The sequence below is a fragment of the Myodes glareolus genome, chromosome X, assembly GCF_982192425.1.
Source record: "Myodes glareolus chromosome X, mMyoGla1.1, whole genome shotgun sequence".
In the NCBI taxonomy this organism is placed as follows: Eukaryota; Metazoa; Chordata; class Mammalia; order Rodentia; family Cricetidae; genus Myodes; species Myodes glareolus.
The window spans coordinates 27,400,509-27,522,902 of NC_142053.1; the positions used below are offsets into that span (position 1 = coordinate 27,400,509).

The 122,394-nt window shown below is 37.1% G+C and overlaps 1 protein-coding gene across 3 annotated transcripts; it reads left to right on the plus strand.

Annotated features, from left to right (window-relative positions):
• The first annotated feature begins 9,577 nt into the window (after positions 1-9,577).
• On the plus strand, positions 9,578-121,629 carry Wdr44 (WD repeat domain 44). 3 transcript variants are annotated; one of them, XM_048450379.3, is made up of 21 exons: positions 9,579-9,790; positions 9,874-10,061; positions 56,680-56,713; positions 67,076-67,153; positions 72,343-72,979; positions 73,696-73,826; positions 74,782-74,877; positions 77,367-77,503; positions 78,228-78,311; positions 82,912-83,018; positions 84,756-84,907; positions 86,825-86,963; positions 88,794-88,858; positions 98,633-98,746; positions 108,059-108,181; positions 110,650-110,841; positions 111,001-111,102; positions 111,438-111,553; positions 112,555-112,682; positions 114,121-114,255; positions 120,546-121,629. In XM_048450379.3, exons 2-21 carry the CDS (start codon positions 9,985-9,987, stop codon positions 120,638-120,640), a joined length of 2,742 nt encoding a protein of 913 aa, XP_048306336.2. In that variant the 5' UTR covers positions 9,579-9,790; positions 9,874-9,984; the 3' UTR covers positions 120,641-121,629. The 3 variants fall into 3 exon arrangements, with proteins under 3 accessions (XP_048306338.2, XP_048306336.2, XP_048306337.2); XM_048450380.3 differs by lacking the exon at positions 67,076-67,153 and having other exon boundaries at positions 9,579-10,061; XM_048450381.3 differs by lacking the exons at positions 112,555-112,682; positions 120,546-121,629 and having other exon boundaries at positions 9,578-10,061.
• The last annotated feature ends 765 nt before the right edge of the window (positions 121,630-122,394 follow it).

Consider the following 122,394-nt stretch of genomic DNA (forward strand, 5'->3'; position numbering starts at 1 on the left):
ACATTTCTTTCAATTTTTAAATGCTTGTTAGGTTATTTTTCTGAATTTGCTAGGTATTTTTTCTTCTTTTACATTACTCCTTAGTCAATATTCATTTCAATGTTACATTTAATCACAAGTGCACTCAAGGACAAGGACTTCTTCAGAAAACATGCAGTCTCAGCTTGTTTTTTTAAAATCATAACTTATCTATATCTGTGGTTCTTAACCAGGAGCCAGAAGATAGGGATGTTTACTTCTATACTGGTTCATAACAAGTTACCACGAACAGCTTACAGCTCTGTAAACCAGAAGTCTGCATCCAGGCTGGCTACACTCTAAACTCAGCGTCACACTAAACTAAAAGCAAAATGGAGTCAAGCTGCACTCTTATTTGCAGCTTGGGATCCTCTTCCAACTCCATTAAAGCTATTGACAGAACCCAACTCATTGTAGTCTTAGGACTGAGGCTTCCATTGACAGGCTGGTTATCAGCAGGAGGCTGCTGGCAGCTCCCACAGACTGCTCACAGTTGGCCTGTCAGCAGGTTCACAGCATAGATGTTTGTTTCCTTCGTGGCCAGCCAGAGTTCCTTTGCCCGACTTGCTCTTCTCTACTAGCCAGAAAAACGTACATTTAAAGAGTTCCTGTCATGATGTGAGATACATCTACATAATCTCCATACATATAAAGTCAACTCATCTGGGACTTTAATAACGACTGCAAAACCCCTTTACAGCATTATATAGATTGCCAGATTGCATAACCCAGGAAAAGGTGCATATACCAAGAGCTGGTAATGTTGGGGCCATTGTATCCTCAATTGAAATGTATTCATTTATATAAAATATGCAATAAAATGAAAAGAAAAAGAAAATCAACTACTGCCTACACTTCCCTAGCCCCAGATGATCCTGCCAAACCTGAACAGCAACTAACACAGACTGCTCTTCCTGACCTTGTCCAACTTGGGTCCCTAACAACGATGTCGCATATCAGCAAGAAGCAGCCAGAAAGAAAGATTCCCACTTACCTAACGCCCAGTGACCCAATAATAAAGCAAAAAGATGGAAGTGAGGGGCTCTAAAATGCCTGAACATGGCAAACATGGCCCTGACAGGTTTTTCCTTTACCCTTTTCTGTCCCTTCCTAAAAACCCTTAGATTGCATTACTAAAAGCTAGTCCCGAAGGCCCATTATTTGGCCACTGAGTCATTCCTGAGATAAAACACTAAGGTCCATAATCAAAATTCATTATTTGACTAGCATGACTTCCCAACTCACCCTAGCACAGACTCCCCCATTTTTTTTTCTCCTCTGGTTTTGATTCTACTGCATGTACTGCCTTTTTGGGGGCCTAGTCTGTTTGGATGCACACCTTCCTAGACCTGGATGGAGTGGGGAGGGCCTTGGACTTCCCACAGGGCAGAGCACCCTGACTTCTCTTAGGACTGGAGAGGGAGAGGGAGGGGGAGGGAGGGGAGTGGGAGGGAAATGGGAGGAGGTGGAAATTTTTAATTAATAAATAAATAAATACTCACTCCTAAAAAAAAAAAAAACACCTGCTGCTGCTGCTGCTGCTTGCTATCTACCTTAGCCTAATCCAGAAGCAGCCCCCTCACACAAACACACACTTGCCCTTCCAGGACAACAAATCTCCTTTATGCTGAGAACTCGGTGTCTGAATGTATCCTGTATCAACTCTAACTCTGAGGGGGGCACCCCTCCCTTACATCAACTACTTGCCTTCATTTTACTTATATTATTACTTCAGACAGCTGACTCATCGGCACGTTCATTTGCTAAAAGCTAGGGAAACAAGAACAAACTTGAATAATGAATTCATTTCAAAGTGTGACCTTGGACATGGAACAACTCTGAACATCTCAGTTTTCACGCTGATAAAGTGAAGGTGACAGTGTGATCTTACCTAACAGGAAAATTAGGTTTAAGCCCTGAATTCAGATTGATTTGGCATCAAATCCAAACACTAAATAAATGCTCCCTGTGAAATTTGATTGACTTATGTAATTCTTCTAAACCCCAGTTTCTCTAACTAAAAATGAGGACAAATATTAGAATCTTCCTCATGTAGCATATGGATTAAGTGAAATAATATGCACAAAGTATTTAGTATGGATTCTGACTTCTAGTAAACACGAATTTAATGATAACAATTACTGTTAAGCAAAAAATATCTCAAAGTATGAAAAGTTACTGTAATATAACATTATCACCAAGAACATAGAGGTCACAGACTATTATACAGGGACTCAACATATGCTGGATAGTGATGCATTAGTATCTACATATATTATGGTATTTAACATGGCTTATTTTTGCAATTGAAATTCTCATTTAACTCTGTCTTTGAACACTGTAAACATATCAGTTGTGTTCGCAAGATAAACGTGAAGAGAATTTATAAGTATTGTTATGTTTTTTAAAGTGTTCCCCAAAGTTTATATGCTATGATCCCTGATAAAACACTGTTGAGGATTAGGGAATAATAATAAATGGATTATTATTACTGTGTCGTAGGTCTGTTCCTGAAAGACTAAGTTTATTATGAAAGTGAGTTCCCCCTTCCCCTCTTTTTGGTTGTAGGATATCGAAGTACAAAGGTTCTTGTCCAATATGAACTTCTCCCCTTCCAATGTCGGACTTAGAGCCTCTAGGACTATACAAACGAACTACTATTCTATAAATTGCCCAGATTCTCCCATCATGGAAGCACAGAAGAGACTAAAATATCCATATGAACATAGTAACAAAATTATAAAAGAATCAAACTTATAGAAATCTAGTTTCAGGTTAAATAAAATGAACAAGTTTGTTAATGTTTGAGATTTTAAAAAAATAAAAACCTGACTGGGAAAATAATAAGTTCCATGATTCTGAAAGACTGCATATCAGGGAAATTTGTATAACAAATTGACTCATCCGATATGAGACTTAGACTAGTGACTTTCAAAGATTCTTCACAATTCTAAATACAAGCACATTGGAAATCGGATTTCAGTATCCAAATTCTGAGATGAAATAGTCTATAGTGTCATAAAATTTTACTGATTCCTGTTAACTTGATATCTATGTTCAAGATTTCTGGTTGACATTTCTATATAAATGTTTGCCAAAGTTAAGCAATAAAATAGATGGATAGATACTCCCACACACACACACACACTCCCTCTCTCCTTCCCATCCCCCCCTCTCTCTCTCACACACACACACACACACAGAGAGAGAGAGAGAGAGAGAGAGAGAGAGAGAGAGAGAGAGAGAGAAATTTGTGAAAGTTACAAAGGAATTCTTCAATTTCTGAGGAGAGACTGGGTGTGGTGGTTCACACCTTTAATCCCAGCACTGGAGAGTCAGAAGCAGGCAGATCTTTGTGAATTTGAGGCCAGTCTGGTCTATAGAATGAGTTCAAAGACAGCCAGAGCTACATAGTGAGACCTTGTCTCAAAAAATGTAACCTAAATGATCTCCTTCTGACTGCCCCATGCCCCAGAGCTAAAGAACCCAGTACCTTGAGCTTGCTAGCCAATCAGTCAACTGCTGAGCTAAAAATCAAACCTATTTATTTTTTAAAGATTTATTTTATTTTTACTTATGTGTGTGCATGTGCAAGCACATGTATGGGTATCCATAGAGGCCAGGAGAAGGTATTGGATCCCATGGGACTGGAGTTACAGGCAGTTGGGAGCTGCCTAACAAGGGTACTGGAAACTGAACTGAGGTCCTCTGAAAGAGCACTGTGTGTTTTAACAACTAAATTATCGCTCCAGGCTCTTCCTCCCTTCTCCCCCCCACTTTCCTCATTCTCTCACTCCCTCTCCAGTCCAACCTCTTCTTTCATAAGACAAGATTTCTCTATTTATTCAAATTGGTCTTGCTCTAACCCATTAGGTAGCCCAAAGTGGCCTCATACTTGTATCAATTTTCCTGCTTCAGCTTCTCAAAGGCTTAAATTACAGAATACACCCCCCATATATGGATTTCAAAACTCAAGTCCAAGTGGATCAACAACCTCAACATAAACTCGTTCGCAGTGAACCTCATAGAAGAGAAAGTGGGAAGTAACCTTGAACACATTGGCCCAGGAGACCACTTCCTAAATATAACACCAGTAGCACAGACACTGAGAGCAACAATCACAAAATGGGATCTCCTGAAACTGAAAACCTTCTGTAAGGCAAACGGCACAGTAAATAAGACAAAATGACAGCCTAAAGAATGGGAAAAGATGCTCACCAACCCCACATCTGACAGAGGGATGGTCTCCAAAATATAAAAAGAACTCAGGAAACTAGACATGAAAACACAAAATAATCCAATTAACAAATGGGGTACAGATTTAAACAGAATTCTCAACGGAAGAATCTCAAATGGCCAAAAGGCATTTAAAGAATTGCTCAACATCTTAGCCATCAGGGATATGGAAACCAAATTGAGTCTGAGATACCATCTTACACCTGTCAGAATGACTAAGATCAAAAATATTGCTTATATTGGAGAGGATGCGGAATAGAGGAACATTCCTCCACTGTTGTTGGGAGTACAAACTTGTTCAACCACTTTGGAAATCAGTATGCCAGTTTCTCCAAAAATTGGGAAACAATCTACCTCAAGACCCAGTGATACCACTCTTTAGCATATACCTGAAGGATGCTCAATCATACCACAAGGACACCTGCTCAACAATGTTCATAGAAACATTATTCATAATAGCCAGAACCAGGAGACAACCTAGATGCCCCTCAATCAAAGAACGGATAAAGAAAATGCTCTAATTAACTATTAAGAATTAATTAATTTCCGTGTTAATCTTTCCTTCTTCCAATATACACTGTAAACCACTAGATACCTGTCGAACTGGCAAGAATTGGTAATTGTTTCAGTTAATATGTAACTTAAAAGTTCCAAAAGTGGTGCTGGAAAAGAGAGACGGGATTATGATGCCTAACCATGATTACTGAACTGTGATAAGTGGCGGCTATCTGAGGCATGGGTGTGCTTATTTTGTGTATTCCTATGTAACTTCATTCAGTCTCAGTGTAGTTTTCTGCTTTTACCAATTTTTTTGGCGGTGAAATTATGCATATGCAAATGTGGAATTCCTCTCACGCTCTATTTTTAATGTATTTATCATGATAGAACAAATGCAATCTAACAAATTCCCTCTTGAAATAATTCCAGTTTGTTTTCTTCCAGAGTCCTGAACAAGAATGCACGGCTACATATTATTCTATAATAAAATAACACATTTGAATTGCAGGCTGGTTATGCTATGTCAATACATTTCTAGACTTTCTACTTCAGTTCTTGTTAGCTTAAGGATTGAAAACTCATTTTAATGTTAACATAAAGTATCACTTAAAAGGTACACCGAAAGGCTGGAAAGAGATATAAAGATTCCAAAGCCAAACAGGAATGAGTGTTTAATATTTAGTATCTCAGCTAGAACACAACTGACCTTTCAAACAGATAATTTAGGGCTGAGGATTAGCAAATGTTATCTTGTCCCTGACAAGGTCTGAATAATATCAGAATGTGTTTTTTATGGATTCTGATATCGCAAAACCCATTTTAAAAAAGTCTTGTGCAAGTAGCAATATCAAATCTTTGTGTGTCTGTATTGAATCGCCAATATTGTGATCCTCTATACAATTTTTCCTGAGTTATCACTGTAGTGCAGGCTTCACGAAAGGCTACATGGCTTACAAGGTGCTTGAATCACTGATGTTGTGAGTGACTACCCCCAGGGTCTTCACAAAACTAGCTCGAGGGAGCCTGACACTTTGGTTTATTCTTGTTAAGAGAAGAGAGGAACACAATAACCTGTTCCATATGGTAGTCGCGACTTCTTCTCTATATAGAGGAGGAGGTTAGCCAAGCACAAAGACTTCCCTTAAACCTACTTTAGCCTTCGAGCAGTGTAGGTCTTACAGTCATTGGAAATGAGCCAAGTGGGGAAAAGATTTTATCATAGTTTCCATCTATGCAGAAGATTTTGTGAGCTTATGATTTTCGTGGAATGAATTCAAACAATGTAATTCAAGGGTACTTTCAGTTATGGGGTGACTGACAGAATACTATTGTATAGACCAGAGTTCAGCAACATTTTCTGTAGGGACTCCAATAGTAAATAGTTCACACTTTGCAAGTCATACAATCAACATTTCAACTGCTAAACTCTTCCAGGCAAAGAGTCAACACATAGCATAAAAGGCCCTATCTATATACCAATTAGATGCTATTTTCAAAACCAGCGTGGACCAGTTTGTTGACCCATACTTAGGAAAACAATAGTTTCTCCTTTTTCTTCTGTTTGTTTTTATTTGTTTTATAGAACCTCAGGGCTGTCCATGAAAGGGTCAGGAAAAGCCAATAAAACAGAAACCTGAACTACCTCTGCTACAAACAAAGTATTTAAAGATTATATATGGATTTTCCTCTGAAATTAGATTTTTTTTTTACAGACAGGGTTTCTCTGTGTAACAGTCCTGGCTGTCCTGGAACTTGCTCTGTAGACCAGGCTGTCCTCAAACTCACAGAGATCTGCCTGCCTCCTGAGTGCTGTGCTTAAAGGCGTGCGCCACCACCACCCAGCTATAAAGAAAACGTTTAAAACCACTGCTTTGAACTAAACTTAATGCTTTAAAACTCAAAAAACAGATATTCGGGCAAAATAAACACATCTTTAACATTTTCAAAAATGATGAATGTCAGGATATGTTTTATTGCTCCCAACAATGAACTTTTCCATGAAGTTATAAAAGCATTTAAATAGGCAACTATAATAACTCTAAGATGTCACTGGCTTATCATTCCTACTCCCCATTCTGACCTTTTCTCAATGGAGAAGTTAATGTTTAACTTACCTTGAAGACTCCAAGAGACTTGGCATGGAATATTCAAATAAAACTTCAAACTAGGACTCCAATACTAGACTGTGAGCTTGTGGAAGACAGGAACCAAATTGCCTTCTGCATATTCAAATAGCCCTTAGCACTTTAGAATACTGCATGACATTAAAGAGTACATGTTCACTGAATTGCTATATATTCCCACATAGCAACATAGCATTAAAATATTTTCCTTTAATACACAAACAGATGATACCTCTATAATAAACCAAAATATTTTAAGAAACATATAGGTTCAGTAGAAAGTAATTAGGAAGAAAATAAATTTATATGGTTATATACTTTCATACAACATACATTTTGATAAACATAAACTATCCTTTTCCATAATCTGAAAGGAAAAAGGCTATCCTCTATGGTGAAAAACAACAACAACAAAAAAATCATATGGAATGAATTTCTGGCTCTTTGAGGTAAAGTCTTAGGAAGCTCAGGATGACCTCAAACTCATTACGTAGCTTAAGATGACTTTGAAATACTGATCTTCCTTCCTCCACCTCTCAAATGCTAGTATTGCTAACATTCACCAATGCACCTATTATCATTGACTCATTTTAATTGATAAATAATTGCTTATATTTGGAGAGTACAATGTGATATGTTGATCAGTGTAAACACTTTAGAAAGATTCAATAAAGTTGTATCATCTCAGCAGCTTATTTTATAGTAAGGTTCATAAGTCTATTATTTAACACATTTTAAAACACATAAAAATCTAATAGTAATTTTTGATAAAAGTTATACTTTCACAAGAACCCACAATTCCCTTGCCTGCACTTTGGAAATCTATAAAGCTTTTGAAATCCAGATATTTTCATGTTAATTTAAAAGGATGGATTTGACATCTTCATTTTAATGAAAACTATATATATATATATATATATATATATATATATATATATATATATACCGAGTGACCTGCACTAAAATGATTTATGAGCAACATAAACTGGTCTCAGTAGGTTTTGTGTGTGTGTGTGTGTGTATATATATATATATTTTATTATACATATGACAATAATAATTAAAGGAGACCCATCATTTTGGAGGGGTACTGACAAGGGAAGGGTTAAAGCGAGGAGGGTGTAAAATGATCTAAGTACAGTACACAATTTTTGTTTTAAGGAACTTATTTGACAATCAAATTATTTATCTTAATTTATTTGGCGGTAGTTATCTGAACTGAATGAGGCTAGACGCTATTTTTTGTTTACTCATGTAAACTATCATATGTTCTGCTGCAAAATATTAGCATACTTGATTATGTTGTGTTTTTCCTATATCCTCTGTGATGTTACAGAATCTAGAGTTTATAGCATTTAAATTTATAGAAATTCATGGGCCGGTTGGTGGAGGTGCATGTCTTTAATCCCAGCATTCAGAAAGCAGAGGCAGGTGGATCTCCACGTTTGTGGCTAGCCTGGTCTACAGAGTGAGTTCCATGACAGCCAAGGCAACACAGAGAAACTGTGTCTTGATAAAATACAAAAATAAATTATCGAAATTCCTCAGAGCACACTAGACCTTGCCTGGGGTTGGACGCTTCACAGTACCTTTAGAACCCTATTTCCAATCTCTCTGAGGCTATGTCTCTGGTTCCAATCCAAGCTTTTATGCTGCCATCTTGATTAACGGTTGAGGCAGCACAAACAACTCCAAGAGCCTATCATGACGTCAGTGGAAGAAATAAATGTGCCTCATGAAAACACTGAAAGTCAATATTATTACTTTAATGGGCAATGAATGACCCTTTGTTTTAGAAAGAACATCTCAGTCTTTTAAAAAGTATCTTTCTGTTTTGGTCACTGGAAATTGGGCAACTGAAAATCAGATCAGAATTAAGTTACTGTCTTAGCCTTGCAATGACATCGTCTTTTCTCATAACTGTGTGTCTGTGCATATACATACACACATATCACACACACACACACACACACACACACACACATATTATTTGACTGACACACATCCTGGGCGGTATAGAATTTCTCTCACATTGTGGGCAGCGACGTCGGATAAGTGTTGAGAAAAAGTAATTAGAGGCTTTATTCTAGCACGGCTCCAGCAATAAATGCACCATTAATTACTCTTTGGAAATGGGGCACTCCACAGCTATCTCTTTCTTATGGACTTTACCCTTTGGACATCTGGATCATATGTAGATCTCAACTAGAGATCTCACAGTAAGCGATTAAGACGTCTCTGTTCCTATAGACTAGAGAAGGTGAAACTGCCAAAATCCTATCTATGGTGGGATATTTCAGACTGGCTAGGAGGACAAAGTAAAACACAAACCCAAATGCCCACACCGTTCTCTCACGAAAAATGGAAGAGACTCATAATCATCCCTCTTTTCCGAACTGCACTGAGTGGAATTAGTGAGTAAAACGCTAAGCGACAGCCCTCCTAACTCGGGCGTGCCTCGGACTTTTGGCACCAGGCTGCTCCTGCGCAGGTCCTAGACTCCACCCCTCCGAAGAGTAGCCACCTCCCTCCCTCCCTCTATTTCCGGCCTCTACCAAAGGCCCCTAACGCGCTTGCGCCGTTTTGACAGGCTTCTCCCGCATTAGTAATCAGAACATTGCCTCTCTGGGACCGCCCCCCCGCCACCTCTCCGCCCCGCCCACGCTTTACCGGCCCGACCCGAAATCTCGCGAGGGTAGGTGCGCGTTGGTATTTTGCGGGCTAGTAGCTTTCCCAGCAGCTGTAATTGCCGCTGCGGGAGAAATTGGAGCTGTTGTCGCCGGCACGCCCGCTGCCTCTCTCCCGGACTGAGAAGAGCCGTAGCCTCTTCTCTAGCGCTCTTCATACACCTAGCGCCCGGGACGCCGGCAACAGTCCCAGACCCACTGCAGCCACCTCAGGCATTCGCTTTGCAGGTCATCCCCCTTAGCCCAGCAACTGAGGGTGGTCCCCTGTCCCTAACCGATTTCTCACTCCACGTCATCTGTGCCCTCCTCAGCGTCGCCCGGGACCCACCTCTCTCCACATACTAACTGACGAGGAGGAGACGCTGAGAATCACCCTTCCTCCAGGCGGAGCCGGCCCCCTCACCCGCGGGTGTGTCCTATAAATGGCGTCGGAAAGCGACACCGAAGAATTCTATGATGCCCCTGAAGATGTGCACCTGGGGGGCGGCTATCCTGTAGGGTAAGTACCCGAAGCCCGGGCCCAGAACTCGGACATCCCGGTCTCTTGCTTCTCCTGTGTCTCTCTTTACTCCTCTCCCCAATCCCGCTGTGTCCGTCACCGCTGTTTCTCTTAGTCTCACTTGGACACCTCAGAACCCAAACCTGGGACTCCTTAGGGCAGGATGAGTTGGAAGAGGGACAGGGAATCCTGCTCCACCCTTTTCCCTAGTGAACTGCCCAGGGACTCCTTCGGAACCCCTTTCTTGTCTTGACCAGCCATTGAGTGGATGGCATTCGTGCCTGAGAGACAACGATTGCTATTTGCGGTGTTCAAAGCGTACCTTTCTAACATCTGTTTTGGCCCTGGGGTACCAAAAGGAGCGGTAGCGGGGGAAACTGAACTTCCCCGACTCTTTTTTTTTTTTAACCTCTAGTTTACCTATTCGTTTCCGAAGTGGCCGTAACTCTACCCTAGTTGCCACTCACCTTTTCTTTTACATAAAAAAGAAACGGGGGGGGGGGGAGGAGAAAGCTGGTATTTACTTAAGAAAGTCCTCCAGCCTATGCGTTCGGCATCAACAGTGTTTTATTGAAATAGCACTTTACTGTGCGTGCGCCAGAGGAAACTGTAGACAAGGTCCTTCCCATCGGAGAGCGTGATGTGGTCCGAGCCGGCAGCCGGACACAAATGTACACAGCCCAGTGCCAGGGCACAAACAAGTGCTGAGTAATCTGGTACTGGGAAGGATAACCCCGCTTTGGACCCTTTCTTTAATTTTGCAAGATGTTTTACTGGTGATTAATCCGGGTAGCTCCGAGTAGGAAGTTCACTTTGGAAAGCTTCTCTGACCAGGATTTGTAACTCAACTTATTTTACTCCTCCACTGTTCAGAATTAAAATAGCGTTTAACATGCCCTCACAAACTCTTCTCTTGACACGCCTGCAACTAGAAGCAGTGAAATAGAGTCTCAGACTATAAGATCTTGCAAATTGGTAAAAATGTGTCTGATTCTTGGAGTTGAACTCACTTCAGTATTTATCTTTACGTCGTGGAAAAAATACTTTTGATAGAAATAAAGTTATTCGTGCATTTTAGAAGTTCCTATAAAGCCTGCTATGTATTATATACAATACATACCCCAAAAGTTATAGCAAGACAATCAGAAAGAAATGGATGTTGGTAGATTGCTAATGTGTGTTTCCAGGAAGCTGTCTGTCACTTTTGTGAGAGTTTAGGGTGATAATGATCTGCCATGAGATAACACTGAATCTCCTTGAAGTTCAGTATCTGATTCAAATTCATAACTGGGTCGAATAGGGTAGAAAATGCATTTAGATTTTCAAACATAATGGGTTCTCCTGAAATAAAGTCTGTGTGTGGTTTTCTCTTCAAAGTAATAAACTGTCAGTAACTGTCAGTTCAGGCTAAATGAAAGAATAATCACTTAGTAAGCATTTATGCATTTTTGTTTTTCTTTTTATGTGGGGGAATAATCAGTTTTGACTGTGTTAGCAATTTAGAGCCTTGTGGATATTGTTCTTCCTCACTGAATAAAAGAAGTTTAGTCTGGAAAGGACAGTTATTTCAGAACCTCTGTAAACTGTTAAGTTCAATACTTAACACAGAAAATGTTCAAAAGTGAATTCTTCTCTTCCTTTCTTGACATTAGACTGTTAGCATTATCCAGTGCTTACTTTGGGAGGACGGATACAAACTTAGGCTGTCTCACTTATCTGAATCCAATGAGTCATTATGATAGAATTGATAGTCACTTTTTCCCCCTGGGATCATATGGCTTCTCAGGAACTTTATACTTTGATAGTAGGTGAAAAATTTGTTTCTTTTTCAAGTCCTTTGGGACCCAGCTTCCTAAATTTAACTCTAGCTCACCCCCAAACTGAGCATGTTGAGAGCTCCATGGAAAAATGACAAGATTTGTTTGGGTTATTACATGTTCTTTTTTTTTCCTACTGTATTAGTGGGAGAATTGGAAAGAATAGATTTATCTGGAAAATTGGACCTGAGAACAGTTAGCAATATAGAGAGGGCAGAAAAGGGGTGGCTTTGTGGATGTTTTGCTCTATCCTCTGGCAGACTTGTAAGGTACGGTGAGCAGACGGAGCTTGGCAGCTAACAGCTTTAAAACTCAGCGAGAAATCTTGATTTCTGAAAACAGGTGGCATCACGAGCTAGTCAATCCTAAGAAATGTCTTCTGTTCCTTGACATAAACTGAAGTGGCACACCGTACAAGCTCTAAGAGGCTAATTGAGTGAATTTGGCCACTTAAAGAAATGCTTCTTGATATTTGCGTGTTTGGGAACATACAGAGCATTTCATCAAATTTCTCTAAACTGAGTTGACACTTGAGAGACACCTAATGATTTGTTAATCAGAAGAATCCAAATACACAGTCTGTTTCCTAATACTGATCTATTTCTTAAATTTCTTACCTATTTGTTAATCTATATCTTGAAAAAATTAATAAGCAGCCCAGTTTGAGTCCAGTGCAGTTATGTTTCAGTAGTGGCAGATCTGCTCTTACCCAATTTATAATGTGTACCCCATTTGTAATGGTTTCTTTGATTAGTACTTTCTCCATTTTTACATTTGAGATCTTTGAGAACTTAAATACATTGTTCTAGGAGAAGCAACTTGCAGACAACAGAGCTGGCCTTTGAAAGCAGCTCATCCAACACTAGCCCAGTGTTTTTCCTCATACATCATAGCTGTTGTGCACCGTGTAAAGAAGGGATCTTCCCCCAATTTATCCAAGAGGAAAATACTTTGGTACCAACCTTCCAAATTGAATTGATAGATCTATTTAAAGCCATCAGTCCCAACTTTTCAGTTCTTCTTGCTGCAAATTCCCATCTTTTCTTTCAAGAATCTATATTTTTGTTTTATTATGTAGGACTTTTATAATGCCATAGTATGTTATACCTAGAAATGGCAGTTGGTTTAAAACTCTTACAAAATGTTAGGCAAACTAAAGCCCAGGGAGAGAAAGTGGTTTACCCATGATGCCACAGTGAATTAATAACAGAACTTCATCCTAGATCAGTTTTATAATGTGACATTCTTTCTGTTCTGCTGCTTAATACAGCAGGAAAGGCAGGAGGAACTGTGGTATAGTAGAAAAGAGTCCAACACTGTGAGTCATCTTATTTCCTCAACTTTAAATTGAAATTACATTTTAAGAACTCTTTGAAATTTAAATGTCTGTCATTGTATTGAAATTCAGTACTGTGTGCTTTTACTGATAAACTTTTGCTCTTGGTGAAATCTGTATGTCTGTTTGTATTGTGTGGATGTATATCACACACATACACACGTTGTCGAGTTGCTTTTTGTTGTTTTGGCACTTGAATCTAGGGTCTGATACATGCTAGATATACTCTATCACTGATTTGCATTACCAGACTATTTTGTTTTGTTTTATTTGTATTTTAATGTATATCCTGCCAAGTTGCCCAGGCAGGCCTTGAACATTCTGTCCTGCTTCAGCTTCATGAGTAACTAGACTTACTTAGGCCAGTAAGTCCACTAGGCCTGGCTTACATATTTTTATAATGTTTTATTTAAACAAACATTGATGGCTTTGATACATGGTTCTAAGTCCATAAATTTGAAATTATTTAATGCATAAATTATATATGATATGGATGCATCTTCCAACTGTAAATTATACCTACATATTCTAAAGGCTACAATGGAGAACATTATAAAAATAAATAATATTTTCCACATTATTTTTTAGTGATAGTCAAACTCCTAGACTTCATAGGTCTCAAAGTCTTAGAAGCGGGATAGGTTGGGTGGTGGTGCTGCATGCCTTTAATCCCAGCACTCGGGAGTCAGAGGCAGGTGGATCTCTTGTGAGTTTGAGGCCAGCCAGGCCTATAAGAGCTAGTTACAGGACAGGCTCCAAAGCTACAGAGAAATCCTGTCTTGAAAAACCAAAAAAAAAGAAAAGAAAAGAAAAAAAAGGCTAGAATAATACATTTTAAGAATAGGAATTAATTAGATATAATTTGGCTCAGACTTCACATTTAACTGAAAGTGAAACCTAGATGTAAAGAAGGAAGTGACACGTCTTAGTTCAAACTAAAATCTGGGTCTTTTGATGCTGCCACGTTTGCATGGGGAGAGTAAGAGCAGGTAGTTATGCTACAGATTTTTGGCACATACCCTATTAAGTCAGGCCACTAAGGTGGTCTACTTCTATTTAACATGTTTTTTAGGCTTTCCTTTTCAAAAGACATTGTCCTAGGATTCTAATTACGGCCCACTAATTCTCTTTAAGTCAGAATGAAAACCAATGATTGAATAGCTTATCTGCGAACAGTGATAATGTAGTTTTGTTTCATTTTTATTGGCTTTGTCAATGTTACCTGCAATTTACCATGTTTAGGTTGGAGTAGTGGTCAATTGCGAACTGAATCGTGGGAACAGAGGTTAAAGTATCTGGAAGAATTGTTAGAAATAGTTTAGCATAATAACTCACTCACACCTGCAATCCCAGAACTCAGGAGGCTGAGTAACAGGAGGATCATGTCAAGATTGAGACCAGCATGGTCTGCATAGTGAATGTCAGGACTGCGTATCGAGACCCTATCTCTGGTGTGGCAGCCAGGCTCTGAAGCCATAGGGTCCACCTGAGGTGGTCACATAGCCCTGCAGACAGGCTGTCACTGCCCCCAACAAAAGGTCAGGATATTGTTGATCCTTTTTTGTAATTTGGAGAATGCCTTATAGAGAAGCTGATTCAAGCCTACGTGACAGCTAGCATACAGAGCAGACAGGTAGATGCGGACGTGACAAAATGCCATTCACCTGATTACCTAGGAGGCCGAATGCTGGTGTATTTCCCTCTCAGTTTATGTGTTGGTATAAAAGCTGTTTGGAGAATAAACGAGAGGAATTCTTCAGGATGTGAACTCAGGACTTCATGAGGGACCACTGAGAATCTCCTTCCCAACTAATTTATGTGAGTTGTGTCTTTATTTCTGTCTCCTCCACGCCAGTTAAGAGAGAGAGTTTATGTTAGGGTCTGGTCTAGAGAAATAATTTATGATCCGGGCTAGAACCAGGCCCCGACAAGCTTCCAGTTTAAATATGTGGTTAAAAGAGATCAAAGTATATAAATAAAATAATAAATAAGAAAAAAAGACCCTATCTCAAAAAATAATAATAAAAGTAAATAAAAAGGGCAAGAGAGATGGCTGCCTGTAAGAACACTTGCTGTACAAACAGGAGGCTCTGCGTTTGAGTACCAAGCCCTGCATGGCTGCACCTGCCATAACCCTAGTATTTTGGCCAGAAGCAGGTGGATTCTAGGAGCTTGTTGGCTGGCCAGCCTAGCTGAAATGGTGACCTTAGGGTTCAGTGAGAGACCCCATGTCAAAAAAGTTAGAGAGCAGTAGAGGAAAATACCTGCTGGGCTTTGTATGTACACAAATCCATACGCATGTGCTTATATACCATACATACACACATAGAGATAAACCCAACAGAATGATTAGATCTGAAAACACCCCAAATTGGATGGCTTCCTATTTTGAAAACTCAGTTTTCTTACTTCACTTCGGCACCAGAGGCATTTCACCCTGAACTGAAAAATCACATTTGCTTTTGTTTGGTGGTGGTAGTGGTATGTGTATGTGTTGACAGTGTTATTATATAGCCTTGGTTGGCCTCAAACCCATGATCCTCCTGTCTCAGCATTCCCAGTCCTGGATTTGCAGGCCTGTTCCACTACACCTACCTCAGCACACATCTTTTCTTTTTCTTTCTTTTTTTATTTTTTTACAAAATATTAGCGTGTTATAAGTTTAGGTAAAAATCTTGTAAATGGCTCTTTGAGCTAGGCATAACAACGTGCTTCTAATCTGAGTACTTGAGAGATAGAGGCATTGAGGATCAGGAGTTCATATTCATCTTCAGTTGTATGATGAGTTTCAGGCCAACCTTGGCTACACAGGAGCCTTTCTTAAAACAGTAACAAAAACGACTAGCTGTTCCTGAGTTTGCATTCAGTCACAGATTATACTGACTACTGTTGGCTCTGTATATTTATCGGTGCAGTTTTAACATACCTATGTAACATATTGAAGTGGGGAGCATCCTTCTACATATTAATTAGTAAATTTAGGTTCTAAATTTAGTGACCTCCAACTGTCAATTGGTGACTCATGGAGGTAGGACAGTTGGTAGCAATATGGCAGTTTGGAGACTCAATTTGAATCTGTACAAATTCATGTAAGTTGAAAACTTTATTATCTTGTGATAACTTATTTCATTAAATAAGACATAGAACATGATTTCCTAAAAACATTAAAAATAAGACATGGTGTATGCTTGTAATATTAGTGCTTGAGTAAATGGAGACAGGAGAATCATGAGTTCAAGATCAGTTTAGGCTGTATACTAAGACCCTGTTTCAAAAAGCCAAAACTAAAACAAAGTAATATACAAGAAGTTATAGGATAAGAAGTTCACTGATGGTCTTTCCCCCTAATTTCTATTTTTTATCTTTTTTGTTGTTGTTTTGTTTTGAGATAAGGTCTCACTATGTAGCCATAACTGTTCTGAAACTCACCGTGCAGATTAGGCTAGCTTGAACACATAGAAATTCTCTTGCCTCTGCCTCCCCAGTACTGAGATTAATGTTGCATACTACCAAGCCCAGCCCCATTGGTAGTGTTTAAAAGAATACATGTACATGTGTGTGAAAACAAGCATGCTCTTGTGGGTTCATGTGCTTATGGAGGCTAGTGGTTAATGTCAGGTGTCTTCCTCAATCACCCTTTACAGAGTTGCTCACTGGAGCTCTATTATTAGACAAGACTAGTTGTTCACAAAGTCCCAGTAAGTGATCATGTTCCCCTACTGCTAAGATTATAGTTGCATATCACCATACTTGTCTTTTTAATGATTTATATTATGTATATAGATATTTTTCCTGCATATATGAGTATGTACTACATGTGTGTCTGGTGTCTGTGGAGGGCAGAAAAAGGTATCAGATTCTCTGAAACTGGAGTTTCCAATGGTTGTAAGCTGCCATGTCAGTGATGGGAACCAAACGCAGGTACTCTTCAAATACACTTAACCACCAAGCCATCTCTTCAGCTTCCGTGCCTGTTTTACAAGGGTTCTGGGGATCCGAACTCAGGTCTTTATGCTTGCGTGGCAAGTACTTTATGGACTGAGTCCTTTCCTCAGCCCCTCATTGGCAATCTTACAGGGCAGGAAATTTTTGATATGGGATATGTAACTGGCACAAAAGTCAATATATTTTATTCAATTCATTGCTATAACTTTTATTGTTTTTTTGAGACAGGGTTTCTCTGTAGCTTTGGAGCCTGTCCTAGGACTAACTCTTGTAGACCAGGCTGGCCTTGAACTCACAGAGATCCACCTTCCTCTGCCTCCCAAGTGCTGGGATTAAAGGCGTGTGCCACCACCGCCTGGCTTCATTGTAATAACTTTGTTAAAATCTGATAAACTTACAACTGAGGAGGTGTTTGTTCCCTCCTCATTTTCCTGCTGCTATTTTAGTAGCTACTTTCTGGGAGTATAGTGGAGGTAATATTAGAAGGGGTAGTAGTTTGAGATCATGAAAATTGTGGTGCTGGAGATGAAAGAGATGAATGTCACCCTAAGCACCCTAAGGAATCAGATTATGAGCTACCTCCTGTGGTGGCCTGGTAACTGAGATATGATATAGAATTCTTAAGGTCATTTTTGTCATAGGGATACACATATGCAGTGCAAATTAAGTAATCCTTTCTGTTAGAGATTAATACCTAGTTAAAGCACTGTTTAAAATAATAAAATTTGTGCCCATTTTATGATGCCATATTGATATTTTACTTGAATTAACAACCTGTTTTCTTTATTCTATTCACAAATATCTAATTTATTTTCCATGATCTTTCTTTCACCAGTTTTTTCCCCTCCTGATTTGAGATATTTTTTCAGCTAAACAGCTAAATCCTTAATTGGGTGCTTTCTTGCTTGATCTTCAAAGTGAAATTCTGTCTATTCTCTTATTTCCAATTGAACCATCTTTATATTAGTCTGATCCTGTGATTCAATATTGAAGGAAAAGCAACTAAAACATAATATGGACTTCATATCTTATAGCAACCTCAGTGTTTTTCCCCCTAGTCAGTATACAAATTTATCTCAGTTACTATAGCAACCAGTCTATCAGTTATTCTAGCTGTTTTGCCTTTTCTCAGATACTGAGATTTGCCGTGTAATTAGGCTGTGCAAATGTGCTTCAGGTCTCAGCGTTTTATTACTAGCTGCAGCTGTCTAACAGTTTACAATTCGCCATTCCATCAGGGTTAGTTGCTCTCCAGTTTGCTAAACCTCTTTGTCTCCAAACATGCAAACAGTTTAAACATATAGGATTAATAACAGCAAAAAAACACCCATGTCCCTTATATTATTTTTTGCTTCATTGTTAGCCATTGTCTTGAAGACTAAATGCATTGCATAACTACCATCTCTCCTGTTGTAGTTTCAATGAGAGTGGATTCCAAGCCCAAAGGTGGCCATTCAGAAAATACATTTGCCAGTCGGGTTTGGGATACATTATCATCACTAAATAGCTGAAGCCTCTTGAGTAAAAGCACCTTGGCTCACCAAGTAAATAATCTGGCTTAAAAATGGTTTTCATAGGCTATAGGAAGAATGGTTAGCCAGATTAATTTATTCTAATTTGAGAAAGTATCTTTCTTTTGCCACCTTTGAATAAGCAAAAAGGGGAAAAAACTTGATAAATGTATGGTTCTTTAAATTTTTCCCATTCATTTAATAAATTTTGTCTTCTGTAAATGTCACAATTTATGTAACTAAAATAGCTTTAAAATACTTGTTTATCCTGCTGAAATATAGGGAACATTTAGAAAATTCAAGTTGTTTCTGTTAATGTATGGTTCTGGTACTAGTTGTTAATACTGCAAGGTGCAGTAAAATTATTTGGATGTATTCTAGGTGGTTACTCTGTCCCTGACTATACCAATATAGGTGTCATCTCTATACATAATGACATAATCCACTTCTTTTAAGATTAAAGGATTTTTTGTTTGTTTTTTTTTTTTGAGACAGGGTTTCTCTGTAGCTTTGAAGCCTATCCTGGAACTCACTCTGTCGACTCAGTCTTTGAAGCCTGCCTCGAACTCACAGAGATCTCTCTGCCTCTGCCTCACTGAGCAAGTGCTGGGATTAAAGGCATGTACTACCACCACCTGACAAAATTTTGCTTTTTAAAAACTGATATGAGCTGGGTGTGGTGGCACACGCCTTTAATCTAGTTCTAGGATAGGCAGAACTGTTACACAGAGAAACCCTGTTTTAAAAAACTAAAACAAACAAAAAATAAAATCAAAACCTGATAAGTAAAAAAATATACATATGTCTGTGGCTTAATATGATATTTTCATATATGTATATATGTTGTAGTGTTTCTCTTCATTTATTAATTTCTTTATAGTGAAAAAACATTTCTTGCTTCTAACTAACACAGTACCCATTTATCAGTCTTGACACATTCTTCCCTTCTTGTTTCTCTAACATCTGGTTAACCATGGTTCTATTCCATCTGTGAGATTTTCTTACATGGATCCTTGTAACATGAGGGCTGGCTTGTTGGGGTTTCTGTCCCTCCCAGTACCCCAACAACCGGCAAGCAACAAAGAAAATCACACACAAGACTCCATAAGGTTATAAACTGATTGGCTCATTAGGTCAGGCTTCTTGTTAACTCTTATAACTTATATTAACCCATTATTCTCATCTATGTTAGCCATAATGGCTCAGTACCTTTTCCAGCAGGGGCAGCTTACATGTTGCTTCTTCAGTGATCTGCGCAGGAGTCGCAGAGGAACTTCCCTGCTTCCCAGAATTCTCCTGTTCTCCTTGCTCCACCCCTACTTCCTGTCTGGCTTTCCTGCCTATACTGCCTGCCTGGCCAATCAGCATTTTATTAAAATATGATTGACAGAAAACAGAAAATTCTCCCACACCATTTCCCTCTTTTTTTTTTTTAAACAAAGAAAAATACCCATAGTCCATTTGTTGGGAATGTGGGCGTAGTATTTCAGGCTACTTCCTGCTGGTTGGGGGCGCTGATGATCTTATGGGGACCTAAAGAAAATTTAGAGTTATAATCAAGTCCTGACTGGAGTATCCTGTGAGTCTTGATCATCTCAGGCAGTAGTCTTGAATCTGTTCTGGATGTAAAACTCAGACATCTGGGCCATCTATTCCTGTCGGAGATTTTTCAGGTGGCCTCCCTTGGTCAAAGGTGATTTTTCTTAACTCTGAATAAATCCAAAGCCTCTCGTTTTCTGTGGAAACAAAAGCAAAATCTCTTCTCCAAAGTAACATACCTTTTGACTTCAATTTTGAAGCCAAGGTATTTTCAAAATTTCTATCTTGGGTTAGTTCAGCAGCATTTATAAACAAAAGTCTTCTAGCAGTTGTTGCTCCTTCCTCAGCAATCAAACAATTCATAAAGAGCATAATAACATACAGTATCAAGATTCTCTTTGTATTTTCCATCTTTGTGTGGTTTTACTTTAACCTCTATTTCTTTTATTTTTACTTTTACTTTTTGAGACAGGTTCTCTGTATATCTTTGTCCTGGAATAACACTGTAGACCAGGCTGTCTTTGAACTCACAGAGATCCTCCTGTCTCTGCCTCCCCAGTGCTGGGATTAAAGGTGTATGCTACCACACCTTGAACTCACAGAGATCTGTCTCTGCCTCCCAGGCATTGGGATTAAAGGCGTGTACTACCACACCTTGAGGTCACAGAGGTCAATCTACCTCTACCCCTTGAAGTCACAGAGGTCAATATGCCTCTGCCTCCCAGGCATTGGGATTAAAGGTGTGTACCACCACACCCAACTACTCTCTTTCTTTCCTTTTAACTTTAAGAACTTTAACTTTTAGCCTGCATATACACACTGTAAACCATTTAGAGGTTTTCTTCATCTTTGAATCTCTCTTTACTGTTTATCTCTCTTTTTCTGACCACATGAGCCTTTAATTTACAAAGCAATATGGGAAGCCGTGGCTTTGACAGCTAGATCCAGCTCATTCCTTAGCTTTCCAGACTCATAGCTGAGATACCAGCCACAGCTGTGTTCACTGCCACAACTTGTCATGTTTCAAGGTCCTTGCTAGCAAGCAAGCTGCATCATTCTGCTCACAGACCACACTCAGTCAGACTGCCTGCCTGCAAGAGTCAGAGTTTGTCCTGGCAGGACAGCCCAGAAAGCCGGCATTTTAAAACAGCGCAGCTTTTTTCGTGCTACGGCTGAAAACCGAAAAGCATGCATTCAGCCCTTCATCAACACCGTTTAAGTGCTTCGCGGCAGGACCTCCCAAAAGAGCTGCAAGGTTTTGCAGCTAAAGCTGAGTCAGGAAGCCTCTCTTAGATGAGGGCATTTGCTTGCCTCTAGCAAGCAGAGCAGACCCGAGAAACTGCTGCTACCAAGAAACCATGCATAATGCTGTTATTTTGTTCTAGAATTACTTCCCGAGCTGTCTCAGGCTTTATGTGGATACAGTTGTCCACACGTTGGCGCCATATGTAGCATGAGGGCTGGCTTGTTGGGGTTTCTGTCCCTCCCAGTACCCCAACAACCGGCAAGCAACAAAGAAAATCACACACAAGACTCCATAAGGTTATAAACTGATTGGCTCATTAGGTCAGGCTTCTTGTTAACTCTTATAACTTATATTAACCCATTATTCTCATCTATGTTAGCCATAATGGCTCAGTACCTTTTCCAGCAGGGGCAGCTTACATGTTGCTTCTTCAGTGATCTGCGCAGGAGTCGCAGAGGAACTTCCCTGCTTCCCAGAATTCTCCTGTTCTCCTTGCTCCACCCCTACTTCCTGTCTGGCTTTCCTGCCTATACTGCCTGCCTGGCCAATCAGCATTTTATTAAAATATGATTGACAGAAAACAGAAAATTCTCCCACACCAGATCCTACATGAATGAGCTAATGAAGTACTTTTCTTTTGTACCTGGCTTATTTAACTTAACAAAATGACATCCATTTCTACCAAAGCTGTCATAAATGACACAGTTTAATAATTTGTTAGAACTGAATGGTATTCTATTGTGTATATGTACCATGTTTCTTTATCCCCTCATGAGCTAATAGACCCTTGACTATTGTGAATAGTAAACTTGGGAGTGGAGACACATTTTTCAGTGAATTTATTTCTTTTGTTTTGGCTATATAAACAATAATAAGACTACACCACTTGGTCATATCATAGTTCTGTTTTTAACTTTTAAGGAGATCACATGCTATTTTCCAGTGATAGCTGTACTAATTTGCATTCCCATCAGTTACATGCGAGGATTCCCGTTCATCCACAACCATACCAGCATTTGTTATCATTTATCATTTTTGTAATTAGCCATTTTTATTAGAGTGAGGTGGTACTTCTTGTTCTTAGTTGCGTTTCCATGACAATTAGTGCTATACAGTATATTTTCATTTACCGGTTGGTCATTTGTATCTATTCTTTTGAGAATTTTCTACTTAGGTCTAATGTCCATTCTTTATTGAATTACTTAGAATTTATTTTGCTGTTATTTTATTTGAGTTCTTTTTAAGATTCTAACCATTAAGCTATTGTCAGATGTTATAGTTTTCATTTTTCCTATTCTAGAAATTGTCTATTGTCTCCTTTGCTGTGCTGAAGCTTTTTAGTTTACTAAAATGCGTTTTTTTACTGTGCTTTTGGATTTCTACCCAGAAAACTCACTGTTTGTGCCTCTGTATCTTAAAATATTTTTTCTTATCCTGTGTTCTAGTAATGGCAGTTTCTAGTTTTATGTTTCAGTCTTTATCCCGTTTTCAGTTGAGTTTTGTAATTGATAAGAGACGTGGTCTAATTTCATTGTTCTGTATTCAAATATGTGATTTCTCCAACTCTTGTTTTGTCTCCAGTTTGTGTTCTTATCACTTTTGTCAGTGATAGTTGGGAGGAGATATGTGAGCTTTTTTTCTAGGCTCCTGTTCTGTTCCATTTATGTCAGTGCTATTCTGGTTTAATGTCTGGTTTAATGCGTTATAGTTTGTTTTGAAATTAGCCAATATGATTCTTCTTGCTTTTGTTGTTTATGCTCAAGACATATTTGGCTGTTTCAGGGTTTTGTGTTTGTGTAGGTGCACATGCACAGTTACATTGGAACTTATTTTGTACTTATTATTAAATCAATAGTGTAGCCTTAAAATGGCCTCAATCTCAATGCAATCCTCCTGCCTCAGCCTTTCAAGTGTTGGAATCACAGAAAGAAGCCACCACAGTTGACTATATAGGAACTTCATAATGATTGGCTTTTTTCTTGTCCTGTGAAGAGTGTCACTGATGTTTTAGTAGGGATTACATTAAATGTATAGATCACTTTAGTATGAACATTTTAGCAGTATCAATTCATATAATTCATGAACATCAGAAATCTTCTGTTTCTTTAATCAGCAGTGTTTTATGATTTTATTGTAGAATTAGTTTGAAGCATGTGCATGTGTGTGTGTGTGTGTGTGTTTCTTGTTGAGACAGATCCTCATAGCCTAGATTAGATGCTGCACACAGCTAAAGATGAGCTTGAATTTCTAGCTTGCTGCTACTCCAGTGCTGGATTACGGACAGGCCACCATGCCCCTCTTTCTGCTCTGTATTTAAATTTATTGCTGTTTTTTTGTAGCTATTGTAAATGGGATTGCTGTGTTTCTTTTTCAGACAATTCACTCTTAGTATCTAGCAACACAACTGATTGTATATTTTTGTTAATTATTTTTGAGACAAGGTGTTACATAAGCCAGGCTGTCTTTGAATTCCATATGTAGCTGAGGATGATGTTGAACTTTTGGTTCTCCTGCCTCCACTTCCCAAGTGCTGGGATTACAGGTTTATGCCATCAGCCCAGACAGTTTATTAGAATTTAACTTTTAATATATTGAATGCACTTTTCAAAAAATATTTATCTTTCCATCTTAGAAGATTGTTGTAGTACAACTTGTTGTTTATTCTTTTGGTTGAGAAATTACTAAATACTCCTGATTTTTTTTAAATCATGATTTTTGTGGTTTCATTTAAATACTTGTATATGCAAAACTGTTCTATGAATTATCAGAGTCATAGCTCTGATAATGTTGCCAAAGAATACTTTAGTTTCATAAATAGACTTAGGCACAGAAAAGTTTACTTTTTGCCAAGAACCCCCCTGATTCTTATATTTGTAAAAGAAAGGGACTTACTTTTTTAAATCCTAGGGTTAAAGAATAATATTTTTAAAAATTTCTTGCTTTTTTTCTTATAACTCCCTGGCTAGCCTTGAACCCCCTACATAGCCCCAAAGACAATCCTGAACACCTGACCTTCCTACCTTCACCTCCTAAGTGCTGGGTACATCGCTCTTGGCTTTATTTTTGAGGGTTTTTTGATACTAAGTAACATTTTTCCCCTTTTGTTAAGCTCTTCTAGTACAAGACTCATTGAAACTCAAATATTCTTCTAAACCACAGATTAAACTTTCAGAGAACCAATAGATGTCCTATGTTCAAATACGTATTGTTCAAAGCAGGCATTTTGGTCATTAAGTAGGTTAAAGAAGAGGATTGGTTGATTCCTTCTTGAATTGCTAAGAGTAGTTGCAGATGAGCTTAGTTTCATAGTCTTCCTTTAAGTTGGCCGCTGAAAGTCTTTAATAAAATTAGGGAACTGAGGCCATCACCTTTTTGTTTATCAACAGTACTGTGATCATTCTGGACACCCTTTTAAAAGTCTCATTTGAAAGATGTGCTTATCTACCCTTGCCAAGCTAAAATGGTTGTTGGTATCCACACCTCCTTGCCAACTTTCTCCTAATTAGATTAGCCAATATCATTACTGTTTTAAGATTTACTGATATAACTCCTTGTCCCTTACAACTGAAAAAGGATATTGATGGCTGAAATGTAAAGGGTAGGGGACTTTGGGAAGAAGCAAGGGAAAACTTGGTTAAATTGGATATAATATATACACTGGTAAATGGGATTGGTTGATGTCTCTGCTGGGAGTTAGTTATTGGGTTAGTGAAAGACGGGTGAGCCAAGTGATTTAGGTATCTGTATAAAGGTCAGTACCTTGATGAATAAGAGCAAATAGATTTGTTAATATTTTATAGTTGGTATTTGGTCTTTATCAGATTGGCTTAAGGAGTTAAATTTGCCCGAGATTAGTCATTTTCTTGTTTTTTTCCTTCATGTCAATTTTTTTCTGTCTCCATTATGTCCCAATCATAGCTCTTGACTGTTGACTTTTATTTTAACCTTTGCTTTATTGATTGTTTATTTATTTAGCATGGTTGATATGTAGGAGAGTGTTTAAGTGGGACTAGAATTGGTTTGTAAGCATGTTCTCTAATGTTCTACTTCTCTTCTTTTGCTTTGAATTTCCTAGCTCTGTTAAATCCCACCCTTCCGAGCCCACATACACACTAGTTTTCATAAGAGGAACCAGGTAAGGGAGAGGGCTGAGACGAGGACAGTGGTTTGCATTTATGGAATCTTTGTAATCTGAAGATATTTCCTCAGTAAATACTAAATGATTACAGTGGAGTCTTAGATGTTGACGGTTATCCTGCACTTATCAGTTCCTTGTTATCAACCTTGTCTTTCCATGTGAATGTGTTCAAAATAACAAAGAAATGATAGATAATCCTACATGTTGTTACATACAAAGAATGATAAATGGCACCGTGTGTTGGCTCTTCACTCTCAGAGGTCTTTTATGTACATATTCACTTCTGACCATCTTGTGATTCTGTGAGATGGGACAGTTTTTGTGAGGTGAGTAGGACAGTTATTGACAGATGAGTATGCTACAGGGCTTGCTGCATAGTCACCAGGGGCTGGAACTTCATTATTAGATTTCATTCGATGGAAGCTGAGGAATAGAGAATTTAAAAGTCTAAGTTCAGGCTAGCAGGATGGCACAGCTGCCAAGGTTGACACATGAATTTGATCCCTGGGTCCCCACGGTGGAAGGAGAAAACCAACTCTTGCAAGTTGTTTTCTGACCTCCAAGTGTGTACTGTGACATGTGAGCACACACACACACACACACACACACACACACAAATGTAAAAAAATGAGAATTCTAGGCTTCTCTGTACTTTTTCCGAAGAATGAGCATTTTGCTGTGTTTTGCATGTGATTTGTTAGAATAACAAAGATAATCCTACCATTTGCATCTGTATAGTGTTAAAAATAAGATAAATAGCATTTTAATTTTCTTCTTATACATTAATCTAATTAATTATTGGCCAAGAGCCAAGTCCAAAAGCGACTTTGTTATTGAAAACTAATCCCAGACTTTGCTTACTACCTTTCAAAGAATATATTCTTTGTTCCCAGAGGAGAGCTCAGTCAGAGTCTGAGCCACTGACTTGAGTTGCCAGTGCCTCATCAAAGTCCCTCTGCATAGTTTTTTCTGTAATTGTTTTATAGTTTGTTGTTAGTTGTTTAGTCAGGCACAGTACTGCGTTGAGATTTTTTTGTAACTCTGATTCATTTTTTGGCCACAAGCCACTAGCTGGAAACAGTATGTTTTTCTCCTTTTCCCTTCAGATGTGTTTTCTAACAGTCACACTGAATATATGTGGTAGTCTTTAATATTTTTCACCTAATCCACCCTCAATTGGCTGTTAAATAAATGAAAAAGTACATTTCTGACTATTAACTAGAAAAGGTACATGAACAAAAATTATTAAAGAAACAAGTAAGATTGAATAGTTTTCTTTATAATGAATAATAAAGGACTCAAACTTGACCTATGGAATATTTTGTGTGGGTAGTTTAAGCATTTTCTAGAATGTTAATTGCTGATTACATTTCACAAAAGAATATAGGCATAGAAATTTAAACATATAGAACAGAAATTGAATTCATAAAAATATAATTGAATTTTACTGAAATATAGTTTTTATTAGTCATATGAGAGAGAACATACATAATGAAAAGCTATCAGCTACACCATGATCTTAATTCAGTGGTTAATTTACAACTTCCTTTCCTTATCAAGTCTTTTATTGGAGTATAACAGATTTTGTAACAGATTTTCTTTAATTAAATAATCCAGAGGACTAGGTTTGATGATGCCTGTCCTATAGTTTCAAATATTCAGAGAGCAGGGGAAATTGCAAGTTCAAGGCCTGTTAAAACTAGAGAGAGAGATCAAGGCCACTCTAGAAAGCTTTGTGATACCTGGTCTTAAACATAAAAAGCAAGGAGAAGGTATTTGCCCAGCATGTGAAAGACTTAGGTTCAACCCTCAGTAACAACAGGAAAAAAAAAGATTTGGTTTGAATTTTGTTTATTTTCTCATCTTTGGTGATGACTAATGGACTCAGGAAGAATCAATAGTCTGAAAAATAAGATCGCTATCAATAGTTTTTTAAAACATACATTCATTCTGTGGGAGGAGGTGTCAGTGTGGGTATGCCCCATGGCACAGGTGCACAGGTCAGAGGACAACTTCTGGAAGCCAGTTCTCTCCTCAGTCTCAGGTCATCCAGCTTGGCAGCAAGAGCCTTTCCCCAATGAGCCATCTCACTGATCCCTAGAATAGGTTTTAAAAATAGGCACTTGTGACAGGTGCGGTGCTTTAGAGTCCTACTTTTTACTTAGAAGTTACTGGTACTTATCAAGACTAGAACTCCATTGAATGCTTTGTATGGTATAAAATCATATTAACATATTAACTTAATAAAGCATCTGAAATATGGCTTGTTTGTTTACTTCTTAAAAAGAACCTGGGGTGCTTATTAGGTCTTGATTTCTCTAGGCAGGTGTACACTTAATCACTCTCTATCTCAGATATATTAGAAATTACTTTAAACCATTAGTAGATATCATTTTTATTCTAACCTACTTTGAAAATCTGACATTTTGATAATATCACATTACCCTAATGTTTGTTGAGTGGTTGCAAATTTATACAAGAATATAGTTTGTTTTCTGTTGTCAATAAATGTATTAATAAGTTTTTCTTTTAGGGGTATGGCTTGGAACTGTACTAAATAAATATTTGTTGGATTTTCAGGATGTTTTACAAAAAATATAGTTTTTTAATGATCTACTTTAAGCTTATAGTTTACCTTATAGTGAACAGATGTAGTTTTCACAGTTCCCTTTGTTTTCATTAAATTTTATTAACAAACAACGCCACAAAACACCTTTAAAAAACGTTTATACATTGTGTCAAATTGCCTCACCATCTATTTCTATTAATATCATTGATAAAATTCTATTAGTTATTTTTATATATGCCCTGGTTCAAGGATTACATGGTATTTAAAACTTTAAATAAATGGAGAGATTGTATAATAAAATTAAACTATCAAAATAAAATAAAAAGTTAAAATTACCAAATAATAGTAATACTAGTAAATTAAACCTTTAGGATTAAGTTAATACTTATTATTTGATTATTTTAGTTATATTATCAAATTTTTGTTATTTTGTATCCAGGGAAATCTCAGTAATAATTATTTCCTACTTCTTAGTTAAACCATGACATTTCTGGGCCCAAGGAGATGGCTTAATGGGTAACTGTGCAAGCATGAGGACCTGAGTTTGAATCCCCAGCAGCCACATAAAAAGCCAGACATGACTATGCATGCCTATAATTCCAGCATTGAATGACAGGGAGATGTGTGGGTATAGAGAAATTACTGGTCACCTAGCCTAGTTGAAATAGTAAGCTTCTGGTTCAGTGAGAGTTCCTGTCTGAAGACAATAAGGAGGAAAGTGATAAAGGAAGACACCAGATGTTCTGCTCTGGCCTCTGCCCACTCAAATCCATGTACTACTGCAATGCACATCATTCCACACACATGCTAAAAATGACTTCTTTTAGGAAAGTAAGAGTGGATTGTAATTGTATAGCACCTATTTTAGCCTGTCATTCCTAGATTTTATCGGTTTTGTTGATGTCCCTTTTAATACTAGCAAAGTTAAAATAAGACCATAAGACCATATGGGTATGGTCATGGTTCACATTTCAAAGACAAAGCAAGTCATTTTTTCTTAGATGCCATTTCTTTAGTTTTTGTACTATTACCAAGTTTAGGTGCTTTTTGAATTCCCAATTTCTATGAAAGACTTTCTTATTAGCAAAGGATCAAGTAACATGTTCTACAAGAATATAACTAAGAATGATTATTATGTTTATTTCAATGCCAATATACAATATTATAAATGAAAAATTTAGAACTTCACTTAGACAAAGATTTAAAAAGGAAAGCAAGACAGTATCTTCTATAAATTTGAATGTTTTTTTAATTGTTTTTTATTTCTGAGATTATATCAGTATAATTTCCCCCTTCTCCTTTCCTCCCTTCAAGCCCTCCCATATGCCCCTCCTTCCTGTATTTTAAATGAATATCTTTTTTATTAGTTGTTGTCACCTGCCCCCCCATATGATTTGCTCAGTCTGTATAATGTTACTTGTGTGTATGTTTTCAAGACATTTTTTTCTATTCAGCTTAGGATTGGTTGTTTTATTTGTGCTTATTTATCTACTTCGATCTAGCTTCTTCCTCTTTTTTCCTGCCTGGCCTCTTAGGCAAAAAATAAATCATCATATTAGCTTTCAGAACACCAGAAGCTTTTCAAGTTCCTGTTTAGACTTAACATTTTAGTGTTGGTCTTTGTTTGCTATCAGATTTTACTGTTTCAGCTTTCTGGCTTTAGAAATCAAAACCCTTAAGCTAGCTTCTTACTTTAGAGCCTGACAAAGGCCTTATCTCTGCTCATGTCCTGTTCACCTCAGGATCTTTAGGATCCCAGCACTTTCTTTGTAGAAGCATGTTGACTTTTGCTCTGCTTATTTCAGTTGCTTGTCACGCTGCTTTACCTAGTCTTACTTTTACATGTTCCGTATGGCAAAAGCAGAAGAGAATAAAGGGCGAAATGCAGCTACAAGGTGGTTCCTGTTAAACAGCCCTTTGTCGTCACCTTCCTATAAGAAATGTTTCCTGAGCAACCAGCTTTATTCCAGCTGACTCACTCTAGACACCTTCCTTCTGTGTCATTGCCCCTTTTACCTCTTCAGGACTCTGTCAGGATTTTGTAACCTGACTAGCTACTTAAGAACCAACCGTCCTTTTTTTCCCTCAAGACTGAAATAGGTTTTTTTGAATGAAAAGAAATGCCTTGTTAGATTTTTCAGTGTGTAGTCCTGTTAGGTTTTTGGTTTTTTGGATTGGGGTTGTTTTTCTTTTCATTTGATTTTTGTTTGTTGGTTGGTTGGTTGGTTGGTTGTTGTTGGTGGTGATGGTGGTAGTAATGATGGTGGTGGTGGTGATGGTGATGATGGTGGTATTCATTGGTTGGTTGGTTTGCAATGCTGAGAATTGAGTCCAGGACTTTCCCTGGGCTGGGCAGGTCCTCTACCACTAAGCCGTATTCCCGGATTTCAGCTAGTTGTTTTAATATATTTTCATAAGTATAATGAGGAATTTAGAATTGGCAATATTAAGGATGAGATTGTTCTTGGGTTTTGTTTTTGTACTGTAGGAGGTGGCCTTTGAGTTTCTTGTTTTTTAATTGAATATGAAACAGGTGGGAAACGTAGGATTAGTCTCTTTACTGATTCCTCTATGTTTGCCAAAGACTTAGAGATTGTTTGTTTTCAGATAACCTTCAGGTAAGGGGAAGAGAAATAACAACCCCACAAAGCAGAATGTCTGCAGCTAAAGGGGTGAGAAACTAAGAATGAAATGACAGAGCATACACTCTGGCTCTTTTAAACTATAAATACTTAATGTTCGTTATAAAAAGTAGTTTTTAAGGTCTTGCCCATGATTTTAAGTCCTGATAAGGCATGAACAATAAAGATCTGATCTTAAAATTGGAAAAGATGACCCAACAATAATTGTCTACAAGCAGAGGTGTGTAACTGCACAGGCCACATGCAGCCCAGTCAGTATAGCTATGAATGCAGGGCAACAGAAAGCTGTAAACCTACTTAGGACAGTATGTGATGGTTTTTGTGATGATTTTTTGTAACTTGATTGTGTGGGTTTTGAGCTTGAACTTTGTACATGATAGTACTGTTTCACAGTGTCCCACAAAATAAATGTATGTATGCTCTCACAGCCATTGGGGCATGGGTCGGAAACCCTGCTGTGGCCAAAGACCATTTTGCTTCCACCATGGCTTAGAGAAGCCAAAAATTTGGAGACTTCTTGACTCTCTAAAGAAACCCCTCACTGAAGCTCGAGGAAAAAAAAGAGTTAAATTTCTATTATGATCATGTCAACAGCTGCTTTCAAAATAAGGGTTTCTCAGTGTACCGAAAAAGGCAGCTTTTTGGGTTAATATACTTATATGAGTTAATACACACTTGTATTGATTGCTATTCAAATCTAGGAGCTAAGTACTTCAATTTGTAGGAGGATTATTAGTTGAAAGCATCAAAAAACAAAATCTGTTTTGTATTGCATATGGCTCACCAGTTTGTGATTGATATAGAATAATGTGTCTGAAATGTTACCGATACCCTTTTTATAAAGCAAGAATAGTGCCCCCAAAATGACTTTTCATATGTTATAACTGGTTCTTTTTTTTTTTTTTCGGGATAGGCCTTTTCTGTGTAGCTTTGGAGCCTGTCCTGGAACTTGCTCTGTAGACCAGGCTGGCCTCGAACTCATAGAGATCCACCTGCCTCTGCCTCCCAAGTGCTGGGATTGAAGGCGTGCACCACCACCACCCAGCCTGATTTTTTAAAAAAGAAACCATCTTGAGTTTTTTAGGAGTAGGAACAATCTAAGCAAGCATAATGCAGCTATTTATTTTCCTCACTACTCTTCATTAAGCAGTTTTCTAACTGTACATAATGCCATATAGATAGTACATAGTATTTACATTTGGGCATATATACTGAATAGACTCTGATAGAACTTTGAGTACACACATGTACAGCATCATTCATTGAGCGAATATTACTAAATACTTATATGAATATTTATATAATTGACATTGACCATTCAATTCCTTTTTCTTTGTCCTTTCATCACACACCGTCATAATTACTGCATAATTAATATGATGAGAATGTAGAATTGCTAAATAAGGTATGTATTCTCGCTTAAATTCTAATTTCAGATAAATACATTAAAGTGTATTCTAATTACAGATAATACATTAAGGTTTATTCATTGTTTATTGTTGGAAGTTAGCTGCATGTTCCATTTTGTATATATTTTTTAAGTTTCTAAATATAATAACCCTAGTTGGAGAAGAAACATCTCTGGATATAGGCACAGTTGTGAGGAGTGGCATTTAGTCTGAAAAAAATACTAAGGTTTTTAGTGTAGTGCTGGATTTTTTTTGTTAGTTTGTTGTTTTGTTTTGTTTTTTAGTCTCCATCACTTTTTTTCCCCCTTTGGAAGTATATTATTAGAAACAAAGCTCAAAAATAGTAAAACTTTGTATATTGTTAGAGATATACATGTGTGAGTGTTTGATGAAACTTTGGGGTAGGGGCGTGTTTCAAGACAGTGTTTCTCTGTGTAACCCTGACTGTCCTAGAACTTGCTCTGCCAGGTTGACCTTGAACTCAAAGAGATCCTCTTGCTTCTGCCTTTCAAGTGTTGATATTAAAGGCTTGTGCCACCATGCCTGACATGATGAAACTTTTTTAAAAAACTAAAAATCAGGGAATTTTACCCAGTTTGACCTGTATTTGGTAGGTAGATAACTAGAGCATACAATAATTATCCTGGCAGGACTGTTACTCAAGTGTCCAGGTAAAATGGAGAGTCACAGGAGTTTATTCTATGTGTTAAACTTGAAAATTGCATGCATATGTTAAATATTCCTTATTTAAAATTCATGGGAACAAAAGTATTTTAGATTTAGGATTTTTTAGGAGTTATTTTCATTTTAGGAGATATTTTCCTATGTATGATAGGATTATCTTTGGAATGGGAACTGACTCTCTAAACACAAGATTCATTTATGTGTCATATATGACCAGTACACATGACTTGAAGGTAATTTTATAGGGTTTTTATGTGCCTACACTTTGTACCCTTCACATGAAAATGGACACAGAATTTTCCATTTGTGGCATCATTGTTGACACTCAAAATTTTTGAGTTTTGAAACATTTTTGGATTTTCAGATTCAGGTGCTCAAAGCTGCATATTCTAATATAGTTTTGTACATACCAAATAAAGAATGATAGCTTAAAAGTTTAAACATGGACTTCAGTGAAAAAGTTAGTCTATATATAAGGGCTAACTTTGCATGTACTTTACAAACTAAATCCAAAAAGAAAAGTCGGCCTCCACTAATTTCCCAGAGATCCTATCAGGTAATGAATAAGTTTTAGCTGATTATTTAACTATTACAGTATGTCTAAATTAAACGCCTCCGTTTATAAAGCTTTATTATTTGTTTTCTTTATTCTATCTCTACCATCAAAGCTTCAGTTTATATTTTCACTTGGGAAAATTAATGGTTCCAATGTGTTATATCAAATTAAAGGAAGCCTCTAGAGCATATGGAAAGATATGGTTACTTCAAGTAAGCTAGGTAAAAGTGTTAGGATTCCTAGTACAAAAATCACACAGACCTCTTCTGTATTTTATTAATATTTAAAAATGAGATTTCAAACTATTCCCTTATAAGAACTACAACAACGTGATGCCTAATGATATTTTTGGTTAAAAACAGTCTGCACATAGTACAGCGATCCTGTAAGATGTCATCCCTGATGGCATCATTGCCATTTTAGTTTTAAGTGATGTTCACTTAACAAAACTGCACAGTACACATTTCTTAGAGTGTGTCTTAGTTGTTAATTGAGTCATACCTGTGTTTGGACAGTCTATAATAACTATCAAGAAATACTGAAGTTGCAGCTTAGTGATAGATTGCTTGTTTAGTATGTGCAAGGCTATGGCTTCAACCTCCAACACCACAATATATACCCATGGACACTCATACACACATACAAACAAATACCAACCAGTTTCATGCATACGGCTGAAGCATTTTGTTTACATTTAGTGTTTTAAATTACTTGTTTTCTTTAGCCTTCTGCAAGTTCCCAGTGTAGAGAGAACTAAAAGGCTATTCCAGTAAGCCTTTTAAACACCCTTCATCTCTTTACATACACTTGAGTGCACCTCTTCTGTCCTTCTTGATATTATGTACTTTGGTTACTGTTATATATTAAAATTGTTTCTTCATAGGTTTGACTCACCTATTATATTATGACTTCTCTGTGGGCAAAGGCTGGGTCTTTCTTATCTTTGTTTTCTCCTTGTTGCCTAGCAATGTCTTACCCGTGGTAGACAACCAATAATGGTTTGTTGATTAAATGAAGAAACCCAAGAACCCAGCTTATCTAACTCCTTAATTTGAAAAGTGTGAAAACTGAGGTTTAGAAGGATTGTGACTTTAAGAAGCAGGCTGTCCCAACTTTCTGTAATGCCCTTGTTAAGCTTATCACTAAATTTCTATTTGAATACTTTATCACAGAAGAGGTTCTAAACTCCAGTTGTTAATTAAGCCTGTTAAATTGAGAATAAAAAAAAACATTCCATCAGGGGACTTCTGCTCTTAGACCTTGTTCTGATCTACAGTGCTTCAAACATTTGAAGGCGGATTTTTGTTTGTTTGTTTGTTGCTTTTTATGTCTTCTCTGGGTTGATCATCCTTATTTCTTTTTATCTTTCACATGGGTTTCAGAACATTCACCAAACTGGTTTCTCCTCTTTTACTTCATCACTATTCTTTTCTAAATGTTATTTCTCAGATAGTACATAAAGGTTTTCAGTGTGCTCTTATCTATGAGACTGTGCATACAAAGTCCCCCACACACACCTTCCTGTGTTCTGTTAAGTCAGTCTAGGATGGCAACCATGTCACAACTTTACACGGTGTAAGTGACCAGCAGATAGCATGTAAGGTTTCACTTGGCATCTTATTAAACCATGAATCCTTTATCATGCACTTTGTATTTATTCCTGTTACATTTCATTCTGCCAAGATTTGATCTATTTTTATAGTCCATTTGAATATATTTGAATCTTTCTAGCCTGTATGTTACCTGTCTTCCCCAAGTATGTCTCATCTGGAAATGTATAATACATTTTCAATGTATTTATCTAAAATATTAAGAATTTGAAGTAGATAAGAAATGAGTGTTTGTGGTGGTTTGGATGAGAGATGTTCCCCATAGTTTCAGGCATTTAAACATTTGGTCCCAGTGGATAATGTTTAGGGAGGTTTAGGTGGTACAACCTTGATGGAGGAAGTACATCACTGGGGTCAGGCTTTGAAATCAAAAGCCTTAAATGCAGTTACTCTGCTTCATGCTTGAGGCTTAAGGTGTGAACTGCTGGCTTCTTGGTCCTGCTGATGCCTGTTGTTTGCTGCCATGCTTTCCTGCCATGATGGCTCTTAGCCTTCTGGAACTGTAAACCCAGATTTGTAGTGTGAATTCTAATTGGTCTTAATAATAAAAACCCAGAGTCAGATATTAGGGGGTGAAAGCTGAAAGATCAGAGCAGCCAGTCACTAGAGTTCCTACCTCTTTGAAATCCTCAGACTGAAAAGGGTCAAGCTCCTCTCTACTAATCCTCAGACTTTATGGGTTGAGCTCCTGTCTCCTCTCACCTTGTATTCCTCTCTCCACCCAGTCATATTCCTTCCTATCTCCACCTTCCTAGTGCTGGAATTAAAAGTGTGAGCCATAACTACCTGGCTCTGTTTCTCTTTTAGACTAGATCAGTGTCATTTATCCCAGGGTGGCCTTGAACACACAGAGATGCCTCTGCTTCTGTGGATGGGATTTAATGCTGGGATTAAAAGTGTGTGCCACCACTGTCTGGCCTCTATGGCTAACTGGTGGCTTAGCTCTTCACTCTGATCTTCAGACAAACCTTATTTGTTAGATCAGAAAGAAACAAAATATCATCACACAGATTTGTCCCTTCTATAAGTTGCCTTAGTTGTGCTTATTTTATCAATACAGACCAAACTAGAGCAGTGCTTTAATATAGATTTTTGTGTACAGTAATCTTTGATATTCAAGGCCAGTAACTCTATCTAAAAGGAAAACCAGAAATTTTTTGCATGGTTGGTTTCAGTGAATGCTTGCTGACTCTTAATTAGTACACCTTTTCCTTGCCTAGGGCTCTTCAACAGTTTAATGGTGTGTGTCAAAAACTTGTTTGGGATTGATATGTACTGAAAATGTCTATAATTTGTGGTATCCACCTACTTTTAATTGTTGACTATTACAGTGTTTTATCTATGGTGTCTTCCATTTGCTTTGGTTTTTCTGAAATTTTACCTAGGGAACGAGCTGTGTGAATTCTCACATAGACCAAGAGATATCTATGTGTATGGTGCAGTAAAGCTGAACTTTTGAACATCTTGAGACTTTATTCTTGAGTGCTGTAGGTCCCAGTTTCCTCATTGAATGTTTTTCTTCTTTTTTTTTTCCGAGACAGGATTTCTCTGTAGCTTTGGAGCCTGTCCTGGAACTAGCTCTTGTAGACCAGGCTGGCCTTAAACTCACAAAGATCCACCAGCTTCTGCCCCTGGAGTGCTGGGATTAAAGGCCTGTACCACCACCACCACTGCCTGGTGAATGTTTTTCTTGAAGATATTTCTCATAATGTGCTTTTGATCTCCATGAAAGGGAGACTGAGTGAATCTTCATTCAGGTCTTCTTCCAGGGATGTCTGCAGACCTCACAAAGCAAAGACTTCTGAAACACCCAGAAGCCTGTCTTTATCTGTCCATATAAGAACAATTATTGAGAATAAAGCTGATTGGCATAATTTAATCCTAAAGTGGAAAAGCATCAGTGATTCAGGTTTTAATACTATGAGTAACATTGCCAGCCTGAAAATCAGCTTGTTCAGTAAAGACAAAATTGGATTAGAGAACAGCAGCCTAACTTCCAACAAAAAGGAAGAAAAGACATCCAGAACATGCTAAGGGACTCTAGGCTACCTTGAATGGTTTGCTGAAAAGACAAATGAAAATAGAAAAGTTGTCTACTAAGAGAATTTGTGAACAATAAAATTATCATAGTGGAAAGGATACTAAAGGAACCCCACTGTTTCACATGTGACCAATAACCTATTTTATGAAATCTCCTGCCAGCTCTCTGGCATGTACAGAAAGGAATACTCCTCAGCACACCCTTAGTGTGGAGCTGGCCCCTCACCAGACTATGACTTCATCTCCAGATGTAGCTACACCTACCGGGGAAGGGACAGCAAGCTACAGCTATAGAGCATGTTGTTGGAAACCGGACCAGGCCCTGTGGCTCCCCAGGTACAACCTAGGCTAGTTGGACAGTCCCCTAGATGGGACCTGACATTGTGCGCCTGAGCCAGGCACCTTTCTGATATGGCCATCAGCCCTCTTAGGATCCTGGATCACTGCACTAGTCCTTGCAGCCTCTCCAGATTCCCTTTGTGCCTCACACCCACCTGTCGTGAACATTTAGTGAAATAAATAAGTTCCCTAGGGAGATGATAATTCTTATGTTATTATCATGATGACGCAATTCACAAAATTCAAACCGTGTGAATTTCTACAAGATGAACAACACAGTTTCTTCAGCACATGAATCACAAGAAATAAACATTAGAAGAAGGTTTAAAGAGCCATCAACTGATGATGACTCAGTAGGTAAAGGACAATGCCATCAACCTACGTTCAGTCCCCAGGTGGAAGGAGAGAAGCATCTCCTGCAAATTGTCCTCTGGCCTCCTCCACACAGACACGATGGTGAGCAAACACACAGCACTGCTCCACTAAATACATTATTTAAAAAAGTCTGAGGAAATCAAAGAAATCTGCATGTCAGCTATAAATAATTAAGAATTGTTAAGCTCTATAATGTTGTGGTTATGTTTTAAAGAGACGTCTTATCCTTTTAAGATGCATATTGAAATGCTTAATGGCTAGAAAGGGAATAGTTTCTGCCATTTGTTTCAAAATATCTAACAGAATGGAGAGAGGGGTGTTGATCTATCGTTGAACATGGTCAGCAAATATGGCATAGCTTTATCATATTACTCTCCAAGCTTTGTCTATATTCTAAATATTTGTAATGGAAACTTAGAAATTCTCCCCAATATTTTTATTTCCATATAGATAGTTATTTGCTTGTTCAGGTCCAAAACTCATTCTATTGTAGCTTAGATATTCTTCCATTTAGTATGGCTAAAATTAGAGCCCTTTTACTTATAGATTGATATCATATTGATTGTTTAGTTTCTGGGACCCCCCATCTCCGACTTTGCCTGAGAAGTAGCTTCTAGATAAATCAAAGATTTAATAAACGGTTAAAGTTTCAATTAGCAGATTACTTACCCATGTGAAACCATAACAGATCATATGGATTATTAAAGTAATTTATGAGACTAGGTGATTTGTTGGAAACTATTCACAATATCCCTAGTTCTAACTCGGCTCTGTTGGTTTGTGATGGGAATTGAACCCAGGACCTCACACATGATCAGTATGCACTCTACCATTAATTTAATAACTCAAGCCTTTTGGCCTTAGCATAAGTTCTAGGAAGGACAGTGTCTGTTTTGTTTCTACTTTATACTCATTGCTTAGCAAGCCATTTGATAAACAATAGTGTTAAATGAATTAATTTAAACTTTTTTGTATTATTTTTCAAAAATAAGGTAATTACAGGCATGTTCAGCCTGTGGCTATGGACTGCATGTATCCCATGATAACTACGAATGTGAACCAATACAGCACATATGTAGATAACATTATATCACAATGATAAAAGATTGAACACTTCTGGAAATGAAGTCTTTGAATTTTCTTCTAAAAACCCTTTTGTGCATGATGTGTGTATGTGAGTGCAGGAATGCCATGGTAAACATGTGGAGGTAGAAGACACATTGTAAATTTGGTTCACTCCTTCCATCTTTACATGGCTTCTAGGGATTGAACACAGGACTTCAGGCTTGTAATGTGACTATCTTTACCACATGAGCAGTCTCACCGACCTCGGAAATGATTCTTATAAGACCTAAAACACTAAAAAAAATTTTTTTTGCCTTGAGACTAATTTTTAAAATCTGAGATTTGGGAAGTATTGTTATAATTCCTTTTATACTCAGTAGCATCATAGATGTTATGCTAATTCTTAAAATTTTTATTAGTTTTTTTGAGAGTTTTGTACATGATTTGATCATATTCATCCCCTAACTCTTCTCAGATTCACTTCCCCTTTCTTACCCACTCAACGTTTTGTCTGTTTTTTTCAAAGCCATCAAAATCAATTTCTGATACTCAAATACTCTTAGATGTGTAGTATTTCACTGGAGTGTGCTTGACTTACAAGAGCTGTGCTCTTAGAGAAAATGGCTTCTCTCTTGTAGCAGCAGCTAATAATTGGTAATAGCTTGATGACTAGGGTTGGGAGTTAGTGGCAAATTTCCTTTTCCATGCTGGAATTTGGAATGGCTTAAGCTTGCACAGAAGTTATTGTTTTTGGGAGGTTTGTTTTGTTTGTTTTTTTGTCTTACTGCTTTATCATTTTCTTTTTTATTTTCTTTTTTATTTATTCATTTATTAAAAATTTCCACCTCCTCCCTGCCTCCCTTTTCCCTCCCCCTCCCCACCTCCCCCTTCCTCTCTAGTCCTAAGAGCAGTCAGGGTTCCTTGCCCCGTGGGAAGTCCAAGTTCCTCCCCGCTCCATCCAGGTCTATAAAGGTGAGCATCCAAACAAACCAGGCTCCCACAAAGTCAGTCCATGCAGTAGAATCAAAACCCAGTGCCATTGTCCTTGGCTTCTCAGTCAGCCTTCATTGCCAGCCACATTCACAGTGTCCATTTTGATCACATGCTCCATCACTCCCAGTCCAGCTGGCCTTGGTGAGCTCCCATTAGATCAGTCCCACCGTCTCAGTGGGTGAACGCACCCGTCGTGATCCTGACTTCCTTGCTCATGTTCTGCCTCCTTCTGCTCCTCATTTGGACCTAGGGAGTTAAGTCCAGTGCTCCAGGGTGGGTCTCTGTCTCTATCTCCATCCATCGCCAGATGAAGGTTCTATGGTGATATGCAAGATATTCATCAGTGTGGCTATGGGACAAGGCCAGTTCAGGCATCCTCTCCTCTGCTGCCCAAGGAACAATCTGGGGACCTCTCCTTGGATCTGGGAACCCCTCTAGAGTCAAGTCTCTTGCAAACCCTAAAATGGCTCCCTTAATTAAGATATTTACTTCCCTGCTCCCATATCCACCCTTACTCCATCCCACCCATCCCATTCCCCCAAACTCTCCCGAATCCCCCCTTCTCCCTTCCCTCTTACCCATCTCCCCTTACATCCACCCCCCACACCCCTGTGCACCCAAGTTTTGCCTGACAATCTTGTCTACTTCCAATATCCAGGAGGATAACTATACCACAATCACTGTGAGTTTATGTGTGCAGCTGTTTCTTGTAGTCATCTACTACCTCTGACTCTTATACTCTTCCTGTCCCTTTTTGTATAGTGATCCCTGAGCCTTGGTAGGAGGGGTGCAATATATATTCCACTTTTGTCTCATCATTCTGAAGCTTATATTCTCGGCACCTTGATTAGTTGTGGTCTTTGTGTTAATCACCATCTACTGCAAATAGAAGCTTCTCAGAGGATTGAGAGTTGTATTGGTCTGTGAGTATAATGATAAGTCATTAAGAATCCGTATAGTACTATGTCAGTTTAGCAGAATTATAGTAGTAGGGTTTCCTCTGGGGCCTATGACCTGTCTAGATATAGGTTCTGATCTGAGAAAAGGTGCCAAATATGCATTTTACCTTGTGGAACAGTACTCAAAAATCTAATCAGAAAGTATCTGGTTACTCCCATGTTATTCTTTCTGCTATGAATCAGTGGACATGTGTTGCCAGGTCACTCATATATTGTAGTTCACAGGGTTCACAGCAGAGTAAGATTGGTAATTTTCTTTTCTGGAAGCATGCACAGTATTGTAAAAGCTAGATAATAGAGGTGAAACTTCTAGGTCAGTACCAGCTTTCTTTCTCCATGTTCTTTAACTCAAGTATGTGGTATCATCAGCAATACAAGTTCTGGAGGGTAACCAAGAGCAAGGTCCATAGCCTGTAATGTTTGTGGTGGAGGTCTGTGGGACCTTTTTAGCCAACAGTTCCAAAAGAATCAACCCCTTTATTGCACTGGACATTTTTGTTAGCCTTTGTGTCCAGTATGAGCATTGTTACCCTACTATAGTGTGCTGTGGGACAATGATCTTGTACCCTGTAAAGATTTGCCACTTGTATTGGTTTAATAAAATGCTGATTGACTAGTAGCCAGGCAGGAAATATAGGTGGGGCAACCAGAACAATAGAATTCTGGGAAGAGGAAAAACTCAGTCTGCAGTCATCACCCAGATGCAGAGGAAGTATGAAGAGAATGCCTCACTGATAAAAGGTACCAAGCCATGTGACTAACACAGACAAGAATTATGGGTTAAGATGTAAGAGTTAGTTATAAGAAGCCTGAGCTAATAGGCATCCACAAATGAGAGAAACCATATGAGATTTATCTTTCTGGATCTGGGTTGCCTCTCTCAGAATGATTGTTTCTAGTTCCAGTCATTTACCTGTGAATATCATAATTTCATCATTCTTTATAGCTTAATACTATTTCACTGTGTAAATATATCATATTTTCATTATCCACCATCAGCTTATGGACATCTAGGCTGTTTCTGTTTCCTGGCTATTGTGAGTAGAGCAGCAGTGAATGTGAATGATCTGCTATCTCTAGAGTAGGCTATGGAGTCCTTTGGGTAGATACCCAGAAGTAGTATAGTTGGATCATGCGGTAGGTCTATTTTTAGTTTTTGAGGAACTAACACACTGATCTCTATAGTTGCTGCTCCGGTTTGTACTTCTACCAACAGTGAATAAGTGTTTCCCCATTCCATACTATGACAGCAAAACAAATGACAGTTTTTATATCTAAATCTCTGAAACAGTAACCTGGTTCTCTTACATTCTTTGAGGGTTTGCTGGAAATCTAATGTATCTGTGTGTACACTAGGCACATATGATATTTGGGGAATAATTTATTCTTATGAAAGGAAGTAAATACTGTTCTCAACACAAAACGAGTCAGGTTTAGCAAGTTCCAAAGTCCATCTTTAAGAAAATTGATAAAAGGTTGCTTTGCTTACATACTTGCACCTTTTACTGCAGTTGTGTTTGGTTTTACAACCTGTATAGTCTCTGAACATCTTGTAGGTAAGTTTCAGATGTTGTCATTAAATCCAAACCCCAGAGATTAGACATTTGTACTTGAATGTAATGAACTTCTTATAGATTTTGCTTCATAAATTTGGAGGTTGTCAAATTAGAGTTAGATATTATAAAAGAAAAATAATTTCTCCAGTATTCTACAAAACATAAGAGCAATGTGTTAAAGTTGTGTAATTTTTTAAATGGCTATAATGCAAATAGTAAAGTATATTTTGACTATAGCCACCAATATACTGCTTGAAAACAGAAAACTCATGATCAAGATACTAATTAGATAAGAAACTAGAGAAAAATATCTATAGGGCTGGAGAAATGGATCAGCCATTAAAGTCTAGGCTCACAACCAAAAATACAAGGGAAAACATTTATAATGCATATTTTTCTTTTCAAAAAATTTTGTTATGTATAGCTATATACAGTATAAACTGTAGCTATTGGGCAAAAATAAGTTTCTCAAAGAAAAATTTATAGCTATCACGGAGGTGCATGAGAGGCTGAGGAAGAACTGTTACTTGAGCACAGGACTTTGCAGATAATTTTGGCAATACACTGAGTTTGTCTCAGAAATAGAAAAGTAAGTTATAACGAATAAAAATATTTTATATATGTTGACAGTTGCTGAGATACTAATATGAAAATTACCTTTATATTTAAATCCTAAAAGAAGCAGGAATACTTTTTGCTATTTTTGCATGAAAACCATGTTTGTTCTTTTTAGTAAAACCCCAATACTTGTTTAAAGCACTTTTATTTTGGAACTGTTTCAAAAATTGCTTTTTTCATGTGTATAACTAAACACATTAATAGACACTGCTTTAAATATGCTGCAAAATCAAGTTTTTACTGTGTGCATTGAGTCAGTAACTTTTTTTGAGTATAAAAGCACAAATAGCAACAGTGATATACAAATAAGATTACACAGAAGCTAATGAACGTTAAAAGAAACAGTTATCAGAAGAGAAGAATAAAGTGTAAACTGGGGTAAAATACCTGGGACCCTGGTTCATTACCAGCATCCATATGATGGCTCATAATCATCTGGAACTCCAGTTCCAGGGAATTTGACTCCTTCTGGCCCCCAAGGGTACCAGGCACACACTTGGTATACATATGTGTAGGCAAAACACCTTACATAGGAAATTATAAAGCAGTTGTTTTAAATGGACAAAAAGGCATGCCTGTAATTCCAGCACTCGGGAGGTGGAGGCAGGAGGATCAGAAGTTCTAATTCATCCTCAGCTACTAGTGAGTTTGAGATAGGCTGTTCTCCCTGTGATCCCGTCTCTGCACCCAAAATAAATGGGAGACATGGGGATAGTCAACAACTGTGCTTTTATGATTAATGATGCTGAGCACAGTTGTTGACTGTCTTGTTGTCCATGTCCTTTGCTTTACAGAAGCTTTTCAGTTTCCGGAGGTTCCATGTATTTAATTGTTTCTCTCAGTGTCTGTACTGCTGGGGTTATATTTAGGAAGTGGTCTCCTGTGCCAATGCGTTCAAGTGAACTTCCCACTTTCTATTCTACGAGGCTCAGTGTGGCTGCCTTTATGTTGAAGTCTTTGATCCATTTCAACATGAGTTTTGTGTATGGCAACAGATATGGATCTATTTTCATTTGTCTACATGTTGATATCCAGTTATGCCAGCACCATTTGTTAAATATGCTTTTTCCCATTTTATGTTTTTTGCTTCTTTGTCAAAAATCAGGTGTTCGTAGGTCCATGGATTGATATCTGGGTATTCAATTCAGTTCCATTGGTTCTCCTGTCTGTTTTTATACCAATACCAGGCTGTTTTCAGTACTGTAGCTCTGTAGTAAAGTTTGAAGTCAGGGATTGTGATGCCTCTAGAAGTTTTTATATTGTACAGAATTGTTTTGGCTATCCTGTTTTTTGTTTTGTTTTGTTTTTTGTTTTTCCATATGAAGTTGAGTATTGTTTTTTCGAGGTCTGTGAAGAATTTTTCTGTGATTTTGATGAGCATTGCTTTGAATCTTTAGATTGCTATTGGTAAGATTGCCATTTTTGCTATGTTAATTCTACATATCCAAGAAAATGGGAGATATTCCCATTTTCTGGTGTATTCTTCAATCTTTTTCTTCAAAGATTTAAAATTCTTGTCATACAGGTCTTCCACTTGTTTGGTTAGAGTTACTCCAAGATATTTTATGTTATTTATGGTTATTGTGAAGGGTGATGTTTCTATGATTTCTTTCTCAGCCCATTTATCATTATTTATATCAATCCATGCACCTAGGAACATCTGATTTTCGACAAAGTAGCAAAAAGGAGGGCTACTTTTTTTTTTAGTTAATCTTGTATCCTGCTACATTGCTGAAGGTGTTTGATAGAGTACTTTTAAAGCATGCATAAAGCTCTGGGTTCAGTCCCTAGCATCATAACCTAGATGTTATGATACATGCCTGTAATCCCAGCATTTTGGAGGTAGAGCCAGGAGCACCAGGAGAGGTTCAAGGTCATCCTCAGCTATATAGTGAATTCAAGGCCAATCTGGGCTAAATGAGACCCTGTCTCCAAATAAAATTGCTAGAAGTGTAAATTTTATTTTTAAAAATATTTATTTATTTATCTATCTATTTATTTATTTATTATCTATACAGTGTTCTGTCTGCATGTATGCCTACTAGGCCAGAAGAAGGCACCAGATCTCATTACAGATGGTTGTGAGCCATATGTGGTTGCTGGGAATTGAACTCAGGACCTCTGAAAGAATAGTCAGTGGTCCTTATCTACTGAGTCATCTCTCCAGTCCCCAAGTGTAAATTTCAAATGCCTTTAGAAACAAATGCTGAACTTGTAAACTGACAGGGTAATTATCTTGATTTAATCTTATATATCAAAATGTTTCATAATTCCCAATCATTAGGAATATCATGTGTCAATTTTTTTTAGAGAGAAATGGAAATTTGTCCAAACAAGACCGCTTCCTTTGCCCCAAATCTCTCTGAAATGTTTGTGGATGTGTCATAGTGCCTTTGCTTATGTACTATTATAATATAAAACCGTGTTTGTCACATAAAGAACATGATTTACGCATATGAACAGATACTTGTGCCTTTCTTCATCTGCTTTCTAAGTGAAATGTGTTCTGCCTGTACTGACATACTGTTTTCTTTTGTTAGTATGTCCATAGGATGATATTGAACTTTTTTTCCTTCTTAAAAAAATTTTATTTAAAAGTTTTTCCCATCTTACATACCAACCTCAGTTCCCTCTCCCTCCCTTCCTCCAGCTCTCACCACCTTTTCCCCACCCAGCCTCCCCCCATCCACTGCTCAGAAAGGGTAAGGCCTCCCATGGGGAGTCAATAAAGTTTGGCATATCAATTTGAGGCAGGACCAAGCCCCTCTTCCCTGTATCTTAACTGAGCAAGGTATCACTCCATTGGGGATGGGCTCCAAAAAGCCAGTTCATGTACTAGGGATAAATCCTGATCCCACTGCCAATGGGCTCGCAGATTGTCCAGGTCATAGAACTGTCATCCACAAACAGAGGGCCTGGTTAGGTTTTATACAGGTTCCCCAGATGTCAGTACAGGGTCAGTGAACTCCCACTAGCTCAGGTCAGCTGTCTCTATGGGTTCCCCATCATGATCTTGACCCCTTTGTTCATATAATTTCTCCTCCTTCTCTTCAACTGGACTCCAGGATCTTAACCCAGTGCTTAGCTGTGGATCTCTGCATCTGCTTCCATCAGTTACTGGATGAAGGTTCTGTGATGACAATTAGGGTAGTCACCAATCTGATTACAGGGGAAGGCCAGTTCATATGCTCTCTTCACTGGTGCTGGGAGTCTTAGCTGGGGTCATCCTTGTGGATTCCTGGGATTTTCCCTAGCACTATATTTCTCCCTAACCCCATAAATGCTCCCTCTATCAAGATATCTCTTTCCTTGCTCTCCCTCTTCTGTCCTTCCCCAACTCAACCATCCCCACACCTCATGTTCCCATTCCCCACCCCTCCCTTCTACCTCTCCCAGATCACCCAGGAGATCATCTCTCTTGTTCTTCTTCTTTTCACCCCCCCCTCCAAATTTACTCAGATCTTATCTGTTTTCCCTTCCCAGGGGCATCTATGCATGTCTCTATTGGATCCTCTTTGTTATCTAACTTCTCAGGGTTTGTGGGTTGTAGCCTGATTATCCTTTTCTTTACATTTAATATCCACTTATGAGTGAGAACATACTGTGTTTGTCTTTCTGGATCTGGGTTACCTCATTCAGGATGGCTTTTTTTCTAGTTGCATCCATTTGCCTGCAAATTTCAAGATGTCTTTTTTTTTAACCACTGAATAATACTCTATTGTGTAAATGTACCACATTTTCTTTATCCATTCTTTGGGTGAGGGGCATCTGGGTTGTTTCCAGGTTCTGGTTATTATGAATAATGCTGTTATGAACATAGTTGAACAAATGTCCTTGTGGTATGAATATGCATCCTTTGGGTTGCTGACAGAATTATCTGTCCCACCTGTATTGTAAGAGGCCGCTTGTTTGCTTCCTGGCCACCCAGACTTCTGAAATAGTCACACAGAAACCATATTATTTGCATTATTGTTTGGCCAATAGCTTAAAAGTATCCTAAACTAACCCATCTCCCTTAATCTGTGTATCACCACTAGGCTGTGGCTTACCAGGTAAAGTTCCAGCGTCTGTCTCTGTCAGGGCTACATGACTTCTCCCAACTCTGCCTTCTTTCTCCCAGCATTCAGTTTAGTCATCCCCACCCCCCACCTGTACCCCCCCATAGCTCTACTCTTTTGCCATATCACAGGCCAAGGCAGTTTCTTTATTCATTAACCAATAAAAGCAACACAGATACAGGGGGACCTCCCACACCATTTCCCCTTTTCTGTTTAAATAAAAAGGAAGGTTTTAACTTTAACATAGTAAAATTATATATAGCAAAACAGTTATCAAACAAGAATTATAGTTAGAATATTTGTATCGACTTTATCTTTCATCATAACTAAGGAAAACTATATCTAGATAGATAGATAGATAGATAGATAGACAGACAGACAGACAGACAGACAGACAGACAGATAGATTCTTTAACTCCATCAAAGATTCCAGAAGGATGTAATATTTCCTAAGTAAACAGGAAGTACCTTGTAATCAACTTCCAAAACTCTAGAATTGACAGACATCTCGCTGCCTAGACAGTCACCCAAAGTTCTTCTGTATTGTTGGGGCACCCATCTTCAGCCTACAGGCCCATAGTATCCAGCAGACTTTTCCATGAAGCAGGAAGTTTGAAAATCTGTTCTGACTTGTAATGGCAAAGTCTATCAGTTGCTTTCTTCTGTGTCCTGCAGAATGTCTGGCAGAGTCTTTCATGAAGCAGGAACCTAGAAGAACTGTCTCACAGTAGTTATTTCTCTGTGGGTCCTGTATGTCAAGTTCATACAGCATAGCATCAAGCAGTTCAGGCAAGAGCAGTTTCTTGCCCAAATGGCTAACAAACTCCATGAGGAGCCTCTTTGATGCCCATCTTCCTCTTGAAGTAGATTGGTGCTGCCAGGAGCAGATGTGTATCTTTGTCATAAATCCTATTCTTAAAACATTTTAAATGCCTTATTCTGAAAGTCTCTGAAAGATTTGAATAATACCTATCTAACTGAAATATATCTCTATATATTTAGAAAACCTGACTAACATGAATACAAGCTTGACTATTTTAGATGATTATCTATTAACCTATATTTCTTAATTATACATTACTCTTTTAAATGAGCTGTACAAACCCATACCTTAATCAAGACAGAAATATATATGTAACAAAATTGACCTTAAATTTGTATCAGTAAAGCAAGGTCCATACAAATGCAAAGTATACATCTCTATAGCATACCTCTTTTAAATGTAAACAGACATAGACAATATTTGGGAATTTGGGCGTAGTTCTCTCTAAACTGCTTCCTGCTCTTTGTTGGGTGAACTAACTTTTGGGGGTGTTTACGACGACCTTTTGGGTGGTCTTTGTCCATCAAACCACATTAGTCTGGAAGGAGTCCACAGGTTATAATCCTCTGTGGAAACAAAAGAAGAACTTCTTTTCTAAAGCAACATATCCTTAGACCCAAATTTTGAAGAAAAGGAACCTTTAAAACATATATGTCGGTTTAGCTTAGCAGTCCCCAGAATCAAATGTCTCACTGCTGTCAAAAAATTTTTAAAAAGCACAATAATATACATAATCAATCCAGACTCTCTGTGTATATTCCACTTTTACATGGTTTATCTTTCTTTATTCCTATTACTTTTTTTCTACAAGTTTACTCTGTCTCTTTAGACTTTGTTTTAGTTTTTAAAAACCATTTGCTTCTTTTTATAGCTTTCTATATTCTTTTCCTTCTCCCTCCCAAGCCTACTATCCAACATTATGACCCATTTAGAGGTCTTTTTTATCTGAATTTGTCTTTATTGCATATCTCTAATGCTTTTCTGACCAGGACTGCTTCTTAAAATGTTAAGTGCTTTTTAAAAACCTAATTGGCAGTGTTGCTAGGGCAAACAAGGCCCTGCTCACTTGCTCTGCCCAGTTCAGCATGGTGGAGCTGTTTGCTGTCTCTGAGAACCATGTACTTTGCCCCATTTTTAGGCACACAGTGGGTCTATGTTGCCATTAAGCAACATAGAAAGTTCCATGAAGTGCTGAGAAAAAAAGCGTATCTTTTTTAGTCAAGTTTTTTGTTTGGGTAGAATGTTCTATAGATATTTCTTAAGTCCATTTGAATCATAACATCTGTTAGTTCCCTTATTTCTCTGTTAAGTTTCTGTCTGGCAGGCCTGTCCATTGGTGAGAGTGGGGTGTTAGTTTCCCACTATTAGTTTGTGGGGTTTAATGTGTGCTTTACTTTATAGTAAGGTTTCTTTTAGAAATGTGGGTATCCTTCAGAATTGAGATTTCATCTTGATGGATATTTTCTGTGATAAATATGAAATGTCCTTCTCCATCTCTTTTTATTGATTTTAGTTTGAAGTCTATTTTGTTAGATATTAGGATAGCTACACCAGCTTGTTTCTTAGGTCCATTTTACACTGAGGTAATGTCTGTCTTTGAAGTTGAAGGATGGGTCCTGTTTTCATATCCATCCTATTAGCCTATGTCTTTTTATAGGTGAGCTGAGTCCATGAATATTAAGGGATATTAATGACCAGTGATTGTTAATTTCTGTTATTTTCTGGTTTTGTTGGTGGTAATAGTAGTGTGTTTGCATTTCCCTTCTTTGGATTTTGCTGGTGGAGTATTATTTGTTGCCTGTGTTTTTGTGGGTGCAGTTAGCTTCCTTGGGTTGGGATTTTCCTTCTAGTACTTTCTGTAGGGCTGGGTTTGTGAATACGTATTGTTTAAGTCTGGTTTTGTCACAGAATGTCTTTTTTTCCATCTTTGGTGTTTGAAAGCTTTGCTGGGTATAGTAGTTTGGTCTGGCATCAGTGGTCTCTTAGTGTTTGCAAAATATTTACTCAGGACCTTCTGGCCTTTATAGTTTTCATTGAAAAGTCGGGTGTAATTCTGATAGGTCTGCCTTTATATGTTAGATGGCATTTTTCTTTTGCAGCTCTTCATATTCTTTCTTTTTCTGCATATTTAGTGTTTTGGTTATTATGTTGCAGAGGAACTTTTTTTGGTCCAGACTATTTGGTGTTCTGTAATTTTCTTGTACCTTTATAAGCATCCCCTTCTTTAGGTTGAAAAAGTTTTCTTCTGTGTTCTGTGCCTTTGACCTAGAGTTCTCCTTCTTCTATCCCTATTATTCTTAGCTTTGGTCTTTTCATGGTGTCCCAGATTTCCTGGATGTTTTGTCTTAAGAATTTGTTAGACTTAATATTTTCTTTGTCCGATGAATCTAACTTTTCTATTGTGTCTTCAATGCCTGAGATTCTCTCTTCCATCTCTTATATTCTGTTGGTTATGCTTGCATTCTATTAGTTTACCCAGATTTTCTATTTCCAGAATCCCCTCAATTTGTGTTTTTTTATTGCCTCTATTTCAATTTTCATGTCTTATACTGTTTCTTTCACCTGTTTGATTCTTTTTTCTTGGCTTTTCTGGCTTATTTCCTGGATTTATTGATTTCTTACAATTTTTTGTGTTTTTTCCCTCCATTTCTTTAAGGGAAATTTTCATTTCCTCTTTAAGGGCCTCTATAATCTTCATAAAGCTATTTTTAAGGTCAGTTTTTTTCTCTGTTTTGTCTGTGTTGGGAAGTTCAGGTCTTACTGCTTTAGAGCCACTAGGTTCTGGTGATGCGATATTGCTCTTTATGTTGTTGAATGTGTTCTTGCACTGCCTTCTACCTGTCTGGGTTTGGGATAATTATAGGTACATTCATTGATTCTTCTTCCAATTGGTGCAGGTATTATCTGTGCCTCGGGGGCTCTTTTCCTCCAATCGGTGCAGGTGGAGCCTGTGCCTCTGTCTGGGTGACCTCTGATGCCACTGGGGTTGGTGGTGGAGTGCCTGACTGTGGTAGTCTTTAATGCTGACTGGCTGTTAGTGCTCCTCCTCCAGTCTGTGCAGGTAGGAGCTGTGCCTCCGTGGCTGTGTGCCACCACTCTTCCTCTAGTTGGCACAGGTTGGAGGTGTGACTCTGTGCCTTCTAATGCAGGTTGTACTCCAGTAGGCACAAGTGGGGGCTGTGTCTCCAGGGCCCTCTGATGCAACCAGGCATGGTGATGGAGCTGCCTCTTCCTTCAGTTGGTGCAGGCTGTGCCTCTAGAGGGCCCTCTGCAGGTGGGGATGGTGGTGGAACTGCCAGCCCACAGGAGACTTGCCTGCTACTAGGGCTGGGATGTGGGGGGGGTGCAGGTTGTACCGCTGACCTAGGATTTAGAGCACGTGGCTATCCAGGGATATTGAGCTTCTAATTTGTCCTGGCTATTATGGTGGAATGACTAAGGCTAACCTGGTGAAATTATAAAGATAAGTTTTGATAATTGACAGTATTTTTATTATGATGTCTTTCTGGGACTAAATAAGAAAAATAAAGTTTGGGCTTTTATAATATTTAAAAAAAAAGGTTCCTAAAATCACAGAAACTCTACAGATCCTTGCTTAAGATCTTCCAGCTAGTTGATGGTGGAAGAATGAAAATAACATTTTTTTTTGACATAGTCCTCTATTTTTCCCTCAAATCCATAAGACTGACTTCAGTAGTTGTTTTTGTAGGCCTATGCCCACTCTGAAATAGTATTGTATCTTCACTTTGAAATCAGAGACTGAGATTCATAGAAGGGCTGAGTAGTCCCAGGATACTGAAGATTATTAAGTAGCACATTTATCTGGCAGCTACTACTTCACTAATGACAGCTCTCAGATAGAGCTGAACATAAGAAATAAGCCTTTTAAAAACCCTTGAACAATTGAAAAAGTACCACAAAGTGCAAAATAAAATCATAACGTCTCTTTGGCAGCGCCCCTAAATCCCCGTTCTTCTTTGACCTTGCAATTACAGTTTTAAGAAACCTGGCTTCTCTGTTCAGCATAGATAAGAAGCAAAATTGGAAGGGCAAGAAAGCTTTTAAGTAAATGAACATGGGCAGCTGTAAGAAGTGACCACTTAAGGTGAGGAAGAAACACAGCTATAAAACACACTTGTTCCACACCTAGGCTCTTTGAAATAAAAGCAAATAAATTCCCTGTATTCTATCACCTCCAAGATGGCATTATTATATTAAAGTATTATATTTGAGCATGCTAATTAAGGGGGAATTACACATCTTTTATCTAAAGAGTTATTTCTAAGTGACAGATACTGAAATTGCAAGGCTTGCTCATGTATTTATATACAAGGTACTTTTGAGATTTTATGTTCTAAAAACATTGAAAGACAATGGTTAGGAAACAACAGTAGCTGGTGCTATGCATGAGCAGCAAAGTGAAGGCAATTAATACTGTTTCTTGAGTTGGACTAAACTTGTTTAAGGCTTTGAATTCTGGCTGGCCCTTAATAGCTACAATGAATGTGTAATTGACATGCCATAGCCTGGGAATGAAATAAAGATTCATATGTAAAATCTCCAGAGAAATGAAACCTTTGAATCTTCAACTTTTGCAGTGTTTTAAGACCTTGCCCAGAAAGGAGGCAATATTGCAAAGTGGTTGAAAGCCTTGAGTCAGGCTGCCTAAGGTCACATTCCAGCCCCTTCATTTTAAAGATAAAATTTTAATGACTGAGTCTGATCCAAGTTAGATTTTTGTTCTGTAAAAATAATATAATTAGTAGGAGAGTTTTGAGGACTGAAAAAGTTCAAGTATGTTAGTATTGTTTTGGTACATATGTGATAAATGATGACCATTGTTTTATTATTTATATAGCTCCTATTAGAAAAATTGGAGTGTATATACACCATAATGTTTACTATTATTTATTTGTTTGTTTGTTGTTTGTGTATTGTTTATGTTTGTGTCAGTGTATGTCATATGTATGTGAGTGACAGCAGCCAGAAAAGTATATTGGGTTCCATGAAGCTTGAGTTACAGGTAGCTGTGGCCTCTGGGTGCTGAGACCTAAACAGTCTTCTACAAGAGCAGCAGTCACTCTTAATCATTGAGCAATCTCTGCAGTCCCGTTTGCTGCTTTTTATGCTGAAATAAATTGTTTTTTTCCTCATCTTGGCACATGACAAAGGTCATTTACAAGGCACTTTTTACTAGGCACTGAAGTTCTATAAATAGATCAGAAATGCATAACAAAAGAATTCTAGCCTTAAATACTGCCGTGATTTAAAAAAAAAGTTTTAAGCTTAAAACATTAGAAGCAAGCATGATAGTTTGAAATATTTTGCTACACACCAAACTCTTAACAACTTTATACTTAAAATATCCTTCAAATGTGAGTGTTTTTGGTTACTAGGTTTTTCATTTAATAGTATCACCTATTGATAATATTTCATTTGAATCTCCAACTCAGTATACTCTGGCTTTTTTACTCTTTTTAAATGAACTGGTGTGTTATAGGCTGTAGAGTACCATTTTTGTGCCCAGAAGTTAGTTTTTGGCTCCTCACTACTGATAGCTGCCAAAGTACCATGGATAACTGTGGAGTAATTCAAAGTTGCTAAAAAAAAACTACCATGCATTGTGTATGTCTTCATGCACTCTGACTGAATCCTCCTATCAGTCCAAGGGAGATATTTTTATCCCCTTTTGCAGAGGACCAAACAGCACCATTAAGAAACTGAATCATTAAGTGGTTTGATCAACACATGGGATATCATCAAACAGTGTTCAAGCTTAAAAGACTATTATACTATGCCCCTTGTCTTTCAAAAGGAAGTAGTTAGTTACTCAGCATAATCTGGAATATCTCCATTAATGTCAACAACTGGCCAATAACTTAGACATCAAATCAACAGCCAGAAACCTATTGCATACAAGAGCTAACTATATCTTCCTTTCTAGGGGATGCAGGCAGTTAACCTGGCCAAATTTCTACAGGTGTAAGGATCCTGAGATGAACAAAATTTCCTCCTTTCTCTACTTCGTATGGGTTTTAGTATATTTGTTTCTGTTTTATTTTGTTTTTAAAGAATTTAGCTCTTACTTTTAGATCTCTATTGCAAATCTGCACCTCCTCGCATTGCCCTTCAGAATTTGAGGTTCATGGAAATTTGAGCTCTTTAAGGTCTTTATTTTTGTTTGGATTGACTTGTTTGTTTTAAACATCCTTTTATATAGAATTGATATTTCTTTCTTTCTTTGAAATTAGAATAACCTTAGTTCTAACAAGCTTTCCATATGTAGGATTTTATTACATAGCAAAATAAATTTTACTAGAGGACCAAATGTCAACATGCCAAGCATATAATCCCAGTAATCCCAGTACTCAGGAAACTGAGGCAGGAAAATCTTGAGTTTGGAATGTGTATCAAGTCTCTGTCTTAACAAAACAAAACCTGTTTTCATTTCTGGAAATTGTCCTGTGTTAACCCAAATTTATATTGACTAAAACTACTGATGGTTAAATGGGCACTGCTTATGACAGTTAATTTTGTGGTTTTTTTAGTAACCTTAGGAAAACCAACTACAGTTGTCTATTTCATCTTCTAATCTCTAGTCTCAGGACATAGTGGTATTCCAGAAATGTTTGTTCAGTGAAGGGATTGAGTGTTCTTTGAAAGTAATTTTCTTTCCCGCAAAATGTTAAGTAGATCTTGAAGATTCCTATAACAACATCATACTAAATATGGCATATAGAGAATATGGTAGTTTGGTTCTTATTATAAATATGACTTGAGGAAAAGTCACCCAGACTCTTAAAATGTTTTTCTATCTCTGCAAAAACACTGTGATTAAATGGTTTTGGTTTGAAGCTGCCATTCAGCCCAAAGTTATATCATCTGTGATAATTGCATTTTATTTTTCAAAATCCTCAGGATTGGCATATTAACTGTTTACTGTTGCTATGTAGCCCTGAGGTATAATAATTGGCTATAAATGTGTTCTCTTGATTATGCTTTGAAGCCAGTATTCTTATTTAGAAAAAGGAAAAAGGTGAGGAAAGAATCAGTAAAAAGAATTGGTAAGAAATTACTTTTAAAATTACTGTATCTTATATTTTGAAATTATTATATTATATCTTATTTTTTGGAATTATTATATCTTATATTTTGGAACTATATCTTAAATTTTGAAATTATTGTATCTAGAGTAGTCTATGTTTAAGGGTAGACTATTTTATTAATTCATTGTTATTTTTTCTTTTATTGAAAATAGATTTTTTTTCTTACATAATATATCCTGATTATGGTTTCCCCCTCTATTCCTCCAAGTTCTACCCCTCCTTTCTTTGTGGTGATATTTTGTTTGTGCTCTAGCAAATATAGCTTGCCTGAAGATCAGATGGTGGTGCTTGCTACTAGTTAATCGTAGAGACCAGGCAGTGGTGGCATATGCCTTTAATCCCACCACTTGGGAAGTAGAAGTAGTAAAATCAGGAGTTCAAGGCCACACTGAGTTACAGGAGATTTAACCAGTCTAAAAGCAGTGGTGGTGCATGCCTTTAATCCCAGCACTGGGGAGGCAGAGTCAGGTGGATCTACAAGAGCTAGTTCCAGGACAGTCAGGACTGTTACACAGAAAAATCCTGTCTCGCAAAACCAGAGAGAGAGACAGAGAGAAACAGAGCTCACACCTTTGATTCAGAGAGAGAGAGAGAGAGAGAGAAGCGCTAGCTCACACCTTTGATCCCAGCACTTAGTTGACTCTTTTAATCCCAGCACTAGACAGGTGGAGACAGGATGTGATATGGCTGGGTGGAGAGAGGAATATAAGGCAGAAGGAGATAGGAGCTCACCCCCTCTTTAGTCTGAAGATTTTATAGAGGTAAGAACTTTAATGGCTGGCTGCTTTACTTCTCTGATCTTTCTACCTCCTCCTTTGTGGGGTTCACTGAACCCTCAGTGGAAGGATTTGATGGAGACAACCCATTTAGGGCTGAGTGTTCCAAAGTCTCTCTCTGTGTAATGTCTAAGTGTGAGTGTCTATATTTGTTCCCATCTGTTGCAGGAGGAAGCTTCTCTGATGGTAACTGAACAAGGCACTGATCTATGAGAATGGCAGAATATCATTAGGGGTTATTTTATCTCAAATGTTTTTTATCACTACATGCTTTTATTTTATTAAACTTGTATTATTTGACTTTACCCCAGGTGTGAGTAGAGATTTGCTCCAGTAGAAAAACTGAAGTCAAAAACAAAAATGATTTCTCTTTCCAAAATCAGTATGTATAATACACATAAAAATTTTCAACCATGTTAGCAATCAAAAAAGTGTAACATAAGACAGATTTGTACATTTGTTCATCAGATTGGCAAATACTGTAAATGGCACTCATCTTCAGTGATGGTATTAAACTGGCATTCTTAAAGTAGTGAGAGCGTAAATTGGTGTGATTATTCTGGATGGCAGTCTGGAAGCTTCCTAAAAATTTGAAATTTTTATACTTTCGACCCACAATTTCACATTTAGAAAAATCATTTTGAGGAATTTTATTGTGGAGTTGTACAGTTTCTTACGTACAAAGCTCCCTATAGTATATGTATTATGAAGACAGGTGGTGGTAAACTTATTAATATCTGCTTTAACTTTCTTCCCTGCCCTTTTGTTTTCCATATTTTGTTATACAAAAATAAGATTTTCCAGTAACAAAATATATACCTAATTTTTAAATACAAGTTTGTCTTTTTTAGTATGTAGAAGTCTTTCTTGTTTCTTCACTCTAATACCATCTTTTTGTTTCTGAACAGGTCTCCAGAAAAAGTTGGACTTTCATCAGTCAAGGTTAGTTGTGTTTTTTCAAAGATTTTGGTATTTGTCATCTCCTTGCCACTGTTTTTTTAAAGTTATTTTTTGTTCAAGAACATTGTTATTATACTTTGATTTACCAATTATTTATATAATATATGAAAACTTATGTAAATATTGTGCTATACGCACAGTTATATATAATTTTTTAAATATTCATTATTTTTATTTTATTTATAATTTTATAAATGAAAGAACACTATATAGATCTAAGTGCGTAAAGTACTTACCTAGTATGTACAAGACCTTAGGATCAGACCCTAGTATTTTAAAAAAAGAAAAAAATACAGAATAACGAAAATACTTCTATGTTTCCTATGGGCACATATTTTGACAGTATTAATAGTGTATAAATAAAAAATTAATACTGGTCTTATTTCTAAGCAAAGAGATTTTCTGTTGTGACAATATGTCATTGGTAGCCTTTTTTGCTTTGTTATTTTTTTTGTCGTACTGGAGATCAAACATGGATCTTAGCACATTCTAGGTAAAGGCTCAGTCACTGAGCTATATCCTAACCCCTAAGAGGTAACCATTTTAAATACAAAAATATCGTGAAAATTTTTTACATTAAATGCATCATATATAATAAGTATTGATATATGTGTATTATATAATTTTGTATGTACAATCTTGAACATTCTCTACATATCATATATGCATATGTATACACACATATACCTTCTTTTATGTACATTACACACATATTATATTTATTTGGAACATTCTACAGAAGTAATAATGAATTAATTATATACAAAACCGAAATGCGTTTCAAACCCAGAGTAATGATTGGAGGTACAAGACACAGAAAAATATATGCACTGTGATTCCATTATGTTAAATTCAAAAGTATACCACAAAGAAGTCTCTTGATTCAATCCCTTTACCCCATAAAATTGGGCATGATGGCTTGTAGGCAGGCTTTTCTGTCCTGCCAGCTAGCTACCAAATAACCACACAGACTTATTATTTATAAATTCTTGGCCAATAGCTTAGGCTTGTTGCTTAACTAACTCTTACATCTTAAATTAACTCATATTTCTTACCTATGCCCTATCATGTGGTGATCCCTTTTTTTCACCACGGCATGTTCATCTCTTGCTTCCTCTGTGCCTGGCTGGTGACCCCGCCATCCTTCCCAGTGTTCTTTCAGTCTGGTCCTCCTGCCTAATCTCTTCCTGCCTAGTTCTTGGCCAGTTGCCTCTTTATTAAACCAATGAGAGCAATATATTGTCACAGTGTGCAAAAGGATTATTCTACAGCAATGGATCATGCCTATAATCCAAGCACTAGAGATATGGAAGCAAAAGAATAAAAAATTCAAAATCATTTTTGTTTACATAGAGGATTTGAGGTCATCTTGTTCTATATGAGACCCTGTCTCCATGAAACAAACAAACAGAAAAAAAAGGAAAAAGAAAATATAAACATCAAACTGGGAAGAAAACAGAGTAATGATAAACAAAATTTAGGCTATCATTTCTCAGGAGGAGAGATTATAAAGGAAAATGAGAATAATGTATAAGAGAGTTTAAAACTCTTTCCTCTTTCTTTAACTTGATGCTTAAGAAAGGTTCTATCATAATTCTTCCTTGTATTTTATAACTTTCTACTTAATATTTCCATAAAACATGTTTTAAAAGTAACACATAGAAATGGGTTAAATATCTATAGAGCAAAAGAAACATGATGAAAAGAGCCTTTCCTCCTATTCCTCATCCCCTACCTTCTAGTCTCTATTTATAGAAGCAATTGCTTTTTATACTTTTAGGTTTTCAAGGCTACTTGATTCTAAGGTATTTATAGATTATAACAAATAGGTTAGAGAATCTACTTTACACCAGTAATTAAAGACTGTCCATGACTAAAATTAGATAGCAAATTACGTATTTAGTAAATAAATATGAGAATGGATAGTGTTCCCTTTTTACCTTCTTAATTTCAAAATTGGTATGGAGTCATAGGGAGCTACAAATATAGTATGAAGATGTTCTGCGTATCCTCCAGCCAGCTTCCCTGATGGTTATAACTTCATTATAGAACAGTATCAAAACTAAGAGTTTTGGTTTTAGTTAACATTGGTTCAGTGTGAATGTCAGTATTTTCTGTGTGTGTGTCTGTGTAACCACCACAACCAAGATGCAGAAGTGTGTCATCAACACAATTCTTGTGCTACCGCTTTATGTTTAACATGCTGCAAATGCCCCACATCATCTCCAAATTTGTTTTCCATCTCCGTAATTTTTTCATTTTGACAGAGCAAAACCAAGGAAAGGAAAAGAACCCCAAGAGAAGGCACAAGAATCAGAGACCCACTCATTCACACACTCAGGTTCCCATAAAAATACTAAACTGAAAGCTATATGTGCAGAGGACCTGGTATAGGCACTGTCCTTGCTGCTTCAGCCTCTGAGTTCATATGAGCTTTGCTCAGTTGATTTAGAGGACCTGTTCTCCTGGTGTCTTCCATCCCCTCTGGCTCTTGCACTCTTTCTGCCTCCTCTTCTTCAGGGTTCTCTGAGTCCTGAGTAGAGGGATGTGATTGAGACATCCCATTTAGAGCCGTGTGTTTTGAGTCCTGGCTCTCCGCATAATGTATGGCTGAGGGTATTGTATGGCTCTGTGTTTATTCCCATCTGCAAGAGGGAGGTTCTTCGATGTTGGGCGAATAAGGCACTGATCTATGAGTAGGGCAGTATATAATTAGGAGTCATTTTATTACTACTTTTTCTTTTTGAGACCAGTAGTTAGTGTTTGATTTTACCCTAAGTCTCTGGGCTATCTACTCTCTGGTTCTGGGTCACCCAAAGCAGTGTCAAGTATGATTTCTATCTTCTAGAGTGGGACTTAAGTCAAATCAGATATTGTTTGGCTACTCTGACAAGCTTTGTACCACCATTGCCCTAGCTTATTTAGTAGGCAGGACAGCATTATAGATCAAAGATTTTGTGAATGGGTTGGATTTTATGCTTTTCCTTTGCTAGCCTGAAGAGTACCTTCCCATACCAAAGACATTAGAACGTAGGGGTAAAAGTTCTATGTAGGTACCGGATTGACCTCTCCATCATATTTAGTGAGTTGCATAGATGTTGTCTTCAACACAACAAAGAGTCCTTGCTGTCTGTTTGAGAGAGCAACCTGTTGTCTTAGCAGTAGCCTTTATTGCTTGGGGATTTTCATGGGACCCCAAGAGATGGCTAGTTGGGACTCTGTCTCCCTCATTATTTCGAGTCTTCATTATTATTACCTTCATATATTTTTAGGACTACTCCACTGTACTAGATTTCCATACCACCAAATGCCCCACAATTCTGCCTCTCTCTGCGTTCCTTCTCTCAACCACATTTTCCCTCTTCCTCCCAACCTGTTCCTCCTGTTCCTGTCTAGTCATCCTAAGTTAGGTAGCCCAGATGCAGAAAGATAGATATGATATGTATTCACTTATATGTGGATATTAACCTTTAAATAAATGATAACCAAGCTATAAACTGTAGCCACAGAGAGGTTAGATATAGAGGAAGGGACTGGGGGGCACTGATATTCTTGGGAGGGAAAAATAGTATAGGTTTTATGGGTGAACTTGGAGTGGGGAGCATGTGTATCAAAAGTAAAATGTTCAAGTCCTATAATAGGGAAAGTGTAAGCAACTATATTAGTCAGCACAAGTAGAGCATAACTTCTACATAGATGACTAAAAACTGAATCATGAATTATACCTTTTACTAAAGTGTGTTTCTGATACTGTGATACATACAGACTAGAGAAACAACATGATATTGGGAAAGTTCGAACTTAGTTTTGTGTTTTAGTAAAGAACATTTCACCCTATAAGAAGATACTAAAGAATATCTCAGTTAACTTGATGGTGCTGTCTCATCGCATGCTTTACTTCTATCGCCTTATCGTCCCAGCCTGACAGAGGTGTTATCAGAAGGATCCTGGGCTATATATAGTCAACTACTTTGATTTTTTTTCAGTGAAATTATAGTTGACTTATGTATATTTAGATTTTACTAAGAAACTTTCTGATTGACTTCATTTCCCTGGAGATCAGGTCCTTTGGCTGGTGCTATATTACCCCTTTTAACTTGTGACTTAGCAGCTTGCTACGTTTTAAGTGCAAAGTCCAAAAGAGCTTTGGTAAGCTATATAAAATAGAAATCTAATCACTGCTTAGCAGGTTTTTTTTCAGTGTAAGAATGCTAACCTAGGATCTTTATAAACACTAATTAAAACAAATCAAATTGGGGGCCTAGGAAATTTTCATGTAATTTTTAATAGCTTAAATTAAGAAATTTTCCTTTAAATTATGTTGTTAAAGGCTTTTGATTTTCCAGGTAATAAACAGTTGGGGGATAATTAAGTTAAAATACTTAAAATTGGTAGGATTAATCATGCTCTATGGTAACTATTCTTGAAGATGATCTTTCAGATATTCATTATCTTGTCCAAGTAATCTTATGAAATAGTTTTGATTAGATCTTTTTAGTTTAAAACTAGGCTGGAGCTGGAAAGATGGCTCAGTAGTTAAGAGAACTGGCTGCTCTTCCAGAGGTCTTGAGTTCAATTCCCAGAAACCACACAGTGGCTCACAGCCATCTTTAATGAGTTCTGGTACCCTCTTCTGTCATGCAGGCATACATGGAGGCAGAATGTTGTATACATAATAAATAAATAAATCTTTTTTTTGAAGAAAAAAAAGAACACTTGTTCTTACGGAGAGCTCAAGTTTGATTTCCAGCATGCACATTTGATTTATAGCTATTAGTCCTTCAGTTGCAGAGGATCAGACATGCACACAGTGCACATATATACATGCAGGAAAAACAATACACTTAAAAATATGTAAATAAATACATGTTTTTAATAAGTACTTCCTTTTGTATAAGGCCTCTGCCCTACACGAAGAACTACAGAAAACTAGGAAATACTGAGAGTGGGATAGTCTTCCCCAGGGAAAAGCACACCAAGTGGTTATCCAATACTAAATGTTTAGCCCTGAAAGCCTACATACAAGTAACATCATATAGATGTCATATTTAGGAATGCATATCTATGTGCAGATATGTATAGAATAATAACTAATGAAAAAGATGCCATGAATTTGTAAGGACAAGTATATGGTAGAGTTTGAGAGGAAGATAGGGAAGGGAAAAATGTTATATTATAATCTTAAAGATAAAAGGAAAAAGCACTTCATTAAAATAAAGAAGGCTGGGCATATTTGGCACACACCTTTAATCTCAGCACTTGTGAGGCAGAAGCAGGTGAATCTCTATGAGTACAATTTGAGTTTGCTCTACACAGTGAATCCCAGACCAACCAAGGCTATATAGTGAGATGCTATTTCGACAAATAAAATTTAAATCCAGAAATCAATTAAAGAATATGTAAACTTAAGATGTATATATTATGTATATATTTACCAAAGGAAAACCAGAATATACATTATTCGACCTTCACTATTTAGCAGTGATTATTTAGTGCTGGACACCATTTGAGATATTGGATAAATAATGGTAGACTCAAGAAGCAATGTCCTCGTTCTTGTGGTTGTTGTGATAGTTTGAATGTAATTGGCTCCCATAAACTCATAGGGAGTGGCACTATTAGAAGGTGTGGCTTTTTTGGAATAGATATGGCCTTGTTGGAGGAAGCGTGTCACTGTGGGAGTGGGCTTTGAGGTTTCCTATGCTCAAGATACCACCCAGTGTCTCAATTGATTTCCTGTTGCCTTCTGATCAAGATATAGCCAGCACCATGTCTGCCTGCATGCTGTCATGCTTCCTGCCGTGATGATAATGGATTGAACCTCTGAAACTGAAAGCAAGCCACAATGATTAAATGCCTTCCTGTTAACAGAGGTTTCTGCCCCACCAGGTTCCCCAGCCGGTTAGTCCCAAGAAATCACACAGGGCTCTACATTAGTTATAAACTGATTGACCCATTAGCTTAGGCTTCTTATAAACTCTTATACCTTATATTAGCCCACGATTCTTGTCTGTGTTAGCTACATGGCTGGTACCTCTTTTAGCAAGGCAGTCACATCTTGCTTCCTCTGAGGCTGGGTTACAACTGCAGAAAGAACTTTCCTCTTCCTAGAATTCTCATTGTCTTGCCTCTTCTTCCTGCCTGGTCATCCTGCCTATACTTCCTGCCTGGCTACTGGCCAATCAGCATTTATTTAAAATATAAGTGACAAGGTATAGACCATTGTCCCACAGCACTTTCCTTTTTAAGAGTTGCCATGATCGTATTGTCTCTTCACAAAAATAGAAACTGTAACTGTAGACAGTTGTTATACTCTAATGGAACAGGAAGAAAAAAACTAAGCAAGTAACAAAGTTCATTTCAGATTCTGAAAAGTTACTTTAAGATGGTCAGTAAAAAGGTCTGGAGAGATTGATTGGTGGGTAGGAGTGCTTACTGCTCTTACAGAGAGCCCAGGTGTGGTTCCCAGCACACAGATGATGGATCACAACCATTTATAATTTCTATTCCAGAGGATCTAAAACCTTCTGATCTTGATGGGCACTGTGGCCATGCAGTGCATAAATGCACTCACTCACACACACACACACACACACACACACACACACACGCACATAAAATTAAACAAATAAACATGTTGTTTTCATTTTTAAGTTAATTTTTACTTTTATTGAAAAAATTTCATATAATATATTCTGATTGCAACTTCCCTTCCCCCAAATCCTCCAAGATCCTCCCTTCCTCCCAGATCCTCCCCACTTCCCCTACCTCCCTAACTCTATGCACTTTCTTTCTCTCTTTCTTTAGAAAACAAAAAACAAACCATAAAAAACAAAGTATAAACACATACACACACAACCAAAATCCATAAAAGCACAAAATTAGAAAACTATATTATACAAGCAAAAAAAAACAGCAAACAAAGCAAAAAAAGTCCAAACAATGCAATATGAGTCAAAAAGTCTACAAAATACCACTGAGTTCAGTTTGTGTTGGCCATTGACTGCTGAGCATAGAATCTGTCTTTATGTGTACTAAATAGAGACTCCATTTGGTAGAGAACTAATTTTTTGTGTGAGTGGTTGTTAATGCAATATAGTTTCTTGGGCCTGGGATCGGATATATATATATATATTGAGCTCTACATTTTTCTCTGCTTCCCTCCCTCCATCAGTCCTATTGTGTCTTGAAGACACTATTTCCTTGGTGTCCTCCATCCCCTTTGGCTCTTAGAATCTTTCTGCCTCCTCTTCTTCATAGCTTCCTAAGCCCTGAGGAGAAGGATTTGATGAAGACATCCCATTTAAGACTGAGTGTTCCAAAGTCTCTCACTCTCTCCACATTGTCTAGTTGTCGGTCAGTCTGTTCGTTACCATCTACTGCAAGAGGAAGCTTCTCTGATGATTGCTGAGGGAAGCACTATTTATGGGTATAAAAAAATTGCATTAGGCGTCATTTTATTGCTATGTTCCTTTACCAATCCAATAGTATTTTGTTTTCCTCTAGACCCATTCACAGCCACCTGAGCAATGTTAGGTGTGGTTTCCTTCTTGCGGAGTAGGTCTTAAATCCAATCAGAGAGTTGTTGGTTTCTCCCATGTTTGCACCACTACTGTCCAGTATATCTTGCATCGTTGTAGATCGCCGCATTTGTAGATGGTTATCTTTTTTCCCTGGTAGTATGCAGAGTACCTTAAACACTAGTCAGTAGGGGTGAAGGCTCTAGTTAGGCACCAGCTCAAATTCTCCATGTTCAGTAAGATGTGTAAGAATTGTCTTCAGCAATAGGACCTTGCCATCAGTTTGTGGAGAGCAACCAATAGCCTTGGCAATAGCCAATGTTTAGGGGCCCCTTTGGACAATGATTCAACTAGATATAGCCCATTCCCGGCATTGTTTTCACTTGGTGATGAAAGATATCTAGTTGGGGCACTGTTTTCATGTGGCCTTTAGTGTTAGTTGTCCCTACCCACATTCTCTCCCTTACTGCTCTCCTATCTCCTCTTCCCTGTTTAATCCTCCTGCTCCAATCTCCCGTATATGTCCACTAATAGACACACACATACACATCAAATCAAATAAATATATTTTTTAAATATTTATTTATTTATTATGTATACAATATTCTGTCTGTGTATGTCTGCAGGCCAGAAGAGGGCACCAGATCTCATTACAAATGGTTGTGAGCCACCATGTGGTTGCTGGGAATTGAACTCAGGACCTTTGGAAGAGCAAGCAGTGCTCTTAACCACCGAGCCATCTCTCCAGCCCCCAAATAAATATTTTTTAAATGATGGTCAGGCAAGCCTTCTATGACAAAAATGTCACTTGAACCCTAATAGCAAGGATTTACTGAACCTAGGTATTGTGGGTGGTGATGACATGAGCTGTCAAGTGTGTAGGAAGAGGGCCACATCATGTTAAGCCCTCATGGGCTGTGGGAGAGTTTAGATGTTACCTGATACCTAAGATTCCATAGGGGAATGATCCTTGATCAGATTCTAGAATAAAATTAATAGTATTCCCCAAATATTGAGAAATCCAAAGAAACAAACTTGAGATTGAAAATGTTTCAAGGCTATAAAAGATTTCAGTAGAATATTTTACTCAATTATACTAAACAGTAGTCATCTTTGGCAAAGCTTCATCTTAGAATTAGTACTCATGTAAACAATTCTGATAATTTTATAAGTGCTATCTTAATACATACCTACACACACACACACACACACACACACACATATCCTATATGCCTTATATCACTTGTCTATGAAAGTTATGGCAGCCTTCCTCTAACAAGCTCTGTGACGAAGAATTATGAATTGATATTTCATTATATCAGAAGTCACATTTAAATTGCTATCCTTTTATAAATATAAAAAGCAAGATTTATAAATATATGAAACGATTATTTTACTCTAGCCGCAATACGGTGTCTGTGTCTACTTTTCTAACTTCCCACATGTTTGTATTTATGTGCATATAAATGTATACATATATACACACACATATCTATGTATTTTTGGTGAGTTTAATTTTATTCATCTTTTTTCCCCATTTTTTTCAAGACAGGGTTTCTCTGTAGCTTTGGAGCCTGTTCTGGAACTAGTTCTTGTAGACCAGACTGGCCTTGAGCTCACAGAGATCCTCCCACATGCTGGAATTAGAGGTGTGTGCCACCACCACCTGGAAATTTTATTCATCTTTTAGTGTTTTTGAAACCTTCATTTAACTTCTGGTTTAACCTTGCTTCTTTTAATCTAAAGCGTATAGACTTTAAAAATATTCTCAAAATATGCTTTTCTGTGTCATAAGATTTTTATTTTTACATATTTATACAGTAATACTTTTGGAAAGTATTTTTAACAGCTATTTATTTAGTGTGTATAAGTGTTTTGCCTGCATGTATAGCTGTGTACCCCTTGCTTGCCTAGTGCCAGCAGTGGCCAGAAGAGGGTATTAGATTATCCTGGAGGATCCGAAATCACCGACTCTTATGTTGTGAGTCACCATTTGGTTTCTAGGAATTGAACCTGTATCCTCTGGAAAAGCAGCTCAGTGTATATAATCACTGAGCCATCTCTTTAGTCCCAGGAAAATATTTTTGATCCTAATGTTTTCTAGCTACAAAGATATTCTGGACTTCTTATCATCTATTAAATGTTTAAAATTTAAAATTATTATTATTATTATTACTGGGGGCACATGCATGTTAATCTCAACTCTGGAGATCAGAGGGAGTTGGTTCTCCCCTTCCAGGCTGTGTGTTCCAGGGATTGAACTCAGGTTGTCAGGCTTGTGACAAGCTCTTTGGCCCTCTGAGCCATCTCACCAGCCCTCTATTAGTTTTTACTGTTAAAAAGACAAGCTGAGGAGTCTGGAGTAACCTTCTGTTCTTTCAGAAGACCCACATTTGGATCCCAGCACCCCTGTGGCAGCTCATAACTCTCTGCAACTCTAGTTCCATGGGACCCAGTGGCTTCTGGTCTCTACAGGCATCCATATTGTGTATATACATACACTCAGGCAGAATACCCATACATATAAAATAGAAATAAATCTTTGTGAAAATTAGGCTCAATTTTTCACATTTAAAAAAGTGAAAAATTACAAATTTACTGCTTTTTATTTTTTTTGCAAATCCCAGTGTCATAGATGGCATACTATCTGTTGGTATCTTTTATGTTTCTTTGCTTTGTTTAGTATTATTTGTGTTTTAATTTTAAACAAAATCTCATGTCTTCTTTGATTTAAGAATGCTTTATTTTTTTCCCTTGCATCCTTTTTGAGGAGACTTTTAAATAAAAATCATCATTTGGTCTGTTTCTTTCCTTCTTTAAACAGGAAACAGAGAACACAGCACAAAAAGCTGGAAATGAGTCCCCCCCTGTACAAGAACTGAGACAAGATGTATCTAAAAAGGTTGGAAAGATATAATATCAACTTTAGTTTATAGAGGATATCAAATTTATGATGCATTTAAACTAGAACATTTTCTGTATTGTTTCAGCATACTGTTCTGTACATACTAATTGTTTTAGCATATGTTTGCATGATCAGCTTTATGGTGAAAGGCACATTGGCCTTCTTTAGAAGTCACGTCACCATCTACTTGGTAATTTATGGTTGAAACAGTTGTTTGTTTAATATGGCCTCTGAGTAGTATGACACAGGCCTTTAATCTCAGCACTTGGAAGGCAGGAGAAAGTGAATCTTTGTGATATATATAGTGAGTTCTAGGTCAACCAGGGCTACAAAGGGTGATTCTGTCTCAAACAATCAAAAACAATTAAAGCAACAGCAAAATATGCTTGTATTTATTGGTTTCTGAGTTTCAAATCTTGAGTTTACTATTAAAAGTTGCAGATTCTGAGCCAGGCATGGTGTTGCACACCTCTAATCCCACCACTTAGGAGTTAGAGGCAGGTAGATCTCTATGAGTTTGAGTCCAGCCTGGTTTGCAGAGTGGGCTCCAGGACAGCCAGGGCTATATACTGAGACTCTATCAAATCATCATCATCAAGAACAACAACAAATAGAATTTAAAGATACTAAAAGGCTCATTGTAGCAAATTATGTTATCTTTAGGAGTCAGAGATACCAGGAAGTCCTTACACTGATAGGATCCTTGATGCCTTTTTAAATAATCAGTGCTGTGAAGCTCCAGAAGTTAGTTTGCAAGAAGAGAGCCTGAATGCAAGACACATATTTTGGGGCTGGGAATGGGGAGATGTCTCAGTGGGTAAGAACACTTGCTGTTTAAGCATGGGGATCCGAGTTCAAATCCCCAGAATCTATGTAAAAAGAAAAGCTATTCCTAACCACGTGTGCTTGCGTTTGGGAGTTCAGGGCTGTAGACAGGTGGATCCCAACAGGAGTTTTCTGGCCTGCAAACCAGGAGGCAAATCCTGTCTCAAGGGAAAATAAGGTAGAGAATATGGAGGAAGACACAATTATCCTTATCTAACCTCTGCCTGTAATACACACATTAGGCACAATTAAAACAATAAGCGTTGTAAAATGGGCCATTAGCAGTGTCAGCATAAATTCCAAGGAAAAAGATTTGTGTTCATTTATTTTTGAGTGTTTTGCGTGTTTCATGGGCTGTGGGCGCTGTTGTAGCTGGTAAGTTAATAGAGCCCAGCAAAACAACTCCTTCTCTACTACAGAACTTCTCCAACAGTAGCTCTCTTCATGCTCATTGTTGTGGAGGAGCAGCCACTACTGTGTGCAGTGCAGGACTCTTCTACCTGCCTGGACACCAGTAGCATCTCTCCATCCTTTTGTCATGACAACTGAAAGTGTCTCCACAGCTGGGATGGATTGGTGGCACATTTGCTGTCAGTGGAGCTACATACACTATTCTACCCTTATAAAATTTATAAATATAGCAGAATATGAATTTTAATGTTGATCATATCTTTTCTGTAAAAGAGAAAAATCCCTTTATGGAGAAGAGGTATTCTTATATATTAGCATATAGAGTAAAAATAGAGCTGGTTTTAAAAATCAGAAACCACAATGGTTCTCCAGTGGAGCAGCTTCTTTGATTCTTTTTTTCTTGATTCACTCATGGTTCTCAACCATTTGCATATATTTCTTTTCTTCCCGGTTACAATGTAGCTAGAACTTTTATTCTTACCATGTTTATATGTGCTTCATATTTCATTACTATGTTTCCACCAAATGTTTTAAGTTATATTCAGTCATTTTTATTGTTGAAACTTGTTGATTTTTTTTTTGCCATTTTTTCTCGTCTTCCTCCTCCTTCAGCCACTCAAGTGCTAGGATTATAGGCATTCATCACTTTCCTAGTTTTTAATTTCACCCCTTTAAAAATCAGCTACCAACTTCCAATTTATCCTGTCTATAGTGATTTGAAGGAGAATTTAAATAGAAACCAAAGAAGTAGTGAGAAAATTCTGTGGGACATAAAGTGAGGTTTAACAATCTTTTAAAGTTTTAGCCTTTTAAGATGAATTAAGCATTAATTGTTAAAGGATCATAGAAATATAATACCAACTACTGTGCTCAGAAGTATCTTACATTTAGAAGAGGAATTTGAGTAAGCATATCCAGATATGGTGGCACAAATTTCTAACCGCAGCACTTGCGTTGTCGAGGAAAAGAATCAGAAAAAGTCAGTCATCCTCTGGCTACATCAGGAGTTTGAAGCCAGCCTGCATACAACCATATGTAAAAAGAAAATCAGGAAATTGGATGAAAATAAATTTAATAAATGTTGTACCAAATTTACAAAACATTACAAAAACCCAAAGAGAAACAATCTCCTATTGGACAGTAGGAACTGACATAACTTTATGGGGAAAGTAGCATGTGAACTGATTTTTGATGAACATATAAAATTTTGGCAGGTAGAAATAAAAGAGGAAAAACATCACCAATGGCTTAGAGATGGGGAATGTGCAGACTGTTTGAGGATGAGGCTAATAAATCCAAGTTATAAGAATGTCATACTGAAGTATCTGGGTTTCATTTTATATCACTCAGAAAACAGTGAGCTTTTGATGTATGAAGAATAGCAGCAGCAGCTCTTTGTTGCTTTTAGTTCTATTTTCTTTTTTACCCATTGCATTGTTTAAAATCCATTAACAAATAATAGTTAGGTGCCATAAATAGGTATGGAAGGTGTGTATCATCAGCAGACTGAAGAATGTGACTTGTTCTCCAGAAACTGATGGTCTGTTGTGAGGAAAGCGAATGTGCCAAGCTAGCCTGTGTGGTCTGTGTGTTGTGTTGTTCGTGCTGTAGTGAATGGTAAGGTCAGAGAAGAGGGAGACTAGAACAGACGAGGGAAGACAGAATTTTCAGCCTCATCTTGACACCTCATTTTTATAGCATGAACCTGTCTGTTTCACACAGTGATCATGTCAAACCTTTGTAATAACCTTGCCCTTACTGTGGCTCTTCCCCATCCCTTGTTTTCTTCTGCACATAGACATAGGAGGCTAACAAGCCTGAAAGCCCCTTTTTTCTCTATTTTCCTCTTATTTGTAAACTTGTTTTCATCTTTTATTTCTATATTCTATCATCTATTGCTGACAATTAAGTATTCTTTTTATTCCCTATCCAAAGTATTATGTGGAAGATTACATGGATTTTAAGTTTGGACATTTTTGTTTACTACCTATGTAGCATTTGGGGAAATTTCCTAATGGTTTTCCCTCAGATCCTTCTTCTGAAAAAAAAAAAGATAATCTAGCTATCTAATGAGACCATCACAGGGTCAAGTATACTGGATGTGATACACAGAAAGCTTTCTTTCCTTTCATCTCTAGAATTTGAGAAGTTTATTCTGTTAACTTTCTCTCCTGTGGCTAACTTCCCTTCAGCTTAGAAAAATGCTGGGTCACTTTTTTTTGAAGTTTTTTTTTTCTATTTACAGTCAAGCCCTCCTTCCCAACTCCCCTGGTACTAAGGATCTAACCGAGGGCCTAGTAAATGCTAGGCAACCACCAGGCAATGTAATTTTTAAGAATTACATTGTACCCAGCTGACTCTATGTCTTCAAGTTTTAGTCATTCTTTAGTTCTTTGAGAATTGCTCACGTGTTCTGAAAATATTCACCTTTCCCCAGCTCCTCCCAAATTCACCCCTTTACTTCCCCTTCAAACATTGTGTCTTTGCCCTTTTCAAAACTTATCAAATCCTATATGTGTTGCCCATATATTCTTGGACGTGTGGTCTTCCACGAGAGCATGGTCAACTTACCAGGGGTCATACTCTTGAGAAAACTGACTCTCTTTCTTCACACAGTTATCAATTGCCAGAAGCTTCTGGGCTAGGGGTGGAGCTTTGTGCCCACAACCCTTCTTCATGCTAGGATTTGGTCTAATGTGAGCTTGCACGGGACTTATACACACATGGTGTCAGAGCCTCTGTGAGTTCACACTTCATTTGTTCTGCTGTATGCTGCATCAGTTTCCTTGTGGTCATTTACTGCCTCTGGCTCTTACACTCTTTCCACTTCCTCTTCCGCAATGACCTCTGTTACTCATTTTCACATACATTGTTATCTGACTTCTGTTACCACTAAAGTCGTTAATGCTGATTAAATGCCAAATGTGACAAACATTGTGGACCTTAGTTAATATTATATGTGGTAAAATGAGGAAATTTCTAGTACTAAAATTTTTAAGATAGTGAAAAACTATTACTTGTAATATACTGGGAAATCAAGGGCAAATCTTACTGAACAACAATAACAGCCAGTTTTACTAGTATGGAATTGTAACAAAGCTGATCAGGGCAGGTCTGCAACATATTCCGTTAACTTACTGGAGCTGGGGAATTGAAAAAGCAGAATTCGGGTTTGGTATGGTAGAAGGATGAGTGGATCGGGGAATTTAATGTGTTAGTAATGACAAGACTGGATAGAAGATATATTTTCTTTTAATAGTACTTGAAGACATAGACCCCCCACTCCCGTGTATATTTTTCACTTAGATATAAGAAATAGGAGGAGTGGGAGCAGTGTGGGCTGGATGTTGGAACTCTATTCATAGACCCCCAGAGTCTGAAGAATGAAGCCTTATAATTGATTCAAGTGTGTTTATTACCTTGCATCTGCTGACTTTTCTGATGTAGTCTTGAGTTCAGACTGCAGCAAGTTCAATTCTAATCCTAGGTGGATTTTGTTTTTGTGATTTTTGTTAACTAGAGACAGCAGGGAGTTATTGCAACAAGTTTGGCATAACTATGTAAATAAACTCTTGAAATTTGAAGTCTTCATGAGGAGATATATGGCTTCATTTTACAGGGTTCATTGAACTTTTGTGATACTATAATAACACAGATTCGCTATTACAATGTGTAAGTGTATAGATTCTGGAAGCAAACTTCTAGGACTTATGCCACTTTTATCACTAACTCGAAAACATTGGATAAATCACTTGGTCCATGAATGCTTTAGTTCCTTCATTTGTAAAATTATGACAATAGGAGCAAATTTTTATACATTTGTTGTAAAGATTAATTTAAAATCAATAAAGTGTTACAGACATTGCCTGTCATATATATTGAATTAGCTATTACTTTGTTGTTGTAAATAACTTCATTATTTTTAAAACTGCGTTTTAACTTTTCATTAGATAATTGAAAGTATTATTGAGGAAAGTCAGAAAGTACTACAATTAGAAGATGACTCTTTGGATTCCAAAGGGAAAGGACTGTCTGATCAGGCTACTGCCAGTTCTTATGTGGCTGAGACAGACTTTAGTGACATCCCTGGACTATTATCCATAGAGCATGAGCTACAACATGACTCTGGAAAGGCAGACAGTCCAAATGTATTTGAAGAAGCTGAATTAGAAGCACAAAGATGTTTTCCTTCTGAGGACTCCTGTGAGAAGACTGTAGATGAAATTGCTAATGTAGCTGAAGTAAGTTCAGCTGAGCAGCTTGATGTTTCTGAACTGGAAACCGAAATACTGAGCAAGGAAGCAATGGAAGTCAAAGAAAGCGATATTCTAGATCCTGCATCCTCAGATTCTTTGTCTACTAAAGATTTTGCTGCTGCGGAAGAAGTGGCTCCCGCCAAACCCCCAAGGCACCTTACTCCAGAACCTGATATAGTAGCCAGTACAAAGAAGCCTGTTCCTGCACGCCCACCTCCACCAACTAATTTCCCACCTCCTAGACCCCCACCTCCAACCCGACCTGCACCACCACCAAGAAAAAAGAAAAGTGAATTGGAGCTTGAATCTCTTAAAACACCTGATCTGGATGGCAAGTATTAACTGAGAAATATTTTGGTTGGGAAATATGATAGTTGAAACTAACTTTTCTGCTTTAGGTTGGGAAGAAGTAAGATAGGGTCCCTTTTATATCATCCAGACCAGCATGTAACTTGCTATGTTGACTGGGCTGTCCTTGAATTTGTGGAGATCTTCTGCCTCTACTTCTTGAGTATAGGCATCTGTTTTGATTCTCAGCTAACTTTTCTGCTTTTGTTTCAATTTGTGCTAAAGAATAACTGCTATGATAATTAAGATATATAAATTATTTCTTGACTAAGTTGACAAAAGCTGAAAGGTATTATACTGGTCATAAGTTAAAATAATATTATTTTACTTTAATAGTATTTTCAGACTCCAGACTTTTACATTTTTTAACCCTCTAAGAATTGATATGGAGTGGTAGGAATAAAATGGGAGTGAAAGACGTAAAACAACATAAATTTAAATGCTAATCTTTGAATGTATAAACTGTGCAGTCTTGAAGAAGTTAAGTAATTCATTTGAACCATGGTCTTTAATAAACAAGAATAATAAAAGCCACTGTTCTCATAGGCTTGTTATAAGAATTAAATAAAGGTTAAAATACTTCTTTATCCGTGTGTGTGAGTGTGTGTGTGTGTGTGTGTGTAAAATTGTTGGTATTATTCTTCTGTTATTAATATCTTCATTATTATTATTACTATTATTATTTTATTATCATTGCAGTACCCAAAGACAACATTACATCTGATTCTCTCCTTACTGCAAATGTGGCTTCAGAGAGTACAGTTAGAGATTCCCAGCCTTCTCTTGATTTGGCAAGTGCTACAAGTGGAGATAAAATAGTTACTGCCCAGGTTGGTGAATTACTATTATATTGGGTATAGGCTAATTCAAGCTTCATATAACTAGCTGACTGAATTATTGAAACCCTCTTTCTTCTCTTTGTCTCCCATGCCTGACCACCTCACTTCCCTTTCTGGCTTGACTACTAACTAGTTTAGTGAGCTAGGTAGCTATTTAGCATCTGATTCTTAGATGCCCTATTGATAAAACATGGGAAAAGTATTCACCTTGAAAGTTTTCTGCGAAAATGAAATGTGCTAATATATGCCAAGTATGTGACATGTTATAGGTATTTTTAAAACCAGCTGCTTCTATTTTAATAAGTTCATTTTCCTAGATATAAAACACTTCATGTACTAGGCTATACAAAAAAAAAACTGCATAGCATTTTACCACAGCCAAATTCTGGAACTCGGGGTAATTTATATAGTAGCTGAGGTGAGGAGGGTTGGCAGACCTGGAAATGTGACATTACCATCTTGTTATAACAATACAGTAGAGGTCACAAGCAGTCTCTTTTTGTAGAATCAACATGGTGTTTGTCTTTTTAAAGCATTGTTTTTTTTAATCTAGAAGAATATGCAGCAACTGTATGTGAATTTTTAACATATTTGTTGTCTAATTCTTTAAATAAACAGAAGTTGTCCTAAGTCTTCTTTAGCAGTATCCACATATGGCTTGAATTAATTGCAATCTTAGTAGAGAACTGTTGATTTGAATGGGCTCAAATAAAATATTTATTTGTTTGTGATACTACTAAGGCACTATTTCATGGGCAACAGTAATTTTGGTGTCTAATATCTTTCAACATGTAGAGAATAGTAAAGGACTAAAATGGAATCATTAATTTAAATTTTCAGTAGGCTCTATTTTCTGATTTGTGGAATTTTGTAGAAGTATGCATCGTAATGAATAATTAAAAATTATAGAAATTCATTTAGTCTGTTTGTATAATTATAATTTTAGGAAAATGGAAAAGCACCTGATTTGCAGACGGTAGCAGGGGAAGTGATGGGCCCTCAGAGACCTAGATCCAACTCTGGGAGAGAGCTTACTGATGAGGTAGAATTTAACTTTTTTGTTCTTAAAAGCATAAAATGTAAAAATAATGGGAAAATGAGAAAGTTCTAGAGATGGGTTGTGGTGTTGACTGCATAGCACTGTAAGAGTACATAATGGCTCTACACTGCACCTAAAAATAGTTAACACACTCTTGTTTCATGTTGCATATAACTTACTGGATTTTTAAATTGACATTTCACATTTGTACATATTTATGGGTTGTAATGTGATGGTTTGATAAACTGATACAGTATATAATGACTAAATCCAGGAAATCAGTATTTCCATCTTTTTGAACTTCATTTCAATACCAGGAACAGTGAACTTGTTTAGTAATTTTGACATGTATAATGAGTTACTTTTAGGCCAAAATCATTAAAATTAAGAGTATCTTAGGTTTGGAATTTTATTTATATACTGAAGTTTGACTCTCTGATGGAAACTTGCCATTTCACAAAGATATGCAGTGGAATACTTACATTCAAAGCAGAATCTAAGACAGACTGATGGCAAAGCAGGCCTATAATCCCCAGCACTCAGGACACTGAGGTAGGAGGGTCACAAGTTCAGGATCTACTTGGACTACAGAGTAAGTTCAAGGCCAGCCTGGTAACTTTCTGAGACATTAAATCAAAAAGAAAAAGGCAAAACCGTCTGAGTCTGTAACTCAGTTGTATGTTTGCTAGCATTCATAAAGTCATAGGTTCCATTCCCAGTACCACATGTACATGCACACCCAGCAGAAAAGCACGATCTGTATTTTATAAAAGATGAGCTTTAAAATAATCCTAGTATTTCAGATGCTTTTTTAACATTTATTTGTGTGCATGTGTGCGTGCGTGCGTGTACTTAATGGGTACATGCATGCCACAGTACAAATATGAAAGTCAATGGATAATTTGTAAGACTTGGATCTCTCATTCTACTATATATGTCCTTTGGACTGAACTCAGAGTTGGCCTTTAGACCTTTTATCTGCTGAGCCATTTCCCTAACTCTATAATGGTTTCTTACCTTTGAACTTTAGAGTAGGGGGCTAGCGAGATGGCCCTGCAGCTAAGAAGAGCAATGGTTGTTCTTCTAAAGAACCCAGGTTTGATTTCTGGAACACGCATGATTACAACTGTCTGTAACTCCAGTTCCAAGGGATCTAATGCCCTCTTCTGGCCTTCATCGGAATTATGTACATGTGGTGCACAGACATACATGCCGGCAAAACACCATACACAGAAAATAAAAATAATTTCAATTCTTTGAAGGCCAACAATAGCAGATCATTAGTTTGAGGTCATTCTGACCAACATAACTAGACCCTTTCTCAAATGTGTTAAAATAAAATAATACATTTTTCTAAATTATACTTTGGAAAATAGTTTAACTTTTCTTAAAATGTTAATATTACCATGACCCAACAGTTCCATTTCTGTTTTTATACTAAAGAAAAATGGAAACATATCCACACACAAATGTACAAGATATTCAAAGCAACATTGTTTATAATTGCCAAAAATGGAAACAGCCCAAACATGTATGATGGATGAATCCTTAAATAAAATATAGTATGCCCATTCAATAGTATATTTTTCAGCAATTAAAAGAAAACAGTATCGATATTTGGATAAACCTTAAAAATATCATGCTAAATGAAAGAATCAAGATACAACATGCAAAACTCAAGATGTCGTTGGTTTTTACCGCTGAGTAAAACTCTAATGTGTATATGACTTCCCACAGGGCAGGAAACTCTGACTGCTCTTGGGATTGGAGAGGGAGGAGGAGAGAGAGTGGGGGGAGCGGGAGGGTATTGGGAGGAGGGGAGGAAGTGGAAATTCTTATAAATAAATAAATAAGGGGAAAAAAATCCAGTGTGTGTGTGTGTGTGTGTGTGTGTGTGTGTGTGTGTGTGTGTGTGTGGTGTGCATTATACATATTTTTTGAGTGAATTTATGGAATGTCCTGAATAAACAAATCAATACAGACAGAAAGTAGATTAGTAATTACCAGAGACTAAGAAATAACTAAATGGAATTGACAGCTACTATACAACTGATTTCCTTTGTGAGCAATCAAATATTATAATTTAATGATAAGTTAAGAACTATAAATATATTATTAACCATTGAATTGCATGTTTTAAGGGATAATATTTTATGGTATGAGAATTATATCTCAGCATAAATGTTTAAGTTTATTGTGCGCAGTAGTGACTATCTAGAAAATCCTTAACATTTTGAGAGTTTTGTAGACTCAAAAAAGATAATTAAAGGCTGGAGAGCTGGCTCAACAGTTAAGAGTACTACTGCTCTTCCAGAGGACCTGGGTTTGAGTCCCAGAACCAAAATCCACAACTACCTGTAACACCAGCTCCAAGAGATCCAACACCTCTGGCCTCTGTGCACAACATACATATATATACATAATTAAAAATAATATAAAATTTTAAAGATAGTTAAGTTTCAAGTCATCTTGGTGTTATTTTTTACCTCTAGGAAATTTTAGCCAGTGTAATGATTAAGAACCTGGATACTGGAGAAGAAATACCTCTAAGCCTTGCTGAAGAGAAGTTGCCAACAGGTATTAATCCTCTCACTCTACACATCATGAGAAGGACAAAGGAGTATGTAAGGTATGACTTAATGTTATTTAACTTTTTTGAACTACAACTGTCCCTATTTAGTTAAACTCAGTCCTCTGTTTCAATCTAAAAGTAAAATTAGCTTGAGTATGCATTCTTTACCTTTGATCTTTGCCTTTGATTATTGACATACCATGTAGTTACTTGCGGAAATTATTCTAAATCTTAAATCTCATACTATTTAGTTTCTAGTTGTTTAAAATGATTTATGCTGGAGACAGAATCAAAACATTTTAAGACTAAAAAGCCATGTGTGAGGAGCACTTAGTATTCTAAAACTTTGCTTTGTAAGTATTTGAAAACTGCTTTAGAGCAAAATGATTGATTTTCATTATGAGATGTAATGAGGGCCTAAGGAATAAATTCAAGAAAAGTAAAGATCTTTTATTAAATTTAATATATGTTGTGCCTCATGGACCAAGAAAAAGCTATCTACAGGTTATTTTATTGTTTATATACACAGACTTCATATAGTAGGATTTTATAGGCTATTAAATTGCATTCTTTTAAATTTTGCAAATTGCATCTTGCTTTAAGATTCCAGTCTTTACTCTTAGAAACTATTTAGTAATTCTCAGGCTATTCATTAATTTGAAGTTATATAAGCATATCAAGATAGTTTTTCTTGTTCTGATTAGTTGCTGCATAGTAAACATAAAAAGATATTTTTGAGAAGAGAAATGGCATCTTTTAAAATGACTCACCCTTCTTGTAGCAATGACGCCACTCAGTCTGATGATGAAGAAAAGCTGCAGTCACAACAAACAGACACTGACGGTGGGCGGTTAAAGCAGAAGACGTGAGTTACTCTACATGCCTTTTCTTCTTTTTAAGTGTTTACTAGAAAAGTAAAAAAATTCCATGCTTTTTTTAATCAAAAAATGTAATAGAAAAACTGTAATATCAGATTGTTCTTAGCTACTTTTTACATTACAGTAAAACAGATCCTTTAAAGAGATTTGTCTGCCAAAATCAGAGTTACACTCTTCCAAGGCTTCTAACGCGACACTATTACCTTATATTACCACCATCCTAGTGTTGTTCTCTTGCTTCTACTAACTGCCATAATCATTGGTCTACCAGAAAATTCTTCAGAAAATCAATCCTTGTCATATTACTTGAATATATATGCTACCACTTAATTTGAGTAATTTCTTTCTCATAATTTCTTTCAACTTGAGAGAATTGCTTTGAATGGAATATGTGGTCTCCCTCCAGATGGTATTAAATCATGTTAAATGTCTATCCACACTGTCCCTACCTACCCTCTATTGGCTAATTATGAGTTTCTTACATTCATTTAGGTCATCTTGAAAGCATCTGACATAAAGTAAATGACCAATATATTTTGTATCATCCTTATATCGTTTTCCATCCTAGATGCTAGAATTGTGAACAGAAGAACATCATTGTCCTTAGATATCTTCCTCCTTTTCTTCATCTTTCCAAACCCTATTTATATTTCTTTCTAACTACTCCAGTTCATAGCAAATCTATAGCCACATAATTTATTTTTTCTCTTTAGCATGTTATCTTAATGCCATTTTCTAATTTCAAAAGCAAATAATTTTATCAGCATATATTTTACATGTTTCTTATGACATTTTCATACATGTGTATAATGTATTTTATCATATTCATGCCTATTGCCTTTTCTTGCCCCTCACTCCTTCTGATCTTTGTTCTCTTTTTAAATAGTTTCCCTTCTACTTTCATATCTTTTTTATTTTTTTATATTTCTATTTTTCATGACAGGGTTTCTCTGTGTAGCCTTGGCTGTTCTGGAACTAACTCTGTAGACCAGGCTGGCCTCTCACTCACAGAGATCTGCTTACCTCTGACTCCCAAGTGCTGGGATTGAAGGTTTGCACAACCACTGCCTGGCTGTTTTTGTTTATTTGTTTGTTTTGTTTTGTTTTAAATTACCCAATTTGTTTAATAAGGGTTACTTACAGGAGCATGGACAGTTTATCAGTGACTACGGTGAAGAAATGTTTCTTTCTCTTAGTAGCCATTAGCTTCTTATAGATCCACAAGGAGGGTAAGCCTAAAGCAAACACATTTGAAATAGCTGGACAGTGTGATATGAAAGGTTTATGATCATATGATTCTTCTGTAAACCCCACAAATACATAGTATACAGGTAGTCATATAGAGTATGTCTGATTATGTCTGAGTCACTAAATTGTCAATATTGTCATAAAACGTCCAAAATGTATGATCCTCTTAAATCTGACTATTTAAAAAAGATGTACCAAAATGCAGATATATGTTAACACCAGGTATTTGAAACTTGGCTGTCTAACACCAACAGCTGTCAGGATCCAAAGAGTTAGGAATTGTTCAGGAAACATAAACATCAAGGTTAACTGCCATATAGTGTATGCCCTATAGCTCATTTATGTTCTATTTTGGTTTTCTTATACACGTTCTCACTATATGGCTTTTTACACTAGGTCAGGCTGGTGTGAACTCACAACTTTCCTGCTTCTTTATCCTGAGTGTTGTGATTATAGGTGTGCATCATTATGTCCTGCTAAAGCTCATTTTCTAGGAAAAAATTTGTACTCAGAAATTTTTTTATTCAGAAAATGGGTCTATATGTCTCATTTTTTATTCATATATCATTTCTTAAATCTGGTCGTCTAGTGCCCGAGCTTCTAAAGCAACAGAGAACCTGCAAAATTTGACATAAAAGTTGGCATGTGAGACTGCTTGGTAATATTCTGATTGCAAGGTTGTAATCAGAAAATGATAAAGGACCCATACATAGCACAATAGTCTATGTATATAGTAACTCTTTCCAGCCCTTTCTCTTACCATCATACACATAGAACATAGAAATATTTACACTAAATTATGAGGTAAACCAATAATGCAGCCAGTAGCCAGAATAGATTGGCCCCTGGTTCTCAATTTTCCTGGATCATAACAAGTTGTTTTGAAGACCGAGGAAGCAACTAATAATTGAGCTTAAAAGAATCCTGTTCAAAAGGTCCTGAGAATAGTATGAGTGGTAGCAGACCCTATTCGTCAATGAAAAGGAATCTACTAAATAGTACCATTTTAAAGTCATAAGAGTCTATAGCTGAGCCTAGTGGTATACACCTTTAATCCCAGCACTTGAAGGAAGGGGCAGGCAGAATCTCTGAGTTCAAGACCAACTTGGTCTACAGAGCTAGTTTCAGACAGCCAAGGCTACATAGAGAAACCCTGTCTCGAAAACAAAAACAAAACATAAAAAGTCTATATTTAGAAAGTCACATCTACAGTGATTTAAATGTCTTCTTGGCTTTTAAATAGCAATCATCATAGTTTCATTTCCTGTTGGTCTGATAAACTACCCTGATAAGAGTGTCTTAAGAAAGAAGGGCTGTATTTGGCACACAGTCCATAATTGCAGGAATGTTAAGGTAGTAGGAATTTAAAGTAGATAGTCATAAGACATCCACAGTGAAGAGCAGAGAGCAGTGAATTAATACCTGCTCTTAGTGCTCAGCTCACTTTCCTCTCTCTTAAACAATCTAGATCCCCCACCCAGGGAACGGCGTCACCCACAATCTTCCCATTAATCAAGATAATCCCCTCATAGATATGTTCACAAGCCAGCCCAATCTAGACAGTTCCTTATTAAGCCTCCCTTCTCAGGTGATTCTAGAGTGTGTCAAATTAGCAATTAAAACTAAACATCATTGTAGTGAACCTATAGTTATCCATAAACTATAACTTTAGAGTAGGCACCTTATTTTGGTTTTAGAAACTGGTTTTACAGGGATGGGGATGTAGTTCAATGGTAGAATACTCACCTAGCTTAAACAAGGCCGTGGGCTCAATCCCCAGCACTATAAAACGAGTTTTGTCATCTCTGTTTTCTGATGACTGAAAGTAGTAACAGAAATGTATAAAATTGAAAATGAAAGTTTATGATTATCTCACAGATTATTATCAAGATTCTTTAATTTCTTTGTCAGTGGCGAATCAAAGCTAGGGACCAGAACATGCTAAGCAAGGACCTTACCACTGAGCTATACCCATAGCCCTAGAATTTTTTTGGTTCTCATAAAAGAGGGATTACATTGTGTCTGTAGATTCTTAGCTTTTTTTTATTGTAAATCAAATACATCGTGGGCATCTCTTCATGTTAGCACCAAAGACAAATACATTGCAGTCTTTCTATGAACCACACAGGAATTAGTTGCTGTGGATACAGTAGTTAAGACAATTACACTCATACCTTCAGGGACCTTCTGTGTAAATGAGGAGGCAGATACTGAATATGTAATCATGCACAAAAGTGTACCTTTATTTATAATGATTGCTGTAAAAGAAAACTGCAAGGTGCTGTGAAAGTCTACAACAAGAAAACATGGTTTTGCTCAAGGAAGGTCTTTTTGAGAGATTATTTGATCTGAGACCTAAAGGGTAAATAAAAACTAGTAATCAGTACTGGGTGTTTAAATCAGAAGTAACAACATATTCATATATTTTTGAAGGATATTGACTTGAATATGTTCATTCCATAAAATCAGAAGTAACAACATGAGCAAGGACTATGAATAAGAGCATGGCAATTCAAAGAGTAGGGGTTTGTTTTGTTGTAGTTTATACCAACACTTATTTATCCATTCGGCTGTTGATTGACATTTATATCTTTTCAATTGAATAGAGAAAAATTGAATTATGTTTATATAAGCTTTGATGCTTGTGTAACTTTGTATTTGGGGGTATCTATTGAAAAGCTCAGCCTAATTTTATTGTTGTGAATACCCAGATGAAAGAGAAAACACAGTAGGTCCTCTTAAGCTTCCCAGGTATTCTATTTTGTAGATCAATGACTTTCTTTAACCCTTCCTTTTTATTGGTAAAATGCATTCTTAGAGATAAGTCTTTAAAGTAGTTTTTTCAAAATTATTTAACTGCATGTTTATAGCTTCACCAGGAACTCTCCAAATCAAATTATCTGGGGATAGGGCCCATAGATCTGCTTAAACATGCTCTTCCCCAGCCCACTATTGCCAGTCAGGCTTTAGAGAATAAACTGTTAATTGGGAGAAATTTTATTCATATATTTTTGAAGGATATTGACTTGAATATGTTCATTCCATAAAACAAGCAATCTGATGGGGCTGGAGAGATGGCTCAGTGATTAAGAGCACTGGCTGATCTTTCAGAGGACTCAGGTTCAATTCCTAGAACCCACATGGCGGCTCACAGCTGTCTATAACTCATAGACATACCTACAGGCAAAACACCAAATGTACACAAATCAAGTAAATTTTAAAAAAAGGAATCCAAGAACTTGAATACCTACATTTAATGTTTTAAAAGATACATCTTAAGTTTGTGGATAGTTTACCTTGCACAATTGTGTCACTACATTTTTGTGTATTTTTCTTCAGGACTCAACTAAAGAAATTCCTTGGAAAATCAGTAAAGAGAGCAAAGCATCTTGCTGAGGAATATGGTGAACGTGCTATAAATAAGGTTAAAAGTGTAAGAGATGAAGGTCAGTAACATGAGGATATTGCAACTGAATACTCCATTAATGTGTATTTTCTAAATTTAGCTCATCATTTATAAAAGGCACTCTATATCAATGAACATAATAAACTTTTATAGCCAATATCTTAGTATTTCAATAAATCAGAAGTGTCTCCCTTAATTTTATAAATATGAAGAAAGATAAATGTATACTTTTAAGTATGAATTGGTTCAGTATTTTGTGATTATAACAACCTTGAAGATTTATGGTACAATGATTAAGTGTAAATTGATTTTGTCAGACTTATTTGTTGTGGGAGTAACTTCCGCTGCCTCAACCAATAATCACTGAAGCAGGAGCCCACAGTGCAGCGGGGAGCGACTTCCGCTCTGGCAGCCAATAGCTGCTGAAATACCAGCCCACTGGGGCGTGGTATATTTCTCTTTTAAAAAGAGAAACATATCCGGAATAGGCCTCTTGGTTCCGGCTCTTGGTTCCGGCTCTTGGTTCCGGTGCTCGGTCTCGGCTGCTACTCCCGGCTCCTGCTCCAGCGACTAGGCTCCCTTCCCGACGGTTTATGGTGTATATAAGTTTTACCCCCCAAAATAAATAACCCCTTAAAACATAACTGGTGTGGGATTGATTCGCTAATACTTATTGGCTTTTAAAAATATTTTTAAAGGGTTGGAAAAATGGCTTAGTCGTTAAGAGCACCAGAGAATCCATCTTTAATTTCCCAGTACTCTCATGGCAAACTAGAACTGTCTGTAACTCTAGTTTCAGGGGATCTGACACCAACTTCTGGCCTCCATGGGCACCAGGCACACACATAGTACATAGACATTCGTGGAGGCAAAACACTCATACCCATAAAAATAAATATACTTTTAAAGCTATTTTTTAATGAGGTAAACTTGGGACCAGATAATTATTTCATACAAGCCCAATGGAGTTCTTTGGAACTCAGTTAGAAGCTAGATGCTATAGTATGTGTCTGTCATGCCAACATTTTTTGATGACATAGAAGATAGAGAGAGAATTTTCCTCAAGGTGACAAGCCAACTAGTCTGCAGCATGTAGCACAGCAGCAGAGGAAAACATTAGAAATCCTGCTTCAAAGAAGGCATAAGGCTAGAACCACTCTCAAAAAAAAAAGTCCTCTGATCTCTACTCTTGTGCCGTGGCATGTGCATGGGTAAAGGAGCTTGCTGCCAAGCCCTACAACCAGAGTTCAATTCCTGTAATCTGTGTAATAGAAGGACAGAACTGACTCCATATGCACCCCATAGCATGCACATGTGCACACAATAAATAAGGTAAAAAGAGATTTTCTTAATTTGAAGAGACCATAGCCCACTGTGCCTTTATTATTCTACTCATTTGTTGTTATTAATAAGTGCACTTAGTACTCACACAATACCAGATAATCTTCTTAGAATTAACCTACATTTTAATTAATTTAATCTCATAACTCAATGAAGTGAGTATCGTCATTATCCTCATTTTATAGGTGAGAAAACTGAGAGGTATAGAAAGGTTGAGTAACTTCCCCACGGTCATGCATATTATAAGTAACAGATGAATATAAATTCAACCAATGTAACATCAGTCTCCATTTTCTCAACCACTATGATATATAGTAATAGACAAATTTTGCTTCTCTATTTACTAAAAGTATACTTGATGATCAATATATTTGAAAATATAATTGTAACTATATATATATATATATATTAACCATTGAATTTTGTTCCTTTTCAGTGTTTCATACTGATCAAGATGACCCTTCATCAAGTGATGATGAAGGAATGCCATATACAAGGCCAGTTAAATTCAAGGCAGCACATGGTTTCAAAGGACCTTATGATTTTGATCAGATCAAAGTGGTGCAAGATCTTAGTGGTGAACATATGGTAAGCAACCATTTCATTTTTCATGACTGCTAGCGTATTTTTTGAGGCTTCTATTTAATTTATTTTTACCAATGTATATACTTTTGCTAATTTAGAACACTATATTCATTTATTTAAATTAATAGATAATGCAGTGTTTGTCTCTGAATATTGTTTAAGAAGTAATGTTTTAGGCTGAATGTAGTTCTTGGGCCTATAATCCCGGCACACAGAAGGCTGAGGCAGGAGGATGATAAGATCAAGGTCAGCCTGTGCTACTTAGAGCAACCCAATCTCAAAATACGAAAGGTTTGCAATAAATAATCTCTAGGCTGTATTATTGAGAAAACTATGCAGAGAGACCAACCTTTGTAGCACTTAAATTAGAAAATAGTCTGTCACTTGTAAAAACATGTTAAATATTTTCAACCACAATTTAAATAAATATGAATACTTAGAGCATTTGAATAGCATACATAAAGCCCTGCTTTCAATCCCTAGCACTTTGGTAAAAAGTATTCAGAATCCTACTGTGTTTTCCATAGTAAAATATTCAGCCAAGCTAGAGATAGTTAGAGATTTACATTCTTTAAGATTTCAAAAGTACCATACTGGGGATGTGGCTTTGTGGTAGAGTGTTTCCTTCATTTACATGAGGCTCTGCTCTGATCCCTAATACTGCAAAGAAAAAAATTCAAGCCTAACAATGTAGACGAAAATCCTCAGATTTGTATGCAAATAGTGTCTACAAATCTAGGAACCTAAGGACTATAGCAGTTAAACTCAAACATAGGTAAACTAGGCTGTGCCCTTGATCAAGGAATCAAATAAAGCCTGTGTTGCCCTAACTACAAAGTGACTATAAGCAGTGGCCACATTGAAATTAAATGCTATTAAACTATGCATCAATGTTTTAATTTTTACAGTGGTTTCATTTTGGAACTTACTAAAATTTTTTATACTATATTGAGTCCACCATTATTTCCTGCTTAAGTAGAAAGCCCCGCTGGGCAGTGGTGGCGCATGCCTTTAATCCCAGCACTCAAGAGGCAGAGGCAGGTGGATCTCTATGAGTTTGAGGCCAGCCTGATCTACAAGAGCTAGTTCCAGGATAGCTAGGACTACACAGAGAAACCCTGTCTCAAAAAACAAGACAAAACAAAACAAAAAATAATAATAATCCAAATGACTTTTTTACTGTATTTGACTTTTATAGAAATGAATGCTATTTAAGTAAATTAACTTGCTTCTAACTTAGATAAAGAATCCATAGGCAGGTAATGCTTTTAATATACCCAAGTCTGTGTTATAAACCTTATTTGTTGAATAGGATTTGGCCCTTCCTACTAAAGACTCCTGTTCTTTAACACTTTTCTGATCATATACATATCCAATGATTTCAGTTTCTATAGAGAGTCTAGTCATGGACTGTAGAGAGAAAAGCAGAAGAAGACCAAACTATTTAGGTCCTTTGAAGTGTCTCATGATATGAGCACTATGCTATGGGCAGCTAAGGTAGGCTAGACGTTATTCTTTTCAGTCCTGCTAAGGGTCTGAAGTTTCCAAACTGTGGTTTGTGCTTCTAGTTACATAGGGACTCTCATAAATGGCACCTGAGGTTGCCCTCTGACCTCTACACTTACGTCCACACACACACATGCATATATGCAACTAAAAATACCCCTCATTTTTATTAATATGTGAACATAGTTTGGGGTTTTAAATTTGTTAGGTTAAACTATAGTAAATGTTAATGGTCCTAACAGACCTTTCTTCTGAAAGCTTCCCTTTGTGATAGCACTATTGCACAAGTGGCTAGAATACATGTTAGGAAAGTTAGTGTTATCTTACTATGTATAATGTGGTGAGCTTTAAAGGTTGGGTTAATGGAATGTCTCTTAAGCTTGTAAAGTCATTTTGAACCTTCTGTTTTCATAGGGAGCTGTTTGGACAATGAAATTTTCTCACTGTGGCCGATTACTTGCCTCAGCTGGACAAGACAATATAGTGAGGATATGGGCTTTAAAAAATGCTTTTGACTATTTCAACAATATGCGAATGAAATATAATACTGAAGGTATTTTTCATTTCTTTAAATATCTAAATAAATCTGGGGTTTTTTGGCATTTTAGGTATAGTATTTGTTGAGCATCCTCAGTTCTCAAACTAAAAATGCTTTGTAATCTGAAACTCATGAAATATTGGGAAAGTGCTCAAAGTTTTCTAATTTTAGAGAATTTCAGGTTTCATGTTTTCAGATTAGGGATGCCATGCAATTATTTAAAAATCCAACAAGTTCCAAAATCTGATAAGGAATATTCAACTGCATTGCTCTCTTTAACTGGTCAGTGGTTTGTAGGATTTACATCATATGGTGTTGTACACCTATAATTTTGACTCTTTGCAAGATGGTCAAGAATTTAAGGCTTATTTGGCTTATATAGCAAGACTGTTTCAAAACTAAATAAAAATAAGGTAAACAGCAATAGCAAAAATCTCTAGACCTAATGAAAAGAATACCACATACCTTTTGATTTATACCTTCTCATGTAAATATGTAATTTTATCAAACACTTAGAAATTACTTGGTTTCCCCCGGCAACCTTCACTTCTATCCTAAATTAAAATGAAAGATTGAATTAAGCTGGAGAAATAATAAAAAATGCTACATATACCCACTAAGTAAAGAAAGATAAAGAAAATTAAGCCATGAAGAATAATTAAGTTTGTGAATATATGAAATCAATGGATATATGAAAAACTGACCTCAGAATATTATGAATATATGTAAACACTTTCACTAAATAAAATATTCTTGTTATGTGATGTTTTAAGAATGTATGAAAAATTTATTAAGTAGGGACTCTAATTGTATGAGCTAACTTTCTTATACTTTTTTTTTGGTTTTTTGAGACATGGTTTCTCTGTGTAACAGTGTAACAGTCCTAGCTGTCCTGGAACTAGCTCTTGTAGATCAGGTTGGCTTCAAACTCCCAGAGATCCGCCTGCCTCTACCTCCCAAGTGCTGGAATTAAAGGTGTGAGCTACCACCGCGGCCCAACTTTCTTATAATTTTTAATGTAACTAACTAACTTTTATCCACAAATCATCTCTTTCCTAATCATCTAAGTTTGAAAATAAGAAATTAAGAAATGGGAGAAAAGAAAATAGAGTTAACCATTGGTGAGAATATAGAGTGCAATACCAATTTAAAGAACACAGTATACCAGGCATCTATGATTAATCTCTATACAATCTGTCTCTCACTCTAAGAAATTACAATATCTCACTGTGTTGCCCAGTTTGGCCTTGACTCTCTTTATAGCTCAGGCAGGCTTTGAATGTAAGATCTTGCCTCAACCTCATGAGTATCTAAGTTAATGGGGCTGTGCCACCAGTCCTGGGGGACCCTATATTCTTTAGAAAACCTTTGTGAATTTCCTTAATGTATGTCATAATACATAATTGAAGATGATGATGTAACCAGACAAAGTTAAAATGGGTTACTTGTAGAGTGAGTGAGCTTTTCTTGTTGTACATGGACATTTTTTGTTCTACTTAAGGCAAAAAGACCTTTGAAGCCTAATCTAGGCTCAGACCTTTTATTGGTCTTTTGCTGTTTCCCCTTGCTACTTTTTGTAATTAGTAAAAATGTTTTCACTATGAATAACGAAGATTAGATGATATTTTGTTTACTAATTTAGGGAACTGTTTAAGCTGTTTAATTAAAATTGATAAAAAATGATAAAGACAAAATGTAGGTGCTTGTGTGGTTATAGTTCACATTTAGAAAATGTGTTTTTCTGGGGTATTCTATTTTATGACTATTATTATTTCAGAATATTTTTGTTGATAGATTAGCTTATTTACATATAAGGTTTTTTAACAATTACTATGCTACTTTTAGGCCGTGTGTCACCGTCACCATCTCAGGAAAGTCTAAGTTCATCAAAGTCTGACACAGACACAGGGGTATGTTCAAGTTTTATGGTTACTTTTGTTAAATTCTATGATTTATTTTATGCCCTAAAGTATTTTTCTACTATAAATTTTGTCAAGGTGTTTAATTAAAATTAACACATAATATTACAAGTGTTTCTTCTATTTATATTCCCAAGTGAAAAATCATCAAGTTTCAGGATTGTCAAATGGTGAATAATCGTATTCAAGATACCAACCTAATGATGCATACTTAAATAAAACATAATCGCTTTACTTTAATCCAGGTTTAATATTTTTAAAAATATTAATTTTATAGTTTAATTATAGTTAAATTCTTCTGATGTCTTTTTATTGCCTCCAGGAAAAAGATACTTCTTAATATTGCATCATATTGCCTTTCTAACTCAGTTCTAATATTCTGGTGTCTGCAAGTTCTAACTTCCCATGCTGATCTGTCCTAAATATTCTTTCACAATGATATCTTTTCCCATGTATTGACTTTGTCCAGAATACCCTATCTGAATTAAGCTTAAATGGCTTATGTTCTCTTATTAGTTTCCCTAAATCCAGCAGGCAGAATTATTACTCAGTGTGCTTTGATAATATGTCATGTATAGTTTTTATATATTGCTTACCATACTTTCTTCTGTTTAGGCTTTGAACTAATGACATCTTATTCCATGCTGACTGTAGTAGGTGTGCAGTCAGCACTGAAATCCTGCTTCTGTGCTTTTATTCTAAATTTTTCCCTTATCTGAATGCTTCTAGACTCCCTTCTTTCCATTCAAACTATGCTCATTCTACATGGGCCACTTTTTCTCTAAAACCTTCACTCACTAAGGCATAGTGACAATTTTAACTGTTTTGCTTTGGGGGGAAGGGTTTGTTTATTTATTAGTTTAATTTACTATAAAGCCTCTAAGTATTTATTGCTTTTGAAAGACAAACTATACTGCCTAAGACTGTCTTGTATATGTTTAGCAGCTTATAGATTCATAACTACTTCTGTCTAACCTCCCCACCCCGATCTCTAAGTGTAATTACAGTGCTAATGGAGTATAAAACATTATAAATGAGAACTATTACACTTCTTTAATAGAAAAGTTAGCCATTTGTCTTATACTATTTAATTGTTTTCTTCTGAAACAATTGAGTAGTCTGTCATTTTCAGGAAAAGGTCGTTTGAGATTGCTTTGACTTCTCTCATTCTTTCTCAAAACAGCTGAGAGAGGTTTCTGTCTCATGTCTTTTGGGGTTGTTGTCTGGAATTATTTTTGAACCTAATTAGATACAGTGGAGCACAGTAAGCACAGTATAGATCATTTTCCTATGCATTTGGTCTGGCTCATGGGCGGGTGTCTTAGCCCTTTTGAAGTGCTTTCACATGCTGTATCATCATGTGATGAAGAGCATAAAGAATCTTCTGTACAGTTGGACAGACACTGATGAGCCAAGGCCACTCGTCTACTCCCTAGCAGTGTTCCCAAACCTAGAACTATGACTCCTAAGATGTGTCTCTTGATTCCCAAAAGTAGCTCAGGAAGTGTAAGTGATTCCCAAAAGTAGCTTGCCCTGCTGTCTAAATGTTTAAAAACTTACAGTGTTGGCTTTAGCATGGACTTTTAGCCTTCTGGGTTATTCTAAGAATCCGCAGTTGGACAAGAGTGTAAGTTTCTTCTTAATGTTATAAATTGTAAGGATGCTTGTTTTTTAACCTAGAAACTAATGTTTTTCTTGGGTAAATTTTTGTTTAGTATACTTAATTGATAGAATGTCAATGAGTATTAATAACACTTAACGGTTACTTAAAATTTTGGAGGGGAATAGATCATTGAAATATGGGGAGGCATAGATCAGAATCTAAAACTTTGAATAAAGAGAGCTAGAAGGAATTGAGAAATTTTTGTGACATTTATGTGTATAACATTTTATAAATCTATACTTTAGTACTATTAATATCTCTAATTTATAGATAAAGAAAAAGAAAACTTTGAAATACTAAGTAACAGTTTCACAGTTGATCAATACAACATCAGAATTGGTCTCCACCTCTACCTCTATAACCTTTGCTCTTAAGAATTATGCTACACTAGTTGCTATTTTGATATCTGGTACTTGTCTTCATTCAGTCCAAAAATATTTATTATTGAGTTCCTACAACATATTAATCATTATTTAAATAACTGGAGAAATAGTAAACAAAGAAAGAAGACAAAGCTATGTTATGAAGATTAAATGAAAGAATAGAATTTTATACAATATATTATTGAGGACCATCAATAGGTAAAGGTGCTTGCCACTAAACCTGTGACCTGCATTGGATTCCCAGAATCCACATAATAGAAAGAGAGAAGGAACTTTTATGAGTTGTACTCTGACTTGCATGTGCTCATATACATACACAAATAACAAATGTAATAAAAAGTTTTATAGATACTTTGTTGTGTTATGACATGTAAAAGGCTATATATGCTTAACATACATAATTTGATGAGTTTGGCAATAAATGTACAACTATGGAAGCATAAACACAGTGAATGCCAATAATCTACCCATCGACTCCAATTGTTTTTTCATTCCCCTTATTTTTAATATTAATTAAATTAATTAATTTAATTAATTTTTATGATAATAATTTTTGAACTATTAGTTTTAATTTTAAGTCTATAATATAGTATTATTAACTTTAATCATTGTTCTGTGCTCTCTAGTACTTACTAATTTTGTATAACTGAAACTTTATATGCTTTGAGTAATAATATCTGCTTCATCTTTCCCCTGATCTCTGGCAGCCCCCATATTCTGCTTCTGTGAATGGAACTATGTTATGTTACGTTAATCGTTTATGTGACAACAATATAGTATTTACCCTTATGTGTATAGCTTATTTTAATTATCTTCTAAGCTCATTCTTGTTATCATGAATGGCAGCATTTTTCTTTTAGGATAAATAGTATTCCATGATGTGTATAAGCCACATTTACTTTATCTATTCCTCTGTCATTGGCTGCAGTGAACATGATAGTGCAAATCTTTTAGATTCCGACTTTAATTCCTCTGGATATACACCAGGAAATGAGATTAATGAATCATGTAGGAGCTCTATTTTTAATTTTCTGAGAAATCTCCATACCGCCATTCCTGGTGACTGAACCGATCAACATTCCCACCAGCAGTGCCTAGAGTTACATATCCCTCCAAATTCTTGTCAGCCTTTATGATAGTATTTTCATATAATATATTCTGATAACAGTTTCCCCTCCCTCAATGCCTCTCAGATCCTTCCTACCCCCCATCCAACTCTATATGCCCCTCCCCCCCTCTCTCTTTAGAAACCAAACAGGTGATTTTTTTAAAAAAAAGAATTTTTAAAAGCATAAGAAACACATATAGACACAAACAAAAACTATAAGAACACTGAACCAGAAACCACAGTATATAAACAAAAGACTAGTAATGTAAAAAAAAATGTAAGACAAAAAATTCCAAAAGTACCATTGAGTTCATTTTGTATTGGCTGTCTACTTCTGGTCATGGGGCCTGCCCTTAAATGTTTTTTTTTTATATTGGGTGAGACTCAGTCAGATTGGCTACTCCTGCTACATTTGTGCCTTTATTGCACCATCTGATCATGAAGGCAGGTCACCATTGTAGATTGCAGGGTTTGTAGCTGTATTCTTTTATGATAGTCATTATGACAACTGTAGGGAAATACATCATAGCATTTTTTTTTACTTGCAATGGTACCAATCAAATCACTCTAATGGTTAATGATGTTCAATGCCCTTGTGTATACCTGTTCTCCGTTCAAATATTTTCTTTGGAGCATGCCTGTCAAGTCCTTGAACTGTTTTTTTTTTCTTTTCTCTCTCTCTCTCTCTCTCTCTCTCTCTCTCTCTCTCTCGTGTGTGTGTGTGTGTGTGTGTGTGTGTGTGTGTGTGTGTGTGTACTTGCACATGCGCATGTATGCTGGGAGTGGTACTTGGGATTTTCTGCACGCTAGGAAACTGCTCTAACTCTGAGCCATATTGAACCTTTGGACCATTTATAATAGAATTACCTGATTTGATTTTAATTTAGCATTTTTACTGTCCAGTTGTAGAGTTCCTTATATATTTGCATATAAAACTTTATTTGATATTTGGATGACACATAGTTTCCTCTATTTCTATAGCTGCTCTTTCATGTGGTTGGTTGTTTTCTTTTTTGGTTTTCAAGACAGTTTTTTAGGCCTGGCTGTCCTGGTCCTTGCTTTGTAGGTCAAGCTGGCCTTGAGCTCATAGGGATCCACCCATCTGTAGCTATTGGGATTTACTTCTCCAAAATGCTTTTGATTTTGATGCCTCTTTTTGGGAGAGGTGGTCTAAAACTTTCAGTGGATACTTAAAACTGTTGGGTATAACAAAACCATACACATGCAATGTTTTCCTTTATGTGTAGACCTATGAAGGAGTTTAATTTATAAATGTGGATATAAAAGATGTAATAAGACATTATAAGGAAACAGAACAGTTGTAGTACTATTCTCTAATAAAATGACATGAATGTTCTGTCTGTCTCTTGAAAGAGTTGAAGTAAATAACCGAAATTACAGAATGCAAAACTGAGAATAGAGGAGAGCGACTGCACTCTCCCAGGTCTCATTTACCTTTTGCAGATTTTTTGGCAGCATAGCTAATAAATCATTGCCAGATCCAAGGCCGAGAAAAGTTTTCCTTGTGTTTCCAGGAGTTTTACTGTGTAGGCTTTACAGTCAATTCTTTAATCCATTTTTAATTGATTTTTATGAATGACATAAAATAAGAGTCCAAATTTATTCTTTTGTTTTTGAGAAAGGATTTCTCTGTGTAACTGCAACATACTTTGTAGACCAGAGATCCACCTGCCTCTGCCTCCCTAGTGCTGGGATTAAAGGCATGCCCCACCACCTGGCTTGTCATTTGTGCAAAATCTGAAAGTGGTAAGGAAGTGATTCTATTTATACCTAGAAGTGAATATAATAATAACTGTAAGGCAGTTCTACTGTGTTCAAGAAATAGCATCCAGGCCTGGGTAACTGGAGCCAATGAACAAGGGGGAGAATTAAGTAACCGAGGTATGTGTATAGACTATTACAAGAATATGTGAATGCTGAAAGTCAAACCTGGATCCTGTGGAAGGGTCGCCAGTGCTCTTAACCTCTGAAACATCACTGCAGCCCAAAAAGTCATTTTCCATTAATCTAGAAACCAATCGAACATACCTAATCTGAAAACTAAAACATTTTAAGCACCAATATGATGCCACAAATAGAAAGTTTCACATCATGAAAGTTTTTCTCATGCATAAAGTGATTAAAAATAGAGCTGGTGTGGTGGCACATACCTTTAACCTTTAATCCCAGCACTCGGGAGGCAGAGGCAGGCAGATATGAGTTTGAGTCCATCCTGGTCTACAGAGTGAGTTCCAGGACAGCCAAGGCTACACAGAAGAACCAAAAAAAAGTTTATTAAAAATATTGAGAGACCTGAGGACTGGAGGTAGAGTGCAAAAGTCAGTGAGAAGAAAATGCTTGTTTAAAAAATGAGATCTGGTGGTGATTAGGGGGCAGGGGCCTAGGCAGATGGTTAGGAATACTTGTCACTCTTATAGAGGACCTAGATTCAGTTTTCTCCACTGGCACAGTGGCTTACAACCATTCAGACTCCAGTGCCATGGGACCTAACACCCTCTTCTGGCCGCCAAGGCATCAGGCATTCACTTGGTATACATACATACACACATACATACATACATACACATACATACACATACATCATACATGTATGTAGGCAAAACACTCATATACGTAAAATAAAACAAATCTGTTTAAAAAAATTAAAGTGACCTGGAATCACTGTTAGGGGAAATGTGCTTAGAAGTTAATGAAAAATAAATAGTTATTAAGCAAGAATTTGACTTTTATGTAATAGGGCGAGACTATTAATGTTAGTTATATCTTTTATCGGGGCTCACTAGTCTGGTAGTAAAATTTGGGGAAGAAGTTGTTATCTAGTAGTGGTTGGTAAAAAGCTCAGAGGTCAATGTTCTGGTTTGCCTGCATGGTTCCTGTGAAGATGTTTTTATAAACTTTTAAGGATCTCTGTAGGGCTGGAGTTATAGTCTAGTATTAAGAACCAAGACCAGCTGGACTGGGACTGAAAAAGCATGGGATCAAACCGAACTCTCTGAACGTGGCGGACAATGAGGGCTGACTGAGAAGCCAAGGACAGTGGCACTGGGTTTTGATCCTACTGCATGGACTGGCTTTGTGGGAGCCTAATCTGTTTGGATGCACACCTTCCTGTACCTGGATGGAGGGGGGAGGACCTTGAACTTCCCACAGGGCAGGGCACCCTGACTGCTCTTTGGACTGAAGAGGGAGGGGAAAGGGGGTGGGGAGAAGGGGGAGAAAATGGGAGATAGGGAGGAGGTGAAAATTTTTTAATAATAATGATAATAATAAAAGAAAAAATATAAAAAATATATTAAAAAAGAAGTAAAAAAAAGAACCCTTGTCCAGCATTCATGGGACCCTGGATTCCATCCGTAGCACTCACAATCACAATCCAGTATAGACAAATAATGTCATCGCATTTTTCTACCCCATGGCTACTGTTCTAGTTCAAGCTCTCGTTTTCTCTACATTTTATTACTTTGATGATTTTATTATTAAAATGTAATTGCATTATTTAACCCCCATTCCTTTTCCTTCTCCCCCCCACACACGCACACACATTGCTTCCTTTCAAATTCCTGGCCTCTTTTTGTTTTCTCTCCTCTGTCCCTCCTATGTTCCCTCCCTCCCCCTCCCTCTCTTATATATGCACACAGGTAAATAAATTAATATAACCTACTGAGTATGGTTAGTGTTGCTTATGTCTACATGAATTCAGTGTTGAACACTTGTTATTGTATAAGCGGTTAAGGGGGCTTATCCCTTGAGAGAAGACTATTTCTCCCTCAGTCATTATCTATTAGTTGCCTATAGTTCTTTGTCCTGTGGTAGGGTCCCATGACATTTCCCACTTCCTCATTGCTTGTCTTTTGGTGTTGTCTTTTTTCACATCTTGTTTAGGGAGCCATAAAGTAGAGGTATCATGAATGAAGCGTCTCTGTCATTTTTAGGAGACACAATCTCACATCAGATATCCTGGTCCTCTGGCTCTTAAAATCTTTCTGCTCCTTCTTCCTCAATGTTTCCTAAGTCTTTTTTTTTAACATAAATAAATTCTTTTCTTTTGGGGGGGGCAGTCTCACTATGTAGCCCTGGTTGGTCTGAAACTTGCTGTGTAAACAGGGCTGGCCTTGAAATCATGGAGAGTCAACCTGCCTCTCCAGTGCTAGGATTAAAGGTACGTGACACCATACCTGATCTTTTCCTAAAATGGGCAAAGTGTATTATTTTGGCTTTTTTAGAATCAGGATACCTGGTTTGTACTCATCAAGTTCTCATATGTAAAATACAATTAATAACTATCTCTCTGATTTGTGTATCATTCACTTAGACAACATTTTAAAACATTTTTTTTCTTGGGTTTTTTTTTTTGAGACAAGGTTTCTTTGTGTATCTCTAGCTGTCCTAGAACTAGCTCTGTAGACCAGACTGGCCTCAAAATCACATAGATCAGCCTGTCTCTGCCTCCTGAGTGCTGGGATTAAAGATGTATACCACCACTGTACAGCAACATTTAAAATTTTTGTTTATAATGAGGGTAAACTTTGACTTAATTTTTTTTGTAGCCCACGCTAGCCTCAAACTTGCTATACACTGCATACTTTATATAGCTAAGAGATGACCTTGCACTGCTGATTCTCCTGCCCTCACCTTCTGAGTTTTGGGGGTTATAGGCATTCACTACCATGCCTGGATTATGTTGTGCTGGGCACTAAGTCCAGGTTTCCTAAGTCTTAGAAGTAAGAGTTGTGTTGTGGGTATAGCCATCATGACTATACACCATATGATCAGTTTTCTCTGCATTTGGACCTGTTATGATTTTCTATAATGGTCTCTGCTATTGTAAATAGAAGCTTCTTTGGTGAAGGCTGTAAGTTACACTTATCTGTAGGTATAAGGGTAAGTATTTAGAATGCAATTAAAAATTATGCTGGTTTAGTAAAGTGGCAGCAGTAGCTTCTTTTCTAAGATCCATGACCTCACTAGTCCCAGGTAGTAGCTAGGTTTCTAATAGCGGGCATGAATTCCCTCCTGTTGAGTAGGCCTTAAATCCAATTATAGTTGTTGGTTATTGCCAGGATATGATTGCCACTGTTACAGTCTTAGAATACTTATTGTTGTGGTTTCTGGGCTTCTCAGATTGTTTGTCTCCCTTGCATAGCCTTGTCCTAAACTATGAAAGTTAGTCCTCAGTGAAGAAACTTTCAAGTGAAACCCAGCTCAGATCTTTCAAGACTTGTACTTTAAGCCAAGCACTCATTCTTTAAGTTATTGTTCTTCCTGCCTCCATTTGCTTCATCCAAACAGTTTTTGACATTGCTCAGTTTTCTTTGAAAGTTCCAGTAAGATCATTTACTTTTTTCCCTTTCAGAATTCTATATTGGTTCTCCATGGCTTTATACCACCAAGACTTTTGAACTACAAGGTTGAGATCCTTCATAAAATGGTCTCATCTTTGTACTTGGTAGTTCTGTGAACTTTTGTCTCCATCCTCGTCCTACTCACTCTTTCCTAAACATAAAATTCTTAGCTGGTGCTCCATATTTTCTTTCACACTACATGCTCTAAATCAGTTGAAAGAAGAGTTAGATAACAGCTGGGTATTGGTGGCACTTGCCTTTAATCCTAGCACACCAGAAGCAGAGGCAGGTGGATCTTTGTGAAGTTGAGGCCAGCCTGGTCTACAGAGAAGTTCCAGGACAACCAGGGCTGTACACAGAACCCTATCTCAAAAGACCAATAAAAGAAGAGTTGGATAACTTTTAATCTACCTTGATTCTCTTGTACACAGGTTGCTTTGTGACCTTCAAATGTTTATTTGGACCTACAAATAGTCTTTATAGTGTTAATATCTATTTCAATGAGTTGCTAGGATTCATTCAGATGATGGATACACAAAGCATGCACTAACTAAATTTTGGCATGCATGTATAGCATTATTTTCTACACACCTCTGTAAAATAGCAGAAACCTAACTAAAAATGGCTAAATAGGAAGTGAGTCTAGAGGCAAGGTTCCTTGTGGTGGGTTATCTCAGTAGTATCATCAGGGGCACAGAGTGCCACCAGTTTTCTGCTTTTTACTCTCTTTTATCTTGAACCGTTCCTGCCTTATGGTCGTAAAAAGACAAGTACTGTATTAAATGTCACATGGATACAGCAATGTTCAAGGGCAAAAAATGGGAAAGTCTCTTAAGGGAGCTCTGTTGAACACACCCTGTGGCTAAACTAGTCATCCTTGGGAAATGGAGTAAGCTAATTCTAAATTGGTTTAGCCTAGTCATGACTCAACCCCTTGAGCTGGCCCTACTTCTCCTGAAGAAATAGATGCTAGAAAAAGGACAAAGAAAGGGCTCTTTTAGAAAGAAGAAAGACTATGATAGCAAGGTATAATAGCCCCAGAAATAATTCTTCTTTGTTACTGCATGGAGAGAAAGAAAGGTGGTAAGTAGTAAATCAGCATAAACAGGGGAGTCTGCTTTGGGTGGCTTGAAATTTCAATTGGGCATCATACAAATTGATGAGAGAACAGGTGGGTGGGAAAAAAAAGAAGTTTTTGTTTTGATAGCACTACATCTCAGCTTTAAAGTTTGTTTTATATCTAACTAGGTATGTAGCGGAACTGACGAAGACCCAGATGACAAAAATGCACCATTTCGGCAACGGCCATTTTGCAAATATAAAGGACATACTGCTGATCTCCTTGATCTTTCGTGGTCTAAAGTAAGAAATTATTGTTTGAATTAAGCATCAATTCTGTGTGACTTTAACATTAGAATTTAAAAATGTTTTATTTGTATGCTTATTATACTAGAAGGCTGTCAACTTTGTGAAAGTTATGTATAAACTAATCTGAGTTCTAAAAAGAGGAATTTAAAGTGTTCTTTTTTGAACATTGGGGCATCCATCTTCAGCCTATAGGCCCATAGTATCTGGCAGACTTTTCTGCGAAGCAGAGAATTTGGAAGACTATTTTGTCTATATTACCAGTTTGTCAGTCACTTTCTTCTGTGTCCTGTAGAATGCCTGGCAGACTCTTTCATGAAGCAGGAAGCCTGAAGGGCTATCTTACCTTCTTTAGCCAAGTTAAGTAGTCATTTTTCTGTGGGTCCTGCGTGTCCAGTTTATATAGCATACCACCAAGCAGTCCAAGAAAGAATAGTTTCTTGCCCAAATGACTAGCCTTGTCACATTGAAGGCAAATTCCATAACAAGTTTCTTTGATGCCCTTCAGCCTCTCTGAAGTAATTGGTGCTGCCAGAAGCAGATATGTCTCACTGTTGAGAAAAGTCTAAGTTCTTAAATCCTTTTAAATGCCATATTCTCTATGTCTTTGAAAGGTTGAAGATTAACTAAAATATATCTCTGTGTATCTAGAAAAACCTAACTAACCTACTACAAGTTTGACTATTATAAATGACTATCTATTAATCTGTAATTTTTAATTTTATATTACATTTTTAAATGAGCTGTATAAATATAGTACCTTAAACAAGAGTAGAAATACACATATAACAAAATTGACCTTAATTTTGTATCAATAAATGAAGATCCATAACAATGCAAAGTGTATATCTTTATATCATATCCCCCCCTTTTTTAGAAAGAGATTGACTGTGATCATTTAACCATCTATAATCAACCCTCTTTAAATGAAAATAAACATTTATAAACAATCATTTTGGGAATTTGTATATTGTTTTCTCCCAACTGTTTCCTGTTGTTTGTTGGGTAAAGTATTTTTAGGCTTCACAGAGACTTTCAGAGGGGTCTTTTTCCATCAAACAACATTAGTCTGGAAGGAACCCACAGGTTCCTATCCTCTGTGGAAACAAAAGCAAAACCTCTTTTTCAAAATAACATAACCTTAGACTCAAAATTTGAAATTAAGATACTTTTAAAATAATTATGTTGGTTTAGCTTAGCAGCTTGTACAATGAAACGTTTTTCTGTACTTAGCCCATCCACAGTCAAAAAATTAGAAGAAAACACAATATACATAATCCAGACTCTGTGTATTTTCCATCTTTATGTGGCTTATTTTTTAACTCTATTACTTTTTAATACTCATTTTATTGTCTTTCCTCTTTTCATCTATGACTGTATTCTTGTCTATACTCTTTCTCTTCTCTCTCCCAAGTCTACATGCATTTTTAAACACACTATGATACAATCAGAGGTTTATTTTTGTCTGAATCTATCATTATTGTGTATCTGTAATCATTTTCTGACCAGGAGCCCACCTTTTTTTTAATGCTAAGTGGGTGTGGTTAGGACCAATTCCGCAGTTCTGCCTGTTTGCTCCGCCCAGTCCAACATGGCAGAGGCATGTTCACCACCTATGTGAACCATGCTCACCACCACAGCTCCAGGGATGCAGTGGGTCTATGTTGCCTTTAAGCAAATAGTATCATGCTGCTCACAAACCCCATTTAAGTTCATGATCTCTTGAAAGAACCAGAGCTGTCTGTCCCTGCTGCCAGCATGAACCAAGAAGCCAACCAGTTTTTGCTGGTAATGCTGAGTCAGGAAACCTTTTCTTAAAGGAGCTGTGTCTCTGCTTGCTACCAGCAAGCAGAACCTATCCGGGAAAAAAAAAAGCAACTACCAAGGAGCTGTGCTTGGCTCCCATTTTTGTGGGTCTAGAAGCCAATTTTTTAAAGCTTTTTTAGGTTTTATGTGGATCCATGCCCTAGACATTTTGTAAACAGAGGCTGCTTGTTCATCTCCCAGATACCCAGACCCAAATAACTTAACAAATGTCATATTCACAAAATAGATATGACTTCAGCTACAAAGATCAAGTCTGGTCTTTCTTTAAGCCTGCTTTAAGGCTAACTTGCTACCTTCATGCAATTATTTATTTTTCATTAAATGTTCATTTTGTGATTCTCTCTGATAGAGTAGTAGTATAACTGCAGTAAAGGGACAATTTTGCCACTGAATACCTCAATAGTTTTCTAAAAAAATTAAGATGTCTCAAATTTTAAATAAGGTGTTTAAATATGAAACACCTTGGCATATTTTGCCTTGGTTTTCTGAGACCGGGTTTCTCAGTAGCTATGGAGCCAGTCCTGGAACTCACTCTGTAGAACAGGCTGGGCCTCTAACTCCACAGAGATCTGCCCGCCTCTGCCTCCCAAGGCTGGGATTAAAGGTGTGCGCCACTACTGCCTGTTCACCTTAGCATTTTTGCTTTATACCTTAAAATTTGTCAGTAATCAGTATCTAAATACATTTAAAATTTAAGAGAGAAAATAATATTTGAATACCATGACTTGAGAAAAATGAACTGTATTAACTAAACAATAATACCAGAGATACAAATGGTACACATATATTTTAATTATGTCAGAAAAACCTTGTGTGGCACAGAGATATTAATGGTATATTTTTGTAAACTAAATCAAGCTGCACCTGAACTCTGCACCTGAACTTCTGTTTGCTTACCTGTTTGTCGCTTTGTTCGTTTCCTTGATACTGAGTCTCTGTAGCTGAGGGTGGGCTTACACTCATTCTGTGACTAGGTCAACTTCACACTCACTGTGATCCTCCTACCTCTGCCTCTGCCCCCTGCCTCTGTCTGCTAAGTACCAGGATTATAGGCTTCCATCAACATCCCATGCTATGTACTACCTCTGAGTTATTCCATTTGTGAATTGCTGATTCCCGTTAGGTGTTCTTGGTGTTTTATATCTGCCATAGTCAATCTCTCTCTCTCTCTTCCTCTCTCTCTCCCTGTTTCTCTCTTTCTCTCTCTATTTCTCTCTGGTGGTCTGCTCTTTAAACCAAATACCTTGAAAACTTGAGGACCTCAAAATTTTACAGTAAAAAAGAAAAGCACACATCATAATCACAGCACTGATAGGAGGAGACACATAGAACCATGTGACTCTCTCTCTGGTAAGTCAGCCTAACCAGCTTGGAAAATTCTAGACCAGTGAAAGACCCTGTCTCATAAAATAAGTTGCGGCACCTGAGGAACAACACCTAATGTTATCCTCTGACCTCCACATGCATGTATGCACACATTTACATGTACATACATGAACACAAAGAGGAACAGAGAGAGCCCTTTTTAAAAAAAATATTTTGAAATTTTGTTTTTCAAATTTTAAAATTACATTTATTTATTTATATATGTGCACTTGTGTGTACACGTTTGTGCATGTGTGCCAAGGTGTGCATATGGAAGCCAGAGAACAAGTGGGAGTCAGTTCTCTCCTAACATGTGTGTTCCAGTAATTAAACTCAGATCAAAAGACTTAACAGCAAACATCTTTAACCTCTGAGCCATCTTGATGGCCCAAGAACTTTTTTATATAGGAATAAATAGGTTTGTGTCAGATAGTTTTTATACTTTAATTGACATATGACAATTATACATATTAATGAAGTATGATATAATATATGTATATAAAAATCATGATTAAAAATCAGGTAATTGATATCTCTACCTCCTTAAAGATTTATCATTTTATATTTAGTGCCTTCAAACTCCTCTTTTCTAGTTATTTATAAAATCTGCAATAAACTGTTATAAATTACAGACACCATCCTGTACTATGGAATTCTAGAATTTATTCCTCTTACCTAATTGCATTTTGATGCAACATTAAAGAGACTCAGCAGGTTGTCTCTGTCTCTCTCTTCCTCTCACTCTCTCCCCCCCATTAATAATGATAGTCAAAGATGTCAATTCAAGGGGAAGTAACTGGGGGCACAGGAGGAGCTGTGGCAGGAAGGAACATAGGAGGCTTTGGAGAGAGGAAAGGAAAAGAGGGAAGTGGTGGAATTATATCTTAATTAAAATAAAAAAATAAACCAAGTTTCTAAAACAACTGCCTACTAGATATTCTGTATTTCAGATTCACTCAAAACAGACTCTGGAGACAGACTCCCAGCATTCATATTCTAACTACTTTGCCCCTTGTAGTTGTGGGAGATTTGGCCACTTTCCTTAACTTTACTATACTGCACCTACAAAATAGGCATAGTAAAAGTAGCTTCTTTGCAGAGTTGTAGGGAAAGATTAACTGAGTAAATGCAAAGCACTTCCATAGGGCTAGAGAGATGGCTTAACAGTTAAGAACACTTGCTGCTTTTGCAGAGTACCTGGGTTCCATTTCCACCACCCACATGGTGGCTCAAAACCATCTGCTTCTCCAATTCTAAAGGATCCAACAGCCTCGTATTGCCTCCATGGGCACCAGATATGCATGCAGTACTCATACATTTAAATGGCAAAACACCCATACACATAAAATAAATCTTAAAAAACAAAACCAAACAAAAAATACTTACTTAGAACACAGTAAATGCTCAGTTAATATTACCTGCAAATGGGACTGGGGATATGGCTCAGCAGTTAAGAATGAGTACTGCTCCTCATGAAGAGGACCCAAGTTTGGTTCTCAACATCTGCATGGGGCAGTTTACAACTGTCTATAACTCCAGCTCCAAGGAGATACAATACCTTTGTTCTCCGTGAGCAACTACACTTAACATTCAAATAACTCCCTACACACATATGTAATTAAAAATAGAGAAATAAGAACATTATCTATTATTGCTGAGTCCTAACGTCTTCCTCGGGGGAGGGGGTGAAAAGGCATACCGTCAGCAGACACAGACGCCAGGAGTCAGGTAGAAGGCTCACAGCAGACTTGTTTATTTAACAGTGAGGAAAAGCTTGTATACCCTCCCAGCACCCAGGCCTTCTGATCCCTTGACAGTTGACAGCTCATGCTCATCTCTCATTGGCTAGGCAAATCAGTACCTCTGACAGTGCTTGTTACTAGGCACTCAGGAAACACTGCTTGGTTGCTCCTTATTGGCTAGGCACTGACAGGACCTTTGACAGGTTCAGGCAAACTCCAGGTTGGCTCCTTTTGACCTAATAGGCCTTACCTTCCTCCTACAATCTATGAATGTGCCAATTAGAGGATTTTAGGCAGCAAGGTCACCAAACTTAAGTATTTTGTGTGTATTCTCTATTTGTGTTATCAAAACAGATAAGGTCACTGATGTTTATCAAGGAGTTGAAAAAGGAGATGTATATAAGTTAAGGAACATGCTGACAGGCTTGTCACTATGAAGTAGGGAGTTGTCTTTAGAACAGTACTCTCTCACCCCATTCCCATGTCACAATAGCTTATCACCTTACAGAAGCTAGCATACAAAAATTGAAAATGCTGAATATATTGCAAAGATTTAAGAATCATAAATACATCCTTTCCTGCATTCTTTACAAATGTTGTATGTCAATGAAATATATTTAGTATCAGTCTGTATACTTGTCTTATGACTGGTGCCAGTTTGTAAGCTGAGACTTCCGGATTCTTGATATTATGAATACTATTCATACAAAGATACATAAGGAAAATAAGGGTATAAAACTGAAAATTTTGTCATAGTTATTCACATTAGTGAGTGTGTGTGTGTGTGTGTGTGTGTGTGTGTGTGTGTGTGTGTGTGTGTGCGCGCATATGTGCATTGGGGCAGGGCAGAAGACAGTCTTAGGTGTTGCTCCTTAGGCAGCATTTAACCTTTGTTTTATGTCCAGATACATTTATTGGGCTGGTTCCCACTCATCATGAACAAGGTGTCTTTGATGCTGCTTCCTCCTGAAGGAGCATCCTTCTGTCAGCCTTTCCTGACAATGAAAATGAGTATTGAGTTGTTTCACTGAATCCTTTCTTCAGCTGTCATACCAGATTTTTAATTTTTGAGATTATATCATTTCCCTGTTTCTCTCTTCCCTCTGAATTCTCCCATGTACCACCCCCCTTCTTGCTCTTTTTCAAAGTCATGGCTTCTTTTTTTTATTGTTATTACATTCTTTCTGTGCATGTATGTTTGCATTTTCCTAAACACATAAATACAACCAGCTTAATATAATATAATGTTACTTGTATGTTATGTTTTCAGAACTGACCATTTGGTATTCGATAACAAATTGGTGTGCTTTTCACTGGGAAAGACCTAACTGCTGCTGTCTTAATTACTTATACTGTGAAGAGACACCATAACCAAGGAAGCTTATAAAAGAAAGCATTTAATTGGGGGTTCGCTTACAGTTTCAGAGGGTGAGTCCATGATCACCATGACAGGGAACATGGCAGCAGGCAGGAAGTCATGACATTGGAGCAGTAACTGGGAGTTAACATATTGAGATAAGAGAGAATTAGTTGGGAATGGCTTGGGCTTTTAAAACCTGAAAGTCTACTCCTTAGTGATACGCCTGCCTTCTCCAACAAGGTCACACCTCCTTATCCTTCCCAAACAATTCCTTCAACTATGGATCAAGCATTCAAATACATGGTCCTGTAGGGTCTATTATCATTCAAACCACCAAAGATTTCTAGATCTTATTTACAATAAGAGTCTAATCTGTTAAAAGATAGCAGCCAAATCTTACTTTACTGTTATTTCTCTCCAGTGTCTATCAGAATCTTTGTTTGTAATGAGTTTTCTATTTTTTAAATACTTGTTTTATGGCAGCTAACACAATATTAGAGTAAAAAATCCCATGTAGGAAAGATCCTTTTGGCTTTTCGAGACAGGGTTTCTCTGTATCTTTGGAGCCTGTCCTGGAACTAGCTCTTGTAGACCAGGCTGGCCTCGAACTCACAGAGATCTTCCTGCTTCTACCTTCCGAGTAAGGTGATTAAAGGGCTGCACCATCACCTCCTGGCAGGATCTTTTCATTCCATCTAAAGATTATAAGTCTAGTTACATACAGAATTTCAGTTTAATATACTTTATGTGACTCCAAAGTTCAGCAATGAGTTGAAGAAAGTATTTCAGGGCTAGAGAGATGGCTCAGCAGTTAATAGCACTGGCTCCTCTTCCCAAGAACCTAGGTTCAATTCCCAGCATCCACATGATGGCTTACAACTATATGTTCCAGTTCCATGAGATCCAGCACCCTCTTCTGGCCTTTTTGAGCACCACATATGTGCATGGTATACAGTCATACATGTAGACAAAACATTCATACACATAAAAAAATTAAAGAAATTAATTTTATTTAGTAAGAATTTATTGAACAAAAATTCTTGGCATAGTAGAATAAAATTGGCATGTCTTTAGCACATTCATTTAATATTTTAAGAATATATTCATATGTCATATTCTTAAAGTAAGAGCTGAATAAAGCTAAATTTTATTTGAGTTGGTTTGGTTGGTTGCTTAGTTGGCTTATTTAAATGCTAATCGTATACTTTGCTACTGAGCTACACCCGCAGCTCTGAAGAAGGCTAGTTTTCAGGAGCACTGGACCATAAGTTTAGTGCCATTAATCAACTAGAAAATTAGAATGCAAACTATATATGTTAAAACTTTTCTGGAATTGAATTATCTTTGAAAGTAAAAATAATTATTAGATACCCCCAGAGTCTATTATAGATCTTCCAAATTTCTCCTCCTTTTTTCTGCTTTATTTCTCAATACTGAGAGTCAGTCCTAGAGTCTTGCGTGTTCTTTCCCACCACATGTGCTCCAAAGATTTATTTTAGTAATAAGGTATAGTATCTATTTAAAGATAGGTATTTTAAATGTGTTTTATAGAGTAGCTCATTACAGTTATATAGCCAAATAAATATTTGCAATTAGTCTTTCTGCTTTTTTATATTTATTTATTTATTTATTATGTATACAATATTCTTTCGGCGTGTATGCCTGAAGGTCAGAAGAGTGCACCAGACCTCATTTCGGATGGTTGTGAGCCACCATGTGGTTGCTGGGAATTGAACTCAGAACCTTCAGAAGAGCAGGCAATGCTCTTAACCGCTGAGTCATCTCTCCAGCCCTCTGCTTATTTTTTTATGATTTTTTGAAGACAAGGTCTCTTGTAGCCAGGCTATCCTAAAACTTACTCTGTAGCTAAGGATGACTTTGAATTCCTGATTCTCTTGCCTCCACATCCCCAAAATTACAAGTATGAGCTGTCACACAGATAAAGATTAAGTGTCCGTAATTACTTTGAGCAAATGACAAAGCATTTTGGTGCTTTTCTGCACTCTGGAAAGCATGGTCAGGGCCTAGACCTAGAGTCAGAGCACCTGCTCTTAAGCCCTAGCTGTAGGCTGTGTGATCTTAGGCAAGTTCTTTTTCTATGCTCCACTGTTCTCAGTTGTCACAAAGGATGAAAAGAATCTGCCTACCTTACAGAGTTTCTATAGTGCTAAGAACAAAGCTTTTAGCCAACTATATGTACTCGATAAATGTTATTACTACCTTGATTTGTTGATCGTCTTAGACATTTCAAAAAATACTAGAGTCCCTTTGAGTTTCCTCATTCAGTGTAATATATAGTTCCACCCTTTACAGAGATGAGTTTTAAAAGTTATTGGGCTTTTCCAGCTGTGTGCTTTTGGTGGGTAGGTGTTTGCTTCCAGGGTAATTGGTCAAATACAATGCCCAAGTCAGTTAGCCTACTTCTTCCAGCTCAGAAAATTCTATGATATCTTCTGAGAAACTTGACAGCTTCTGTTCTCTAATTTTCCTGCCTAGCGTGTGACAGGAGCACAATAACTTTTCATTTCTTGCTGCATTACAGAGTAATATTTTTGAAGACATTTTAAGTGACAACTAAGATCCATGTAAGTTAGAATTCACCTGCAGTTTTGGTGTGAAGAATAGCTAAACTAAAATAATCAAATTAGTAGATACCATATATTCATAGCTAAGTTTGAACATGTGCAGGTTAAAATAGCTCAAGTGTTCCTTAATACTCTGCTTATACCTGGCATACTTCCTATCATACATCATAAGATTCATAGTAATGTAACAACAGGCAATGCTGAACTGTCTTAAACTCAGTGAAATACACTAGATACTAGTTTGAGAAAATAATACATTTTCCAAGTGAATTGAAATAGTCATGTTCTTTGTGATGCTGCATATAGCAATAACATAGTATATAAAACTAAAAACTGGAAAATATAAAACTGTGATTCTAGTTAAATTTTATTGTATAAGTAGTGTTTTAATATATACAGTAATAAAGTACTGATGTCATTTTCTCCATAGAACTACTTTCTGCTCTCTTCTTCCATGGATAAAACAGTCAGGTTATGGCACATTTCTAGAAGAGAATGCCTTTGCTGTTTTCAACATATAGATTTTGTCACTGCCATCGCTTTCCATCCAAGAGTAAGTAACCATTCACTCTTTGTCATGAGATGAAGGAATTTGATTTCTGTGGAGAACAGTTAGGACTACAGGATAAAAAAATCATTATTGGCCACATAACTGAAAACAAATTAGTGTCACATTTTACTTTAAAAATGTGAAGGGAGCTGGATGTTGTAACACAGTCCCTGCACTTGGGAGGCTGACACACATGAATCTCTGTGAGTTTGAGGCCAGCCTAGTCTATAGAGTAAGTTTTCAAACAGCCAAGGCTGATTAGGGAGACCATGTCTCAAAAACTGGGGAAAGGGACTGAGAATGTAGCTTAGTAAGGTATTTGTTTAGCAAGCAGGAAGCTCTGCGTTTAGTTGTCAGTACTCAAAAACTGGGTGTGGTGACACATGCCTGTCCTCACAGTTCTGGGAAGGTAGTGACTGAAAGGTCAGAAGTTCACGGTCACTTTCCACTACACAGGGAGTTTGAGGCCAATCCGGGATACTTAAGAAGACCCTGCCAATCAATCAGTCAGTGGTTGGAAAAGAAATATTCTATTAATTTATATTACAAGTGGGGAATTATATTCTAAATACAGTAGTAAAAAGTTATCACAAATCCTTAATAGCTCATGAACTATAAATAACAATATACACTACATATGGAAGATATTAGAGAAAGTGATAGAAAATAGAAGCTAAAAATGGTAGTGCATGTCTGTAATCCCAGCTCTCTTTAAACTGAGGATCACTAGTTTAAGACAGGCTGGCCTATATGATAAGACGTTGTGTCTAAAAGGAGGAAACAATAGGTGTAAAATGGTAATGGTAAGTACATAGGTGAGAATTGTGGAAGGGGGACAAAGTACAAAAGACTGAAATAGGTAGCGACCACATTTCATTATATAATATCCTAAATTAATAGGCTCTTGAAACATTGTTAATGAATATTTTGTGTGTGTGTTTTATGTGTGTATGCTTACGTGCATGTGTGTGCACTCACGTGTATACATGTGCACATGGGGGTACACTTACCATTGTATTCACTTGCGGGGGCTAAAGTCAACCTTGAATTATCTTCCTCTGTGACACTCTACCTTATTTTTTTAATAACTAATGAATTTTTATTGTTTTATGTATATGGATATTTTATATGTATATCTATGTACCTGTACCACATGAGAGGCTTCAGCAGTGAATTAAGTGTCTAATATGAAGAAAATGTCCTGATTATTAATATGTAATCCTTGTGTTTGTGGGGGGTGGTACCTTCTCATATTATCTTTTGTGTGTGTGTGTGTGTGTGTGTGTGTGTGTGTGTGTGTGTGTGTGTGTGTGTACCTTCTCATATTATCTTTTGAGAAAGAGTTTCTCACTTAATCTGGAACTTACTCATTTGGCCAGACTTGTTGGCCAGGGAATTCTAGGGGGTCTACCTTTCTCTGACCCCCAACACTAAAGTTACTAATGTGTGCCATTGCCATGTATGTGGGTGCTGGGGATCCAAACTCTTGTCCTCACACTTTACCAACTGAGCCATCTCCCTAGCCCCTAATAAGTAATTATCACATTATCAGAATTTAGCCCAGCTGAGTGATAGGACTAGTGTCATTTAGAGAGGACTTTTCAACCCTGACTCTACTGACATTGTTTGTTATGGGGGAGGGATGAATGTCCTGTCTGTATATTGTAGGATGCTTAGTAGCACTTCTGGCCTCTATTTACAGTGGTAACATTCTCCCCTACACCAGACTATGACAATCAGAAATGTCTGCTGACATTGCTGTATGCCTAGGATAGAGTCAGTTTCTCTAGATATAGAACTCCTCCTAGTCTGTAATTCAGTATCAGAGTTCCTAAAAAGCAAGTTCAATTTGTAACTGGCATTAACCTGGTATCCCAATATTACACATGTCCCTGAGACATGTATGGCATAAGATAGTGTTTCCCAAAGCATACCCAAAGAAAATCCAGGGTGAAGAAAATTAAAAAGCCACTACCCACTTTACCCCCCTTTTGGAGATTCAAAAAATACAAGTTAACAGAGAATCCTATAAAGTTTTTACAATCCAGAATTTTTTAAACTTAATTGATTGTAGAATATTTTTTCATGTGATGCTTACTCAGACATTTCTATTAACAGCCATACTTTGGAAAAACAGTTTAAGGATATGATAAAGTGATTCGAATTCTGTTTCTCCAACATGAAATCTGACATTTTTAATTGTTGTCATTTTTAGTACACAAAATGGTGCTTGCTTGAAGGCTAATTCTTTGTGGCTAGGTGTAAATGTAGTTCACTGATAGAGTACTTGTTTTTATGCATGAGGCCCTGACTTGACTCCCTAGTTCCCAGCCTTCAAAAGAAAAAGCAGTAATAATTACTTTTCAAATAAGATTTCATTTTAGATTATTATTTCTAATCTTTTATTTTATTAATTGGCTGAACTTTCCCTGATGTGAACATAAAAGCATTCTCTCTTGCCACCTTTTTAGGATGACAGGTATTTTCTCAGTGGGTCATTGGACGGAAAGCTCCGCCTATGGAACATACCTGACAAAAAAGTGGCTTTATGGAATGAAGTAGATGGTCAGACAAAATTGATCACAGCTGCCAACTTCTGTCAGAATGGCAAATATGCAGTAATTGGGACGTATGATGGTAGATGTATTTTCTATGATACAGAGGTAAGAACCTTGTGGTTTTAGACAAGTAATTTCTACCCTCTGGCCTTTAACTGCCTTTTCTGTAAAATAGGGCAAAAATGGTAATATCTGAGACTTAGAGCAAATGATCCTTGAGGTTTCTTCTAATTCTGATATTTTTAATTTATGATTTTGTTTTAGCATTTGAAATACCATACACAAATACATGTACGATCTACTAGACGGCGCAACAAGATTGGAAGAAAAATTACTGGCATTGAACCTTTACCTGGAGAAAATAAGGTACTATGGTATTCAAAACCATCTCTCTCCACACTGTGTATTGTTTCTTGAAAGATAGTTTTAGTATCTGAGCAATAACATAGGGGAACACTGCTGTTTGTAGTTTTGCTGTTTATTTGCTTGGTGTTTAACACCTTTTGATGTTATGACTTAATTTATATTAAAAGATGAATTTTTTAAGCTTCTTTTAAACGGAATTTCCTTTGTGTAGCCCAGCTGTCCTGGCTGTAGACCAGACTAGGCTGGCCTCGAACTCACAGCTGGGATTAAAGGCGTGTGCCCCTACAATCTAGCAAAAGATGATATTTTTAACTTTGCTTTTGGTTTGCTTTTAGATATTGGTAACCTCAAATGACTCCAGAATCAGACTATATGATCTCAGAGACCTATCACTGTCCATGAAGTATAAGGGTTATGTCAATAGCAGCAGCCAGATCAAAGCAAGTTTCAGGTAAATTGGCATTGGGAAATTCCCAAAAATATGGCATTTCTTCACTCCCTGTTTTTCATTATATAAGGTTTTAAGTCTATATGTTTTTATAATCATATCACACGCTATCATCATACAGTGTTTACTTTGTCTACCTGAATGGTAGGTAAGAAAACTATCCCTCTTTTGCAAATAAAGAAAGCAAAACCCAGAACATTTAATAATTGGCCAAAAATCATAGTTGTCAGAAACATTCGAGCTTAGAAGATTCTTAGTTCCAGAATATTTGCTTCTCAACTTTCATGTAAGCTTTTAAGAGGCACCCCACCCCACCCCCCCACCACTACATACATACTGTCTTTTTAGGTGCAGGAGCTAAGAAAGTATTTTATCACCCTAAAGTACCTTGTCATTATACCTTTACTTGTCATTATTATTTCAGTTCTTAATTTGGGATCTGTGAGCTCTCCTGAAATAGGATTACCTGCCTAGCTTTTCTTCTTTCAAATTCTGCTATCAACTTTTCTCAAAAAATTAGTTCTTCTTGAAGTACCTAGTAATTACCCAGCCATTCAACTGGTGAACTATCCTTTAAGTCACTAGTTCTCGTTCTCCTAGAGTGAATTAATCAACATCACAGTTATCAGGACTTTGATGAAAATACTAATGCTGATCATGGTTAGCATAATGAAGCCCAGGGTTGGGTGCTCAGCACTAATAATGTTCAAAAACTGAACAGCAGGTTACATCCCTATGTCTGAAAAGATTAGCCTAGTTATCACAAGAGATAGTATAGTCATTATAACAGTGCTAGAACAAGTAAGTAGCAATGAGCAACAGCACCAAAAAAGCCTGGCTCTGAATCAAACCACCTTCGGAATCTTCAGAATAAGAAGATGGCTCGAGTTTTCAACAGTCTCCCTCAGGTGTTGTTTTAGATATTTTAAATTAGGAAGCACTGATAGAAGGAAACCTTGATATTTTTTTCTGTTTATTTTTTGACCTGTCCTGCTCAAATATAGCCATGACTTTACTTACCTCGTTAGCGGTTCAGAAGATAAATATGTTTATATCTGGAGTACTTACCATGACCTAAGCAAGTTTACTTCAGTCAGGAGAGATCGTAATGACTTCTGGGAAGGTATTAAAGGTAAGCAAATGCAGCTTACTTATATGTATGTGCCTTATTATAAAGGAGTAGAGATTTGTTGTGACTGCACTATGCTGGAAACATAGATGGACATACTTATGTCTCTCCACTATGCCAGAATTTATAGAATTACAATAAACTCACAAGTTACAACAGTTTTGTTGGCTGCAATTTCCCAAGAAGTCCCAGTCTTCTTTGATAGCTGATCTTTGACCAACACAGGCTCTCTTATCTCAATTCTTAAGAATTGTTACTTGTGTCTGGGTAGTGTGGGAGGTGTAGTTCAGCACACGACACTGTGCAAGTGTAGAGGCCAGAGAACAGCTCTGTGGAGCCAGTGCTCTCCTTCCCCTGTGGGTTTTAGGATCAAACTCAGGTCTCTAGGCTTGTGTCACAAGAACCTTTACCAACTGAGCCATCTTGCTGGCCCTTTCGTTCCTATCTTAATTACTAATATTACGTTTCAAATCACACATTGCACATGATACAGTAATTAGTAGCTTATAGAGTGGGTACCAAAGGGTTAAAGAAGTCACAGAGTTCAAGGAAGCTTTCCTGGGGCAGAGGCAGAATGATGCAAAGAGAGTCACTGAGGCAGTTAGATAAGACATTATCTAACACAACTGAAGAGCTTCCGGAAGCTCAACAGAGCCACCCACAGCCAAACTATGAAAATACTGAACTGAAAAACAGGTGGCAGGCAGGCAATTCAAGTGGGACATTCCAGCAGGGGGACTGAGCTGAGCTTAAACTCACAGGACGATTAGAAGTTCTCTGTTTCTGACATAGACCAGGTTGTCAGATAGCAGTTCACTGCATTTGTAACCACTGTCATTAAAGTGATAGGTTCTATCTTTTTATAGGGTCCAGATGAGAGTATCCCACCTTTTGATATGTTCACTAAGTTCTGGGGCCCATTTTTTTCTCTGATAAAGTTTTAATAGGCCTAATTTACTTTGATGAGTTTGTAGGTGTTACCCTTGTAGCTTTAATAAGGTATCAGTCTGTGCTTGTAGTTGGTGCTGGACGGGTGATGGTGTCTGTGTGTACAAATGAGATGTAAAGTCATCCTGCCTCTGCATTTCTATTCAAAATGTAGTCAAATACTGCTTTGTAAGATGGAGCCATCTAGAGCAAGACTTGGAGAAACTTGGAGCAAGGCATAGCTTGATCTTCAAGACATATTCTCAGTTTAGCAATTATAACTCATTGTATTTCAATAGCAAACTATTTCAGTTATCTGTACCAAAAAAGAATTTTTTTTGGCCTAAAATTTGAAAAATATGGAAACAGAACCTATATGAGATAGTTTGTTAAAAAATACTTCTGGGTTTTAAATTAGTCTTATATATTTTAAAAGATCTTTTTCATATTCTCATTTTTTGTCCTCATGTTTAGTATAAAATTTCTCAGTTATCCTGAAATAATTTTTTCCCAGCACATAATGCAGTTGTTACATCAGCCATCTTTGCTCCAAACCCGAGTTTGATGTTATCCCTGGATATACAAACTGAAAAATTAGAAGGGACTGATAAAAGTGAAGATGCTGAAGTTTTGGATAGCACGTCTACTGGTAGGTACCTATATTTTATTTGTCCTGTTTTTTTCTAGCCCCTGGTGGTAAGATTTTCATGCACATAAAAAACATTTCTTGTGGACAATGTAACAGTTGTTAGATACCCATTTCTGAACATTCCAATAACATGTTTCTTGAAAGTTTTACACCTTTAAATTCCTCTAGAAATTTTGGAAAATTGGGAGTTCAGCATTTTTGCAGGCAGCGTTCTCTGAAGAGAAATCAAAATGAGACCAGCAAGGTTGCTTAGCTGGTAAAGGTCCCTGCTGCCAAGCCTGACTCCTGAGTTCAATCCCCAGGACCCACATGGTAGAGGGAGAGAGTACTCTGACCTACTAACAATATTGTCACATGCACCCCGAGGGATAAGTGATAGAATCAGAAATTTAAATGAAAACAAAACTTTATAAATACAACTTTAATCTTCTTCTTCTAGACAAAGATAGCAGAGACTCTAAGGGCTTTATTTAATGTTGTGTTGTCAGTGCCTAGAGCAGTGTTTGCCTGCTTTTAGTCAGTGCTTAATAATTGTTTGCTGCCTGAATTAATGATTCAAATGAAAGCAAGATTCTTCTGCTTTCTACGGATGCCTACCATCTTGAAATAGGGGGCTGGAGAGATGGCTCAGAGATTAAGAGCATTGGTTGCTCTTCCAGAGGTCCTGAGTTCAATTCCCAGCAACCACATGGTGGTCACAACCATCTATAATGAGATCTGGTGTCCTGGCACACATGTAGGTCACTGTATACATAATAAATAAAATCTCTTTAAAAAAGAAAATAGGTAGCTATTCACACACCTGCAATTTTGTGTCATCCTTAGCATTTGCACTGAGAATGAGTGGTAATTTCAGTTAGTTATTTATTTACTTATTTGTTTTGAGACAGGCTCTCACTGTGTAGCCCAGCTGGCCTAGAGCTTACTTTGTAGACAAGGCTGGTCTTGAGTTCACAGAGATCTGCCTGTCTAAGCCTCCCAAGTACTGTAATCAATTTCATGTAAGCAGAGACTGCTCGTTCGTTTCCTAGCGACCCAGATCTGAATAATCAAACAGAAACTATATTAATTACAACACTGTTTAGCCAATAGCTTAAATGTATTCCTAGCTAACTCTTACATCTTAAATTAACCCATTCCTATTAATCTGTGTATCACAATGAGGCTGTGGTGGCTTACCAGGTAAGGTTCTGACGTCTTCCTCCTTTAGCAGCTACATGGCATCTCTTTGATTCCGCCACTCTCAATATATTTTTGTTTGGTTTTCCCCACCTAGTTCTATTCTCTCCTGCCATAGGCCTTAGCAACTTTTTTATTAACCAATGGTAATAAAACATTTTCATAGCATACAGAGGGGAATCCCACATCAATTTTAGGTATTTAAAATGCTTAGAAGAGGAAGTGAAAGGAAACTGTCAAAAGGAAGAGTGATTGTATGAAGCTATCATAAAAATGTTCTGTACTTGTCCTTAAGAATGTGGTTAAGAGCATGTGCATGTGAACCAGTTTTTAGAGAAAATAAGCTTGTATTAGGAAAAGCAGTGATAGAAATACTTCCTTAAACATTTTTGCACACTATAGACAGACCTTTTAGAGAGCCATAAAATCACAGCAATAAATAGGATGCACAGAAGGGGCTTTTGTTTTATTTTGTTTTTGTTTTTGTCTTTGTCTTTCGCGACAGGGTTTCTTCCTGTATCCCTGACTGTCCTGGAACTCACTTTGTTGGCCAGGATGACCTCATAGAGATCTGCCTTCCTGAATGCTGGGGTTAAAGGTGTGCACCCCCACACCTGGCTTCAGAGGGAGTTTCTTAAAGTACACGAACTGCTGAATAGTTCTTAAGCACTTTCAATTAACTGTCCCAATAATGTCATTTATACTATCCATTCCACTTAATGTGCTATTCTCTCTGAAGAATACAAGGATGATTTCCAGCCTAGCACTTCTTTCAACACAAATCATAATTATTAAGCTTTTACTAAATGCCTACTTGGAGACAATGTATAGTATATTTTTTTAAAAGCCTTCTTAAAACTATATCACATTAATGAGATTGCATAAAGTCTAGATTCTTTTGAAAGTGATGCAACTTTAATAGATTCTTTCCAAATGTGTACCTGTCAAGGTCTATCTAAGATTAAACTGGTAACCCAGGGCATTGGACCATAAAACACATCCAATGGCCCTCTCTCTTTATTCCTGACATTGGCAGTTTGAGCTTTTCTGTATTAACCCCCACCCCAGGTTGGGGTGATGTGGTTTACAGCATGTAACAAGAATTAAAGGCAGTGTAATACAGTAGTCTCATTCTGTAGCTCAAGCTTACCTGGAACTCATTACATATTGAGGCTGGCCTTCTCAAACCCCTGCCTTGCATGCTTGGTGCTGAGATTCCAGCACTGTCAGGCACTAGAATTGAGTCTCAATAAAGACTTTTCATTTTCCTCTCCTGCTCTCTTATCTCTAAATCCTTTACTACTGCTGCACTGCCTGCCTTTAAGATATTCCAGAATGATTATAAGGAGTGTTCAATGACTCACAAGATGGTAGTAACACACTTAGAGTGAAAACATTGTGTCTTGCTCATCCTGTTTGTAACCAACTTTTCAATGAAAATTTAAATTCATCTATCTCTAAGTAATCAGTATTTCTTACATCTCCAGTTTTTAGTCTACATATAATCAAGTTAGTTAACACAGAGTTTATTTGTCAAATGTTATTATATAGCTGGCAAATGTAAAAGGTAAGCTTTTTGGCCATTCGGCATAGCTACATAGATACTCAGCAGAGACCATAAGGGCAGAGGGCTGTCAGCATTCCCAGAGCAAACGTACTCATTTCATGGCAGTTTCGGTGTGTCTGTGCTACAGCCAGCCCTATCAATCACCTTAGAGACTCCTCTTAAGAACAGATTGCCCAGCTGGTAGCATTCTTCCAGCATTTCAATCCTAAGATTGAAATAGAAGCAATAGATGACTTAGAAACCTAGATTACCTTGGAGGGATTTAGCCATTCAGGCTCCAAGAAACTGTAACATCCCTAATGTTACAAAAGGAGCAGTGAGCTGCGTTCCTGCCGGGATCCCTGCTCCCTGGCTAGTTTACACCCGAAATAATTACACAGAAACTGTATTCATTTAAACACTGCCTGGCCCATTATCTCCAGCCTCTTATTGGCTAATTCTCACATTTTGACTAACCCATATCTAATAATCTGTATGCCACCACGAGGTCATGGCTTACTGGCATGAGTCTAGCCAGCATCCATCTTGGAGAGGAGCTTCATGGCGTCTGCCTGACTCTGCTTCTTTCTCTCCGCCTTATGTTCTGTCTACTCTGCCTATCTAAGCTGCTGTCCTATCAAAGGCCAAGGCAGTCTCTTTACTTGACCAATGAAAGTAGCACATAGACAGAAGACCCACCTACATCATTTCCCCTTTTTCTGTTTAAACAAAAAAAGGCTTTCACTTTAACATAGTAAAATTACATATAACAAAACAGTTATCAAGCAAGAATTACAATTATGACATTTAAATCTATTTTCTCTTTTATCATAACAATGGAAAACTATAACTATAACTAACCATTCTTCAACTCCATCAAAGACTCCAGAAGGATATAATATTACCTAAGTAAACAAGAAGTAATCAACTTCTAAAACTCTAAAAATGACAGAGGCATCTTGCTGCCTGTACCATTGGGACATCCATCTTCGGCCTTCAGGCCCATAGTATCCAGCAGACATTTCCATGAAGCAGGAAAATTCAAAGACAGTTCAGTCACTTTCTTTTGTGTACTACAGAATGTCTCACAGACTCTTTCATGAAACAGGAACCCCAAAGGATCATCTCACCTTTAGGCAAGTTCAGCAGCCCCCTCTCTGTGGGTTCTTTGTGACCAGTTTATGCATCAGTCCAGGCAAGAGCAGTTTCTTGCCCAAATGGCTAGCCAACTCCATAAGGACCCTCTTCGATGCCCATCTTCCTCTTGAAGTAGATTGGTGCTGCCAGGAGCAGACATGTCTCATTGTCATGAAAAACCCTGAGTTATTAAAACATTTAAAAATGCCATATTCTGTAGTCTTTGAAAGATATGAAGAATGCCTGTTTAACTGAAATATATCTATATATGTCTAGAAAATCTAACTAACATGACTACAAGCTTGACTATTATTGATGATTATCCATTAACAACCTAATTATACATTATATTTTTAAATGAACTACACAATCACAATACCTTAATCAAGATTAGAAATACATATACATATAACAAAATTGACCTTAAAGTCCATACCAATGTAAATTATTCATATCTATATCATATCCCCCTTTAAATGTAAAAGAACATTTATAAACAATATCTGGGAATATGGACGTATTTATTTCTCTCCAAGCTTCTTCCTGATGTATAGGTGCACTGTTAATCAGGTCTTTTATGGTGTATCCTGTGTGCCAGGTTCATCTCAGTCGGCAGTTGAGTGAAGTAATTTTCTGGAGGTGTTCACAGCAACCTTTCAGGAGGGCATGGTCTATCATACCATATTGGGATAGAAGCAATCCACAGGGTCTCATCCTCTGTGAAAACAAAAGAAGGACCTCCTTTCCAAAGCATCATGTCCTTAGACCCAAATTCTGCAGTCATAATACTTTTAGAATAATATACATGGTGGTTTAGCCTAGCAACCCATACAATGAAATGTCTCTCTGTATTTAAGTCCTTCACAGTCAAAAAATTCAAAGGAAATACAGTATACAGAATCCAAACTCTCTGTGAAATTTCCATTTTTACATGTCTTATTTTTACTCTATCACTTTACTTTATTTTGTCTCTTTAAAGACTTTACCCTTTTTTTAAGCATTAACTTTACTTTATGACTTTTTAATACTCTTTTTCTTCTCTCTCCCAAGCCTATGTATGTCTGTCTAACGGTATGACCCATTTAGAGGTCTTTTATGTTTGAATCTGCCCTATTGCATTGTCTGTTTTTGCTTTGCGCTTTTAAATCACTAAGTGCTTAAGAATCTAAGTTGTGACATTCCTAGGTCAAAAACAGGGTTGCGGGCTTGCCCCGCCCAGTCCAACATGACAGAGCCACTTGTGACTCTGAATCAGTTTCGCCTCTGAGCTGCAGAGCAGCAGGCTGCTCTGGATATTGGCTCCACCTCTCTCCAATTTCAAAATTTACCATTTCTGCTAGCTCTGGGGCCACCAGGTACAGTTTAACTCTGAGACTGAGCTTGTAGCACAGAAACTCTTTTATCCAAGTTACAGTCAAATCTGATGCACAGAGCACTGCGCAGCCTGGAAACATCTCTCTGTATGGCAGCAGGAATCCGCCATGCTCTCCCGCTTCCCTAAGCCTGATCAGGTGCAGGCGGGGAGTGCTAAGTCATTGGCATGGTCTCAGAGTACTTTCTTCCCGATCCCGAGCGGGCACACAAACATCCAGGCCCAGAAATGCTCCATAGCCAGAGTTTGCACTGGCAGCACAGTCCAGGAAGCTGTGTTTTAAAATGGCACAGCTTTTTTCCTGCTGAGGCTGCTGAGTCAGGAAAATTTCTCTGCAGCACACCCTAGCAAGCAGCAAAAAGCTGTGTTAAACTCTCTTTCCCTTTTTTTAAAGCCCTCTCGGGTTTTTAAGTGGATTTAGTTACCACGTTGGGCGCCACTCTGTTGTAAAAGGAGCAGCGGGCTGCATTCCCACTGGGATCCCTGCTCCCTGGCTAGTTTACACCCGAAATAATTACACAGAAACTGTATTCATTTAAACACTGCCTGGCCCATTATCTCCAGCCTCTTATTGGCTAATTCTCACATCTTGACTAACCCATATCTAATAATCTGTATGCCACCACGAGGTCATGGCTTACCGGCATGAGTCTAGCCAGCATCCATCTTGGAGAGGAGCTTCATGGCGTCTGCCTGACTCTGCTTCTTTCTCTCCGCCTTCTGTTCTGTCTACTCTGCCTATCTAAGCTGCTGTCCTATCAAAGGCCAAGGCAGTCTCTTTATTTGACCAATGAAAGTAACACATAGACAGGAGACCCTCCTACATCACCCTAAGACAGGAAAGGAACAGCTAAAAGGAAGGTAAGTGAAAGTATGCTTTAGTCAGGCAGAAAGGTACCAGAGAATGTAAGAATTCTAGAGAAACCCAAAAAAACAGATGGTTGGAAGAGGATCTTTCCCAAAAATAGAAACAGGGTCATGAGCATGTAGTATTATGGCAACAGGCTTCCTAGTCCTTTAAAATCAAGTAATATCTTTTTTTTTCATGCATTTCAGGTATTGTGAAGACAGATAACACAGAAGTTCTTCTCTCTGCTGACTTCACTGGAGCAATCAAAGTGTTTATTAACAGAAGGAAAACTGTATCTTAATTTGAAATTATATTTAAAATAAGCCTATCAGTAAGTTTCTATATGTATCATAAATGAGAAAAGTATTATAGTGTTTCAGGCTAACATCCTTTTTTAACTTTTATTGAAAGTTGTTCAAATATAATATATATTTTTGAGAGGCAGTGTTAGTGATCTAGGAACCTCTAGACTGATAGACTAGAAAGAATGTGGCTAGATTAACATTGCCAAGCATAGAGTTTATGTTTTGTTATGTTTATGTTTTGTTATATAATTATAAACATGCACAGGTTTCTGCATGAAAAGATATTAATATATTAATCACATGTGCGTGCCTTTTGGTTACATGCACTAAATCTAACAAAGTTAAATTATTTTGGTGGCTCTTTTGGCCTCCTACTGGGTGATAGTCTTGTTTCTAGCTCTAAAATTTTTTTTGCACAAAATTTCATTTTTAAGAAACGTGGTATCTTTTGACTGAATTATTGTTTTGAAAATGTTATATAGGTTTTCAATAGGTCAATAACCATGTATAAATGGTTTTTTATAAATTTCTCAATTTGGGGACAAGATTTTTTTTGTGATCTAAATTGTGGATTTATTCTTTACTTTGTATGTGTATATATATATATATATATATATATATATATATATATATATATAATTTTTTTTCTTTGCCACACTGGAGCACAATGTTTCTATGTAAAGAATTCTTTACTTTATCCGTGAGCACCAGGCTTTGCTCACTTAAAAATAAGCCACATTAAGGAGTGAGTCTTCTTTTTTACAATGATGTAAAAATGAACTGTTTACATTTTTTTAAAGCATTGTAGTTTTTAAAAATTAAGCTGTTTTGTTTTATGTTGTTGAATTTGAAAAGCTTTGTAAATACCAGTATAATGTACCAATGAAATAACATCTGGGACAAAGGAACCCTGGTAATGTTGTTGATGGTTTGCATATGTTTATGAAATTGAAATATGTATCATTAAAGTTGGTCATCAACACTTGTCAAAGGTGAATTATTTTTAGATGACTTGAGTAAACAAAGAGATGTAAGAAAAGCAAACTTTTGTCTTAAATTGAATTTAAGCAAACAGATTTTAAGTCCCTAAGTTATGATGCATTAGCTACATGACTTTAAAGCTTTTCCTGAGTTGAATCCTGAAGTGAGCAGTACTGTCCACTCACAGGCTCTTTCTGCATTTGTTTCTGGCACGTGAGGGCCTGAGGAGTCACCATCGTATCTCCAATCTAGCATGCTCTTGATCTTCAGAGGTCTTGGCTTTGTACTTGATTGCTTCTCTTCTACCTTGGTCTTCACCTCCATTGCCCCCTTTGTTTAGACAGTGCTCTTTCTCCTCCTTCCCTCCTTGTCCTTGCCTACCTCTCCTCTCCCTCTCGCCTTTCTTCTCATGTTTCTTAGATCTCACACTCTCCTATACTCTGCATGATAAATTGAATTGTTATATCATTGTCTTTCCAACTAATCATAGGATTTTGATTTGCGTTTCTTTTTTTTTTAGTCTTAAGGTCTGTGTGGCTGATCCAGGGACACTTTTTTAAAATTCAGTCTCCACTCTGAAACTCTGAAGCAGCTTAGTGCTGACTACTTCTTTTCTTCTCCTTCTTCCTCTTTCCCCTTCTTTTTCTCCTCCTCTTCCTCCTCTTCCTCTTCCTTCTCCTCCTTCTTTCTTCTTCATCCTCCCCCTCCTCCTTCTTCCTTCTTCTCCTCCTCTTCTTTTATTTTTATTTGTTTGTTTTTTGAGACAGGG

Bases quoted from the DNA above. Each gene is read 5' to 3' on its own strand.
- Wdr44 (XM_048450379.3), top strand. From the start codon at position 9,985: ATGGCGTCGGAAAGCGACACCGAAGAATTCTATGATGCCCCTGAAGAT. The intron at 67,154-72,342 runs GTTGGAAAGATA...ACTTTTCATTAG, and splicing joins GACAAGATGTATCTAAAAAG to ATAATTGAAAGTATTATTGA. The intron at 73,827-74,781 runs GTTGGTGAATTA...TTATAATTTTAG, and splicing joins ATAAAATAGTTACTGCCCAG to GAAAATGGAAAAGCACCTGA.